The sequence below is a fragment of the Galleria mellonella genome, unplaced genomic scaffold (genome assembly GCF_026898425.1).
Source record: "Galleria mellonella isolate WM207_F2 unplaced genomic scaffold, CSIRO_AGI_GalMel_v1 utg87, whole genome shotgun sequence".
Classification (NCBI taxonomy): domain Eukaryota; kingdom Metazoa; phylum Arthropoda; class Insecta; order Lepidoptera; family Pyralidae; genus Galleria; species Galleria mellonella.
Window position 1 is genome coordinate 715,537 of NW_026442166.1, and position 144,179 is coordinate 859,715.

A 144,179-nucleotide genomic window follows, 5' to 3' on the forward strand; every position below is an offset into this window, starting at 1 on the left:
TCACCAAAAGCTATTATTTGTCGTATTTTATTAAGAGTTTCTACAATTGAATTTTGTAGTCTCTACCAAAACTTAATTTTATTTATCTTTTTTTTTTTTTTTTTCTTTTATACAACTTAGAATGGCAAACAAGCTGACGACCCACCTGATGGAAAGTGGTAACCGTCGCCTATAGACATGAGCAGTACCATGGACATAATAGAGTATACTGTTACGCCCATGATACCCCCCATGCGTTGCCATTCCTGAGGACTCAGGTGTTATTCCTCTGTACCCAGTAAATTCACGCCATATCCCACCCTTCAAACCGAAACACAGTTATGCAAACACAGCTGCTTCACGGTTGAAACACGAATGGGACAGTGGTACCCAAGCAATCGACTTTTGTACAAAGTCTCCCTCTGGTATCTATCGAATTCAATTTATATTACCTACTTTAAAAGGTGTAGGTAATTAGGTTGTTATATTTAAAATAACACATTAGATTTTTTATACCGTGTGTGTCTATAACATATTCTATTGCTGTGAATAGGCATAGAATTGGCCACCCCTTTCTTTCCCTTTGGTGTCCAATTCAAGCTGAGATTTAAACGTCATATACATAGGCTAAAGTACTATATCTAAGTTAAAAGTTAATAAAGAAGATCTCTTCAATATTTAATTTCTATCGTAAAGTAGTTGTGTTTGCATGGCTGTGTTTCGGTTTGAAGGGTGGGATTTTAGCAGTGAATTACAGAGGAATAACACCTGAGTCCTTAGGAATGGCCACGCATAGGGGGTATCATGGGCGAAACAGTATACTCTGTTATGTCCATGGCACTGCTCATATCTATAGGTGACGGTTACTACTTTCCATCAGGTGTGCCGTCAGCTTGTTTGCCATTCTAAGTTGCATAAAAAAATCATTTTTCTTTCTGCCATTGCTTTTCAATCATTGTTTTTACATCATTCTCTTATATACTTCCATAGAAATTAGTACTAGGGGAGAAGAACCATGTAGGAGGTGATAGCTGAATTATTAAGTATTAAAAATAGAACCACTAGTTGTGTATACCAACTCTTTTCTATAAATTAATGAAAATGGAATAGTCATAAGTGGGGAATGATAAAAGAGAAAGTGAGGTCAGTTAGGCCAAATTTACCAGATTTTATGAAATATATAAGATGGTTTCCAAATGAATCACCATTATTAATAATGGAAAATTAAGTGGACTCTCTAAATTAGACGCAATTAGTGTCACAAGGAGGCGAATCCAAAGAGAAAATAATCCTCAATTTCTGCAAAATGCATGAGGAATATCTTGGTCATCACAGTATATTCTGTGATGCCCGTGTTCCTTTTTATGTCTATTGGCGACGGTTACTACTTTCCTTTTATCAGGTCAGCTTATTTTCTATTCAAGTATCATAAAAGAGTTCTAGTTAATTTCCCTTTATGTGCTTACTAGGAGATCAAAATCGTGCAGGAGATGATAATAGCCATTTAAAAATTTTAATACAGTTATTAGCATACTTGAAACAGTTGTAGCACAACTGGAGGTTACAGGAAGAATTAAAATTTGAGATGGCATAATAAGTAGTGCATGCCAGTTGGATCATGAGGAAAAAAGGGTTAGTAACTAAAAAGATATAAAAGTATACAAATGTTCGCTATAAACTCATTATAAAGCGGCTAAATGGATTAGAATAACATTTTGTACCTACACATATAGCATTATTCCTAGATAAACGCAAAGGATGCTTTTATCCTAATTACTTCAAGAGAGAAAAGTTATATTTTAGAGTCACTTGATTCAAGATAAAGCATTTATTAAATATATTATTATGACGATGATCTCTCTGCAGTTCGCTTATCAAAAAATTGTTTAAGATTAGATTATTTCATTATCATGTATATCTGAAGAAAAACAGGATGATCTGCATAATACATCTCAGTTATTATTTAGATGTGTTAACAGTGATGTTTTTTTGGACTGATTTATGTACTTAACAAATGGAAATTATGTAGGTAAGTATATATATAAGAATAGTTCATATATATTTTTATTTTTAAATTTATTTTAAAATTAATAGTTTTGGAATTTACTACACTTTCTTGATTACAACTCTTTTTTAGTCCTTTTAATCCTTATGATATCATTAGAGGTGATAAAGAAACGATTCATAAGAAACGGAAATGTCGAAATTCCTTTATGTCAAGTTGTCTGTTCAACATGGTATCAGTATAAGTGTAAATTGTTCTCTTTTCATGAGAAGAAATATTTGTTCAGTGAGTGACTAAGCAATTGTAATTATGATTATATATATAAAATAATATTATAAAGCAAAAATATCAGATTTTTTTTATGAATACTAAACCTTAAGCAGGGTATTTTGATTGTTTGTTTGTACTGGATAAACTCGAAAACTAGTAAACAAATTTTAAAAATTATTTTACCTACATAGAGCTACAATATCAGCGAGTAACATAAGGTAATAGATAACTTTATTAAAAAAAAAATAGAGATCTCTACGAAATTTATAATAATGTAATCCAAAGAATCAAATATGAATTTTTGAAGATACCGTGCAAAGCCGGGGCGGGTCGCTAGTAAATGCATAAAGCTACATATCGACAACCATAAATAAAGTCAAATATTTACAAAATCCAACGTCTCATTTCCTCTGGATATTTAAACAATCTGAGAATAATCTTTAATAAGTGTTGTTTGTAAACTAAATGGAAATTGAAGCATTAATTGCCATTTTATGTAGTTTGCCGTATCTAGGTTTGTTTCATTTATCACATAATATAGTCATAAAAACAAGATTAAATTTTGAAAGTCAAAATGCTAATTGTATTATTAGACGGATAAATATATAATTTATTTGCATTACTTACAGTACACAGTACACAATAGACATAGATAGACATACACAAAAAGCGAGATAGAAGAATATATAAAAAAAACCCATGCATAAAAGAAGAAACATATTTTTTTCTTTTCCTATTACTTTAATACTAGAAAAATATAGACTTACTCAAAATTGGCAAAATGATTTGTAGTAGTAATAAAATACCAACCTGAAAAAAAAAATTCGTAACCTAGCGAAGATAAATACTGCTTTGCAGCAGGCAATATAATATTCTAAGAAAAAAGCGTGGTTATTTTTGAATTGAAGCTTCTACCTGCGACTTTGTCCAGGATATGTTTACTAACCGGAATAAAAATCACATCACATCACATATATTACGCCTATACAAAATTTCATAGTGATTGGTTAAGCCGTAGCATCATAATAATTATCTTATTTGTCAAGTTGGCAAACAGTACATTACTATAAGTATATGCATAGGTGTAATATATATATATATATATATATATATATATATATATATATATATATATATATATATATATATATATATATATATAATATTTATATTTTTATATTTTTCACAATATAGTACACCGCTCTATTCATTGATATTGATGCTCCTTTCCACTTTGGGTTTGCTGGAAGAGAACTCTTTTAGAGTGAAGCTCGCCTTTGTACATTTGATTACTTCTGATATATTTTTATAATTGGTTTGTACCGTACGTTGCAACGTATTAAATAAAAAATAACTATTTACAAAATTTCATTAATATCGTTAGTGATTTTTCGAGAACAACTTGCACGAACGTTAGATTAAAACATTAGGTTATATATATGTATATTGGTGTAATAGAAAGTATACCGTTTATCTAATAGTAAACAGTTACCATTGCTTGTGGTCACCTATAACGAATGACAGGCGTGCCCGTTAAAGAATTGAAAGTAAATAATACCTAATATCGTATCAAAAGATTTTTTCATAGAGTTACATGGTCCCCATTATTCTATTGTGCGTTTATCATTTCATGACACTCGGGCTGTCACCGCCATTCCAATGATATGTCAATTATTAAAATCCATTCAGTCGTTTCCATGATATGGGGGAAATATGAAGGGGGAGAGACATAAACATATAAAGGTACTACGTGATCCATGAAAACGTACTCTTTTTTTTTGGAAAATATATAATTAGGCATTATTTTAAAATCAGTATGATTTATGAAATCACATTTTTTTTTTTATTAAAGAGCATTACGATCTAGTTTAAAAGATTAGGAAGATTGATAAAAATGTAGTAATATTTTTTCTATGGCACCTTATACATACCTATAAGCTAAGGTTAAAACTACGACTTAAGACTTCGTAGTCTTAACCTTAAATTATAAGATATACAGATTGGCAATGTAAAAGAGAGAAAACATAATAAAGTTTATACTAGAGCAGGATAGACAAGTAGGATATGCACCTACACAATATAAGCTCGAAACTCGATTATGAACTAAATAAATTATAATTATTTTTTCCTTTTGAATTGGATTTAGTTTTAAGTGAATATAGTTAAAATTAAGAGTACAGTATCTGGATATAACGTAAATTAGAAAAAATAACCACAAAATGGCACATTTTTCACGTAATTACGCTTAAACGTTTATCTTTTTATTGAATATGATATTATAGAACAATCAGAAATGTTTTGTACAAAAATTGGGAGTAAGTCCAACTTAACCCAAATAAAGTTTTAAACGTCCACGAATTGAAAAAAAAAATATAATAAATACATTTAATTTTTCTACTTATTTTTGCAACTTCAATTCCATATAAATTCAGACCTGTCACTTGCATACGTTTACAAAACACACACATCAGTGTAACCATTTTCTTGTTAATTTTTTTTATATATCAGTTTTACGGCTCTGAATACAAGTCCTTTTCTGTGATTGTATTTCCTGTCTGTCAGTATATAATAGTCAAAGAAATAGAGGAGGTACTATTAGATTAAGATAATTTATGTAAAAAATATTAGTAATTAATTATTTTAAGATATGACTGTGTTTTTAAATTATTAAAAAAAAAAAAAGAATTTCTTAATTTAGTTGTATGTATATGTCACATATTTCTTCGCAGATTTGAAACTCATTTTGATAATTATTTTCACAATGAGGTTCAATGCTCTTGTATTCTGTACAATTGAAGTCTATTTTTGTCTTCGTGGAACAAAAACAAATATAATTATAGTAATCGCGAATTCAAATCTTAAGTACCATTTTTAAAGCCATTATTCTAGTCATCTCATTGAGACACGACACATTAACTAGATAAAACTTGAACATTGCAATGTCTAAGAGAATACGCTGCGGAATAGTCGAGTGGGTGTCAGATTTATATGCGGTTCCTGTTGTTCAGTATAAATCAGTGCATGACACACAAACTGGCGGAAGTTCTATTTTAATATGCTGCAAGGGTAGCATCTCTTTGTGATAATACTCATATTAGAATAAGTAGCATTTTGTTCCAAAAAAAACACTGACTTCAATTGTGAAAAAACCAGTAATGTTGATTTAAAAACTGAACTACTAAATACTGCTCATGTCTATAGGTGACGGTTACTACTTTCCATCAGGTGGGCCGACAGCTTGTTTGCCATTCTAAGATTCTAAAAAAAAAATTGATAGAAAATTCATTTAACGAAACTGATAGTATATTTACTATTATATATGTATTCTTAATCGGAATCATAAAAAAGACATTATCGTTATAATCGTATCTTAGAAGTTGCTCTATTTAATTCTGAGTTCTTATTCTTATTATCTTACGATACGATGCGAGACTTTGGCAAGTCCCGTGCCTTTACATAACAATTCGGGACGCATTGCTCTACCTTGACGCATCCGTAGGAAAGAGATCTTTGGACCGTAGTGACTGGTGACAATAAGGATTTTCTGGGGAGGGAAGGATACCATTCTTTAGTATTAGGTCAAATTAACTTCACGCGGTTCCCATTACAATCCAGCGTGGTCAATTCCTAGCAAATTCGTCACGATTGGCCAACTGACTTGACTTCCTCTTTATCTATCATCAACTAAGCCAGTAACTTGTTCGTGGTACCCTATCAGCGTATACCAGTAATAAGATACTTGGCCTGTCGTAATGCATTCATCATGAAATAACTACGTGGGTTACCATGGGGGGTCGCGCGGAAATTAGTCCGTCATGGTATATCGTTAGCAATGGGGTCGCTAGTTCCCACTGCTAACAATCCCACCCTTTATTTCCCATCTTTTATCATCGAACCGCTCGCTATTGACAGGGAATTCATTCTCACACGCTTAAACTTAAATACGTACAGTACAGTGCGGTTTTAAAGGAATTTTCTCCCGCAAACGCCCAGGCTATAGAATGAGCTCCCTGCTGAGGTTTTCCTAGAGACTACAGTATGGGGTTCTTTAAAAGGGTATATTAAGATTTCTTCAGGGTCGGCGACGCGCAAGTGACAGCCCTAGTTTTGCAGACGTCCGTAGGCTACATCGACCGTTTACGATAAAACGTGCTGTATGCTTGTTTGCCACTTTTATCGTATAAAAAAATACCTTCATCGTCATAGTAGTGGTAAGTAGAGCGACAACTTTATCATATAACGTTTTTTATAGCAGTCTAGAAGCCTAAGTTCAGTATTGGATAATGAATAGCCGAAATGATGATCCTATATACATATTTGATAGTATATTATGTTTTATAAACGTGCCGATAATACATTATTTGCGGCTGCATTACCTACGAAGGGAGCGTACCTTATCTCGTCGAGATTTGTCGGTCCCCGCCTTCCTTCTCTGTACGCCTCGATTCTGATACCTTTTATGATAGTACCTGATAACGTCCGACCCGGATGATGAACTCTTGAGGTCCTAGGTATAATATTTATTTATTTATTTTCTTGTACATGTATGTGTTATTTTCCTATACATATAAGGCAGACTTAATGCTTAAAGCATTTTCTCAGAGTCAACTTTAGGGAAGTGTTAGAAAACTCGAATGCGGTACTAGTCATAATTAATATACATACATACAAAAATTTACTTATATAAAGAAATAACAATAAAATAAATAATAATAATAACCAGAGGCAGACTTTGTACAAAAGTCCATTGCTTGGGTACCTCTGTCCCATTCGTGTTTCAACCGTGAATCAGTTGTGTTGCATGGTGCATGGCTGTGTTTCGGTTTGAAGGGTGGGATATGGCGTGAATTTACTGGATACAGAGGAATAACACCTGAGTCCTCAGGAATGGCAACGCATGGGCGAAACAGTATATGTACTCTGTCTATAGGCGACGGTTACCACTTTCCATCAGGTGGGCCGTCAGCTTGTTTGCCATTCTAAGTTGTATAATATATATATATATATATATATATATATATATATATATATATATATATATATATATATATATATATATATATAAACAAATTTACTTACACATATATAAGATATACTATTATGTTTAAACTACAAATTAAAGATTATTCCATTAGACATAAAAGTTGTAAGCATATTTTGATTAAATGAATTATGATTATATCAATTTATTTTTTATAAGACATATTATTAATTAATTTATTTATAGAGTATGGTATCTAGCTTGATGATATTAGGAGATTTCATTGCTTACTATATGCATTTCTATGCCATAACTTGTAGGCGATGTAAGTGCACAATAATTTATTGAAATAGTAACATTACACTATTAAGTACTTAGATATTACCTGGAGTTGTAAATTAGAAATAAGAGAAATAAATATATGGATAGAATTCATTTAATAAATTAAATTCGTTGATATATAAACTTTTATAACATATGAAATTTACATAGATAGATCATGTCCCGTGTTTTCTTGATTTAAGAAAAAAAAAAAAATTAGTTGTACTCTTTTATTTGGACCCAGATTGTGGAACCAAGTGAACATCACATAATATCCAGTAACACTAAAACAATCAATGAGTTTGCTGTCTTAACATTTTACATGTAAATTATAAGCAATTTTTCAATCTATAATATGAATCGCTGTATAGTTAGTATACATATACATATTTACAACAGGAATTTTATGAACTTATTATGTTTGTCGTTTCCGATAATAGTTTTGACTTCATCTGTAATTTTCTTCAGGGGAAGTACGGGGCTTTGCGTCACAGCATCTCATCTGAAGAAGTCGTCCCCCTGAAGAATACTTTCGGATGAAGTCGAAAAGGATAACGTCGAAGTAAAATTAATATGTACCCATCTTTACAATCTAATGTTATAATTTATAAAGTTTATAACTAATATTGTTACTTGTCGAAACAACCAAAAACACTTACTTTATGCCTCAATTCCTAATTAGTATTGAATATTTTGTCTTTTCATATATGAATTACCAGACTATTATGACACTTATTCTCTTCGCACTACCGTTGATAGATGACGTATTATCTACTCTATATAAATACTTCTGCGTCATAATCACAATACCTACAAAGTGACACTAGAGATATGCCATATGATATTGAACCATTGTATACGATCGTCTTAAATTATTAAATGGAATTTGAAGACAGGATTGCTCGAGTTCAGTCGCGTACGGAGATCGCGTGGGCTTAGGTCCTGTAGAGATGTAACGACCAGTTATAGACTAATTTTCCAATAAAAATAAATAATACGGCTCAGGAGCGGTCAAAATAGTGACCATTTACGCGTGTTCAACCGGTCGAAGCGCGGGGCCGCGCCCTCGTCCTGAGTGACGTATTCCCGTTCTATTTTTGAAATTTTCCCGCCAAAGTTTTCTTCATAAAGCAAATGGCTTTTTCGATGGTCGGCACGGTCGTTGAATATTCAACCAGCAATTTGCTGATAAAAAATTACGCTTACTAACTTGTGTAACAGACGTTAATAATAAAGACTATCACAGTGGATCCTTTTGTGAAGAGAAAGATGAAAATTTTCAAAAAGAAGCTCCGTTTTTCAATACCTTCGAATTATGTATGAAGTTAACGCACTTTAATACTGTAATAGTGGAAGGTTGTTTAAACATTTGTCTAATCTCACATATCAGCAGCGACTGCAAATATCATCTATAATTGTTATTGAAGGTAAGAATTACTTCATTGAATAATAGCATCTATTTGTTTACATGTTAAAAATTATATTACTTTGTTTGAGTTATTTAAGAATTAACATATGTACTTACCTATTAATTAATATGTAGGACTTTATTTAGCAAAAAGGCTTCTCGAAATTTTTACGAAATTAGAACGGGAGTGAATTCTATGTATTGTAATAAGAGTTATCATAATTAGTTTTGTCATTGAAGTCGATTCTGAGGTTTCATTGTTCTACACAAACACTTTTAACCTAATAACTTAATAGTTTCATGAAATTACTGTTTTATATATCAAATTGTAATAGAAATAACTACATGTAATAGATTAAGAAAACACTAGGTCTCATGTTGCATATTGAGGTCAATGATATGTCCTGGAATAGAGGTGACTGGAAGAATATGCATGAATTAATTGCACCAACAAGAGTAGACACTTAAATGAAAATAGAGAGATACTAAATTTAAAATATTTTTTACTTAAATCTATTAGAAACTTTATCAGATCAGCCGCATGCTCATTTGCCCTCTGTCTTATAAAAAAAAAATTCGTATAGGTCCTTAGAATAAAGAGTGATATCACATTGAAATTTAAATATTAGAGATAAGTTTAGATCATATATACATCATATATCGTCATACAAATGCTTCCCTCAAATTAGGTCAATTTTTTTATCTATGCGTGAATAGGGTTACCATAATTTATTAGTAAGTACATGTACATAATTTATTAGTAAGTATATGGGTGAAAATATATTGTAAGATTAAATGAAAAATAAAATCGATACAAAATACTTACAGTATATTTGAGCGAACCAGATAAGTAGTCCATAATGATTCGTAATGATGCTTATCTTTACGAATCATTATTTGATTTATACCTGAATAAAGATATAAAACATGTTTTTGTTTTTAAATATATGTCATTGAAAATAATCAATTTGATTCATCATCACCATCATTATATTGGCCTTTAACTGTCCACTGTTGAACATAAGCCTCCCCCTTGAATTTTGACAGTAGTTACCATGCTTGGCAGCCGGATTAGCAACCGCAGTTAGGCTTTGGTGATGTTTTAAGAGGAACTCTGCTACCCATCCCGCGCCCTCCTTAGTCGTCTCTCACCACACCTACGGAAAAGGAATGGGTGGCTTATTCTATGCAGGTACCACACGGCAGTATAAATTCATATAGGTATATTATTCTAAGTTTTTCTAACTAAAAGTTTATAGGCAGCATGGTCTCCGACCTTAGACTGTTCCACAACGGAACAAACGTACTAAAAAAAAAAAAACTAAAAGTTGACAGATTTTTTGCACATGACACTATTTATAAATTTGTATATAAATTTAAGGTTTAAAGAAATGGCGGGTACATGACACCAGGTGTGCTGTTAACATGTTTATCCAATTCTTTAAAAAAAATCTTATTTATCAATTTTGAAATTTTGTTTTTTAATTTAATTGTGTTTGTCTAATAAATCAAGTATCTAGACAATCTCTAAATTCTATCGGATCTGAAACGAAGGCGTAACCAGAGGCTAAATTCGTCGAATGATTAATTATGTAGTGTCCAGACGGCTTGTTAAGTACTCAAGCCCAGTCAGTGAGTTTGTAGTGTCCATTAATACGATCAGTCCCATTGCACCAATCTGACGTGGAATAATTTCTTCCACTGACTGAACTGAGAATAGAATTTGGGATTTAAATTGAATACCAAAAAATAAGTGGCGTTTTAAGTATTCGTGTTTCAACCGTGAAGTAGTTGCGTTTGCATAGCTGTGTTTCGGTTTGAAGGGTGGGATATGGCGTGAATTTACTGGGTACGGAGGAATAACACCTGAGTCCTCAGGAATGGTAACGCATGGGGGTATCATGGGCGAAACAGTATACTCTGTTATGTCCATGGTACTGCTCATGTCTATAGGCGACGGTTACCACTTTCCATTAGGTGGGCCGTCAGCTTGTTTGCCATTCTAAGTTATATAAAAAAAAAACAGTGCAAGACAAAAGAAATATATAAATAACAATATTTAATTATTTATATGGGCCCTTATAGGGAAGACCTATATTCAGCAGTGGACAGTTGTGGACGGCTGATATGATGATGATGCATTATTTACGTATTAACAATAAATTGTTGACTATTTGTTAATTAGAAATTAAAAAAAATTAAATATGTGAGTTGTTTTATTGTTGTTGTTGTTGAAAAATTAATTATGTCATTGTTTAACAATGTACACTTTATTCAAAGTTATTGAAAATGTGTGTCGATATAAAAAAAAATGGCAGTTCCAATTTTAAAAATTATTGTTTATGCTTTATGACATAATAATTTTTAATATGAAATAATAATCATAGATAAAAAGTCCAATGACAATTTAAAAAGAGAAAATGTTAAGTTCAATTTAACACAATTCGTATAATTCTTTTTCGTTTTTTTATAAAAAGTCGTTCCTGTACATTGTTATAAACAGCCGTGTAAATATACAAATTCCTCGACAAATATTACACTCGTAACCGTACATCACGAGGATAAAGAGTGATATGCAAATGCGTTTTTTATTTCAACAAATTATTAAGATAAGCACTTTAGATTATATTATCTTGTTATTTTCGTCTAAATTGAGAGAAAATTTACTTACTGTTACACTTTTCAATGTGCTACAATGTGTAACAGTTTTTTTTACGGGTGAAAATGAAATGGTAATCCTACGTTATTGGTATACGCCGATAGGACATCAGTGAAAAATAATATACTCGTAGGCGAGGGTGAAAGCAGGTCATTTGGTTAATCGTAACGAATTCAACAAGAATTAACTACGATAGTTCTCAAACCATCAAGTCAACCAGATAGTGTAGCTGTGTGATTTTAAACCCCATTACTAGGGTATCATGAGCGAAACAGTATACTCTCTTATATCTATGGTACTGCTCATGTTTATAGGTGACGGTTACCACTTTCCATCAGGTGGGCTATCAACTTGTTTGCTATTCTAAATTGCATAAAAAAAAAATAACGATCCCTTTCCCGAGTTCAACTTGCACTCGGCCGGTGTTTTTTTTTTATAAATAGGGTGAAAAAGTAATTATAATTGGACACAATGAATTTATAACAAGACGATTGTTAATATCTTAAAGTAAAAACTGAATGGTTGATATCTATCTGGCTAACGTATGCAAATAACTTGTCTAAAGATACTCTCGACAGCAAAGTGACATATTATTTACGTGTAAGTAGCATTAGTGGCTGTAACAATTTTCATGAAATTTTGTTTCGCAATTCTAATTTCAATTAGATTGAAATATGGAGATGATAAAGGCTCTTAGTCTATTGTGCTAAATCTTATCAAACCAGAAGTAAAAGGAACAAAAAAAAAGAAGAAAAAAGAACTCTATGTTGATGTATTTGCTGTATAAAAATTTGAGACATTAAAATATAAGCTAGCAGTGGTAATAAATAAAGGCGGGAGACACTGATGGAGTAGCGTTTCAATCTCCGATGGCTTTATTTATTTATACAATTACAATTTATACAAGTGGCGAGTATGCTGTATGGCATTCTTTACCAGCTAACCATTAAGTAAAAACAGGTTTTCTTCCTTTTACAGAAAAAAATCTTCCCTTTACAGTATAAAAAAGTACCCTCACTTTTTTATTGAAATTTTGTAGCCAAATTTTTTACTTTTCCGTATAATTTTTTAATATTTTCTTTCATACAAACTTCGTCGTGACAATTGCAAACATAATAGAACAATTTAAGTTTGTGTTCCACAGTAAACTTGGTATGTTTATTTAAAAATTGAACTGCTGAACCGATTTTGATAGAATTTATATATTATTAATCTGAATATATATCTAATATGGTGTACGAGATGGGAAAATATTGTTACACCACATTTTAAATTCGACCATCAGCAACAGCACTGTGAAAATTACATTCAATTTGGTGCAGTAGTTTGCGTATGTAACAGACCGACAAAAGTTCTAAACATTATTGTTTCAAGTTCTAAGGTCCTTTATTATTTTTATTTTATATCTTCAATATACATACATATTTACAATTTTATTATATGTACTAGCGCTATCCCTCGTCTTCATTCGTGGTAAAATCGTGATGTTTAATATTTAATAGCCAATAAACTTCTTTGAGAAGTGAGCTATTAAATAAAAAACCAATTGATAATACCAGATATTGGCGTTTTCAAACAAACAGTTTCGCTTCTATATTTTAGTATAGTACCTATTATATAATCTATGGCAAAGAATGTCACAGATATAGAATAAAAAAAAAAAACTGTCCCTAAAGTAAAAAAACAAACCATCTCTAGATTTATAGTAATATTTTGAAAAGTTTGATTGCAAAAGTTATTAGCTGATTAAAGATGAGTACTTTTTAAATGCGCTTTATTTTTAATGCTACTTTTTAATCTCTACGCTTCTTGGGTAATCTCAAGAGGCACCGAGTTGATATATCAACGCCGAGGTGTTGATATTTCGCAGGCGTATTATTACAAAGATCGTGAAGCAATAAATGTTAGTGACGTGTCATTATGATTACAGATGCTTTCATGTCGGTCTTAATCTATCCTGAACATGCTAGGTTACTCCGCCTTTGATCTAAGATATAAACCGGTACGTACGTACATTCATATTAACTAGAGCAATTATGTGTTACTGTTATGGGGTGATTACGTCCAATGTCATAGCTTCCATTGGCTTTTATTAACCCTATGTTATTATACTGGACTTATATATCTAGCTGTTTATTATGTTCATTAAATTTTGATGTTTGGATTTTTATTATCATTTTCTGATACTTTATTGAATTTTTGACCGATTTTAAAGAGAAGGACGTCTTTTTTTATACTCGATAATATTGGAACAACCTTATCGAGTCTTGACATCTATCTGTCAAATTGTATTAAAAAAAGGAAATCTATTGTGTCAAGAATCTGTATTTTTATTAATTGTTGAACATTTCTCATTCTCCCGTCAATATTACTTAAACAAAACCTTATCAAGTATAAAAAATGAATGACCTTACCTTTAAAGTTAGTCCCTCCCATAGAAATTTTGATAAATTTGAAGTATCTTTTTTTATGAAACAAAATTATTTCGGTTTAGATTGTCTATATATACATATATATATAACGAGAATTTTCAAAATTTACTACGTTTGTAGTTTTCGGCTTCCTTAGGGAGATTCCTATTATATGTATTTATATATCGACATTGTAAAAAATAATCATAAGTATTAAAAATAATATCAGGTAAGATTCCTAAAAAAATCCACATTTAAATTTAATATAGCCCTATATCTTATATCCTTGGCTTTTCGTGCACGAATAAAAAGAATCGTATATATTGTTTAGAGTATAGTTTGTCTGCATACCAAATTCTGTTGAAATCTGTTCAACTGTTTAAACGTAATCAAGTAACAAGCAAACAGACATTGTTATAGTACATTTATAAATAATATATAGCTCTGTGATCCCGGAATAGAATAGGCAATTCCTTCCTTTCCCGTGGGTGTCGTAAGGCGACTAATGGAACTTAATGGTCGAGGGATGGGCAGCAGCGTCTATCTTAAAACATTATCAAAGTCTAATTGCGGTTGCTAACTCGCCTGCTAAACGTGGCATCTACAGGCAAAATTCTTATTATAGACTCCCCGTCTTATGTTTAGCAGTGGCTGATATAGTCATAATAAAACATATGTACATCAAATTTCTTGACAATTGGTTGAACTGTTAAAACACTAAAAGGTTACAAACTCGCTTTGATATTTATAAGGAATCGTTGATTGTATAAAAAATAAAAGAATGTTGCCTTTAAGCAAAAATGAACCTTCAGTATTTAAGTTAGGTACTTTCCCTTTTAGAAGCAGCATTTTTCCTGTATGTACTAATATGTAGAACCGGTATAAAGAAGATTAACTATGTTCGGGGAAGACCATCTGCTAATTGAATTCCATATGAATTTGTCACGATGGGTTAAGTAGGTCTTCATCTTTATGTTTCATCAGTCATTAGCGCTTTACCAACGTGTACCGATAGTGCAGGTAGAGTTCCAATTCTTAAAAAAAAAGCACACTAAATGAACGAAATATTCTTTAAATTTAATAAATCCTAAACGAAGGATTATACTTTGTCTGAAGTTTTTGTAGTCTATTTGCTTATTCTAAACCGGTTATGCTGCTAATTCTAAACCGATTTAGATTTTTATTTCCTCATATTAGTAATATATTAATATAAGGACGCTCCAAGCTGCTGTTTCTCTTAACTAAGCTAAAAATGCATGTTTCAAAACAATTTCCCTGTTCCCGATTAAAAATTTTTACCAAGGAGACTTTGTACAAGGTACGGAAGCATAAAACTACGGTCCCCAGGCAATGCACGGTAGAGGGGGAAGGGATTGTTATTAATGGAGAATTATAATATGCCTTATTGCTAGGAGTATACACTACCAGGTTCCCCTGGAAATAATTGTGTTTAATTTTCATAGAATTTTTCACTGGACTGAATGTCTTGATTATTTTCGCCTATCATCTTTCACTGACACTTCGTTAGTATACCTATACTGTTAGCACTGGCGGGTAGCGACTCTTTCATTTTTTCCCATTACAAAAAAAAAAATACACGGTTGACCGCCAACGTCGTGTACAAATATGTTTTAGAAGTCTTGTGTCCGTAGATATTTTAACAATGTGGAATGGTAATTCCCGTGATGTGAGGGGAAAAGGATTGTTAGTAATGGAGTCCAATTGACTCATTCTTAGCAATACACCCTATCTGTTCGACCTTCACGCGGTTCCCCCTAGAAACTGTCATGATTAATTCTAGTGGAATTCGTCACGATAGGCTAATTGACCTGCCTTTTCATCCTCACCTGTCATCCCTCACTGGTGCCTCGCTAGCGTATCCCGATAGCGCAGGCGGAGTTACCACTTCATTATCACCCATTAAAAAAAATTCTGTGATGTGTTTCCTTCATCCTATAACCTCCAATTCTTCAAATGTTACATGATAAAGCGAATTAGTAAGTTAGCATAGTATAGCCGACTGTTATGAGCAAAATGTTTTCTATTCAAAATGTTTTAATCGCATTCATCATGATGCTCCTGTGTTCGCTCAGGATAATGTCGTCACATGTCGTGCTATAATAAAAAAATGGGGATATCAAGTTCAAAGTGTATTCATTTACTACTTACCTTCAGGTGGGCCGTTAACTAATTTGCCATACTAAGTGTTAAAAAAATATCATATTGTCATGTATCATTGTATCATGATATTGCAATCAGAATATAGTTTTTTTATTGAGTAAAATATATTAATTTATTTTCCTATAAGTTGATATGTAATCTTGATCTACTATTAATGAAATCGTTTATACCTATTCGGTGAAGACCATATGATAAATGAGTAATATAAATCTTTTAATGAAATTACAAATTAATTATAGATTCGATATTTAATTACTGAAGAAAGAGTTACTAATTGGATTGATCATGAATAGTTTTAAGTCAATTGTTTAATTTTTAAATTTTGGTGATAAATTATATGGATAATTCAATTAAAAAATAATAATAAACAATATCTTACATATTTTACTAGTAATAGGTTTGTATTATAAATCGGTTGTCTTATTAATTCTATTCATATTTATCAATATCATTATATCAGCCTTTAATTGTCTACTGATAATAGTCTTCCCGTTGGAGGGTTTTGCTAGTAGATGCCACGCTTGGCAGGCAGATGGGCAACCGCAGTTAGGCTTTAGAGATGTTTTAAGAGGGAAGCTGCCCCTGCTTTCCATGATCTAGTCAGTTTGAAACGCAGGAGGGAAAAGAATTGTTAGTAATGAGGGTCTAACAGAGGAATAACACCTGAGTCCTCAGGAATGGCAACGCATGGGGGGTATCATGGGCGAAACAGTATACTCTGTTATGTCCATGGTACTGCTCATGTCTATAGGCGACGGTTACCACTTTCCATCAGGTGGGCCGTCAGCTTGTTTGCCATTCTAAGTTCTATAAAAAAAAAAAAAAAAAAAAAAAACAGACCCGTTATTGGAAATATACCTCATCATGTCTCAACTGATCTGCATTCATCCTCACGTATCATCTCTTATCGGTGTTCTGTCAGTGTATATCAACAGCGCGGCAGGGTTTCCATTCCATTTTCACGCATAAAAAAAAATAAAAAAAAATTTGGAAATCAATTCATTTGGGACGTAGCCTTCGATAGGAAATTTAAAAACAAATCAAGTCTAGTCTGTTAAGCTCTGATTCTCATTCGGAGTTATAGTTTATAACATGCGTTTATTTCTGTTTTTTTTTTTTTAATGGATGATAATGGAATAGTAACCCCGCTTGCGTTAACGGTGGCTAGGCACCAGTGAGAGATGATAGGTGTGAATGAAAAGGCAGGGCAGTTAGTCCATCGTAACGCATACACCTGGAATTCAGTACGATGGTTTCCAGGAGAGACCACATAGAGTTCGGCCTGATAGGGTATACTGCTAGCCGTGAGATTGGTAATTTTTTTACAACACTGGGGGCAAACTAGCATGCGGCTCACCTGATGGTTTTTTTTTTTTTTTTTTTTTACAACACAGGGGGCAAACGAGCATGCGGCTCACCTGATGGTAAGTGACTACCGCCGCCCATGATCACCCACAACACCAGCGGCATTGCAGGTGTGCTGCCGGCCTTTTAAAAAGGAATATACTCTTTTCTTGAAGGTTATGTTGTCGTATCGGTTCGGAAATACTGCTGCTGGAAGTTGATTCCAAAGAATGGTTGTGCGTGGAAGAAAGTGCCTTGAAAAACGCACGGTGGAAGACCGCCACTCGTCCAGATGATTGGGATGAAACTTTAGTTTGTGGCGGGTTGTACGGTGGTGAAAATCAGCAGCAGGTATCAATCCGAACAATTCCTCAGAACACTCCCCATGATAAATTCGGTAGAAGATGCACAGAGATGCAACATCTCTGCGCAGTTTCAGTGGGTCGAGTCGGACAGTAAGGCGTTGACTATCGATAATTCGAGCCGCCCGACTTTGAATGCGGTCTAACGGAAGGAGTTGGTACTGTGGCGCTCCTGCCCACAGGTGAGAACAGTATTCCATATGCGGCCTGACTTGGGCTTTATATAATTTCAGGCGGTGTTCTGGCATGAAATATCGTCTCACCCTATTGAGTACTCCTAACTTTTTGGAAGCTATCTTAGCCTTCTCCTCCAGATGACCGCAAAACTGGACGTCGCAAGATATATCAACGCCCAGAATTCCTAGACTCGACTTTTTATCAAGGGAAGTGCCCTGAAAGTGAGGAGATACGACAAACGGCGTCTTTTTTGCGGTAAACGCGCAGACTTGTGTCTTTTTGGGGTTAAATTGGACAAGATTTTGTTCACCCCAGATCGAAACTTGATGGAGTGAAGTTTCGATTTCAGACACAAGTCTATTCCGGCACTCATCGGTATGTGCCCGCGAGATCTTTGCATGACCGGTATATAATGTATCTCCTGTACTGTCGTCTGCATAGCAATGAATATTACTTATCTGTAACATATCATTGATATGCAGAAGAAACAGAGTCGGAGATAGTACACAGCCTTGCGGGACACCAGCATTCAAAGGTTTTAAATCAGAGCATGCTCCGTCGACTACGACTTTAATGCTACGTTCCTTGAGAAAACTGGCGACCCAAATGCACAGTCTCGCAGGCAACCCAAATGAAGGTAGCTTTGAAAGCAGCGCTCTATGCCACACCCGATCAAAGGCCTTCGCGATATCCAGACTAACTGCTAAGGCCTCTCCCTTACTCTCGATTGCCACTGCCCATCGGTGTGTTAAGTAAGCTAAAAGATCACCAGCCGAACGTCCCTGTCGAAAGCCGTACTGGCGATCACAGATCAGCTGGTGCTCTTCTAGGTACCGGAGCAGTTGACGGTTAATGATGGATTCCATAACCTTCGAGAATAAGGAAGTGATAGCTATGGGCCTATAGTTAGCTGGATCTGAGCGATCTCCCTTTTTAGGGATCGGATGCACCAGAGCAGTCTTCCAAAACTTTGGGACTATGCCCGATGAGTAGCTAAGCCGAAAAAGACGCGTAAGAACCGGAGCCAACTCTGGTGCGCACGTCCTAAGCACAATTGGAGGAATACCATCGGGCCCACTCGACTTATGGATTTCGAGGGAGAAAAGTGCTCTACGCACTGAGCTATGCGTGAATTTAATGTCAGGCATAGAGCTCCTACAACACGTGATGGTCGGTGGTGATTTCATCCCGTCATCCAATGTCGAGTTTGACGCAAAGATGGATCCAAGAAGATCGGCCTTTTCCTTAGCGTTCTGGGCCAACGAGTCATCCTCCCTGCGCAATGGTGGAAAAGATGACTTACAGAAATTCCCTTGTGCAGCTTTGGCAAGAGACCAGAAAGCTCGAGTCCCAGAGGGCAAACTAGCCAATCTCTTGCCAATTCTACTGATATGCTCTGACTTCGCTGTGGCTATAACTCTTTTGAAAGACATAGAGGCAGAGTTATACTTCTTTTTGAGAGCACTGGTGTTAGGATCTCGCGACGCCACACCTTTAGCCCAGGTTAGGAAGCACTCCTGTTTCAGACGAGATGCTGTTCTACAAGAGGCTCCATACCAGGGCTGGGATTTCCCGCCGACGGGCACCACAGAGTTAGGAATAAATAATTCCATTCCCTGAAGCACCACATCAGCAATGGAATCGGCAATGGCGTCAGGATCATCCAGTGTGAAGCAAACCCGCCTCCATGGGTAAGATGCGAAAAAAATCCGCATCTCATCCCAGTCCGCTGACCTGTAGTGCCAGACACGACGTCTACCCGTGGAACGTGGTGGAATCGGACTCATGAGAGGCACCTCGCTCCGCACCAGACTGTGATCCGACGATCCAAGCGGAGCTTCGACGGAAATCACATAGTTGTCTGGGTGGGTGGTCAGCAGAAGGTCCAACAGTGAAGGTGAATGGTCCAACACATCAGGTATTCGCGTAGGCGAGGAAACAAGCTGCGTCAGACCATAAGCCAAAGCAAAGTCATGAACAGATCTTCCCGCATAGTCGGTTGTACGTGAACCAAGCCATTCGGTATGGTGGGCATTAAAATCGCCAAGAATCACGACTTCAGCGGAAGGAATCTGTTCGAGCAGGGAATCTGTAGCCATTTGGACGTGCTCAATGAGTTGGTCGGTTTCGATGTTACCGCTGTGGGACCTGTATAGGCATGCATAGACGCGAGGATGGTCATTGCAGTCTACGCGCAGCCATAAAATAGACAGGTCCGTACCTTCAAGAGTTCCAAGGCGGCGACAGCAGATATCCTCTCTGACATACGCGCATACACCGGCACGCGAAACAAAACAATGTTCAAGTTTATAGCCCGGGTACGTCAGGTATGAAGTTTCGTTTGGAGAGGATATCTGTGTCTCCGTTAGAAAGAGCAATGCCGGCCGCGCCGTTTCTAGGTGGTGGTGGACAGCGTTTAGGTTAGAATGTAATCCCCTGATATTGCAGAAGCTCACATTGAGCGAAGGGGATGCCGTAGAAATCTTGCTCCGTTTGCCCTTGGTTCCAAAGAGCGGAATTTTGCCCCCCCAGAATACGCAGGGCAGCCCGAGCGTGGTTGCTCGAGAGAGGATTCTCCAGCAACATGGTTACTGGTACCTCCCTGGGGTATGCTATTTTTTTTTAATTCCACTGCCATGGTTGCGTGTTGTAAGATAGGGGGACGGGGTTGGGGAAAGGATTTTAGGAATAGGAAAGGGATGGGTATGGGATGGGTATGGGATGGGCCTCCGGACTCCCTCACTCACCGTACGGAATGTGATCGCACTGAAAGTGCAACCACTTAGCGTCGGTATTCTGTGAGGGTGTGGTACTTCCCCGGTCGAGCCGGCCCATTCATGCTGCAATACCATATGGTATTACAGCGTGGCTCTACCACCTACAAACCTACCTGATGGTAAGTGATTACCACCGCTCTAGATCACTCACAACACCAACGGCATTGCAGGTGTGTTGCCGGCCTTTTAAAAAGAAATATGCTTTTTTCTTGATGTCGTATCGGTTCGGAAATACTGCTGCTGGAAGTTGATTCCAAAGAGTGGTTGCGCGTGGAAGAAAGTGCTTTGAAAAATGCATGGTGAAAGACTGCACATTCGTTCGGATGGTTGGGATGAAATTTTAATTAAAATTAAAATTCATTTAATGGTATCATGGGCGAAACAGTATACTCTGTTGTGTCCATGGTACTGCTCATGTCTATAGGCGACGGTTACCACTTTCCATCAGGTGGGCCCCGTCAGCTTGTTTGTCATTCTAAGTTGTATAAAAAAAAATGTTATGTTACGGGTTGTATGGCGGCGAAAATCAGCACCAGGTATCAATCCAAACAATCGTAATGGTAATCCGCATTACTAGCAATCCCCTTCCCCTCATTTTTTTTACTTGCACAAACTTCCTTGAGAAGATATCAAGTATGACATTTGCCTACCTACGTCATTGTATCGTATGGTGACAGTCGAGATTAGCTTAACACCCTTTGGAAATACGACTTAACATCCTGCTATGGCTGAGAACATGTGACCCTTCACTAAAAAGACCCTTTTGTAAGTGTTATATAAAATAGGCAATTTTTTAAGCGAAAATTTCATCGGAAAAGAGAAAAATTGTCTGTTTCGGGGCTGATTACAGCTTTTACTTGTTGATCATAATTAATAATTATTTCTGGTATTGTCACTGTGAGTTATCAGATAAACATTACCGGCCTTAGTACTAAAAATATTTATAACGATGTTTATATGAACAGTGTTTAACAAAACTTTAAGTTATAAAATTGCTTAGTCAACTTAAATAATGCTTATTTGCAATTTTACTTAAACTTTTTACTATTATATAATAACCATAAATAATTTTTATTTTATTTTCTTCTTATGTCAAAGATTTTTTAAATCTTATTAAGGTAAATGTACCTTAATATAATCTAACACGGAATAGTCTTCAAGCTGACGGTTCACCAAATTAAAACCAACGCCTGTACACTGACTATTCCTAGAGTTTAAGATAAGTTAGCTTGTAGTTTCATATCCCGCCTGCAATCATAACTGTTTGCCGGTCTAATGAGTTAGGAGAATAAATTAGGAAAAAATAAAATAATTAATGACTATTTAAAAATGCTTGTAATTAAGTTTACTTGAATAAAAAACATTCTTATTTTATTGTTTATTATATCTTTAAAGTCGTGGATCACCTTATTTACTTTTATAAATTGCATAAAATAGTTTAAAACATAAACCACACCACTATTATAACACCACATATGCCTCAGACGTTTTAGTGGTACTAAATTTCTTATGTTTTATACCTTTTTATAAGGTAATAAATACTTCATCACCAATAAAAAACACGATTCTTTTTTAAAAAAATTCAGTCAAGAATATGACAGTAATATTTCTAGTTCTATAGTTTTACTATAGAAAAGTTAAACTTCCGTAAGAAGGACGATTGTTACATGTTTAGACGTATTATTACAAAAGCATATTTAACATCTGTTTTCGTCTATAAAAATAAAGTCAGAACAAAAGATATTTAAAGTAATTTATTTTATTACAATATAATAATTTTTTCTTTATGCAACTTAGAATGCAATACAAGTTGACGGCCCACCTGATGGAAAGTGGTAACCGTCGCCTATAGATATAAACACTACCATAGATATAACGGAGTATATTGTTTCGACCATAATACCTCCCAGGCTACCTGAAGTCTAAGGTATTATATAAATGTAAATTCATTGTACAAATAGTTTATAGATTTTGGCATTAGATTTTACAAATAAATAATATTATATTATTATATTAACTAAACATTATTTAATTACTCAGAGTTTTGTTTATCTTTTTTTAGATAGGCAATGTTTTTAATTATTTTTGTGGCAACACCGTACACGTTTAGCTATAATGTCAAAGGTTAGTCTAACAATTCTTTTGTTGCCGGAAACCCTTGCTAACCTCGACCTAAAGTAATAATGTATCGCAAATACAATTGTCATGTCACATAGGTGTCTAAGTGGCATTGTCGTCCAATCACTGTTCCGAGCAATTGCTTTAATATCGTCTACCTACGGCTAGTTTATACGTCTCTAGTCACTAGCAAATATCGCACTTTATCACCATGTGGTAAAGACGTCATCGTATGACAAGTAAACGCGGTGATCGGATTTTGAAGAATAGGCATTTTGCAAATCTGTCGCTGTTGCGCTATGTCCGGAACTGGAAGAAAGGAACAACTATAGCTGGCCGTGTGGTTCCGATACTTCCTGTCCCGTAGGTGTTGTAAGAAGCGACTAAGGCAAACTAACGGTCGAGAGATTCCTCTTAAAACATCATCAAAGGTCTAAATGCAGTCGCCAATCCGCCTGCCAAGCGTGACCACTACTGGCAAAATCTCTTATGAGGGAGGCCTGTGTTTAGCAATGTACAATTAACGGTTGATATGACGATAGACTTGGATAATCATCATCATCATATTAGCTGTTAATTGTCCATTGTTGAACATAGGGTTCCCCCTATTGGGGGGTTTTCTTGCACTTTGATAATACCTATGAAAAATATCCGATATAATAATTTCGTATTACCCTGTTTTTCTTCCAAAACTGATCTGATTTTGATTATATTCTCAATTATTATATAAGGAGACCTATGGTTTCAAATTTTTTGGCATTTCACTTCAGCCATGAAAGTTGAGGAAATTTCATAATATTTGAAAATGTTTATTATTGATGATGATTAACGTTTGAAAAAAAAGAAAGACATGCACGGCGTGACAGGGATAGACAGATACAAATTGTATTGTGAAAAAAAAATTAGTTGTCACTATCCTAAAAGAAAACAGGGGAATACGTTTGTGTAGAATAAACCATTTAAAGTACTTACACGTAAATATGTAGTCATAGTTATATGGATTCTATGAATTTGGTAAAGAAGCAATTATGCTCCATTCTCACCTGTCACCATTCACTGGTATCTCGCCAGTGTAAGCAGGGTTACTATTAACTATGATTGATTAAGAAAGCTCTACCCCTTCAGTTGTAAATACTTAAATATATTTACAAACTACATGTATCTCGGGGCTTTACCCGTATATATAAAATACCCTATGTGCTAAGATATAACCAACTCGTTTACCGAATTTTGTTCAAATCCGTTCAGCAGTTTTTGCGTGAAACAAGAACGAACATTTATCTATTTATTCATATATCCATAATTACGAACTTTCGCATCCTTATTAATATTACAAATGTGAAAGTATTACGCAAGAGATTTATCGAGCAAGAACGAATGGAGATGTTGGTAGGGGCCGCCCTAGACGGACGTATGTTGACCAAATAGGCGATGTGTTGAAGAAGGGCCAAATTGAAAGTACCCGTAACCGGCGAGCGTGTATGAAAAGATTGATGAATGTGGAAGAAGCGAAAGAGGTTTATTTGAATCGAAGCATTTGGTGTTCCATTGTTTCTGCCTACCCTAATGGGAGACAGGCATGACAGATATGTATGTATGTGAAAGTGAGTTGTTTGTTTGTTACCTTATAATGGTTAACAGCTTAATCAGTTTCACGTGTTTTATGGGATGGAGAATGTACCCGAGAGAGACTTTGTAGAAAAGTTGTTTGTTTGGGCACCTCTGTCCCATTCGTGTTTCTACCGTGAAACAGTTGTGTTTGCATGGTTGTGTTTCGGTTTGAAGGGTGATATGGCAGTGAATTTACAGGGTACAGAGGAATAACACCCGACTCCTCAAAAATGGCAACGCATGGGAGTATCATGGGCGGAACAGTATACTCGGTTATGTCCATGGTATTGCTCATGTCTATAGGCGACGGTTATCAGTTTCCCTTAGGTGGATCGTCAGCTTGTTTGCTATTCTAAGTTGTATAAAAAAATGGAGAAGGATATAAGCTACTTTTTATCTCGGTCAATAAATATATGTCGGTCACGCGGACGAAGTCACGGACAAAAACTAGTATTATAATGATACTAATGTGCTATGTGATCTTGTCGTAGAATGTGCTACCCTTTTCTTTCCTGAGGGTGATTAAAAAAGGGGGAAAAGATATATTATTAGATATTTTATATTTATTATTTATTGATTAGTAGCTTTGGATATTTTTACTTGGGCTTGTTTGATGCATAGTTACATATTGTATAGACCAAATTTGATGCGGTAAACCGACAAAACTGCAGTAAAAACCTCGTAGAAACATAATTGCCGTAACAGGCATTTGAGCGGAGAATTCACTACGGGTTTAAGCTTAAATACTCTTATAATATGACTGACTTTAAATGTGATGTAAACTTCATCTTCATATGCTATCTAGAAGTAATTTATTTAATTGGATTTCTTACTTCTTAAATTTATGTGTACCAAGTAGCGGAGAAGAAGCTAGTCGTAAAGACTTCAAAAATGATGTTTATGCAGATACATGTTTGATACTCTTTCATGTAAAAACAACTAAATGGATTTGAATTAAAATTTGGACACATGTTATATCCTAATTTAGGACATGGGATATATAATGTACTGATTCACGTGAGCGATGTCGAGGGATATAGGTAGTTCGAAATTTATTATTTCAGCCGTTAACTGTCCACTGCTGAATACAATGCCTTTTTCATAAGGTGAGTTTTGCCAGCAGTTGCCACACTTGGCAGGAGGGTTGGCAACCGCAGTTAGACTTTTAGAGATATTTAAAGAGTGACGCTGCTGCCCATCCCTCGATCTCCATTAGTCGACTCTTACGACACCCACGGGAAAGGAAGGGGTGGCCTATTCCATGCCGGGACCGACATGGTCACACGAGCCGAATCGCCAGTATAATACAAGAATCCCTTGTAAGTAATGTGAAAGCTTAAAGCTTTAATCAGACTAGTAGTATTGATGATCAAAGTTTCTTAATTAAGTATATTCGGTACTTCCTTCTACGTTAGATAGGATCCACGAAATTCAACTTGGTTTTGTCTTAGACACGGATTAGGTGTTTAGGTATAAATTACTTTGACTTATGTTATCGTTATTAGGTAATACTCGTAAAAATGCTGTTTACTTACGACCAATTACAAAAAGGAGGACCTCATATCGGTTGTTTTATTTTACGTTTTTTTTAATGTATGCTAATGAAATGGTAACCCCGCCTGCCCTGTCGGTATACACTGGCGGGGCACCAGTGACGATGAAAAAAGATGAATAAGGATGAAAAGGCAGGTTAGTTAGCCCATTGTAACGAATTGAACGATAAATTAGTCAAGATAGTTTCCAGGGGGAACCGCATGGAGATTGACCTGATAGAGTATATTGATAGCAATGGGGACTACCCTTCCCCTTACTAATAATCGCTTCCCCCCATTATTTTATGTTTGTCACCTTATAACTCTGTCAGTCATGAACCGATTTGGAAAATTTTGTTTTATCTGAAAGACAGACACTTTACTTACAGATTAGTCTAATAGAAATATAATCTAAATCGATTTAGTAGTTTAGTTAATAAATCAAAATAACTGGTTTTGCCACAATCGAAGATAGTTTTTCTTGTGGAATACTATCTTATTTACAGAAATTTAGATAAGTTTAACCAGAGGGAGTCTTTGTACAAAAGTCGATTGCTTGGGTACCTCTGTCCCATTCGTGTTTCAACCGTAAAGCAGTTGTGTTTGCATGGCTGTGTTTCGCTTTGAAGGATGGGATATGGCGTGAATTTACTGGGTACTGAGGAATAACATCTGAGTCCTCAGGAATGGCAATGCATGGGGGGTATCATGGGCGAAACAGTATACTCTGTTAGGTCTATGGTACTGCTCATGTCTATAGGCGACGGTTACCACTTTACACGTTACCATCAGGTGGGCCGTCAGCTTGACTTTGACATAATTTTAAAAATACTGTTACCTTTTGTCCTTCATTGTTCCAATATAAAGTATACAATTCCCTATTAATAATTTTTTCCTTTCTAATAATCACTTTATATATTCGACGATTTACAATAGCAAGTCACAGTAAAGGCATCAGTCGAGTTCCTTTCCTGTTCTTCCGAGTTGATATTGCATTCCCAATAGGCGGTAGGGTCATAAAAAATTACTGTTACAAAATGGATGTAATTAAATTTATTTGAATGAAAAATATTCTTATTGTTATTGATGTCACGTTAGACATATTACGCCGACCCCAAATATTAGTTGGAATAAGGGTAGAAAGATGATGATGATTGGCGTCAGATTTTTTTTCTCAAAGAAAGTAACGTAAAGTATATATATTTTGATTATTTATATATAATTATCTATTTTAGCTACTATATTATACCATATGAGCCAATAAATGTCTACTGCTGACTTTAAGCCTCTCCTATATGGGGGGGGGGGGGAATTTGCCAATAATTGACACATTTAGCATGCGGGTTGGCAACTGCAGTAAAGCTTTTGATGTTTTAAGAGGGACGCTGTTGCCTATACGTCGACTATTAAGTTTACTTAGTCGCCTTTTACAATGCCCATGAGAAAGGAAGGGGTGGCCCATTCTATGCCAGTATTACTCGGCAATTTTATTATTACGATATTTTAGCTACACTTCCCTTTAAATATGTATATGTGGATATGTTTTAAAAGGCAAATTATTCACGTATTTGCCACATACGAGTAGTACATATGTACGTGACTGTTCACGTAGTAGTCATAACACTATGCAGTTTATGGTGTTTACACGGCTGAGCAACGGAGTTAACTAAGGCTAGTCAGATTTTTATATATTTTTTATTGTATTTGTAAATTATGTAATACATTTATAAATATACGTAGATAATACATTTATAAATATTATCTATAAACAAGGGTTGACTTATCTCTGAAAGAGATCTTTTCCAGTCAACACAATACAGTTGGGAAGCATGTCGTTAGCGGCAGCTAGAGGTTTTGAGGGAGACTTTGTATAAAAGTAGTTTGTTTGGGTACCTCTGCCCCATTCCTGTTTCAACTGTGAAGCAGTTGTGTTTGCAAGGCTGTGTTTCGGTTTGAAGGTTGGGATATGGCGTAAATTTACAGGGTACAGAGGAATAACTCTTTAGTCCTCAGGAATGGTAACGCATGGGAGTTATCATGGGCGAAAGAGTAAACACTGTTATGTCCATGATACTGTTCATGTCTATAGGCGACGGTTACCACTTTCCATCTGGTGGGCCGTCAGTTTGTTTGCTATTCTAAGTTGTATAAAAAAAAGACAACAGATTATACTGTTTCACTCATGATACTTCCCATGCGTTGACATTTCTGAGGACTCAGGTGTTATTCTTCTGTACCCTGTAAATTCACTGCCATATCCCACTCTTTAAACCGAAACACAACTGTTTCACGGTAGAAACATGAATGGGACAGAGGTTGCCAAGAAAGTGACTTTTGTACAGTCTCCCTCTGGTGAACATAATTTTTTTCTTTATTAATTAGACTTTTGTATAAGTAGATATGTGAATCTGTGCGTAGCTGGAATGAGTTGCTATTTATTTTATAATATTTTATTACTCTCATACATTATACATGAGACTATGTAAGAAATAATATTTTTTGTTACTAGGTGTTTCTTTAATTTTTAAATAAGCTGTATTTCCATATTTCAACTATGAATACAAAATGTGACTTTTTGTTATTAGTTTTTTGTTATAATTGCTCTTACTTTTTGTTATCACTTTATTAGAAGTATCATTAAACTTTTTGTAGGATAAATTGTAGTTTTTATACTCATTGGTAATATTTTTTGTCGACATCATCTCATATTTTGCATATTACAATAATATTTAAATTTTCCTTAACGATTATTTAATTTAAACATTGTTTTGTTAGATCTATTATGTATCTAGTGTTTTGTCCTTTAGAAGGCAATGCAATAAACTGAATTGTGGTCATTTTGTGTTATTGTGGCGCACCCAAAAAAGACTATGCTTCTTTATTATATATATATATATATATATATATATATATATACGAGGTCTGTCCGGAAAGTTCGTATAAAAGTGTTCTGGAATGCGAGAAAGAGGAGTGGGGAGGCCAGGTAAGCGCAGGACCCCTTCCTTATGTCCCTAACAATGCTTCAGTTCTGGTCTGACCGCCGTGCGGTGCGAACTGGCTTGTCACGCCATCTGTGAAGTTACCTCTTAACGAAACCCCGTCGGCATGGAGCCCGCTTCCGTTGAAGAGCAGCGCGTCGTAATCAAGTTTCTCTCGAAACTCGGCAAGAATGGCCGTGAAATTTTTGCCGATCTCAGAACAGTTTATGGGGATGATGCTGTGAAGGAACCAACCGTCCACAAGTGGCTAAAAAGATTCAGAGAGGGCCGAGAAAGCGTTCAAGATGACCCACGTTCAGGACGTCCTTCCACTTCACATTCCGACGAAAACGTGGAAAGAATTCGAACTTGTGTTAATGGGGACCGTCGTTTAACGGTCAGACAGTCGTGTGGCACGAGTTCGTCCAGAATTGGCGCGAGAGGGGCGTTGGATTCTTCACCACGACAATGCCCCTGCCCACACCTCTCTTGTTGTCCGTGAGTTTTTGAGTAAAAATTCCATTACGGTGACCGAACACCCCCCCCTATTCACCGGATTTGGCCCCGTGTGACTTCTTCTTGTTCCCAAAAACCAAATTGGTACTTCGGGGGCGGCATTTGGGGGACATAAATGAGATAAAAAAAGCTACGACGGGGCAGCTGAGAAACCTACAACCAGAGGACTTTCAAGGAGCCTTCTCACAGTGGAAACGGCGTTGGCACAAGTGCATTATGTCACAGGGGGAGTACTTTGAAGGGGATAAAATTGATTTACCTGAATAATTGTAAAATAAAATTTTTAAAAAACTTTTATACGTACTTTCCGGACAAACCTCGTATATATATATATATATATATATATATATATATATATATATATATATATATATATATATATATATATATATATATATATATATATATATATATATATATATATATCTCTTTTTAAATCTCTTCCAGACAACATTTGAGTAGAGGAGAAAAGAAAAAATATTACGTTTTTTATGTATTTTATCTATCTGTGTTTGTTCCTATTTATATATTGTAGTAGCTACAACTAAATTATCTATCTAACAAACCGCTATACTAGCTCGGTTTATATTGCAAAAATAGCACCTCTCTACGCGTGTCAGGATTACTGCGTGATGTATCTAGGACTACCAATTTATTGTGTAGATATATACATAAACATACCTATATTGTTGTCATGACCTTATCCTATTTGGAGCTGGCGTTTGATTTCCTGTACCATTCTTCATTATCAGCCTTCATTCCTGAGTCGACTTTCCTTCTACGCATTATCGTCTTATATACTCATAAGGACCGTAAATATTCGAGATCTACATACATATGCGTTGTTTTTACTAATATTATAAATATGAAAATGAGTTTGTTTATTTGTTTGTTGCCTTTTAACACTGACTCAACGAATCGCATTTTAATACAGACGTGGTGTTTGGGACGTATGCTTCCGACATAAAATGGGCCACCCTTCTTTTTCCCGTATGTGTCTAAGGTGTCTAACTTAATGGTTAAGGGATGGATAGCAGACTCCCTCTTGAAATATCACATAAGACTAACTGCGGTTGTCAACCTGCATTTTTGCATGCCTAGCATGGAAACTACTAGCAGTTGCCCTATTTGGCATGCAAAACTCTTTTTACGGGGAAGTCCTGTGTTCATCAGTGGACAGTTAACGGCTGATATAGTAATAATAAAGGTATTTGCCTTGAATCTTTTTTTTTTATTTTTTATACAACTTAGAATGGCAATGAAGCTGACGGCCCATCTGATAGAAAGTGGTAACCGTCGCCTATAGACATGAGCAGTACCATGGACATAACAGAGTATACTGTTTCGCCCATCATACCCCTTATGCGTTGCCATTCCTGAGGACTCAAGTGTTATTCCTCTGTACCCTGTAAATTATTTCAAATCTCATAACGTTGTTGTCTTGGATGCTTATTGGCGCATTGTATGTACAATATTAGTAGATATCATACCCCGTATTTGTTTGGGATTTTCAATATTACGAAGCGTGTTGTAAAATGCGGTTAGACTTATAAAAACCTACCAATGTATCATAATGTAAAATTATTCCGTCAATACGTTTGTGATGTCAGACATGTGAAGCGTTGCAACGCATTTTGCAGCGTTGCTCTTACTATGTAAGTTACATTACGCAAATGTGTTTTCATTGCGCAATTTTTCCTTACTGAGCTACGTACTAATCCTGCATTCGAATATAAGAGATAGCGGTTATTTTAAATTGGTATTATGAAAGTGAATGAACCAAGAGATGTGTGTAAGGATTGAGGATTTTGCATTTGCTTTTATTCGACTGTGGAAGAAAATATGATAATGTTTTGTCAGATATGTGTTTGTAAATAATTATGTGATAATAGTAGACTAGAAGTAATAGTAGTGTTAGAAGATATATATGCCCAGCAGTGGGATGAAAGAGAGTTTTATTTTGATAGATGTTGTAACGGTTGCTATTAAATAATTAATATATTACTATATTGTTCTGTAGCTATAGGTATTGTTCTATTTACAAATACTTGCTAAAATATTAAGGTTTTGATTGTTGTTTTCAATATTTGTTTTTTTTTCTTTTAATATTTTTAAATGCCGATTATTTAGTTATTTAAAATAAATAGCTGTTAAAGATCTTATAATACTAAAGTAAATATAATGTAATTAATTTAATTTTGGCTGTTTAAAAATTGTACACTGCTGTATCCGCTGACGTTGATGCTCCTTTCCACTTTGGGTTTGCTAGAAGAAAACTCTATCAGAGTTAAGCTCGCCTTGTACTTTTGTTTACCTCTGTCATATTTTTATAACTAATGTGTACAATAAAGTATTAAATCAAATAAATAAAATTTAAAACTATACATTTTTTATACATAATTTTTGTGAATTAATTATTCATAGTAAAAGATAATTGGTTCTTTCTAAAATCAGAGTTGTCGGTGGTTCTCTATCCAGTTACAACATAAAATCCGAGAGGTTCTCTTTTGCTGCACTGTCTGTGTGTGATAATTATAACAAAGTATTCATCTCGTATTGTAGGTGTTCATGGGCGACGGTAGCCGCTTTCCATCACGTGGACCTTCTTAACAATAAAAAAAAAAATCCATATCAAATCATATAATTCATTTATATATTTTCTTATTTCTTTTGTTTATGTCATCTTTATAGCAATATTTTTTTTAAATTTTATTTACATATCTGTCACGCCTGTCTCCCATTATGGTATGTTATACGAGATTCCGTTCATGCTTTTTTTTGAATAAAGCATAAATACTCATAAGACAATAATCCTTCATGGGTTTTTTATTTACTAATTACAATATTGATCTTTGTGTAATTACTGTGAAACCCATATAACAAATATATTATTTGTCACGTATTGTCATGCTTCGTTTGTAGATATATTTTTATGGAGGTAACTAACTCATTTGTACAGTGAAACATAATTAACGTTTATTGCTTTGCAGAGCTCTTAAACATATGCAATAAAGATATGCTGCAACGCCATAATTTAAATGGTAGAAAATATGGTTTGCTTTGGTTTCGCAATTAGTATGTTTAAAGTACTAATTTGGCAAACATTAAACTGGTTGCCTAGCGACCGGTTACTGTAGTGCACACGTGATCTTAAAAAAATTTAATTCCAAGTTCTGCTATCACATAAACGAATAGTTAATTTATTTATTTCGAATTATCCGATTCTAGAATAAGGGCATATGGGTATGCGACCCCGGCCTCCTAAGCTGCTGCAGTGTCCCAGACCTTTCCGCAACTGCAGTGTCCCTCCCCCCTTTCCTTTCCCACATAAGTCCCTTAATCCTCTCATTCAACAATTTCCTTTACACATTTCCAACGTTCCCTTCCTTTTTTCCTCAATCCTTTCCTTCATACCGTAGGTGGCGGAAACCACAAACAAATGCATTCCCAAAGAGGGTTGACGTCAGGCAGGTGGTCGGTCGTAAAACTAAAAACCAAATCTTTTTGTAATATGGATAAAATCATATTACGCTGACCCCGAATGATTGGGATAAGGGTAGGAAGATGTTGAAACGTTTTAGATTAGGTAGTATGATTTCATTGAACAGATGACAGAATATTTAGTAGTGGGGATTAGCAGTCTCATACTATATACGAGTATATATATATATATATACCCTGTCAAGTCCTCTTCGCGGTCACCTTTAGAACTATCGTACTTAATTACTGCTTAATTCGTTACATTTTATCAAGTTATTTCACTTCTCTTGTCGTCTATCAGTCTTGAGTCCTCACCTATCATCCCTTATAGGTACCTTACCTTCAAGCATATTGCCATACATTTTAATCTATTAGATAAAGAACTTATTAGTAAAAAAGCAATTTAATTTTGTCCAAATTAGTATAAAAATGAATATTATATGAATATGAAAATGAAAGGTAATATATAGTTAAATTGATAACGTCCTGTTTTTTAAGTCGGCTGAAAAAATAATCAATGAAATCGGTTCGTAACTAGCGAAAATATTACGTAACTTAAAAATTTATTTACATCGAGAACCTTTTTAAAGTCGGTTCAAAATATTATATCTAGACTATGATTTCGCAATTTGTTTATGGCGCTTATTTGGCGAACATGCAGACCGGTTACCTAGCAACCGGTTGCAGTAGTCCATTTGCATTTGTAATATGTGAGAGTTGGTAGCCCTGTAGAACATTAAAACTGTAGTACATAAACACAACCCTAGCCTACCTAAACTTTTAAAACCTATCAAAATAAATACACAGTGAAAACGTCGGGTTGCACAAATATCATTGAAATTGGTCTCTTTTATTGAAGTCAGTGAAAATAACCTTCAAGAAAAGAGTATATTCCTTTTTAAAAGGCCGGCAGCACACCTGCAATGCCACTGGTGTTGTGGGTGATCATGGGCGGCGGTAGTCACTTACCATCAGGTGAGCCGCATGCTCTAATGCCCTTGCGTTGTAAAAAAAAATATGTTTCATTTAACTTAGTCACTTGACTAGTGTGGTATGATAGCTACCATTATTCATCAGTTGGCATCTGTCAGTGGTTAAAAAGTATATTTGTTATTAGTTGCATCCAGTAGTTTTAAATTTTGAATTGTATTGAAGTATATAAAATATATATGATTATATATATGATTGCCGTGTGGTCTTAGCATAGAATAGGCCATTCTTTCATTTCCGGTAGATGTTGTCAAAGGTAACTGAGGGAACTTTAATACTCGAGGGAAAGGCAGCAGCGTCCCTCTTTAAACATTACCGATCCCTAACTACGGGTGCAAACCTGCCACGCTTGGACTTGCCAACTACTGGTAAATCCCTCAATAGGGGAAGTATTAAGTTAGGCAGTGGACAATTAGTGGCTGATATGATGACGATATAAAGTATTCTCTGTTGTACGTTAGGATATAACCTGCTTGTGCACCAAATTTCATTCAAATCTATTCGGTACTTTTTGCGTGAAAGAGTAACAAATATCCACCCATCTTTACAAACTTTCACATTTAAGGTAGAAAAAAAAAAGAAATATTTTTATTCAAGTAAATTTAGATTGAAGTATTATTGAATAGTCATTTTTTCATTATTCTACCGCCCATTCAGAACGCAATTTTAGTCAAGACGAACGAGTAAACAGCTGTTAACAAATTCAGCTGTTACTTTCTTCAAAAAGTTTAATTATATAAATAATGAATTTGTGTGAATACAAACTACCAAGCAGTATCAGATCATAAAATTTAAACTCTATAATATATAATTAAAACAAATTAATAGAAATAAATCAATTGCAGTGACCGGAGCAAAACAGTCCCTACAGATAGCACTCGTTCACGAGTATGATGGATAAATCAGGTATCATTGCACTCAACAATATCTTAGGGAACTTAATAACCCGGCACTCTAACACCTGTCTAGACATTTTAGTGAGCATGACTTACATGAAGCATCCAACTATGTCATAGTCAAATTAAAATAATTTCATACTACATAGTACATAACAGTTTAGTATCCACACATTACACATATGTTAATTAATAACAAAACCATTACACAGTTATATTTTACGACTATAATAGTTGTATGATATTTCAGGCGTAGCATATTTATTTATTTAAACTTTAATACACAGTAAAATTCTATGTACATTTGGCAGACTTAACACCGGACGGTGTTCTCTACCAGTCAACCATTGGGCAAACCGAAAAAATACGTAAGCGTTGCATTTTTTAATAATAAAAAAATAAATAAAGCAATATTTGATAAATTCATATAATGTAAACATACACATAATATATTAAATAAATATATACATACAACATTATGTATGAACAGTGACCATCACATTCTTAATAATAGTGAAATTGTTTCACCTAAAATTAATAAATAATCAATGACTGATCAAAATTATACGAGCGAAGACCCCGCAGAAGCGAATTTCTTACGAAGACTCCTTAAAAATACATAATGGTACAGTTACGATTGAATATTCAATATTTATTTGAAGTTTTAGGCCGAATCCCTTTGAAGGTCGACACGGATGCGACTCTCTCGTCGAAGTTCTCACGGAAGTCGAAAAGTTTTTGGGACAGTTATATTCGTCAGAAATGTATAATATCTCTCTAAGTATATCCATTTTTAATTCAAGGGTTTTTATTATTAGTATCAATTCCAGTATTTGTGTGAAATAACGATTCGATTCGTATATATTTTTTTACATTACCAACTGTCCAAAAAAGGGTAAATGTAATCAGAGTGTATACATGCACTCGTAATGTAATCTTCTTTATTGTACCATAAATTTTAAATGCTTTAACAGATTTGGATGTATGAGAGCTATCGTTAGGATTCATACATCATCCCAAGTCACATTTAGATAAGAAAATTGTCAGGGCAACTTTTTTTATTATCATCTTGTAGTCTATACACGATATCTCTGTATCTACTTTTATATCTATTTAATATCAAATCAATTATAATTATAAAATTGTTTATTGCCGTAAATGTACATAAAACTAACACAAAGAAAATATGTTTAGTCAGTAATGAGAATATATTAACTCGGTTGACTGGTAGAAAATGCCATCAGGTATTAAGTTTGCCATGTAGACATGTAATATGTGCAAAAGTATAAATAAATAAATACTTAGCGTGGTATTGAATATAATATTGATTCATCGTTATCATCATTATTATATCCGTCGTTAACTATCCACTGCTGAACATAAGCGTCCCTAGACTGCTTTTGCCATTGGGGGTGTTGCTAGTAGTTGCCACGATTGGCAGGCGGGTTGACAACCGCAGTTAGGCTTTGGTGATATGTTAAAAGAGACGCTGTTGCTTACCTTTGACCATTAATTTTCCTTGATCGCCTCTATGCCGTAAAAGAGTCCATTCTATGCCGGGATCACACGACATACCAAATATTACTAAGTAGATACTAGCTTGGTTTTCAGAATCAAATTATTGGAATTAATATCTACTTTAGTACACATATGTGTACATATCTAATAAATTTAGCAAATGAAGTTTGTCAAAATTATTATATATTTTCACCTGGCAACCCTAGCTTGTTATTAACTGAGAGCAAGCAACTCGGGTGCAGTGAATTATAATTTAGTTCATTTTTCTTTTAAAGTTTTATTGAAAAGTCTTTTAAGAAGTCATTAAAAATCTTATAGTTGCAGAACTTAGCTGTGGGATCTTAGGCTATATAGGAAGCTTAATTTTTTTTGCGACTTTATTTTAAATTTTACCTGTAATACATATGCAGCACTGCCCTATTAATATCTTATTTAATATTATAAATACGAAAGTTTGTTAGGATGGATATATGGATGTTTGTTACTTTTTGATTCGGAAATTACTGAATGAATTTAAATGAAATTTGGTACACGGATAGGTTATATTTTAACTTAGCACATAGGGTGCTTTATGTACTGATTCCTGTGGGAGATGCTATAAATACAATTACTACTTTATATATGAGTAATAAGACTAGTTTTAACTTTCACTCGAAAGATTTCAAAAATATCCAAATCGATTTTGAGTCTGCGATATACTTACGAAATATAGCCACAAAAAAATTTAGACAAATCGATAGTCGTCTGTTTTTGAAGTCAAAAATTACTTCAATTTATAAAGTAAATTAGTTTTGCTAAGTCAATGAGTGAAGGATTTACAAAACCAGATCAATAAAAGAGAAAGTTATTTAGCTAGTGAATTTTAATAGCCATTTTATATAATTGAATGAATAATCTGATCCATGTAAGGAATAAGCTTAGATTTTATAGATAATATATTATATTATTATAGCTTCAACTTAGATTATACAGTTGGCAATTAAGTATACAATGTACAGGCAACGAATATAATGGACTGACATTTGGATCTCTCTGGCTACCCCTTCACAGTTTGGGTGTAACGACACGAATTGTTCCAGCCTTCTAACTATTTATTGATTGATGTATACGCAAACAAAGCCACGGACATTGTTAGTCGAATAGTTAATAATCTACATTAATATTATAAAGAGGAAATATTTAAATAATATTATTTTGTAATAACTAAACTCAAAAATTACCCAACTGATTTAAAAAAAATGTATATTATTTAAGAAAAATTTAAAACCCTTACGAAATGATTTTCACCACCGTACAACTCGCCATAAAGTTTCATCCCAATCATCTGGACGAGTGGCGGTCTTCCACCGTGTGTTTTCAAGGCACTTTCTTCCACGCACAACTATTCTTTGGAATCAACTTCCAGCAGCAGTATTTCCGAACCGATACGACAACATAACCTTCAAGAAAAGAGTATATTCCTTTTTAAAAGGCCGACAGCACACCTGCAATGCCGCTGGTGTTGTGGGTGATCATGGGCGGCGGTAGTCACTTACCATCAGGTGAGCCGCATGCACGTTTGCCCCCTGTGTTGTAAAAAAAAAAATACAAGAATGTTATTCAAAGTATTAGAAATTTGCTAGCTAATATAAAATACTATTTTTTCTTTTCATTTATTCCGATCTACCCGTGCGAAGTCAGGGTGAAAAGCTGGTAATTTAATAATATTCTAATAATATTTAAACCAAACTGACGTTAAACGACTTTTGTTGTCATTCTTACCTACGTATCATCTTTTTCTAGTACTCTACCAGCGTAAACCAATAACAAAGATGGGATCACAATTCCACTTTCATCGATAAAAAAAACTCGGTTAGATTTTTAGGTTGACAATGTGTATTGTGAAAGAGAAATGCCAGTCAGACTTTGATAAGCTTATTCCCAGGAATATAGCAGGAATACACTGTTACAAATTAGGATTGTTACACGTGCGCCCGAAAAAGAGTATTCATTTGTAGTCACGTATGTTATTTTTGATATTTTGTTCCCTTATATTGTCATGTAGATAGTTGGATTACAGATGGATATGATCTGAGAGCTAAGTGTCATAGCTGCTCAGCTTAAAATAATTATCTAAAAATAAAATTATATATGTAAAAATGTATATATATATATATATATATATATATATATATATATATATATATATATATATATATCTAAAACTAACTATAAGCTAAAGTTTGTCAAATAATTACTATTACAGAAAAAATTAATAATTATTTTATTTATTTAGTTCCATTCTTTAAAAATCAGACAGTTCCATAGTTTTGAAAAAGAAATACACTGGGTATTTGATTATAGCTATTTTGTTTAATTCTGCTACTATTAATATGAAGACTGACCACCATTGTTATTACCAGAAGTTCCACTATCTTTCAGCCATCAATCTCCGACTGGCATTTTGATCGCGCACGTTTTGCAACACGTGTTTGACCTCTAAACGAGGCATCTTTAGTTAGTCTATATTTACAGTATAACAGTTAAGAAATATACCTCAAACTTCCTTTGTGTTTATGAATAATTTGCACAGAACTATCAAATTGAGCTATATACACATAATTATGATTTCTTTAAACTATTATGTGTGTATCGTGAAAGAATTTTATTGTATGTAAATTGAACTTAATCTCTTTTCTAACAAGTCTACATTTTAAACGTCAACAAACATTTGTTACCTATTAAAACATAAGTATTTAAATTCCATTTTATTTTACAGTCCAACAGTATCCGAAGGAATTCTTTTGAGCTGATTCTATAATTAAAAGTTTTATTAAAAATCATGATCAACAAAACAATTTTTGCTGTTTTCTTTGGTATAATCATTGTAACAGCACATATTCCCGTAATTTCCGTTTAACTGACAATCTTCTTCTCGGAACACCATCACATCGTTCTGGATTTATGTCTAATTTGTTCACTGTTTGCAATAAGCCTCGGAATAGAATGCCTATGGATCTTAGCATGGCACCGAGTAAGTTTATATTCAAAAGAAAGTTGTTCAATTATTTGTTGAAGCAATAAATTTAGCACTAACATAACTAAATATACATTATTTGGAGAATATTTTTCTAGTCCATTAAAAAAATATATCGGAGGGGGGGGGGATCACCCTTATCATTAAGGGGTATGAAAAATAGACCCAATATGCGCACAAAATTTTATAAAAATCGGTAAAGCCGTTTCGGAGGAGTTTGGTAACAAACACCGTGACACGAGAATTTTATATATTAGATATATATAATATTATTCAGTGTAATATTTATTATGTCAATAAGTTTTTTTTTGTATAGTATATTTACTACCACTGTCCTGAAATGCTTTTTGTTTTTACGTAATGGTTAGCTGATGAAGAATGTCATACAGCATTAAGCCTGCCATTTATACAAAATTTATTGTGCAATAAAGGATATATAAATAGATAAATATTTATATAAAAAAATGTGCAATGGTATCTATTGGTCTTAAGACCCCTTATATATGTTTTTTCTTAAATACCGAATAATACAAAATTTCAAGTTATAATTTTATTATATATATAAGGTTAACATACCTATAGAGCAGGAGTCAAATTGACAATCTGAAAAATTTACTGCAATACTCTGTTTCTTATTTCGTGTATTTAATGTATACAAATATACAATTATTCATGCATTCGTTTCTTTGCGTGCACTATTTGGTTGACGCCTTTAAATTTACCTCTCACGATAAGGCAAGGTCATTTGTACTAGGTAACACGGTCTCACCACGGCTCACCGTGTTTGTTTATCTATGTAAGTAACAATTAGTTGTTTATAAAAAACTAACCATTTTATATATAAAAAAGTTTGCTTTTATTTTAAATAAGTAGGTATATAATAGTTTTTGTAACTGACGTTTTTATGGATGCAATTAATAAGCCCATTACTTAAAAAGTCGAATTTTTAAATATTTTTATTTTCATGGAAGCATAAGATTCTGATAAAAATAATACACTCATATAGTTTTTAAATAAGTGATTTTAATAAACATTGGGATTAATTCGTCGATTAATATATTATTTTAATTTATTAGTTTCGCGAAATTATTGTTTTATTATAAATTAAATATATAATGATATTTAAATTAATTTTATAGGAATTTAATTTATATTGGCCCTTAGTTTTCGCTGTGATATTAAATTAAATGAATAATTAAATATGTTACCTAACAGTATTAGAAACGTCAGCATGACGAAAAGCTTTGGGAATTTTGCGGGGTAAGCCTAGTAGGAAACAGGATAAACAAACGAATCTCAATTTTATTAACATAGATGCGTCTGCGTCTACTAACAGGTGAGACAACCGCATCATGGTCACTTACCGTCCACCGACCACATGCAGTGTTCGCGGTGCGGTTCGAAAACAGAACGCGTTCGTTATTTGAAATTTAAAAGTTTGTTATTCTTTTAAATTGTCTTTGTGAAAAGTTTAAAAGAAGTAAACAATAACAGTTGTGTTTGTTTTAATAAACTACCAGTGTTATTTGGATATGTGATATTATTTTGTGATACATTTCGAGATTTCGTAATTAATCATTTTAAGGGTAAGTTAATTTAAGTTAATAAATTTTAATTAAATATAAATATTATTTATTACACATTAATTTTAATAGCTTTTTCGATTAATATATTTTTGATATAATTTATAGAAATGTTTTTACTACAGGTAGAATAAACAAAAATAGATAATTTTTAAGTACTGTTATATTTTTATGTTTGTGTTATCTATATATAGATAATAATATTAAATAAATTTATATATACAAATATAAAAAAATAAAAGTGTTCTATGTTTAAATTAAAAGCGAAATCTGTTTCGCGCCTAATATCTATTTTGCTTCGTTCTTCCAATAAAAACGCAGTGATTGGTTACTTGCGCAGTATTCCAATTCTCACATAGAACTAATTTGCTTAATCTGTTTATTAATCACATCATATCTGATTACTTAATCAAAGTGTCACGAAAGTAAAGAAGCAAATAGCTATGTCGATTAAAAACGTATTGTTTACCTATACGCGTAAAATTTAAAAGGAAATACCTACATAAATTAGCATTATAATTCTTCCTAATTAAAATTGATAATTTTAAAATTGAGTCTGTTATAGTCCAATCATTTCTATAATTGTTGAAAATAAATATTTGTGAAAGAACACATAGTGCTATGTGGTCCCAGCATAGCCCTTTCAGACCTGAACGATACGGGCGTGAGTTGTAACTTTAAAAAATTCTAAAACCGCGCGCAATTCATTTTTACGCACGAAGCTGAAATAACATGATAGTGAGATTCTAAACCAGCCAATAAGAAATCATTTTAGCGGTTAGGTGGTGCAGTAGTCTCGTGCGTGCCGGCAAGATGGCTTGGCTCCAAAACACGAAAATATATTTAATCTGAAAGAAAAAAAATCTTGGGTCTGAAAGGCATAGAATAGGCCACCCCTATCTTTCCAATGGGTGTCCTATAAAGCTACTAAGGGAACATAATGGTCGAAGAATGGGTAGCAGGGTCCCTCTTTAAACATCACCAAAAGCTTGTCGTTGCCAACCAGCCTACTATGTGTGGTAACTATTGGCAACACCCTCCTTATGGAGGAAACTTATGTTAAGCAGTGGAGTAGTGTATATCAAGTAGAATAAGGAAAAACTTAATGTCAGGTCGTAACAAGAGGTAAAAAAAATCACCGAAAGGCGTAAAGAATGATAATAGCTCCACCGATAAGAGAGCGGGTCGTGAATGAACGTTATGCTATTACATTTGAAATTCGAACCGATTTTGATAATGCTTTTTGTAGTGCATTCATTATGAATATACCTCGATTTTTTATAAGGAATTAATTTGCTGATAAATTTTCTCTTCATCTTTGTCTATCCTTGTTTTATGTATAAATTTCAATATTTATCATGTTAATTAAAAAACGGTGCAGTTCAGTAACAAAGTAATTATTATGTGATGTAAAACACTGAAGGTTAAAGTATATGTGGGTAATTAATATTCCCTTTTAGTGAATAATTTGTTATATAATCTCCTATGGTTTATTTGTTTTTTTTTATGTTATTGTTTATTACCAACATTTCGAACAGTAGTAAAATATATAGGTATATAAAAAAAATGGAGATATATGGAGAAAATTAGGTGGAGGGATCGAATTAGCAATGAGGAGGTCCTGCTTAGGGTTAAGGAAAAAAGACAAATTATTAGAACTATTGAGGACCGAAGGGGAAAAATGTTGGGACACTTGATATGACACGACGAACTTATGAACATTATAATAGAAGGTAAGATAGAAGGAAGGAGAGGGAGAGGGAAACCGAGACATAGTTACATCAGGCAGATCAAGGAAGGAGTTGGTGTCGTATCGTATCAAGAGGTGAAGAGACTCGCTGAAAATCGTAGTAAGTGGCAAGAGCTCCACCGACAAGAGCGTAGCTCTTAAATAGGATAGATAGATAAAAAAAAAAAACAAAGAAAAGAAAGAAAAAAGTTTTAATTAAAAACAAAATAAATATTTTAACAATTGAACGATTAACAAATGAAAATTTTAAAATGTCTGCAGATTGCTATTAATGCGTTTCTGACACGCAATTAGTCAGAACTGTATCTTTTTTACTAACATTTCAATTAACACTTAGAACTTGACTAACTTGGTATAGATATAGCGGAGCGTTCAGCTCGACCTAATTCCACGGTCGATTACCAACAGGTATGATTCTGAATAGAACAGGATTTGCTGATTCTAGATCTGCAAACTAAATATGAATATAGATTAAGATGAAAGCAGTGAATGCTTCCCTCCAAAAAAATGATTCTGGAAAAGTCATCTATCCATAAAATTGTTATCGCTTGTCATGATTGAGACATGCCCTCTAACTTTCTGAATAAAGGTGGAATTACACTAAGCTAGCGAAGTATATCGTCTCCCCTCAATTTGTTGACTCAAGTTATTAACCTTATGACCCTTTAGATCAGGCGAGTGAATTATTATTCTTCCCCGTTCTTCTATTTTCTAACTCCAGGACCTATTAACTAATTAAAGGTAGATTTAGATCAATTCAGTGAACTCTTATTTTTCTTTATTCTTCTATTTGCTAACTATATATTCCTATTTTCTAACTAAAGGCGGATTTAGACCAAGCGAGTGAAACTGTTTTTTTTTTTTACATTTCCACTATGTTTTTTTTAGTGTACCTATTTACACAACTACAATAACAAACAACAATTATAATTATTTGACGTATAATTGATGTTATTTTGTTTTGTTTCCAATTCGATAGCAACAAACGTCAGTCCAAAGTTCTAAGTTTTGTAAGTTCGTACTAAGACTAAAATTTAAGATCCAATATTGTCAATAACTAGGGACGCATAAAGTAAACGCAAGCATCAAAACCGTCTATAGATCCGGTTTGCGATATTGCTCAAGCGTAAGTGGTTTGCTAAGCTCTCCTTGACCGAAGGCTTCTTAAAATTATTTATCGATCGTAGTTTAGTTTGATATATGTGTACGAAGTATTATGGTAGTGGCTAGGGCCTGGCGTTCTCTGCATTGTATCATATTGTCAATTTTTCATTGATTTTTAAAAAGACAAGTTTCTTAGTTCGTCTCTTTTTTTTTATGTAATTTGGAGTGGTATGGAAAGTGGCAACCTCCGTCCGTGTTGTCATTCCTAAGGACTATGTTGTATTATGTTTCCGTACTCTGTAATTCCATTCCTACTTCATCCCACCCTTCAAACGGAAACACTTCTATGCAAGCAGAATTACTATGTGGAACAACTATAAGATGTTTGTGTGTACATTTTCCTATTGAGCTATTACCTTTTTGTGTTGCTGCAGTATAAACATATTGTAGATATAAATGTCGTAGTTATTTTAAGACAGATCATCATCATCATCATCATCATACCAGCCGTTACTTGTCCACTCCTAATAAGTCTACCCTGAAAGTGGAGATTTGAGATGACAATCGTAGTTAGGTTTTTAGTAATGTTTTATGAAGGACGTTGCTGCCTATCCCCCTCTTATTAAGTTCCCACGAGAAAGGAAGTACTGACCATATGCTGGGACCATACACCCTTTAAGACATATATATGTAGGTAATCTTTTTGTTAATATTGTTATTATGTTTGTATTGTAGCAAACAAATAAATGGTTATTTATCTTTCACTACATATATTAGTAAAATCGAAGCTTTTAACTGTATATAAAACTAAGAATCTATTTATGCTATATAATAGAAATTACAATAATCAAAATTTTAAAAATAACAAAAATTGTATGAACCATACAACGATTTTTTGCCTTTTTTGAATTTCGTATCTCCCACGACACATATATATTAAAATTTTTGTTATTTATATGAGAAAAATATTCAATTTCACTGATCAAACACTTCCTTAAAAGCACACTAATATTTTCATCCTGTATATTATTATTATTATTACGTGGTTATATTGCCAACGTTCTATCAACCCTGGCCGTTTAGGGACTTTAAGCCCAGCCAATGTTTACGTCGATAGCGGTATTATGGTTGAAATCAATCATGACGTTTCCACATATTGTTCCTTATTCTTATGACAATACGTCACCCCAAAGATATTTAATGCATATAAATGCCAACATAGTAACAGACAGATCCGTAACTACATCCTACAAAACATTAATGAGCTTGTGTTTTCCCAATCGGATACAATCACATTCTGTATGCATATCTTGTATTGCGTATACATATATGTATATTTTAATTTATTAAGTTCACCTTGTAAGCCAATGATATCACTAAGTAAGTTTCAAATGTTTATTCCAATTTTATTTATCATACATATCCAAAATTAATTAAATTAATCGACCCTAATGACGTAAATTCATTCATATATATGTCATCATCATCATCATATCAGCTTTTAACTGTCCACTGCTCAACATAATACTTCTATAACATAATTATAATACTTGGGATTTTGCTAGTAGCTGCTACACTTCGCAGATGGATTGGCAACTGCAGTTAGGCTTTAGAGGTGTTTCAAGAAAGACACTGTTGCCCATCCCTCGCTCTCCCTTGGTCGCCTCTTACGACGCGCGAAAGAAAGCGTGGACTATTCTATGCCGAGATAACATAGATAATATATATAGAGTCATTTTAAAAAAAGTTACTTTATTTTTGTTGAAATATTTGAAGGGAGATGTTATTGAACTTTTATCTACATCAGTTTATTGAACTGTTATAAAATACTTTAAATTACAAACATCGTGTACAGAATGTCTAATTAAATAACATATTATTTAATTAGGCATTCTCAAGATAAGACGTTGAAGCTAATAAGATTTTAATCTGCGTCCTTTTTACTTCTTGTGACTGAACAAAGCCACTCCTTTGTCGTCTACGAATGTTTTGTTTCAAGGGATTATTACAATATCTAATATGTAACATTAATTATTTAAATTTATTGAGTTAATGATGCCACTAACTCAATAAATTGTCGAATAGATTTAAATAATTCAATGAAAAGTTCGTATCTTTGTCATCTTTATTAAAAAATAAAATATTTTACATTATCTCGAAATAGGTATATAACTTTCATCGCATAAGGAGATACATATGTATATCTTATTGTTAAGATTGCAACACTACAAGCATGACAAAATTAATATTGACTAGTAACGTCACTATTTATTTATTTATTCTTCATTGACCACATTACAAATAAAAATGTCTGGTACAAAAAACGGACTTAATATTTTTTATGCAACTTAGAATGGCAAACAAGTTGTCGACCCACCTGATAGTAAGTGCTCAGTGGTAACCGTCATCTATAGACGTGAGCAGTACCATGGACATAACAGAGTATACTGTTTCGCCCATGATACCCTCTATGCGTTGCCATTCCCGAGAACTCAGGTGTTATTTCTCTGTATCCTGTAAATTCACTGCCATATCCCAGCCTTCAAACCGAAACACAGCCATGCAAACACAACTCCTTCATAGTAGAAACACGCAATTTCTCCCAGTCAAACTTCGGCAAAAGAGAAATGCAATTATGCGGTGAAAAACTGAAAATTATTGTAGATAAACAATTAAACATACGAATCCATATACTTTTCTAATTTTAAAACTAATATAATATATTATATATTATATTTAAATGAGATGTTTTATGTAGTTAGCGGTGATATGGAATGTTTAAATCAGAATATATACTCGTAGTAACGCTTTCAGTATAAGTAGTGTAAATAGTGTAGTTTTAATCTATTATATGCCTATGTATGATGAAACAAGTACTTATACTTTTTATATGTAACACATCGTATCCCATGTAACAAACATAAAGCAACCGAATCGAGAACATTCTTCTTTTTTAAGTCTGTTGAATACCGTCTATACCTTTCGATGAAATAATGTTATTTTCTTTTTGGTAAGTGACTACCATTGCCCGTGATCACTCGCAATACCAGAGACATTGCAAGTATGCTGTTGGCCTTTTAAATAGGAATATACTCTTTTTTTGAAGGTTATGATATCGTATCGGTTCGGAAATACTGCTGCTGGAAGTTGATTCCAAAGAGTGGGTGTGGCTTGAAAAATGTTTTGTCGGAATTTCTTTTATAGTATATCTTTATATATTCATGGGAATATATATGTAATAGAATCAGAATCAAAACTGTAAAACTGTCATGTTTTAAATGCTCGTTATAAATCCACAGGTTCAGGGTGAACGAATTCGTACCAATTGTGCACGGGTTGTGCGCGTGCGCATATGGTGCAATCCGTCATTAGAGATGATAGACGTGAGAGGATTTTTTGTTCAACAATTTAGTAATGCTTAGTAATTAATTTGCACACCATAGTGCGTAAAGGACCGTTAGTTGTGAGTCAATAATGTTTTGTGATTTTTCCTTATGATGAATTACTACAATAACTAACTGGGGGATAAAAAGTCGATTAATTTTACTCGTATTACGATTTATTTATTTATTCATTAGTACAAATATGTGTACATGGCGGACTTAATGCTAAAAGCATTCTCTCCCAGTCAATCATAGGGAAGTGTCAGAATACTCGAATGCGGTACTACTAATTATTGATATACATACATACTAAAATTACACACACACACACACACACACACACACACACACACACACACACACACACACATATATATATATATATATATATACGATTCATTTTGAATTATTCATCGACTTTAATAGTCTACTCACTCTGAGATTGTTCCGACACATTGTGCCTCAGAAACATTTCAGGATACACTGTTGTATTTTATTAGTTTTAAAATAAGTATATGTAGTTAATTTAATAAAGAAAATGTTTGAAAAATCGTATAGAAATGTTAAAAAAATTGGGTTACAAAATGAAACATATGATATCATTTTCTTCGTTAGTATACTCGTGCGAAGCCAAGGTAGGCAATTAGTAAAGAACAAATTTTTTATTCACTTTATAGTTACAAATTTGTTCTCATTATTATTGTAATAATAACTTTAATGTTAATTTTCCTACAATTTATATTTTTTTATTTCAATTGAATGGCAACACAGTAATTACATTGTTATTATATTAATAATAGAGATGCATCAGTCATGATTTACAATGTCAGCTCAATAATTTGAATGTAATTTCGGTACATTAGTACCTACCTACCTATGATACAGCGTCCTTCATAATGTTAGTTACATTATTAATACGGCTCTTGCAAATCTAGCTGTATCCTTCGCGCGTAGGATGAAAATTACCTTAATAATGCGTTAATCTAAATAATGGTACATCTATGTACCAAATTTCACAAGAATCTTTTTTAACGAATATTCTTGTCCGGGTCAGAATAATTCATAAATATTCAATCTTTATAAATATTATATTTACATATACACACACAGGCTATTTTTTATCTCCGTCGCTGGTTAAAGCTAGTTATAAATCGTTATAAATCTACTAATTAATCTCTAATATAAATAATATAATAATAATAATAACTTATTAGCTGTTATAAATCGTTATTTAGTAACAACTACTGAAAGAAAAAGGATTCTTAGAAATTGGCTCTAATTGGCTCTATCAGGTCGACCTCGATGCGGTTTTTCCTGGAAACTATAGTGGTAAATTCTTGTACAATTCGTCAGGGTAGGTCAGCATCATTTCTTATTGGTATTTCACTAGCATATATCAATAGCGCAGGCGGAGTTACCATTTTATTTTTACCTATTAAAAAAATAACAATTACGACTAATAAGTCAGTAGCATGGAAGTATTATATCGCCAATCTAGAGGGAAAATTTGTACAAATGTCGTTTACTTGGGTATCTCTGTCCTAATCGTATTTATATGGCTGTGAAGGGTCAGTTTGAAGGATGGGATATGACAGCATAATTACAGGGTACAGAGGCGTAACATCTTAATCCTCAGAAATGGCAACGCATCAGGAATATCATGGGTAATATAGTGTTCTCTGTTATGTTCTTGGTATTATTCTTGTCTATAGAAGACAATGGAAAGTGGTAAACACTTCCCATCAGGTAGGCCGTTAGCTTACTTGTCGTTCTAAGTTGCATAAAGAAATCTAAGCAACGTCGTTTTGCCTTGTCGATCGAGCCAATGCGTGCGAACAGTATGCGAGCATCCCATTAGTTACGTAAAAGATATATGATCCTAATTATCACTGATTGCCTACAATTTGTTATTCGCCATTCTATTTTTATGTCCCGTTGGCTCCCTTTTACAAAGTATAAAAGAAACAAAGGAAAACCGAAATTAACCGCCACAGCCTTGGCTACTCGGTGACCTTGTCTCTAACATTGGAAAAGGATAGGGCGATGGTGCGTGAAATTTAATGACTCATTGTTTTGTATTGAAGTTTGACAGATAAGGTTCGTCTCGTTCGTATTATACAGTAGCAATTTTTTTCTTAGCAATATTTTGTTAGTGCAAATCCATTTACAAGCGACTTCTGAATGAAGTTTCTCGGTTCGTTATTTTTTTGTAACTATATCAGTTATTGTAAACTATAGGGAGTTACAACCGTGTTGGTCCAATTTTGACTTAATTACAATTCAAGTTGCAGTTTTTTATATTTTTTATTTAGCTATTGTTAATAACAGTAATTTTATTTTGTTAAACTATGCAGTATTGTGTATTTAGAAGTAGATTTTCACAATTACGCATCGAGCAATTATTTGGTCAGTATAAAATAGTAAATCATCATAAAATTAATATAAGACTAAAACGAAAGTGAATGCTTACCCTATTAATTACAAAAACTGACACAGTTACAAAAAATAAAAAAATTTAACTTATACTAATGGTGTACTTCTTTTACTTATATTGTACTTCCTTTAAATGTATATCGTAAAGACGGTAATTCTCCGATAGTAAATCCATAATATACAACGACTTCGTCACAGACCTTTCCTGGGTCAAGTGACGTCGAAATGTAATGTGGACGGATATTTCCCCAAACGTTCTGTTCCCCAACAGATCGACAGAGATTCTCCGAAAAGTGTCCGATAATAGAAAATTATATGCAATAAAAACTGATGGTGTTTCGCCGTGGAAAATCCGCTCAATGTGATAATCCTCGGCACATTTTTTATGTGTGCGCGTAGGCGAGGAGCATTTTTTCAGAGGTCAACATTTCCATTTGTTTCGGCTACGTAATCACTTGTATGGATACAGCTATTATATTTTGATATATTTCGATATATTCCATTATTTTTATTATGATGGTAAAATGTTACAAGTCCGTAAATGGGACACATAGAATTGTATTGTAAAACGTACACAAGTTAGTGATGACTCTTCAGTTTATAAATGAGGATTTTTTTAATGGGTGATGATGGAATAGTAACCCTGCCTGCGCTATCGGTATACACTGGCGGGCTACCAGTGAGTGATGATAGGTGAGGATGAAAAAACAGGTCAGTTAGCCCATCGTGATGAATATAAATACACTTGGAATTCAGCACGATGGTTTCCAGGGGGGACCACGTGGAGGTCGACCTGATTGGGTATATTGCTAGCAATGGGGCTCTTAGTCTCCATTGTTAACAATCCCTTTTAGATAGATTTTTCTCTCTATATATGTCTTTTTTCTTTGTATTTTCAGTATAACACTTAATACTAATCAGTTACTGATAATCATAACCAGGTAAACCATGTCTATTATCTATTAAGAAACATTAGAATGATAGGGATAATAGCAGCCCATTGCCTTTTAAATAAGCACTTATACACAAAAGGGGCCACAGACAACCTTCCATACCGAGGTTGTTTTGACTCCAAAGAAACGGTACACGTTATCCTAGAACGTGTAGCCGTGACCTTCAAATGTTTACAAATCCTTGGAGCCATGAGGTTGCTCCATGAGTTCTGTGAAGATACAAGGAAGCTTCTGCGTTTCTAAGCGGAGCTTGATTATGCTGTATTAGTCGCGACTCATACGTGCAGTGGCTCAAATGAGAGGCTAAGCCTGGAAATGACACCGTACCGCTCAGCACCGTATGATAATACCGGGTGATAATGAAATGGTAACCCTGCTTGCACTATCAGTATACGCTGGCGGGGCACCAGTGAGGGGTGATAGGTGAAGATGAAAACAGGTTCGTTAGCCCATCGTGAGGAATTCCACTAGAATTAACCACGATAGTTTCCAGGAGGAACCGCGTGGAGATCGACCTGATTGCTAGTAATGAGGAAATTAGACCCCATTACTAGCAATCCCTTTTCCCCCACTGTACTGCATTGTTCCGCACTGCACTGCATCGAATCGCAGTGTACCGCATCTCACCGCACCATACCACACCACGCCACACATTACGTTACAGGATAAATATTTAACTAAGTTGCAGGTATCATGTTAAAATCTGCACGTGCAATCATAGATCATTCTTGACATACATTTCGTACGTCATTGTAAAACTGAATAGCATGTTCAATACACATGTTCGTATATTTGTTGGGTATGCGTAGCCATAATTATTTTTACGAAACTTGGAATGGTCAACACGTGATGGAGTAGTAACTGTCGCCTATAGATATGAGGAGTACAAAATGATATGCCTTGTACATTGCAATTTCTGAGGACTACGGTGTTATATATAATATATATATGTATGTGCACATATATGCATGTATATCTGTTTCGTAGTCTGTAGCTTCACTGCCATATCATCATCATTATATCAGCTGTTATCTTTAACATAGGATTCTCCCATAGACTGCCATATTAGAACGGTCCAGAGGCACCTGTATCCACTGTCTGCCTGCAAAGCATTTGAGGTAGTCACTTGATCTAGCGGTCGCCCTACACTGCGTTTGCCTATACGGGGTCACTACTACTATATCAATAAATACAGCCATGCAAAAACAGTTTTACGATATAAACACAACTTGAATAGAGGTATTCATAGCGTAGCGTGCTCAAATTGTTTATTGAAATATGTCAAGTTTAAAAAACATTGCACACACACATACACACACACACACACACACATTATATATATAGTTATATTATGTATATTATATATAATATATACATAGATCAATATCGTATGTTCAATGAAATAATATTTGGCAATATCGACCTTGGAAGTTTTATTGATTTATTTACAACTACTAAGTAAATACGTCACTAATTAAAAATTCAGTTACATCATTGTTAATTAAACAATAAAGAAAATTCAAGGAGACCAAGTCAACGTGTAATAGTAAATAAATCGTGTATTACTTACTATTTATTTATACCATATACTTAGATATATAAATAAACAAATATAAATAAAAAATGCATATGCCATCGGTTTATGTTAGTATATTGTTTTTCCATGTGGACGTACTCTTGTGGGTAGTAGAGGTCTATATACATATATGGTTGGACAAAATTAAGGTTATTATTTTTTTTTCATATTTTTATTTGTTTATAAAATTGCATTTAAATGGTTTCATTAGATTTTTTTGATGCGACTTAATTTGACTTAAATATATGACACACTATAATTAAATTTATTTAAGTAATTATTGCAAACAATATTAAAATGTAGTAAAGTTACTTTGGTGGTTAGCGTGGGTGGTTAGACGAAATAAAGGTGATAAAAAAATGCAGGAAAACGTTTAATAATTCAAACGGTCACAGAGTTCGTGGCAGATTTGCTTTGTTTATCAATTTATGTATCTAAATTTAGGAAACATTGATTGTTTACTTGATTTTCATGGCGAGATCTATTAAACTTAAATTGATATTACACTTAATGAGTGTTTTTATAATTTACCGCATCACCAGAGTATCGTAGCACAGTTTAAAGCCTTCGATACGAACACTGCGTGTCCTGTTATCAAGTAAATATAGAAGTTTTAATTGTTTCTAGTTTTCGACTTATATTTATAAGTAAAATATATTACGTTTTTATGATTTTTTTTACAACAGAAATAGCAGTATAAAGTATATATAATAAATTGTCGATTTCAACGTTAGTTTTAGTTCTTTTTGGGATTCCGTACCTCAAAAGGGAAAACAAAAACCTTATAGGTCTTTTATTTGTTAACTCTTTTATTTGTTGTCTATCTGTCAGTCTGTCTAGTCAAATTTTCTTTTCTCGAGCACACCTGGAGGTATCAAGCTGGAATTAATAACAAATATTCAATTAGCAATCCTTCAAAGCTGTGATAAAAATCAAATTTATAAGTTAACGCAATCAAAAGATATGGTTGTTTTCAAGAAGCTATGTCAAATAAAGGGAATAATCCAAACGTTTTAATTTTGTAGTTACATCAAAGAATTTTTAGCAATTTTTTTCAATTATAATTTCCACGGAACTCTATGTCGAGTCGAGATTGCCCTTAACCGATTTTTCGATCGATGTTTCTTTAAAAATAAAGGCACAGAATAAAATTAATTTGTGGTATGTTTTTATTTTACTCTGTACTTTACACGATTGCAGCTGCTTATTTTCAATTGACTTCAAAAAGAAGGGAAATTCACGATTCGGTTGTATTTTTTTTATGTTTGCAACCTCATAATTCCGTCAATTATGAACCGATTTGAGAAATTTATTTTTTACCTGAAATGATTTATTTACAGATTGATTAGGTAAACATTCCTACCATCAGATCTTCCTTTGCCCGCCGTTTTGGTGCATTTGCATTTCCGTCAATGTACTATAAAATTAATAAAGTGTGTCCACTGACAAATAATAATAAATAAAATAAATAAATGATTCCATAGAAATTTTATCAAAATTTGTATGGTGAAGTAGTTTACTTTTTAAATCAAATTAACTGGTTTAGCAAGAAATGAAATAGATTTTTTTTGAGGAACACAATCTTATATTTAGTTGAATTTTAACAAACAAACACTAATTGTTATTATTAAAATTGTATTGTCAATGATTTATTAATAATGATATTAATAAATGTAATAGAAATCATCATCATCATCATAAACATAGAGGCATGATGAAAACAATCTCAATGGAAGTCTAGTCTTAACTTACTTAATCTTTACTAATCTATACTGATTTTATACTATTAGAGAAAAGATTTGTTTGTTTGTAATGGATAAACTCAAAAACTATAATTTTGACTTTAATTTTTTTTTATACAACTTAGAATGGCAAACAAGCTAACGGCCCACCTGATGGAAAGTGGAAACCGTCGTCTATAGACATGAGCAGTACTATGGACATAACGGAGTATTCTGTTTCGCCCATGATACCCCCCATGCGTTGCCATTCCTGAGGACTCAGGTGTTATTCCTCTGTACCCAGTAAATTCACGCTATTTTTTTTTTACCTATAGAGAGATATCAGATATACATTATCAACGAGTAACATAGACTATATATTATTTTCGAATATTTAAAGTTTATTTGTTTCTTTCTTCTTGGCACCTTAACAGTTGAATTAATTGTTATAAAAACTGGCTACTTTTTATCCCCATCCCTTATATATATATCCCTATAACTTAACCCGAAGGCCTACCAAGAAATGTTTTCCGAAATTTGAGGGTCAAATGAAACACAAATTTGATGATAATAGTATATGATATATACTGTTTAAAAATATTAAAAATGTTAGAATATTGTTCCTTTGAACTTCTATGGTAAAATTTATGACGAACGAAACATTAAGCTCAACTTACTGCGCCGATTTTGGCATCACACAAAAATACGTAATTGAATCTGAATGAGTCCGAAATTTGGATTTCCATTTCATGGTAACGTGGCAACTCTTTGGCAACGTGGGCAAAATCACGGTTACATACCAATTATAAAAAAAAATAACAAAAACATTCCAAATATACAAATAAAAATTAAAATATTCTCTACGCTTCACATTTGAAATAGATAAACAAAAAAATTCAATGTCGCATAATGATTCACTTTCATTAGCTACTATTATCATCGCCAGCTGATCGTGCATGTTCAAACGGTGAACGTCATTGACATACATTTACGGTTTGACAGTTTGACGTAACGGATTATTACGCGTTATTTGTCACATGGTAGGTGTAGTGTAACTACGAAATGGCGTTTTAAAACTACATAAAATAAGGATGTAAATAAATAACTGAATGTAAGTATGTATTTGTATATGTTTTATTGCTTACGCAATAACGGCTAAAACTAGTTTTTTTATCACTACATATTATATAAAAGATTGTGTCTAAAAAAACCGACTTCAATTGTAAAAAAAAAAAACAATTATTTTGATCAAAAAATTATTTCACTGAACCGGTTTTGATAAAATTGTAAAAACGCAGAAACTGATGTAAAAAAATGTTAGCATATATGCTTAGTAGAGCAACCCGTGCGAAACCAGGGTAAGGGTCGCCAATTATATGTAAAAAACTAGTTTTTAACTATCTTTTAACTAGTTTTTAACGATTGCATTTGCGTTAACGTAATTGATCGAGATAATAAGCAACCTATGCCCTTCTCTATTACAAATACTACTAGAATGCTAAACTTCATGATAACTCGTTTCATCAAGTAACAAACGAATAACTCGTAAGAAGAAAAATTTTATTAGAATTTATGTATATTATTTAAAAGTATATTTCATATAAACGATTGCAAAAGAAATCATCAAATTTTAATGTAGTTTTCTTTCTCTACGTGAAAGAATTTTTAAAATTGGTTGAGTAGTTTATGAGTTTATTCATTATAAACAAACAAATAATAAAAAAAAATATATATAAAAAAAGTTATTATAATTGATTATATACTACTTGCATCTCGTGGCTTTGCACGTAATGTTCAACAGCCAACCTTTAGTAAGAAATGAGCTATCAATTGCAAGATCCAACTTGTAGTTCTAAAGATTAGCGCGTTTAAACAAACAACCTTTTCAGTTTTATTATATTAGAATAGATTTTACACTCATAGATAAAAACCTACCTACGGAACGAGAAATAAAAATACGAGCATGATTTAAATTACTTCTAAAGTATACAAAATATTGTAAAACATTTTTCTCATGTCGAAACTGCGTCACTACTTTATTAAACTGATCTAGATACGATGATATATAGGAAATGACAGTGTAATAAGCTCCCTACACGATCGTCGCGGCTTATGTTTCAATTTATATTCAGAATACGGATAGAGGTCGTTCAACGGAACAATACGTCATGAGTAGGTACTTTACGCATCGGCTACATCATGCAACCGGTTTTTTATAACGTCGGTATATTGGCTATATATTTTTTTTTCTTATTTTTAAATAAGGAATCCCCGCTCGTCTGTAATGTAGGTATAAATTAGGTATACAGCGACATCTTACCGTTATTAAATATTTATCACAAAGTGTCGGTCTTGATTTTTGAAGGGTATCGCTTTTATTTACAACCAACTTCAAAAATAATGAGATTATCATTTTGGTGTAGTTTTTTTTTTATAAATATTTTACTGAACTAGGTATTATCTTGTTAAAGTCTATATTACTGGTTATTTGATTAGAATTATTTTGTCTAATTCCGCTACCATTAGTATGTGTGTGACTGCCAACACTCGAATATTATATATTCTTTATTGCACTTAAACAATACATGCGACGATTAGTTTAACAACTTGTTAGCAAGGGAGGACTTATCTCTGAAAGAGATCTCTTCCAGCCAACCCAGTGTAGTTAGAGAGAAAATAATTTAATTTGGGTAATCCAGTGCAGGAAAGGTACCAATGAAAATAATGTAAATACAACAAAATGTAAATAAATATATAAATAAATAAATAAATGTTGATTACTATCAGAAGTTCCACAACCTTAAAAGTCTATTCATTAATCTCCGATTGCCATTTTGTTGATGCACGTTTTGCGCCACGTGTTTCACGTGAACGTCGAAACGAGGCATCTCCAGGAAAATTATTTGATCGCTGCTCGGAGGCTGGTTTTAACCGTTCGGCAACCAAATTGCGATCTTTCTTATGTTGCTTGTAATTATTTAAAATTATAATGGTTTTATGTCAAACACAATCTTAATTATACAATAACCGTGTTTCTGCTGTTAATCTACCGTGCTTGCATGGCTGCTTAGTAGTAGAAACATGTATAAAGGGAATGCATAATATCCTTCAAAATTATACCGTGTCTTGATACGGCAATGTAATTACAGGTTCATATTATCATCATCATATTCAGCCTTTAACTGTCCATTAGTGAACATAAGGGGGGTTTTGCCAGTAGTTGCCACGTTTAGCAGGCGGATTGGCAATCGCAGTCAAACTTTGGAAATGTTTTAAGAGGCTGCTAGCCATCCCTCGCCATACCTTAGTCGGTTCTTACGACACCCATGGGAAAGGAAGGGGTGGTCTATTCTATGCCGGGACCACACGGCCAATTACAAGATACAAAGACATAACATCTTTGTTTCCTGAAACAATATTGCATGAGGATTGTATATGTTCAATATATGGGCAACACTTAAGTCTATATGCTGTTCATATTTATAGGTGACGGTTACTACTCTTTATGACGTGGACCGTCAGATAGGTTGACATTACGAATTGCATAAAAACAGATCCATTACTGGTCAGACCTGATGATGCGTATGGTAACACGCATCATCAGGTCTGGCCCACTTTTTTGGTGATAACATTAGCTCAGATATCATATTACATCACGAAACTAATAAGAATACAAACCTGTTATTCAGTGTACAAACTAAAATCATCTCTGCGTCATATGGTTATAAGAAATGTTTTCCTTAAACATAATACGGTCATTCACTATATCTTTGTAGCTTATGTCTTCGGTCATGTGGAATTTCCATGTGATGGGAATGTTTTTAAATTGCTTGGTGAAATATGAAGGAGTTAAGTAAATACCCATTACCATATTAACCGCAAAAATAGTAATTAATAGGAGTTTTATACCAACCACCCTATTTGGGTTTTCAGTATAATGTGTTCTATTGATTTTAATAAGTTAGTCTCATTGTGTGTCATTTAAGTCGCTTTGTCTAAACTAAATAATATGGGGAAAAGGATTGTTAGTAATGGAGACTGAGAATCCCATTGCTAGCAATATACCCAACCAGGTCGACCTCCTCACGGTTCCCCCTGGAAACTATCATGGTTAATTCCTGATGAATTCATCATGATGGGCTAACTGGCCTGTTTTCATTCTCATCTATTACCCTTCACTGGTGCTCCGCCAGCGTATCCTGTTAGTGCGGGCGGGGTTACCATACCATTTTCACCCATTAAAAAAAAAACTAAATAATATAAAGAGGAAAGATTGAATTTCTTGTTTGTTATGGATGAATTTGAAAAATAATTTATTCTTGAAATATACTTAACAGATTTAATAAAATCTTTCATGCAAATCCAAGCTATATTATTAGCGAGTAACATGGGCTATATTTTATTTATAACCATTAAAAATTGTGCACAAACCCGTCGCAATTTCGAAAAAGCTGCGAATTCAATCGTAATAAAATTAGTATGGAATCAATAAGAAAGTAAACTTTTTAATTTAAAAAAATGATCAAATAAGTGGTTTATTTCTTTCATTTTTCATTTCTTACTAATATAAATAAATTGTAACTGGACGATATCTATACATGGAAAATATTAAAAAAAAAACATATAATACTACGATTTTTACTAAAAACAATAGAAGTCAAAATGTTGATGTTTAATAAGTTTGTCCGTCTCTCTGTCTGCCTGTATGTTTGTTCCGGCATCAAGCAAAAACTACTACACCAAATTGAATGCGATTTTATATAAAAAATTTAGTGCATGTTTTATTTTGATACGCCATCTAAAAGTGACCAATTTCATTGGTTTTTCTATTTCTGAAATATATTCTTTAAAAAAAGCCAATTAATTATAATAAAAATATGAAATGAACTTCATTCCTTTTTCACTAGACGATTAGATGTTATGTATTGTATATCCTTGATGTTCTGTAATAATATTCCCTATTTCTCTATTTTTATATATTAATATCACTGTTTCTTGTTACAGATTTGCCAAAATGTATAGGAGTAATGTGAACAGTGTCATATCAGCGTTCGTAGTTATATTAATATGTAAGTACTTAGTGATTATATCTTATCAGATAAGTAATTTAAGGTAAACTGTATAATTATTTTTTTAATTAGTACATAAAGTATTCGCCGTATGTGCCCTGGCATAGAATGGGCCATCCCTTCCTTTTACCGTGGGTGTCGGAAGAGACGACTAAGGGAGGGCGAGAGATGGGCAACAGCGTCCCTCTCAAACTCCTCTAAAAGTCTAACTGTGGTTGCTAATCTACCTACCAAACGTGGCAAGTACTGGTAAAACTCCCCTTATAGGGAAGGCTTGTGTCCAGCAGTGGACAGTTAACGGCTGAAATAATCCTATGTGTGTGTATGTGTATAGTTATGATATAACTCATCCGTGTACCAAATTTTATTATATACAAATCGGTTCAGTGGTTTTTGCGTGAAAGAGTAACAAATTACCATTCACCTGTTCGTCCAGCTATCGTTATAAACTTTTGCATTTATTATATTAATAGGATAATAATAAATCATTTATATAATATAAGCAACGGGGACTAGCAGCTCCATAGATAGCTATATACTCGACCTCCACACGGTTCTCTCCGGAAACCATTGTGATTAATTCGGGATGAATTCGTTAAGATGGGCGAACTGACCATCATTCATCTTCACTTGTACCCTACCAGCATACCAGTATACTGATAGCGCAAACAGAGTTACCATTTCATTATGCTTACTAATATAATTAATAGGGGGAAAGGGATTCTTTGTAATGGAGACTGAGAATCCCAATGCTAGCAATATACCCAACCAGGTCGACCTCGCGGTTCTCCCTGGAAACTATCATGGTTAATTCCTGATGAATTCATCATGATGGGCTAACTGGCCTGTTTTCATTCTCATCTATTACCCTTCACTGGTGCTCCGCCAGCGTATCCCGTTAGTGCAGGCGGGGTTACCATACCATTTTCACTCATCAAAAAAAATAATAATATGAAAGTTTGTTTGTTACCTTATAGCCCCTTAACAGCTTAATCAATTAATATTAAATTTGATATATGAGATGGAGAACAATATAGGCTATTTATTATCCCGGTCAGTAAAGGCAACCCGATCACACAACGAAGTTGCGGGTAAAAGATAGTATCTTATAAGAAAAAGACTATTCTGGGAATGAAAAATAATTTCTTTTTATTTAAATAACTTTATTGTCAAAAGAAAATATGGTACAAAATGCTGACTTATGCTAGTAGTGTTCTCTACCAGTCAACCTTTGGGATGAACAGTGAATCAAAAACGCAGTACTCCATTACATCATCATTTTTTTTATACAACTTAGAATGGCAAACAAGCTGACGGCCCACTTGATGGAAAATGTACTGTAAATATGTAATAACAAAGTATACTGTTTCGCCCATGATACTCCCCATGCGTTGTCATTCCTGAGGACTCAGATGTTCCTCTCCTGTAAATTCACGCCATATCCCACCCTTTAAACCGAAACACAGCCATGCAAACACAACTGCTTTACGGTTGAAACACGAATGGGACAGAGGTACCCAAGCAAACGACTTTTGTACAAAGTCTCCCTCATTAGAGGATTATCATAATGTCTTTTTTTATTATTTATGTATTTCAAGAACGATTCCCTGTCCTTATTTATATCACACAAATAGAAAGAAGGTAAGTACGCTGTATCAATCAAAATATAATACTGTACTAGACCATGCTATAGTAGGAACAATATTTTGTAAGAAATTTATAGATAATGGTTTATCAGAAAATCAATCGGGAGCTGATAGTGTCAACAAACATAATTGCCTTACTCATAATAGATTTTCCTATTTTGTCAGCGTCTCAGAGAATTACTTTATGGCTTTGGGTTTTTATGTAATTACACTGCGTTTATGGTTTTTATAGATGGCAATATTAGTAGATTAGGATTTTTCCTTTACTCAAAACTAGTGTTAATAAATATATTTAATATCTACCAATATAACGTGTCTATGAAAATTATAGTAGTATATATATATATATATATATATATATATATTTACATATATTTACGCAATCCATAAGTAACCACCATCAGCCAATAGCAAACACATTCAGAAAAAAAAAATTATGGATGATAACGAAATGGTAACACCTGCGATAACGGTATACACTGGCGGGGTACCAGTAAGGGATGATAGGTGAGGTTCATCCTCACAGACCAGTTGGCCTATCATGACTAATTCAACAATAAATCAATCCCAATAGTTTCCAGGGGGAACCGCATGGTCGACTTGGCTAGGTATATTGTTAGCAATGGGATTGTTAATTCCCATTACTACCAATCCCTTCTTCCCCTTTGTGAATATATTAGTAATGCACTATTCAATATCAAAAGATTCTCTCCTATTATATACTGATATCGTACGTTCTGGAAGCTGGAAGCAAATGTGTTCACGACTATTTCGTGAGTATATTTGCCCGCAATCAGAGACTAACGCAGTCTATGTGTGTATGTATGAAATAATCTTACGTACATATTCAGACTTGCCCCTATGCTTGTTTCTGAATACAGGCAGAATTAATGGAATGCTAAATGTTCTGATTCTAGTAGGTAGATCTTTTTGGCATTTAAGTATTAAGATGGCGTCGTTCGCAAGATTGCTGGTTCAAATCCGGCTCGAAGGACCGCAATGTTTATTGGATGAATATTGTAGAAAAAAGACAAGATGTATATTATTGGAACGTGATTATTATAGATCTTAGAAAAAAAAGAGGTACGATAGGCAGGAAAATGACATTAATTGAATGTTAGATTTTTAAATCATCTTAATTTATTATTTATTGTTTGGATCATTTTAATAATGATTATTCTAGCTTCGTGTTTCGCAGGGCATGTAAAGCCGTCGATTAGTAAGCCACGATAGAGGCTTTCGTATAAAACGAAGGCGGTTCAAAAACTCTTGATATTAAAGGGCTACACTCTTCAATGAGTAGGTAGATTCGTATATCTAAACGCCAAATGCTATATATAAATAAGGCGATTTCCTTTACATTTCGGTACTTATTAAAGTTATAAATATTCATGCTTTTATATCTAGATAAGTATCATTTTGTACTGGAAACAATTTGCAAGTTGGATGCATAACAGTTGCCTTTATAGCTATCGACCGCGAATTTGCCGCAAACTATAAATAATACCGAACGTGCGAATGTTATGGCCGATTTACATTTGAATGGAAACTATTAACATTACTATTTCACTGTCAGTTTTTGATGTATATAATATTCTTTATTGTATATAAAAGGTATTATAAAAATACATACACATTACATAATAACACATGGGTGATATTATTTCTAAAAGAAGTTTTTTCCAGCATATTCAATATTAGATGGATTTATTGTTAATTCGTAGTTACAGGCAATGCCTGTAACTAATTTTGGTAGGTATACATGTATTTATACCAATTGACTTAAATGTTATTGTTATAAATAAATAAATAAAATTATAATTTTTCAATAAAGATTTATTATTTTTATTAAAATAATTGTACACAATTGTGTTTTCTATATTTTTAAGTTTTAATAGGTATAAACACATAAATGAAAACATAATTAATTAATATATAAATAAATATATTTATTATACATAATACACAAATATAATGAGTATATATATCAGCATTGTGAAAGATAATAATTCTTACGACGGGAATAACGAATCCCATTAGGTACTTTCGTCTTCGTCTAACTTTGCACAACGTAAAATTAGAAGCAGCTATGCAGACTCACAGCTAATGTAATACTATGCAGAGTGTATACAATTACGTTGATAGAAAAATCAAAAAGAATTTATATATATATATTCTTTATTGCACTTGTAAATTACATATAATATAGCATTTATAAATGTTGTGAGCAAGGGTGGACTTATCTCAGACAGAGATCTCTTCCAGTCAACCCAATACAGTTAGAAAGCACGTCGTTAGCGGGCAGCTGAAGTGCTACAACTATTAATATTTAGAATACATAAACAACAACAATATACATACATAAAAATATAGATTTTGTCTTATGGAAAGAGAAATCGATAGTTACACAGGAAAAAAGCGACATTTTAAAGGACGTGTATTTATCTCTAGGTTTGTCTACCCTTGATGGTTAATATTTATGTTAGATAGAAATTTGGTATTTCGAAAATAATCAAAAAACTTTGGCCGGCTCCTAATTTAAGTGAAGTAATCATAGAAAATTGGATATAAATAGATTTATGCCGAAAAATAAACCTTAATCAAATTAGTATGAGATGAACAGAGGAGTAAATATGGTATGGTATGGTTGTGATAAAAGAACTTGGCAAAATCTGTTCATAAATTAACATAAATTTACAAAGATATTGTGTAATATATACATATATACTTACAATTTCATATTTTGTTCCATAAGAAATAGCGACTTAAAATATATATGGGGTAAATACGGGAGTAAACCCTATAAAATGTAAAGAGAATTATCAAAGCCGGTTTAGAATTTCAGAAGATATCGCATATAACATACATTGTTGAATTAAGAGCTTCCTCTTTTTGATGTAAGTTCTAAAGGGAATATTATATTCCACGAATTATTTTAAAGGATACTGCTTCGTGTAAATTATAATTTACTGCGCTTGGTTAATCTTATAATACTTTGAGATCTCACAGCTGATTTTTGCAGGTATAAAATTTTTAATGAAACTTGGTTTAAATTAAAGATTCCCTAAACTATAATATAATGTACCCGAGTTGCCTGCTCTCACTTGGCCGTTGCTTACTCTCACTGAACCTAGGGTTACCAGTTGGCAATCTTACTTACTTATCTTACTTGCGGCAATTTGTTATAGAAAACCATATGCAGTTTTATAGAGAAAAGAATAAACTTCCATATAGTGTAGTTTTCATCAAAAAGAACCAATGTCTTCCAACATCTAGAACAACATTTTAGAAGCTACCCGTATACTCACTTTTTATAAGTAACTGTATGTTATTGTGTATAGAAAAAAAAGTTTATTCTTTACTTTTCGGTGTTAATACTTATCAAAGAGAAAGAAAGAAAAAGTTTACCTAATTTACCAGAATTATTAATTACTTTCACATATCAATTCTAAGCTGTGGCTAATTGAGATCAAGTAATCTTTCTTATTTTCTTATTAGGTTTCATTAAAAAGTCTTATACTTGTATAAAATATTCGCGAGATCTTAGGCTATAAACATTTGGTCATGTTCTTTTATATGCGAGTATACAAATAGAACGAAACGGATTTAAAAGTTCATTTTGTCCTACTGCCTGTAGTGTGATAGAAATAAATCGTAGAACTATATGGGTATAAACGTTACGAGTATTAGTACCCATTACTATAGTCAGAACTAATAGAAATTACTGAATAGCTAACCAAGTTTTAATATTATTATCAGAGAAATATTCTCTTAATAAAATTACTAACAAATTAATACATCCAATTTCTTTGATGTTACGGGTGACTATGGGCGGCGGTAATCACTTACCATCAGGTGAGCCGCATGCTCGTTTGCCCCCTCTGTTACAAAAATACACTTAATTAATCGACTGTTTTATTTGTGCCACTGTTGGCCTTCAGCAGACTGTTATGGTCGGGTCAAGTGTTCGTTTATCTACAAAATTAAATACTTGAATATATATATATATATATATATATATTATTTTATTTCTGTAGGTACTAATTACAGAGAATTAACAATGTTATATTAATTTATATGGTACAATAATGTTTTGTTTGAGCTGACTCTCCAAAAATATGTGCACACAGCATGATCAAATTATAAACTCACAGTTAAATAAGTACGTAAGTGCAATATAATTTATGCAACAAATTAAGTTTAATTTATAAATAACAATGAAAGATTGTGTTCCAGAAAAAAATAAGTCAACAAATGTGTCGAAACCACTTATTTTGATTTAAAAATTAAACAACTGAATCGACTTTGACGAAATTTCTATGGGAGCAATATGTAACTTTATACATTCAGATAAAGATACACAAAAGGGAATTTTCCAAATCGTGTTAAAACTGATGACGTAACAAATATAAGAAAAAAAAATACAACCAAATTGAGAGCCCCTTCTTTTTAAAGTCGATTAATAAATGAATAAATTCTATAAAACCTGGCTATAATAACCCCCCCCCCTCCCCCCACCCCCGACCCCTCCCTTTTCCTCACCATAGGTTGTTAAATCTCAATTGATAGAGTGTTTATTATACTTAGTAGGTACTATAGAGTGTTTGAACCTAAACAAATACAGAAGAGAAGTTAATTTCGATATATTCGATAAGTGGCTCTTAAGGGGTTTTAAGGAAAAACGTATCAATCTCCAAAAAGGGAAATCCCTCGAAAAGCAGCGTTGATTACTTTAACCCTACTGTGCAACTTAATAGGTAACAGAGAATGGCAAAACTAACTGGTTTTGCTGCGGTTTAAGTCCATGTTGTCGGTGGTTTTAGGTTCAACTACTCAATCAATTCTGATGGAATTTCTGTGGAATCAATTTGAATGCAGGTATATCGTTTTAGATAAAGAATTTGCCAAACTGTATATAAATAATTGCGTGATAAATATAAAAAAAAATGCATTGGAAAACTTCTCCTTTCTTGAGGTCAGTTAAAAAGGTATCTTTGTATTTATTTTTACTAGTCTTTACCCGTGACTATGTCCATGCTATATTAATTGACCAGGAATAAAAGTAGCCCATGACATTCTCAAATACTGCGAGGTATGTGCTAAATTCCGTATTTTTCAGAGCAAAATGTATCTACCTACTTATTTCCCAAAAATCACTGTAATAACGCATAAAAATCACATAATTTATTCAAGAGATCCCAATATATATATATATATATATATATATATATATTTAATGTTTGTGTGTACCTATACACTGGTCTGATCCACATTAATATAGGTATGCCAGACATGCAATTTACGAGAATTACGGCTAGATAGGCCGAGATAAAGGCAGGAGATACGCGCACAATCGAGTCGAGTGTCGTGTATCAAGGCATTGGGTTCTAGCAAGAGCGGATTGTATGTTCAATGGATTGAATAATATATACTGTGACGATGACTGATCTTGATACTTGTTTACTATCCTGTGCATGTCATTTGGATTAATAATAACTAAGTGTATACCACAGCTTCGTCTAAGTAAATCCCATATCTTCTATATATGTATATAATGCATCAATCCGTGAAGTTCGGCCGTTATACATTTTTTATTCAAAATAAATTATAACAAAGCAATCTTCGTATTCAATAAAGTAAAATAAATAAATATATTTATTGATATTATAAGTTTAATAAATGAATAAAAAATAAATATATGCCTTTGTATATTTATACAGATTTTAAAATTACAGATATACGTTTGATACATACGATACGCACAATAGTACGTTTAAATACCAAGGTAATAAATCTAGTAACACGAGAGATCATGAAGGTTGAACAGTATATATAATCTTCAATTTGCTACTTAACCGTGTAAATTTGTATGAATAACTGCTGATTTGTATCTTATTTTGTTGGGATTAAAGTATTCCTAACATTATTGCCGAAACGTGATCATACATTGCGAGTATTGGGACACCGCAATTCATAATGACATTAGACCACGAACCAACTATTAACATTGAGTTTATCATTGTTAAAAAAGTCCTTCACATTTACAAGTATAAGTTTGTTTCAATAGATTTAATTAATATTAAAGGAATAATTTATGTTTTATAAAAGACGGGAATTAACCTACTGTAGTTATGCTCAGATTTCTTTATTAACTTTTAGACTTTCGAGTTGTTTGGTTTATGATTTATTCGAGAACAAAAGTAAAGCTATATACTCAAATGAGGTGAACTATAATAATTTGCCTGAATTATCTCGACGTTTCGATCGGGTTACACCGGCCGTGGTTATGAGTGGATTGATGTAGTGCTGTCATTTCTTCGAGGCAGAATTACTTTTGTTCTACCCACTCATTGTTCACTAATTCATCACTCAATACACCAACTGTGTCACTATATTTAGGTTCTGTGCACTTAACACTGATCGTGTCTTGTAGTATAAATAAATAATAGATCAAATACTTGAACGTTTCGATTTGTTACTAATTTTATTTTATTACTTCGGCCGTTAACTGTTCACTGCTGAACATAAGCTTTCCCCATAAGGGGAGTTTTGCAAGTCACGCTTGGCAGGCGGATTGGCAACCGCAGTTAGGCTTTCAGAGATGTTGTAAGAGGGACGCTGCTGCCCATCCCTCGTCCGCCCTTTGTCGCCTCTTACGACACCCACGGCAAAGGAAGGGGTGGCCAATCCTATGCCGGGGCACACACGGTGAAGTTCTATTGAAACAGACTTGAAGTATCAAGATTAATTGTGTGGCGTATATTAAGGTAAAGATGAATGGTGCGATTAGTCGAGCAAGTTGGTACAGGGTTGATTGGTGTCGCGACAATTGTTGCGCGACAGTCGGCCGATTGAATGAGCCCTAATAATAGCTTTTATTTTAAATTAACTGTATCTCGCGGCTTCACCCGTGTTTGCTTCGTGATATTGGTTAGCTTATAACTTTTTCAATAAATGAGCTATTAAATGCAAAAAGAATTTTTGATATCTAACTGATAGTTTCAGAGATAAGCGCGTTTAAACAAACAGAAACTTCCTTTTTATTATATTAGCATAGATATTATTTAATTATTTATTTATTAAACACTACAACAGCAATATTACATGAATGACTCATCGTCATTATTTCAGCCATTATCCGTCCACTGCTGGACATAAGCCTTCCCCATAGACTGCCATAAAGAACGGTCCTAAGCCACCTGCATCTACTGACTCCCTGCTTAGGAATAGCGGAGCCGCCGGGAACCAGGGGCCGTTTCTTTACAATATTTACCATTGGGGGATTTTGCCAATAGTTGCCACGCTTGGCAGGCGGGTTGGTAACTGCAGTTAGGTCTTTTGAGATATTTTAAGAGGGACACTGCTGTCCATTCCTCGACCATAAGTTCCCTTAGTCTCCTCTTACGACCCCCACAGGAAAGGAAGGGATGGCCCTGATTGATAGATATTAAATAGGTATAATACAAAAGGCGGTCTTATTGCTAAGCAATAGGACCGACCACCTATAATTATTCGTGAAGTATAAACTGTTTTTTTTTTATTTAGTTAATAAGCTTATGCTTTTAACTCTCGACGTAGTGTGTACGGTGATTTAAGTTTGAAATCTTTATCCGATTATCTGTGTATCTGAATATGGTATCGTAAGGGATGAAAACCATTATCAGAACGCCTGATGAAATGTATAGAGCAATACGTTTCTTATCTTACTTCTTACTAATTATAACGATATTGTTACTAGATAACGTTTGTAAATAAGAGATATTTAAGAAAAAATTATATGATTTATCAGTATGTATGTTTGTTCCGACATCATTCGGAAACTACTAAACTAAATTGAATGCGGTTTTCACAGTTGTATTCCCAAAACTCTAACTTAACATCTTGTATATAGTTTACCTCAATATGCCATCTAGAAGTATATCAGTGGTTTTCCTACTTGCAAAATCCACGCGTACGGAGTTACGGTCAAAAGTCAATCTAAAGTAAAAGAAAATATAGTTCATTATATAATGTGGATTTTTTATGGCGGAAAATGGAATGGTAATCCCGCTTGTGCTATCGGTATACATTGGCGGGGCACCAGTAAGGGATGATAGGTGAGAATGTAAAGGCAAGTCAATTAGCCCGCCCACCTGGAATTCAGCATGATGGTTTCCAGAGGGACCACGTGGAAGTCGACCTGACAGAGTACATTGCTAGTAATAAGACTGATAGTTTGCATTACTAATAATCCCTTCCCCCCAGTGAGAGAAAGGTAGGTGAAGATTAGAGGATTAATGCAGGTCAATTGGCCCACCGTGAGGAATTTAACAGGAATTAATCACAGCGTAATTTCCAGAGTGAACCGCGTGGAGGTCGACCTGATATATTGAGAGGGTATTGCTAGCAATGGGCATTTCAGAGCCCTTTACTAACAATGTCTTTCCTCCCTATATATGGTGGGTTAGGTATGAGTTCTCATCTGTTTCACAGATCTCATGTTTTTCCTAATCTCCACATGATATAATTAGCATCACTCTTTTTTTATATACAACTTAGAATAGCAAACAAGCTGACAGCCCACCTGATGGAAAGTGGTAACCATCGCCTATAGACATGAGCAGTACCATGAACATAACAGAGTATACTGTTTCACCCATGATACCCCCCATGCATTGCCATTCCTGGGGACTCAGGTGTTATTCCTCTGTACCCAGTAAATTCATGCCATATCCCACCCTTCAAACCGAAACACAGCCATGCAAACACAACTGCTTCACGGTTGAAACACGAATGGGACAGAGGTACCCAAGCAATCGACTTTTGTACAAAGTCTCCCTCTGGTAATCACTTGGTACTCACAAATTCACGAAGTATAATATATTAATCCGTAAATATTAATTTATTTAGGAGTTATTAAATGCATAACTCGTCGCTTTAGATATACGGAATGTTTCATAAATCCTTGATTAAGTTCCATTAATTACAGTATAGCACTTTTGGGCTTAATGTAATGGGGCGATATAACATCATTACCCTGATAATCTACCTGTTAGGATATTAACTATGAGCATATTCCCACGGGAAGCGTTAACGGATTTTTTTAAATATAGAACAAAATCATGACAAAGACTTTATACACGAGAATTTTGAAGGTAGGTAGGTAGGCTATTCCGGATATCCTAATTATAATTATATTATTATTTTTTACACTAATTTATTATTAATATAATGTTACTTATATATTGGAGAGATTATCCAATAATTGGCAACAGTTTGAAATTTGGTGATAGTTGTTGAAAAGTTTTGATTAATATCTTATTTGGAGTCACGAAATTAATCCGTCGAGGATTTTCGCAAGAATTCCCAAGTATTCGTTCCTATTGTATAAAATGTAATACTGAATGAACCTAAAAAGGGGGGTAAAGAGGTTTCTTCGGGGTCGGCAACGGACGCGTAATACCTCTGGTATTGCAGGTGTTCATAGACTACGGTAACCACTTACCACCAGGTGGGCCGTATGTTTGCCAGCTCAGTGGTACAAAAAAAAAACCTAATCAGAATAAGATCGTCTTCAATAGGCAGGTCCTATTTATGTAATCCTCAATCGTTAATGGGTTGTGATGATTTTTTTTATACAACTTAGCATGGCAAACAAGCTGACGGCCCACCTGATGGAAAGTGGTAACCGTCGCCTATAGACATGAGCAGTACCATGGACATAATGATGAATTAATCATTAGATATTAATTTTTTACACACTGTCGTCAGAAAACTGGGCGCAAACTCTACACTTGGGGGGGAAAGGGATTGTTAGTAATGGAGACTAAAAATCCCATTGCTAGCAATATACCTAACCAGGTCGACCTCCACGCGGTTCCCCCTAGAAATTGTCATGATTAATTCTTCATGATGAATTCATCATGATAGGCTAACTGGCCTGTTTTCATTCTCATCGATGACCCTTCACTAGTGCTCCGCCAGCATATCCCTTTAGCGCAGGTGGGGTTACCAATCCATTTTCATCCAACAAAAAAAGAACTCTACACCTAGATCCGAATAGATTCATAAATAAAAAAACTTTTCTTAAATTGGCCCAATCGAGAATCAAACCTCATTTACGCAAAGCAACATGTTCACTACTGCACAGCAAAGTGTATTGTGTTAATAAATAAAATTACATAATACCTTGTATCCTTAAACGTTGAAGTAAAAAAATTAAATAAAACAAACAAACTCAACACGATTTATAGTTGTTACAAAAGAACTAAGTACTATAAAAACTACATCCTTGTGCCGTATGTTGCTCAGTTGAATCAACTGGTGAACAAAAAATTGTGAATAAAGTGATGATTTAACATTCAGATCGATGAAAAAATACTATTCTGTTAATTTGTTTTTAGGGTTCCGTACCAAAAAGATACAACTAGTACTATGGTGCGACTTTGTCTGTCCGTTCGCTTATATCTCAGCAACTATAATGCTATAAATTAATTTTACATATTACTGGCATGTATATACTGCAATGGAAGTAATTAGAAAAAAAAAATTACTAGTTGTTCAAAACGTGTACTCAAAATTTTAAAATTGAGCTAATATTCTTAGTGGGGTTACGTATGAAAGGACTTCATTTGTATATTTTATAATTGATTTTTAATTTAGTATATTGCGTAGTTCGTGACTTATGATCGAAAATATGAGAAAAAATATTATTCCCCCGCTTTGTTTATGAAGTTTCTGTAGCGAGAATTCTGAAATAATTACGATTTATAATGGTACATATAAAGGTATAGGCCGTGTGGTCCCGGCATAGAATAGGCCATTCCTTTCTATTCCGTGGGTGTCGTAAGTGGGAGATCGAGGGATGGGTAGTAGCGTCTCTCTTAAAACATCTTTGAAGCCTGACTGCAGTTGCCAATCTGCCTGCCTAGCTAGGCAACTACTCGCAAAACACCCCAAGTGGGAGGCTTATATTCAGCAGTGGATAGTTAAAGGCTGATATGATGATGATGATGAAATGTATGTATGATATATATGAGATTATAATGAATATTATAGAAAAAATAAAACAATATGTCTAACTAGCGCCGTTTTTGACTAATTATTAAGACACTTCCAAAACAAACTTAGCTGTGTGGTCCAATTTTTAACCAAAATTATAGCTTTCAATAAGAAATTACAATTGAAATATCAATAATAATAACTATTAGGTATCTATTTTGTACAAGAAAAGCAGTTAAGGTACATTTATTTCTTACGGAACCCTCGATGTGTGAGCTCAACTCGCAACTGACCGATTTCTGTTTTGTTTGATTTTTTTACTATATTATTTTGCTTGTATTTATACTTCAACAAATCCTTTACAGAGTACGTAGAATCAACAGAGACCACGAACACAATTTGTCCATCTTGACAAACGATGTTCGATGATCTTGACAAATTTATTTTGCTTGTGGGAATGAAGAGATATTCACATTTTTTCCTGACAAGGAAAATATTTTTTTATCTATACTAATATAATAAAGCAGAAAAAAAAATGTTTGTATATTTGTGTGTGCACTAATGTCTTCATTCCTTTATCAAGCTTTTAAGTTATTCAACATCATGACATCATGGGCGAAACCAAGTGAATCACCTAGTTTCATATAACAGGATTATTTATAGGAAGATCTATAATTGTGGAAAAGTTTTTGTCGAAAGTGATGCTTAGAGTTGATGGGTGCAGGTAGGTTAGGACAATTCCTTATGGCAATGTCATGGTGGAGGATTTTTTAATGGATGAAAATGGAATGGTAACCTTGCCTTTGTCATCGTTATACACTATCGGGGCACCGGTTAAAGATGATAAGTCAGAATGAAAACTGGTCAGTTAGTTCATTAGAACGAATTTTCAAGAATCAACCCCAATGATTTTCAGGGGGAATCGTGTGGAGGCCGACTTTATAGAGTGGCAGTTATTGCCAGCAATGGGCTTATAAGACCCCATTATTAGCAATACCTTTTCTTCCCATAGTGGAGGACTATGTTTTTTTTTAATGGATGATAATGGAATGGTAACTCCGCCTGCGCTAACGGCATACGCTGGCGGGGCACCAGCGAAGGATGACAGATGAGAATGAAAAAAAGGCAGGTCAGTTAGCCCATCGTGACGAATACTCTTGGAATTCAGCACGATGGTTTCCAGGGGGGACCACGGGGAGGTCGACCTGGTTGGATATATTGCTAGCAAATGGAGCTCTTAGTCTCCATTACTAACAATACCTTCCCCCCCAGTGGAGGACTATGTTCAACAGTGGAATATTAGTAATTGATTATGGATGATGATGATAATATTCCCTAGCTTGCCTTATTAGCAGGTGACGGAGTAGGATTACATGGAACAGAACCGAGAAAGTGTTAGGCGACTAGTGATTCTATTACTAGTAATGTACTATGTTGGATCGATCTCCATGTGATGTCCACTGAAAACCATAGTGATAAATTCCTGGTAAATTCGTCACGATGGGTTAACTGACCTGACTTTATGGTCTCCTGTCATCCCTCACTGGTGCCAGCGTATACTGACAGCGCAAGCGGGGATACTATTACATTATCAATCATTAAGAAAAATAGAATAGGAGCTTCTTGCTACTAGCAGGGAATAGTCCTTCCAAAAATAGTATAAGAAAGTCCAGACCGAATGAGATTGTCAATATCAATTTATTACCAATTATGAAGTGTACCTCTTGGGTGCCCCTGTCCTATTCGTGTTTCAACCGTGAAGCAGTTGTGTTTGCATGGCTGTGTTTCGATTTGAAGTGTGGTATATGGCGTAAATTTACTGGGTACAGAGGAATAACACCTGAGTCCTCAGGAATGGCAACGCATGGGAGGTATCATGGGCGAAACAGTATACTCTGTTATGCTCATGTGTATAGGCGTCGGTTACCACTTTCCATCAGGTGGGCCGTCAGCTTGTTTGCCATTCTAAGTTGTATAAAAAAAAGACGGTTACGGTTACGGTCAATAGCCTTAAATATGATTGCATCCCATCTCGTAGTTGGAAGTCGAGATACAAGTTGGTAGATTATCTTAGTAAGAAGGAAACAGTTATAAAAATAAAGTTCTGTGAAATGTTGTGATCTGGTATAAAAATATACAGTACCGATAACTTGTCAAATCAAAATATTGTTTTTGATTTGATTGCAAATGACAAATCTATTTTTTTTTCATTAATGAAATATTGATATGAAACAAGCTGATGCCTTACTTAATGGAAAGTATTATCTGTCGTAAATTATATATTCTTAATTGCATTAGTAAATTACATTTAGTTAAGACATTTATAATTAGCGTGAGCAAAAATAGACTTATCTCTGAAAGAGATCTCTTCCAGTAAACCCAATACAGTGAAAGAGGATATAGTTATAGGATAGCTAAAGAACACTAGTACTGTATATGAAATAAATTTCCAAAATAACTATTAGGGGGTGATTAGTGATCGATACTGATGCCCAAAATGCAATCTGTAAAATTTTTGTCTGTCTGTATGTTAGTTATAGAATCAAAAACTACTCGACGGATTTGAACGAAACTTGGTACATGTACAGAACTGACCTTTCTACAGATTATAAGTATAGATAATAATTTGTTTTTTAAACTACAATTTGGTCCATTTTGTTAGTAACAAATTTCCTTATAAATTATGTTAGTAAAAAGTGAACATACAATTCACTCAGATGTGACCCAGTCATCTAGATTAGCATCTGAACGAAATGCTTAATTATAGGCAAGTTATATTTCTTGGCTATTACTTTCAGAATGCCTGTATATTTATACCTTTATTAATTATGCTTTCGTATCTTGTAAGCTTACCAGAGGGAGACTTTGTGTCCCTCTGGGGGATATCTATGTAATAAATAAAATAAAATAAATAAATAAAGTCCTTTGCTTGGGCACCTCTGTCCTATTCGTGTATCTACCGTGAAGCAGTTGTGTTTTCATGGCTATGTTTCGTTTAGAAACGCGGCAACAGTATTCTCATACAGTAAATTATTTTACAAAGATTTCCTGGTAACAACAAATCTGTTATTACTGTTGAAACAATAATAGAATTAGTATATATAATACAGTCACCCTACATTTGGTAGATTAAAAAGGGCGAGTAGGTAACCTAGAATTCCTGAAAATCCTTATTAGACTGACACTAAGTGATTTCTCATTACTTTTATAGACCTTTCCTACAAAGAGGATTTAATCAGGCACGTGATTTGTGCTTAGCAATTTAAATGAGTTGGACCCTGAGCGGCGTTTTGGAATTCTTAAACATTTTCAATTTAAGCTAATAATTGGCATAATTAGCAACTTTTAACGTCCACTGAAGTTCTTTATAAATACGATATGGGTATTTCATCTATTTTAAATTCTCGATTTCTATTCTTTGATTTATTATTGTAATACCTAGCTATGGGGTGGATAGGAATTTTTAGTAATGCAAAAGCTAGTCCCTAATGCTAGCAATATATCTTGTCAGCTCGATCTCCATATGTCACGTGACTAGAATTGCTAGAATGACCTAGATATTTTCCATCATTCACAGTTTACCTTCAAGTATAAAATATTAAACCACATTAAAAGCGGTCACAGAGTCTAAATATATTCTTTCTTTAGAGTATTTTTGTAATAAATACAAATAGTTTAAGTAAATACATATTTATAAATATTATGATTATTATATAGTTAATACTGTGTACATCTTAAACTGGTGTGCATATAATACCACGTTTATATTAAGTGTTGTATTGTTATAAACTATTTGGTACACTATCGATGTACCAGTAAATAAATAATCATACTGATAGACCGGAATAAAAGCTCACGTAATTTGCATGGAAAACTATCATAGTTACTAAATTATTATTCCAAATTATGACATATCATTTCACACGTAATTACGGTACTCAGTATGTCTATTGACAACTCAATATGTTTACCTGTTGGTAGGGGTATCATGAGTTGTTGTACTGTCAGATATATCATTTAAACGTAGCTTGAATCACGGTAACATGTATTTGGAATGGTATTTGATTGTTATATGACAAGGATATCCTTATCATGACAAGTGGCAAACTGTGTATTGGAGAGTATTTATATTATATACTTATAAATAAAACCGTAAGTAAGTGCATTTAAACAATAGATACCTACCGACGATTTTTTAGACACATGGGAAAACTATGCAATAGTAGTTTATGCCGTATCTGTGTTATGTATAAGCATATATTTTTTTTTATGCAATTTAGAATAGTAAACAAGCTGGTGGTCCACCTGATGGAAAACGGCAACCGTCGCCTATAGGCATGAGCAGCACCATGGACATAACAGAGTACCTACACTGTTTCGCCCATGATACCCTCCATGCGTTGCCATTCCTGAGGACTCAGGTGTTATTCTTCTGTACATTGTAAATTCACTGTCATATCCCACCCTTTAAACTGAAACACAACTTCTTCACGGTAGAAACACGAATGGTACAGAGATGCCCAAGCAAACGACTTTTGTAATATCTATGTACTAAATAAAAAAAAAATGTCATGTAAGGATTGGTTGATGTAAAGATGTAGCAAACAAATAATCGAAACAATCTTTCACATTTATAATACTAGCAAATAAAGTTATGTTTAATAATTTGGTGTGATTGTAATATTATTTAATTATTTGTTCAAATAAGTCTTTAAATTTAATCACATAACGAGCACATGGTATTGCAATTTACATTGTATATTTCTTGTTACAGGTATTACAGGCATAAACACACAGACTGACGTAGTTACAACAACAGATGATCCCCTAGAACTTACAACACTTGAAAATAACTTCACTCAAGCTAATTTAAACAATAGACAATCTAGAGAAAATAATTCCAGTCTGGACGATATTGCGATAACCCAAGATGAAGTAAACGATTCTCCTGAAATCCATGACGTTAAAGTACTAACCGAACAAGTCAGGCCAGAAAGTGCTTCCAGAGTAATAATGCCAATAAATTTTAATGGTACTATTAATAAAATAATTTACGATGGAGAATCCGCAATAGATAGAAGTATTCCTAGGCATATAGCAAAAGCAGTAGTTGAAAGAAAATCTAGTAAGCGAGCCGAAATCAGAGCACATGTGCAATATGATGAAGTCACTGGTGAATTGATAGGCGGTGATCATCCTTGCCATAGAGATTGTAGGGAGGGTGGAAAAGCAATGATTTGTTACTATCATTTCCATTTAGAATGGTACCAGACCATGAGCAAGGCTTGTTTTGATTGTCCATACAATTTAACTGATTGTTCGAGGCAAGACTGTATTCCGGCTGACGGAATGAATAGACCATTGAACGTCATTAATAGAAAAATGCCGGGACCAGCTATAGAGGTATGCTCCCTTTTATTATGCATTATCGCAATATTGTTCATCCAATAATTTGTGTTACTGATTAATATTAATTAATTCAACATGCAAATTTTCCCATTTTACGCTTGAAGTATTTTATGTACCAATTATTCTATTTAGAGAATACTAGCTTTTACCCGCGACTTCGTCTGCGTGACCGGTATATATTTACTAAACAATATAGATAGCCCCTATTCTTTTCCATCCAATATATAGTACGTGTATACCAAATTTCATAGTGATTGGTTAAACTGTTATAGTGATATAAGGTAAGGTAACAAACAAATAAAAAAGCTCATTTTCATATTTATAATATTATTAAGAAATTTATGAATAACACTAGATAGAAGAAGGACCATTTAGTACTAAACTAGTACTAAAAAATAAACTCAAAAAATATTTAACCGATTTTAAAAATTCTGCCATCTATAGACAGCTATCTGCATTGTCAGTAAGTAACATGAGTTGTATTTTATTAAAAAAAATACAGATCTTTTATCTATCTACTATGCAAAGCCAGGGCGGGTCGCTAGTCTATAATACGAGTACTGTTTTTATTACTTCTTAATTTTTTTACACTTGTAGAAATTTAGAACTGAAAATTTTCTGGGATGAATTAATAGTATTAATAAGAAATTTGAAGGAATAGTTTTTATTAAGAAATTTGAGGAAAAAGTAAACCTAACCTAAACTTAAGCAGTTATATTCAGATGCAGCATCTCATTAAATCCACGTACGCGAAGAATAATCTGTCAGTCAGCTTGTTTTCCATTTTAAGTATTATAAAAAAAAAATTACACAATTTTTGATGAGACCGAAACGCTGGGTATGCATTTTAAAATGTTTTTAAATTTAACCCGGTTCATGAAAATAAAAGCTCACAATCCCGTATCGTATTTACTCAACTTTACGCGTTCATTTTGCCTCAAAGTGAGAATTTGTAACGAGATTTTTACCACTTTAAACATTTTCATTCCATCCTCGTTTGTATTGCATTCTGTTTTAATTATTTTGATGTTTCACTTTCCAACATCGAGTAATTTGCTAATAATTACATTAATTATATAGTCAGATCGTGCTCAGTGACGTACTTTGGGAGAGGCCTATGTCCAGCAGTGGCTTATGGGCTACAGTAGGCTAATTATGATGAATGATGATATAGATAGATCTTTTTTTGGTCTAAAAATTACAATGAAAATCTTAGTGTAAATAAAAATTACAAAAATTTCTATCGTTTTGTTCGTATTAATAAGAAACATATTTTATATATTCCATTCAGAAGATTATGGTTTTCTAAACTCAGAGCTTGCAATTAGGGTTACTAGAGAGATAGATAAACACTTTATTTGAGCCATTTATGACATACGTAATTTAACAAATTAGTTCATACAATCAAATTATTTACACTTTTTTTTTAATATAAAAAAAAATGATAAAATACGAAAATATGTTTTTGCCATGCGTGTCACAGTGACCCAAATAGGCTCAGTAATAGTTTTACTCAAAAGCAACGCATTGATATATTACTGATTACTAATAGGTTACTGAGAAAAATAAAGATATATTTATTTAACAAAGTATGTTTGAATAAGCACAGAATTTATCATTGATTCCTACACTAGGCTGAACCTGTCATGTAGGAAATAGGATTCGTATTAACATATACATGCATACAGAGATTAACATAGGCTTTTTTATCTAATAATTTATATAATGAAATTATTTTATTAAGATCTCACCACTAATACACATGTATAGTATTACAGCCATCTATAAAAAAACAACTTAGTTACATTTATATTAAGTTTTATTAAAATAATACTGGTCCAGTATAAAAATTGTGCTATAACTGTAGGTATATATATCGTGGTAATTTTTGGATAAACTAATTTTTTTATGCAACTTACAATGGAAAAAAGCTGACGGCCCACCTGATGGAAAGTGGTAACCGTCGGCTATAGACATAAACAGTATCATGGACATAATAGAGTATACTGTTTCGCCCATACGTTGCCATTCCTAAGGACTAAGGTATTGTGCCTCTGTACCCTGTACATTCACTGCCATATCCCACCCTTCAAACCGAAATACAGTCATGTAAATACAAGTGCTTCAAGGTAGAGACACGAATGGGACAGAGATAGCCAAGCAAATGATTTTTGTATAAAGTTTCCTTTTGGTACGTTATTACGATGAGGCAAATGACCTACTTCATCCTCAGCTATCGTCCCTCACTGATATCATTATTTACCATTTATTTATTATACCATTTTCATTCATAAAAGAATCTATAGGTATACATATTAATATATATTGAGCTATATAGTAAATATTTATTTCTAGGTCTGTCAGTACGACCGGATTATTGTCGACGTGGAGAATGATTTGATGACAGAAGGCACCACAGTCCACTGGCATGGGCAGCATCAGAAAGGATCGCCCTATATGGATGGCACACCATACGTGACACAGTGTCCTATATTGCCTGAGAGTACATTCAGGTAGGCATGACCTTATTAATATTTATCTGAACTAGTTGTTATTTCGTAGAATTCATATCACTGGTTACTTGATTAGATAAGGATAGAAAAACACATTCAATTAATTATTGAAATTTATATAAACTTGCAATTTAAATTCATTTCAATTATACAATCTTGTTCTATTTTTATTTGGATATGTTTATAAATATTGAATGAATGAATGAATGAGTATACTTTATTTGCATTATACAATATAAGAAATAAGCAAGGCAATTTACAAACTCAACGATACAATTGTATAAGTACAGTAAGGCGGTCTTATTGCTGAGAGCAATCTTTTCAAGACAACCTTAAGGTAATGGACTAATTGTTGTACAAGTAGGTATGATAGTGCTAAATATAGTAATAAATACCCTAAGTACCTAATATTAAGTCAGATCTAATATTACCTTGTTTGTTCTGTAAGCATATTGGTATACACTATAAGTTATTTTAACTCATTGTAGTAATTATAAGTGCTACCTTTGATTAAGTATAAATTAATTAATAAAATAAATAAAAAAATTATGCAGCAGTTTTAGCGTGATGTTACAACAAACATACAAACAGACAATTTTTTTCTAAAAGTGGAAAAAAAATAAAAAATATCGTTTTGGCTTCTATCGGTTTTATTAAAATCTCTTATTTTTATTTTTTAAATATCTTCTATGTATAGACCTCATGAAGTTACAATTTTAAGTATCTAACGTAATATATTATTAGTTATTGTAGCATAGATTTAGTTAACAATTATTCTTAACTGTAATTTTAAACGTTAAATTTGTATATTGTAAATTAACTGTTAACATTATTTGTAAGGTTTCATGAACTCTGAACTTGTAGTAATTTACAGTGGTTCAACAAATCAATCCCCAATCGTTTCGAATGCCGATAACTTGTTAAACTCCAGATTGAAACTTTAATGACTTATTGAAAACTTCACAAGCAATACCGGTGGTAATAAAACAATGTATTTTATGTTTCTAATTTATTATTTGTTATTTGAATTATAACACTTTAATTATAATTGTAAGCATATATTTTTTAATTATTTTTTTTTGTTATAATTGTTTATTATAATATGTTTTTTTTTATACAACTTAGAATGGCAAACAAGCTGACGGCCCACCTAATGGAAAGTAGTAACCGTCGCCTATAGACATGAGCAGTACCATGGACATAACGGAGTATACTGTTTCGTCCTATGCGTTGCTATTCCTGAGGACTCAGGTGTTATTCCTCTGTACCCAGTAAATTCACGCCATATCCCACCCTTCAAACCGAAACACAGCCATGCAAACACAACTGCTTCACGGTTGAAACACGAATGGGACAGAGGTACCCTAGCAATCGACTTTTGTACAAAGTCTTCCTCTGGTGAATAACAAACTCTATATTGCTTGCAAAATCCTTACTACATAAATAAATATCATAAAAATATATGCTCTCTAAATGGCGCATAACCGCCTCGAACGATGAATGGAGTATTACTATTGAATTGGTGGGAGTGTCACTTCTACCTACTTAGTCTTATGTTAATGTTTTAAACTGGAATGTGAGTTTGTTTGTTACCTCTGAATGTCCCAATTGTCACAATGATAAAGGCGTAGTACCTATTTGGAATGGAGAAGGATGTAGGCTACTTTTTATTCCGGTTAATCAACATATCCGGGTCATGCGGATTATGTCATGAGTAAACACTAATAATTTTTATGACTCATATCGTTGCCTGTCGATGCGTTTTATTCACTTATTTATTTATTTATTTATTTATATTTATTTGCACGCTATATGGTACAGATTAGTTTTTGTAATATAATAGGTAAGTACTTATTTATATTTTTTTAATGGGTGATAATGGAATGGTAACCCCACTCGCGCTTTCGGTATACACCGGCAAGGCACCAGTGAAGGATTATAGGTGAAGATGAAGCAGGTCAGTTAGCCCATCGTGACGAATTCAACAAGAATTGTTCACGATGGTTTCCAGGGGGAACCAACCGGAGGTCGACCTAATGGGGCATATTGCTAGCAATAGGGCTATCAAACTCTTTTGCTAACAATCCCTTTCCCCCCTATTCATATTATTAATATAATAAAATTGTAACTAGTATATGTCTGTATAATGAAGATATCTTTTTGAAACTCACGAACGTAACCTTCGTTCCAATAATACTCTCCAATTATCTTTTCCCTCTCACCGTACTGGTTACGCTTCAAACTCTTTTCTCCTACATTCTTCACGACTCTGGAACGCGCTTCCTGATGCCATTAACAGACTACCGACTAAACCGTCTTTCAAAAAAAGCGTTCACGCTCACTTTTTGTCTTTATCCGAGCAGTAAGTGCTTTATATTATTCCCAAATTCGTGTATAATATAGTATATATCATATATGTGTAAATATATTTATTATTAATATATATTTATTCGTTTATATATGTAATTTTAGTATGTATGTATATCAATAATTAGTAGTACCGCATTCGAGTATTCTGACACTTCCCTATGGTTGACTGGGAGAGAATGCTTTTAGGATTAAGTCCGCCATGTACACATATTTGTACTAATGAATAAATAAATAAATATCTAAGAAATATTAATAATAGGTGTCTTAGTAAGAGCAAAAGGAGAATTTTGTCTCTATCTGTTTATACGTTTGTTCCGGCAACATACAGAAATTATTGCACCAAATTGAATGCAGTTTTTGCAATTGTGTTTAAAGTTGTAACCTAACATATGGTATAGGTCTTATCTTGATACGTCGTTTAGAATTTGTCTGTTTAATTGATATTCCTACTTTTGAATTCCACGCGTAAGTAGAGGGCTAAAAGCTAATTTTAAAATTATAATAGTAAAAATACTAGTTGATATATATAATTTCATCACGACTGAATTTGTTATTTTTAATGGTATGAATCTATATAGTATATTATTTTATGACAACATTATTTCTTTACAGATATCAGTTCAACGCATCCCATGCGGGTACACACTTTTGGCACTCGCACTCAGGTATGCAACGGGCTGACGGCGCGGCTGGGGCTTTCATAGTGAGGAAACCCAAGTCACAAGATCCCCATGGCAATTTGTATGACTATGAGAGGTGAGATGGTAAAACATTGAAGTATTTTTACCTTTATTTATATAATTGTATAATATATAAATCAAAAAATCATAAATTTTTTTTAATCATAATAATGTTTTTATGATACTTAGAATGGCAAACAAGCTAACGGCAACCTGATGGCAAGAAACATAGATATCTAGAAACTAATATTAATAAATACTTATTTATTTTGTTTATGTATGGTATACGTATAACGGAAATTTTATGAAGTTACTATGTTTGTCGTTTCTGACAATTATTTAGTTATTTTGTTTTATTTTGAATTCGAATGTTAATATTTTTTGCTTTGCCATATATTTTTTTTTTAACTAAGAGTTTATCCATACTATAAAAATTCATGAATTGATAATATAAAACGACAAAAAGTCTTGATTCTTTTCAGCCGTACTTGTATGAGAGGCTCAATACTTTTTGTCGTTCTTCAACCCATGTTTATTTGGTTCAAGTAAGGGTTTAAGTAATTTAAAATTGTGCTTTGAAAAAAATATAGACATCAGTTGTGGCAAAATTAGTTATTTTAATTTTAAAATTAAAGAACCTGTTTGATATAATTTATATAGAACCAATCTTTCAATCAAAAAAGAACTTTCCAAATCGGTTTATAACTAACGGAGTTATGAGGTAACCAACAAAAAAATACAATCTAATTGAGAAACTCCATTTTGAATTCGGTTGAAAATAGAAATGTTTTCTTTGACGAATACTATAACTGACAAAAACTGTGATACTTCTAAAGCGAATAATATCTATAAAGGGTCTTAATGAAGATAATATAGGTATTTACTGTGAAGCAGTTGTATTTGCATGGCTGTGTTTCGTTTTGAAGGGTGGGATATGGAAGTGAATTTATAGGGTACAGAGGAATAACAGCTAAGTGCTCAGAAATGGCAACACATGAGGGGTATCATGGGCGAAACAGTGTACTCTGTTATATCCATGGTACTGCTCATGTCTATAGGCGACGGTTACCACTTTCTATTTGGTGGGCTGTCAGATTGTTTGTCTTTCTAAGTTGCATAGAAAAAAATTAAGTTGCATAAAAAAAAGAGATTTTAATATACAAGAAATTCAAACATTTTTCTGTTTATATTGTATATACTTGTATATTTTCGTGCATTTCAATAGAACCTCTTCTTTTTCGGTTTCTATAATGCAATTTTATTATATATTTTTTTAATAATACACTGAATGGTAAACAGGGGGAGAGATATGTAGGGTATTAATGTTTCCCGGAAATTAAATCTTTGTTACATTTTATAATATGAAAATATAAAATGTGATATTGAATTCTTGTTGTTGAATGAGCGATGTGAATAATTTCCAATATTACTCAAAGAGGTGAGCCATAACAGAATATTGAGCTAGAAAAGTGAATAGTTAAGAATTTCGAAAAATTATTTGTAGCATGGCAAAAATGAAATCTGTCAGATCAATCATACATACCCGCTGAACGACAATATATATCGTAGACACATTAGATTGAAAATATTTTAATTTATAATGCAGAAAAGCGTGTTAAGAAGTAGATTCTACTTTTTATTTCTATACCACAGGGGGCAAACGAAAATGCATTTCACTTGATAGTAAGTAACTACCGCCGCCCATAAGTACTCGCAACACCAGAGGCATTGCAGGTGTGCTGCTGGTTTTTTTTAAAAAGGAATATGTTCTTCTCTTGAACATTACGATATTGTATCGTATATTACTTCGCAATAAGCAGTATTTTCGGTTCGCAAAAAAAAAAAGAAAATATACCCGTTAGTCCTATAGACATTTTATCAAAATCGGTTGAATAAAACTACTGTCTACAGTTTTTAGATTAAACGAACTGGTTTTGCCAAAATTGATGTCGGTTTTGTTTTGTAAAATATAAGTTAATTATTTTTTTGCGAAGCAATGTATTGTTTCATCATTTTTTTTAGTGCAAGTATGTTTATAAGGCAGACTTGCTAAAAGTATTCTCTACTATCTGACCTTATTATTATGTATAATTGTTTAACGGTGTATTTATTCAACTAATTGCTGCCTCAATTTTAGATGTACTTTTTTCACTTTTCCGTACGATTGGAAATGTTTAAATGATTTTCTTTCATGAGAACCTTGTATCGGCAATTATAAATACAAAATATAAAGAATTTTTCATATAGGTGCGGCTGTTCTGAAGTGATGCGCTTCCATACATTTTTTGCTATATGATTTTCTATACATGACTTTTATTTATTTACTTATATTTTAGATCAGAACACGTGATGATTGTTACCGACTGGATACACGAGCTGTCAGTGGGCATGTTCACCGATCACCATCACTCGCAAGGTGATAACAAACCACCCACGTTACTTATAAATGGCGTTGGAAGATTTAAAGTTTTTAAAAACACCACCACCACGAAGCCTTTGTATATGAGAGCGGCAACATTTAATGTCGAACAAGTAAGTACAATTGACTTAATTTATATTGTTAAACTAATTAATGTTAACAGAGATTTTAAAGAGTTGTTGTTGAGTTCCTTGCGAGCTCTTCTTAGTAGATAACAACACACTGAACACTGCAATAGATTATTAGCAGTCTATTTGAATAAAGATGATTTAAATTTACAATTAGAACTGACGACCTTGGTGATGTAGTGGCTTAACCTAACGCTTTACGTTCCGATAGTCGTGGGTTCGATTCTCGTATATCACAAACATTATTCACGAGTATCCTTCTTTGTATTGGTGTAATAAAAATAAAGTAAATTTTGTCGATGTTAAAAAGAATTATACAAATCGATTCATATTTTTTACACAATTGTGTAAGGTGACGATGTATTGTAAAATACAAAAAAAGAAATAGTCCATTTGGCAACATCTCATTTCTGAAGCTGGTTAGTAAAGAATATTATTACTGCAGTTTTGCAGTATGTACAAAGATTCCATATCTGTCCCCAGCGCCTGGCAGTTCTGAATAGCAAATTCATCGATGAATTTTTTAAACGTACATACACAAGGTGGAATCGATGTTGCTAGCCGTACATATAACTAAGAATCTAACCATATTATATAGAATATACCATACCATACTCTGTTATGTCCATGGTACTGCTCATGTCTATAGGCGACGGTTACCACTTTCCATCAGGTGGGCCGTCAGCTTGTTTGCCAATAAGGAGGCTTTTTTATTTACAAAAGCCCCCTTGTAGTTGCCATACTTGGCAGGCCGGTTGGCAACCGCAGTTAGTTTTTGGTATTGTTTAAGAGGGACGTTGCTATCCATCCCTCAACCGTTAAGTTCTCTTAGTCACCTCTTACAACACCCACGAAAATGGAAGGGATTATATATATATAATATATATATATATATATTTGTTTTGCCTTTTTTCAACGCGTGTTTCTATGGTGAAAGAGTTGTTTTTTTATAGAAAATTCCTCTAAAAGGATGCTTACGGTTTTGATTTCACCCTGTATGTATTTGTGAATAAGGAAGGACTTGGTATATTTAGTATTCATGGTGTTCAGGTGACCGTAAAGATTTGTGAATATTGCGGGCTGTCTCAGCGGAAAATGGCTTCCGGGTATCCTATCGGGACGTACTTGTGAAAATATATATATTATTACAATACTTATTTCTTTAGATTTTTATTCAAAAAAGCTTTCTGAATAGATAAGTTGAGTTCACATCCTTATCCTTGTTTTCTTTCAAATATTATAAATAAAAAAGTGAGTTTGTTATTTACCTCTTCACGCTTTAACTGCTCAACCAATCGGCATCAAATTTAATACACGTAGTGTAGTTTATGGCAATACCTTAGATTATATAGATCGAATCTCAAAAACAGGTCAACTTTTTGTCAGCTAATTGTCAAATTAACTCGTTTTTTTATCAGTGTTCTATATACTTACGCACACTTGTGTCTTGATCGTATCTATATTTAATTATTTAATAAATAAAATGAGTATTTAAGTTTTAAAAAGATGCAAACATTATAAAATAAAATAAATATACAAGGCATAGGAGGAAACATTCATAACTATTTATGACGCAAAATTGTAAGAAAAAGTTGACCCGCTTTTCTGGAAGCATTTCTATGGAGACACTGTCTATATAATCTAATAGCAATACTTACATTATTTCGAGCGTATATACATGAGGGTATCTACATAAAAAATGCTAGTAGCGGTCAGTATCGCGGGATCTGTGCGCGAGGACAGACGTACTCCGGAGTGTGTGTGTATATGATGGAGCAGGCCATGGGTTACTTTTTATCTGGGTAATCAAAATATCTTAGTCACGCAAAATAAATCGTGAGCAAAAACTAACGTGAACCCTGACTATTGTGGTTTTTTCTTTTAACATTAACTCGTTCTTTACTACGCAAGGAACTTATTTTGTAAAGACAGGTAGATCGACATACTTCTAAATTGACATTCACAGTTGTTAATTTAAAATTCATTAAAGAGAAAGACAAGAATGATCCAAAAAAGATTTTCGACAAGTTTCAGTTCGTTCAGTTTCACTAATAGAACTGAATAATTCATTCAGATTTATTCTACTGACCAATAAACGCTAATATTTTTTTTTATTTAAGAAAAGAAAGAGACATATTCATATAGTTAGCACGTATTTTTAAAACCAGCACTATATATACCTATTCCATATTCCATTTCACTTAATGTAGACTCGATTGCAATAATTTTCTTTCAAATGTTTTTCTATAATTGTACTTGTTAAGCAAAAGCAATTTTATTTCCAGGGCTACAAGTATCGTTTTCGAGTAATAAACGCGGAATTCCTGAATTGTCCCATAGAGTTGTCTGTGGACGGTCATAACATCACTGTGATAGCTTCCGATGGTTACGACCTGGAGCCAATTGTCGGTAAGTAGTTATAAATATTTTGTTTTTGTTATTTTACAAAAGTTACGTTTATAGATTACAGTTACCGTTCAGACGGACTTGCTTGCCACCTTTGTGGTAAAATAGAGTTACCAAATATACCATCGAAAATCGAGATGTTTCGTAGGCACGTTATATTGAAAACATTATTTTAAAAACACATATTTATTTTTAAATATAATATATCTATTCTAATATTAATATTATAAAGAGGAATTTTTTGATTAATTATTTATAAAGGACAAAGTCAAAAACTACTCAATCGATTTTAAAAAAAATTCACTTAGAGAAAGCTATATTATCAGCGAGTATATAGGTGATATATTATTTTCGAAAATTCTATCTACTTGTGCGAAACTGAGTTGGATTACTAGTAACTAAATAAAGGAAGTTTAATGAAATTACTAAAAAGGTTATGATAAAATATTTGAATTTAGAATGTGGAATTTAGTGTTTAAGTGAGAAATTTTGCTTCACAATAGGCAGTTTTTTTACTTAGTCAATCTTCATTAATATAATTAGAAGCTAACAAATAACAATCCTACATTGATTGTAAATAGCATAATAAATCCATTTAACGTTGTGTTTAGGTGATGTAGCCACAAAAAAAAACAGAATAGTTGAGGACTTTCTTCTTTTCAAAGTTGCTTGATAATAGTTGCCTCGTGTATCCATTAATCCTGGCTAACCTTCTGTATAATTATTCTAATTATCATAAATGGAATTATTTAATATTTGAATAAAACTCTGACGAATTGTATTCGACGGCGGAAAAAAGGATTTCTAACAAAAATAACTCAAAGGAAAAACAGATGATAAAACTGGCCGAATTACAAGGTAACGAGATGAGTTGTGAGTCAAAGATTTATACAATGTTTAAAACTTCGCAATGTTTCAAACCCGTTTAGATATTTTCATATTATTACCCATTTATATTCAAATAGGAATATCTTTGGGCGGCTGTCGTAAAATCACGTTTTTCGAACTAGGACAAAAAAATCGATTTGTTTAATTGATTCGACTCGAGAACGCTAAGATAAAGAAAAAAATGATATTATAAAAGATGAAACTAACGAAAATCGATTTTTTTATGTTTATGCTAACATATAAAAAGCATATAGAGAAATAATTAATTAAAGAAATAATTATTTTCTAAAAAAAAGTAACACTACATAGTTGTGTAGTATTAATACACAGGAAAGGTTTTCTGAAAAAAAAAGTAAACTAAGTATATAAGAATTGACACTTTAAATGATATACATCGATGTCAATCTATTCATTTAAAAAAATAAAACTTAGTTGAATCTCACTTTCCCAAAATCAAAGATCAAAGTGTTAAAAAGAGTAATTGAATCGAGGTCGAAAACTCTAGAAAACAGATACTTTTGAGTTTTTGTATGTACTTATAATAATTTAATACATAAGATATATTTTATTCTAATTTATACGAGCAAAGCAATAAGACATGGTTAGTTTTATATTATACATTTTGTTGTATTTATATTACATTTAAAATACTTTTATATATGTATTAAATAAAAACGTAATTATACCAGAGGGAGACTTTGTACAAAAGTCGATTGCTTGAGTACCTCTGTCCCATTCGTGTTTCTACCGTGAAGCAATTGTGTTTGCATGGCTGTGTTTCGGTTTGAAGGGTGGGATATGGCGTGAATTTACTGGGTACAGATGTATAACATCTGAGTCCTCAGGAATGGCAACGCATGGGGCGAAACAGTATACTCTGTTATGTCCATGGTACTGCTTATGTCTATAGGCGACGGTTACCACTTTTCATCAGGTGGGCCGTCAGCTTGTTTGCCATTCTAAGTTGTATAAAAAAAAGTGGTCTACATATGTAGTATATCTCAATAAAATCTGTTTTTATTGCTGGAGGGATGGGCAGCAGCGTCCCTCTTAAAATAACCTAAGACTATCGACGGTTGCCAATCTACTCATCAAGCATGGACCCTACTGGCAAAACTTTCTTTTATAGGGAAGGCTTATGTTCAGCAGTGGATAGTTAATAGCTTTTATATACAACAACAATAAAATAAAAAAAAAAAACAGATATAGTAAAATTTTATATTTAGCATTACATGGATGATATTTTCTTACTAACTACAAGACCTAGGACTATAGATTTTAGTTAGATAATAGCTCTCACTACCCCCCATAACCCGTTGGTCCACTACTTACGGGACACCCTGTATATACGAGTATGAGTACAGGATTTTGCATTTAATATAGCACTTAATGATAACATTACGTTTGATGGTCGAAAATATTGTGCATTACAACGATGACTTTATAGTTTTATACATTGAGTTTATGTCTTTCCATATCGCTGTCTACGTAACAATGTTGCCATTTTCTAGTATTAAAATGTTTAATATACATTTCGGAATGAAAAAATGCACCTTGCTTTATGAAAATATCAGGATATAGTGTTTTGATGGTGCAATATAACTTATATATTATTTTTTCTTTATATTGGGCAACAAGTTAGTATATAAACTGATTTTTAAATATGAAACATAGCTTTTGAACAATAAAAACATAATACTTTATATTTTATCATATTTAGACCTACATTGTGTTTCCTTGCGAGTTTTTTTGATGAGTAATTTTTGCATTAATTCTATATTTATTCCTGTACATTTCTTATATTTATTACATATTATAGTTAGAATTTTCGAAAATAGTATAAAGTCTGTATTTATCATTGAAAATGTAGCTTTTTATTAGTGAAATAATTTTTAAAATCGGTGATTTGTGAGTTTATTCATTACAAACAAGCAAACTTTTCTTCTTTATAATATTATTATAGACTACACGTGTGGAGATGGTGCCTTCTGGTGTCAAGTTTTTAAGCCACCCTCGTTACTTACCGGAATATGACTTAAGCTTCTTATTTTAATTTATTGTTGTATTCCGAGATTTTACCCGCGTGAATTATAAAGTATTCCATGTGCTTACTTAGGATGTAGCCTACTCGTGCACCGAATTTTACTTAAATTCATTTAGTAGTTTATGCGTGAAAGAATAACAAACATCTATCTGTCCATACAAACTTTCGCATTTATAATATTAATAGAATAATAATGTTAATTTATATTGATAAATAAATAAATGAAACCAATATACTCTGTATTCGTCATACACTATATATATATATATATATATATATATATATATATATATATATATATATTTTAAATGTTTAATTTAAAAGTTCCCATTTAAAGTGGAATAATACTATAACTGAGGAAATAAATAAACAACCATATAAATTAGGTTATTCACACATTATGCGATTAATGCAATGTCTGTCAGCATATATATTTTTTAGACAATTAATTACAATCATCACTATCAATATAACCGTGCAGATACACTCTTAAATTAGGTTATTTACACATTATGCGACTAATGTAGTGTCTGTCAGCATATATAGTTTTTAGACAACGAATTACAATCATCATTAACAATATAACCGTGCAGATGCACTTTTGAATTAGGTTATTCACACATTATGCGACTAATGTACTGTCTGTTGGTATATTTAATTTTTAGGCATCGAATTATATTATTGTAATTTGTTCAACATAACCGTACAGATGCACTTTTAAATCAGGTTATTCACACATTATGCGACTAATGTACTGTATGTCGGCATTTTTAGTTTTTAGGCAACAAATTATGATAATCAATTTAACCGATTCTAAGTTAGGTTTTGTATGTTGATATGTAACTTATAAATATTTGTATTCAGAAATGAATATATATTACAAGAAATACGTATAAGCTATGGAAATATTTCGACCAATGTTTGACAAAGTAAACGTGTAAAATCCCTTAGGGAAAATTGTAGCTATACAGGGATACGGGTGATGAATATTAATTGTTTGCTTTATTAATTACAATAATATTTTGGTCACGACTTTATCCCCGAATGGCTAGTGAGAGCTATGAATTACATACATATTTAATTTAAGCTGAACATTTATATATATTGCCGGTATAGTCCCGGCATAGAATAGGCAACCTCTTTCTTTCCCGTGGATGTCGTAAGAGGTGAGGGATCGGCAACAGCGTCCCTCTTGAAATATCTCTAAAGTCCAACTGCTGTTGCCAATCCGTCTGCCAATTGTGGCAACTATTGGTAGAACCCCCTTATGGGGAAGGCCTATGTTCAGCAGTGGACAGTTGATATCAAGATAGTATGTTGAACTATTACTTCGTAATATATATTATTGCTTCATGTACAAATAGCTTTCTATAGTCTGGATAATGAAATGTATATTGTCGGATTCCATGAAAGTGGTAAAAATAGTGCAAAACTAACTAGCGGAATAGAAAAAGTCAGTAATACTAGTATAATTGAAATTCTAGTACTGTTGTTATAAAATGCAAACTGGATTCACTCGAAATGCACCCCTCGACGACAACTTGAATAAAATATTGTTACAATTAAAAGGAACTGCCATGTTGATAGTCTTTTTAAACGATTCAGATTATATTATATTGACTTTTACCCGCGACTTGGTCCGTGTTACTAAGATGAGTTTAGTGACTGGAATATAAAATAGCCGAATTTCTTCAACATTCCAAATAATGTATAGTAAATTACATAACGACTGGTTAAGTTGTTAAAGCGTTAAGAAGTAACAAACAAACAAACAAACATACTTTTATAATACATTTATAATACGAGATTAGTAATGATTTTATACCTATACCTACTCGATAGGAAATATTAAGATTGGATTAAATTGTTTGGAATAGATAAAGAGAATAAAGGGTTTTATTATGTACGTATAGTAGTTAATCTTAAAATCATTAAACTACGTTTCTAATGTAAGTAGTATATTCATTTATTTTAACATTTATTATATAAGTAGGTAGGTATTATATGTATTTATAGTGTATGTATTTATGTAATATTTTAATATTTTATTTAACTATATATTATAATATTATTTAACTGTATATTAATGTATTAATAATTGTAGCACTTCAGCTGCCCGCTAACGAAATGCTCTCTTACTGTACTGGGTTGACTGGAAGAGATCTCTGTCAGATATAAGTCCACCCTTGCTAATAACATTTATAAATACATTATTTTATATGTAACTTACAAGTGCAATAAAGAATATATAAGTAAAATAAGTTGGAGTCTTATATCTTACTAGCGGCCCATCCTGGCTTTGGATGCTTTTTTGTAAATTAAATACAGCTTATATTACTCTATGATAGTAAAGCTTTCTATAGGTGAAAAAACTTTTAAAGTCGGTAAAGTAATTTTTCAGTTTATTCACTATGAATGCATAAATGAAATCTTCTCTTTTTATTATATTAGTTAAGATAAAAATTATATGTAGTTTCTAGTATTTAACCTAAGTTGAATCTCAACGTTTAATATTTAAAGATTGAAATAAAGAAATTTTTGTATAAATTATCTGTCCACAGAAATAATGTTTGATCATGGCTTGGTAAGTGAAACTGAAAATGACTGAATTCGCTTTTTGATTTATTTATTTATTTATTTTGTGATACATAGGTAACAATGGATGGTAAAACAATATAAATCCTCTATGATCAACCCCATCTATCGAGGTATACATTTATTATATTATATTTATTGTTTGTAAACACACTGACAAGTATTCTGATTAAATAATATGGAAAATGCATTAAATAAAATAAATGAAATATAATAGTAGAGGTACGCTTGCTTTATTAAGCATCGAACGAAACAGAGAATTATAAATAATCCTAGTTATATTTTTTACTAAACCATAGACTATAAGAATATAATCGTAGAGGCACGCTTGCTTGATTAAGCATCGAACGGAAGAGAGAATCATAGATAATCCTAAATACATTTTTACTAGATCATAGACTAAGAAACTAAGATCCTGCCTATGAGCAATAAATTGTAATTAATTGAACTGAGAGTTAGACATGTTGAAGCATATAATATTGCGTAAACATTATCCGTTTTCATATATTATTTTTTGAATAAACTCGATATATAATAATAGATCGCGGATTACGCGGATTCGTAGGATACGACGAAATATATTATATGTATATAAATATGTGTATATAGTCGAAATAAAAACATACGTGTAGTCCATTTGTGCAGCAAATTTTAATCAAATACGTTCGAACTCAATCATGCATGGTTGAGTGTCTAACAAACATTCTAATAAAGTAGCTTTTACCCGCGATTTCATTTGCGTGATCAGGGTATGTTGATTGACCGGGAAAGTAATAATGTTTTACATCCTCAATAATGCATTATATATATATATATATATATATATATATATATATATATATATATATATATATATATATATATATATATATATGAAAAATAATACTGGATAATGGACCACTCCTTCCTTGGGGATCGTAAGACGCGAATAAGGGCATTTAATGGTCGAAAGATGGGCAGCAGTGTCTCTAATTAAACGTCACCAAAGTTTAACTACAGTTGTTAAACCGCGTGTCAAGCGTGTACACTACTAGCAAAATACCCCAAGAGGAAGGCTTATGTTCAACAGTGCACAGTTTATGACTGATAAGATAATGGTGATCCTAAATAATACGTGTATACCAAATTTGATAACGATTGACCAGGCAGTAAAGCGCCATTAAACAACAAAAAACGAGCTCACTTTCATGTTTATAAAATTTTTAAACATTTTGAAAGTAATATTAGTAACACACAATAATATACTAAAAAGCAAATATATATAAAATAATATAATTTAATGTATTTCTAATTCATATTAAGAATAAGCTCGCTGCTGATGTTTTCCATAGAGGCTATAAATACATTATGGGGTTTTTGAAATTCTGGTTTCATCAGGGCCGACAACGCACACGTGACATTTAAGTTCATCTAGGCGTCCATAAGCTACAATCACTGTTTATGATCAGTCGGGACGTACGCTTGATTTCCATTTTTGCGGTATAAAAAAAGAATATACGAAGCTATTCTTCTTCTTTTTTTCTTCTAATTATTTTGTATCTATTTTCTAATATCAAATGATAAATTAAAATTCTTAACACAAAAATGACACAGCTGTACGTCTGTCCGTAAAACTGGAACGTATTCTCGCTATTACATGAAATCTCCGGCGGTAGTTGAAAATTTCTTTCAAAACTTTTCAGACATCCAACATCTTGGCTTGACTGACAACTGCTCGCAAATACAGAATCTGAAGCACAAAAGATTGTAATAAAAGATTTGTGTAAAAACACTATAATCCGGTAGCAGACAGAATTGGAATAAAATATACTATGTAGCTACTGGTATGAAGTTTAATGACTCATCATAACAATGTTGAAGATCTAGGATTTTTTGCAAGCTTTTATTTAACTCGCAATGTACGTTAGTTAGTTTGTTTATAGTAATTATAATATTTTGATGATGCAACGTAACTTATATATTATTTTTCTTTACATTGGACAACAAATTAGCATATAGACAGGATTTTATATATAAAATATGAACCTCAAACATAATACTTCAAATTTTATCATATTTAGATCTATCTCTTGTTTCCTTGCAAATTTTTTTTACGAGTACTTTTTGCATTAACTCAATGTTTATTTGTGTACACCCTCTATATTTATTACTTATTAAAGTTAGAATTTTCAAAAATAGTGAACAGCCTATATTAATTGCTGATAATACAGCTTTTTATCGGTAAAACGATTTTTAAAATCGGTTGAGTAGATTTTTTACAAGCTTTTACTTAACGTTCAATATATATTAGTTTGTTTATTTAAGTTAGACCTCTGAAGAATAGAAAACGATAAAGTTTGTCATATCATATTAAATTTAATAATAAAAAATGGCTTCAAAATGGACTACATCTTACAAAAGCTTGTCTTTTAAAGTGTTATTAAACCAAATTGTTTATAACTATTGTAAATCTTTATTTATTATCTAATATTATAAATGTAAAAGTTTAGTATTTTTGGATGTACGCATATAATTTAATTACGTCAAAATGCTTTTACGATTTGAACGAAATTTACTACACAGATAGACTACATCATTTTAGATTAACATAAGATACTTTTATTCTAATTCACGTAAGTAAAGCTATACCACACACATATATAAACAGAGTTGAATTAAAAAAATGTGTTGCTAAGCGCAAAACTCAAGAACAATATTTTTTTTAATTTTCTTTGAAATTCCAATAACTTTTTTTTTAAAAGAAAATATGGAAAAACATTAAAAAAAATTATAATAACCCCTTTTTTATTTTTATTATACAAACTCTTTCTAGCTGAGTGGGTCAATTAATTATCATAAAATTTTATTATATGTGTACTCTATGGGCTGGAGATGGACATAGGCTTCTTTTTATTCCGGCCTGCGAACATTATACCGGTCACGCAGACGAAGTCCTGGGTAAAAGCTAGTGAAAAATAAAACTGAGATTTCAAATTCTATTACAATCTTCATACAACTCTTGATAGGGTTATAACACTATTCTCTACATACATGTACTCGTATTGGAATTCAATAAAGCTAAATGCGTCCGTACCTATATACATTTCGAAAAATTCAATCAACATGATTGCACTATAATATTAGAAGAAAACTATTGAGAATATGTGAAAAAGATATTATATATATATATCTATTACAGTATATATGTATTACAGTATTATAACCCTGTAAACTCACGCCATATCCCACCCTTCAAACCGAAACACAGCCATGCAAACACAACTGCTTCACGGTAGAAACACGAATGGGACAGAGGTACCCAAGCAATCGACTTTTGTACAAAGTCTCCCTCTGGCTGTACTCAAATTTTGGTCTCAGTAATCAGGATATATTGACTGAAAGAGTTTAAAAAAAATACCTATAATCCTTCTCTAAATATTATGACGTGAAAGCCGTTAAATACGTTATTTAGGCGTTAAGATAATGTATACAAGATAAATATAAAAATGTACAATTATAAATATTATGTACATATTATATAGCATAGAAATCGGCGCCTTCTAGTGCAAATATATATATCCACTCGTTTATATATTATACATATATAAGTAGATATATATGTTTATATATTCTTTATTTATTATATTCATTTTATATATTAATATCATTAATGGAAAAGATTTTATTTTTTACATATGCCAATTTTTTTATAATGGTTACACACAAGAATAACTAAAATGATTTTAAATATTATTTCTCCTAAATTATCAGCGAGTAATTTAGGCTACATATTATTGAAAAAAATAATAATTAGATAACTCCACGAAAACTACAATAGTGTAACTTAAGGTATCAAAAATTTGCTTACTTACTAAAAATACTAATACCATGCGAAGCCGGGCCGGAGAGCCAGTTTAATATAATTGCATTTATCACGTATCACAAAAGAGATAAACAAATTCTATGTACGAACATGGGAAAAGGTGTTTAAATCGAAAAAGACGTTAGGTGGACCGGTTTACTTTGCAAATATTTGAAGGATAAGCAACGTGAAGTAAATAATTGAATGTTTGCTGCATTCCTTCTTTCACAAGCGGATCCTTTTGGGTCCAGGCAGCTGTCAGTTAACCCGTTAAGTAATTTTCAACAGATTTCAATAAGTAGAAGATGTTATAAACAAATAACCGAATTGAGAATTCAAATGTTTATTTGTAACATTTTATTGTACAGTGAAGACTTAAATTGCAGTTGTATTTGTTTGTTTGTTATTTCATAACGCCATGAGTTGTAAACTAATTAGGAAAATTATTAATTTTGTGTAAAAGGTAAAATTTTTGTGAAATTTTATCAAAATCGGTTTAGCAGTTTAGTTTTTAAGTCAAAATAACCTGTGTTGCCACAATTGAAATCGGGTTTTTTGTGGAACAATCTTATTTCGTTTTTAAATTTACGATTGATTGATTGTTTAATTTACAATATATATATATATATATATATATATATATATATATATATTGAATTCGAAACTAGTGAGGCACCCCCGAATTTAAAATGTGAGTAAAGTGAAAGACATAAATTAATTATTTAAAAGTATTATTCAAAAGAATATATGAGTGTGTTACTCAAAAGTAAAAATAATGCTACTGATTTTTTTTTATACAACTTAGAATGGCAAACAAGCTGACGGCCCACTTGATGAAAAGTGGTAACCGTTGCCTATAGACATGAGCAGTACCATGGACATAACAAAGTATACTGTTTCGCCTATAATACCCCTCACGCGTTGCCATTCCTGAGCACTCTGGTGTTATTCCTCTGTACCCAGTAAATTCACGCCATATCCCACCCTTCAAACCGAAACACAGCCATGCAAACACAACTGCTTTATGATTGAAACATATTCATTAATATATTCATATTATTTCTAATATGAAATTTAAAGCCACCCATTGCTAGCAATATACTTTGTCAGGTTTAGACACTGCTCCTCTTGGAAACAAATTCCTAGTAATTAATTTATCATGATAGGCCAACCGATTGTATTTCTACCTCATCTGTCACTAGTATACTGCCAGTAGGTACTAAGGACAGAGTTACAACTCCATTTCATACCATTAAAAATAAAATATATCGCAGCAATTAATACAAGAACACCCTTATATAAAAAAAATATAAGAGACTAAAGCGTTTAGTTGGGCAGCTTTACCCGTGCTCATCCCAAATTTACATATTCAAATTCGCAGGAAGGATCAAAGAGCTACTGAATCCGTTAGCCAGACGTTTGTTGAATGTTAGCTGAAATTTTAGCTGGGGTATATCGTTGCAAACTAGATAAAAATTTTGAACAGCAAATTTGAATTTGGAAATGTCTATCGGAGCTATGGACGGTTTACAAAACATGGCTTAACTACAAACTATTACAAAAGTCTTTTTGGATACCATTGTCCCACTCGTGTTTCAGCTATCAAACAGCTATATTTGTATGTGTTCTAAATTCAAAATATGTTTTAAATCCTACTAATATATAATAAATATAATAATATAATAAAATTGTAACTAAACGATATCTGTATATGAGAGATATTTAAGAGAAATAGATATGAGGAGTCTCAATAAGGGTAATGGAAGTCAAAGTAAGTTTTTAGAAATTTTGTCTATCTGTTTGTCTGTATGTTGCAAAAAGAAATGCACCAAATTGAATGCTTTTTTCACAGTAATATTTCTGAAGGTCTAACTTAAAATTATGTTATTTATTTTGATACGCCATCTGAAATGTTTTCTTCCTATTTCTGAAACACAACCGTACGAAATAGCGGGCAAAAAGCTAGTCTATTATTAGTGAAATATTTCGTCATTCATTGGTATCTTTTAATTATTTTAAAATAAGAAGTCGTATTTTTTTACAGAGCTCCATCTAATTAATATTTTTTTTTCACCAGTCCAGAAAGTGATTTGAACAAATAATAATAAATTATCATTTAGAATTAATAATATAATCGTGTAATATATGAATACAAAAATATAAACAAATTTGGAACTTCCTCTATTAGAAAGTCGCTTAAAATTTGAATACATTCGAAAAATTCGCAACGTAATTTTAACTTGTTCCAGCAACCGCTCACGAGAGTGAGGTGCAATATATAGCAATATCTATACATTGTAGTTATAATATCTATATACAGGCTCAATAACGAATATATTAAATATCGCTTATCCAATTTATAATATCGATATGAATATAATTATCCGACAATAAGCATGTCTATAGGCGACGGTTATCATTTTCCATCAGGTGGCCCGGCAACTTGTTTGCCACTCTAAGTTGCTTTAAAAATTGGGTAATGTCAATACCGCCCTGACCTATATTGGGTTTTATAAACCATAAGTTGCGTATCAAATATTGTCTCACCAGTCGCATATCTGTATTCATTTTATACCGATATCTGATTGGATTGGGCGATATTTATAAATACATATATAGGTGTGGTCGATGTTGAAACGGGTAATGATCTTTTTCCGGTCTATATTTAGTGGAACCTAATATATAGATATTGGGGGGGAAAGGGATTGTTAGTAATTGAGTTAAATAGCCCTATTACTAGCAATATAGCTCTCAGGTCGACCTCCACGTGGTTCCCCCTGGAAACCATCGTGACTAATTCTAGTTTAATTCGTCAGGATGGGCTAACTGACCTACTTTCATCTTCATCTGTCATCCCTCATTGGTGCCCCGCCAATGTATACCAATAGCGCAGACGGGGTTACCATACTATTATCATCCATAAAAAAAATATAGATATCGGAGTGATGCCGATATCAGCCATACCAATGAGAATGTGTTCTAAATTCATTACAATATTGCAAACTTCATTTTAAACTGATTATGTGACTAAGTACTCTATATTCTGTTCAGACCGCAGCCAGTTTTTAGTTTGTCGGTATTTTACATTGGAACTGTTCGCTTCGTACGACCAACTTCACCAATTCTATTCGGGAAATTCAAATCGTTTAGTGGGAAAACTAGTAGTTTTCAATTGAATGGCATTTACAAACATTTTCTAACGGTACTTTAAAAAAGAAACAACTTCAGTACTATCTACATACTTGTATTTAGACAGTTACACGAATCGTATTCGAGTCAAATTGTTCGTTTGAATTCAAATATTGATTTTTTTGTTATATACTGCGGGTCTACTATGAAATGAAATTCCGAAATTTCGAACTTAATTTAGTGTTTTTGTTTATACCAAAATTGGACTAATAAATGGAGTTTGACATTTCGTTCGTCATACATCCTATCCTAAAAGTCAAAAGAAATAATATTTTAACACTATTTTAATATTTCCAAACGGCATGTCTTATGTAATTTTAACATCAAATTTCTGTATCGTTTGGCTCCGAAATTTCGGAAAACATTTCATAGTGCGCCTTCTGGTTTTTATCTGCGGCTTCGTCCACGTGATCAGGATGTGTGGATAAAAAGTAGCCTACATCCTTTTTCATCCCATATTAATACGTGTATACCAAATGATATAGTGATTGATTAAGCCGTTAAGGTAACAAACAAACTCATTTTCATATTAGTATGGATATACTAGTTATTACTCACGACTTCGTCCATGTGACTAGGATACGTGCATATCGTCATAGTCGTAGAATACTGACGGATCTATATTAGTAATATTTGTCAGATCCGTCAGTATTCTACGACTATGACGATATAGTTGTGTAGTACGTAACTATTGAGTAATTTAGTTAGTAATTTTGAAATATTCAGATTTCTTATGTAATAAGTATATACTCCTATTAAAAAAAAAAAAAACACTAGGCATATTATTATAATATGCCTAGTGTTTTTTTAATGGATGGCAATGAAATGGTAACGCCGCCTGTGCTATCGGTATACGTTGGCGGAGCACCAGTGAGGGACGATAGGTGAATATAAAAAGGCAGGTCAGTTAGCCAACCGTGGTGCAATCTGGAATTATCTCATCTGGAATTCGACACGATGGTTTCCAGGAGGATCATGTGGAGGTAGACCTGATAGGGTGTATTACTAGCAATGAGACTGGTAGTCCGTATTACTAACAACCCCGTCCCCTCCAATAAGTAGTGTTTTTTTAATGGGTGATAATGGAATGGTAACCCCACTCGCGCTATCGGTATACACCGGTGGCGCACCAGTGAAGGATGATAGGTGAGGATGAAGCAGGTTATTTAGCCCATCGTGACGAATTCAACAAGAATTGTTCACGATGGTTTCCAGGGGGAACCACGTGGAGGTCGAACTAATAGGGCATATTGCTAGGGGCTGTGAAACTCCATTGCTAACAATCCCTTTCCCTCCAATAAGTAGTGTAGTGCATGAAATATGCGCAGACATGTAAGCTTCTTTATACACAGATAGCTATATATTTGGTAAGATATAGTTGTCGCAAGGCGAGAGAGGTACAAGCCAAAACTACAAGAAGTCATACTAAGTACTTGTATAATGAGCATATTAAGTAATTAGTAGTAGCGCTTTAATAAACTTAACAAAATATTGTGCATACGATTTTCACATCTATTACATAGAACATAAGAATCAGAAGACGTTAATGTTACTTAGTTCATACATACAGGGCCGCTTAAGTTGGTGAATTATTAGAGTTTGTGGTGACACATCGAATGGGTTTCTTAGGAATACTTACGGCGGGTCGTATAATAAGATGGATGGGTGCGCAATTTCTGTCCTATTAATTTATTCAGAAGTATTACTATTAGCAATTAAAAAAAGTAATTTATTTATGTGTACTTTTTTATTAACGATAATATAATATATATATGGAGAGTTTTGTCAGTAGTTGCCACGCTTGGCAGGTGGGTTGGCAATTGCAGTTAAGCTTTTGATGATGTTTTAAGAGGCCATTAATTTATAAACATAGATGGCGTCTGTGTCGTGCTTAATAAGCTTTATAGTGAAGAAGAGTTGACGGTCAGTGAATTTGTCCCGGTCACGCAGACGAAGTCGCGAATAAAAACTTAGGTTACTAACTAAACAATTAAGATAACTAACTACAACAAAGGTTATCTGGAAGAGATTGCTGAGCAATAATACCGCCTTTTGTACTACATTATTTCATGTTTCTACCGTGAAGCAGTTGTGTTTGCATGGCTATGTTTCGGTTTGAAGGGTGGGATATGGCGTGAATTTACAGGGTACAGAGGAATAACACCTGAGTCCTCAGGAATGGCAACGCATGGGGGTGTCATGGGCGAAACAGTATACTCTGTTATGTCCATGGTACTGCTCATATCTATAGGCGACGGTTACCACATTACATCAGGTGAGCCGTCAGCATGTTTGCCATTCTAAGTTGCATAAAAAAAAATATACTTATCGAAAATTCTTCAACAAATTCTGTAATGTTGGTGTAATAAAATGTTAAATAAATATATAAGTAGGAACAAATATGAACCACACTGATAGTTCATTTTATTCCTACTGGACCATCAGCATGTCTCTATATTTCATTAGTAGTTCGCTGAATACTAGATACTTATATAATTGTTCTAACTTTAATACATAAAGTACCCCTTACAATATGATTTCTAAGTCATATACTTTTAAGAGGACGTTAACGTCAATACAACTTTAATGCCACTTTATTGCTACGATCGTAAATGTTGAAATCACAGAAAGGATTGTACAAGAGCTGAGTTTCCAACGAGCGACAGTCTAAAGTGATATTACAGGATTAAACTTAATATTCCATTACATTAGGACATAAAAATATAACCTACGCCTGACCTACATCTGTAAGCTGCGAATAAAACGTAATATGTTCAAGAAATACTTTAATTCTAAGATCACGCGCGAAAATAGAGAATGTTAATAGAAATGCTTATTTTCATTAAGTCTATTTTTAAACGCCTTTATACAGTTTACTTAGGTTCTTTGCATTTTATTTCTTAAGTCACTTCTAAAAATCTTATTCTCTTTGTAAGTGCTTATATTAGCCTGCTGTATTATTAAAGTCTCTATGTTCTAATTTTGAAAATTATATTATTTTAAAGATAGGGTTTACTGTCATGTTCGTTCTATATTAATTTTGTCGCCAGTGAAATCTGCTGTTTTTATTTTCAACCAACTACAAAAATAAGGACGTTCTCAAGTTATTTTTTTGTCTGATAGAATATGCTTACAGATTAGTCCTATAGAAATTTATTCAAAATCGGATCTGTAGTTTTTAAATTAAAACAACTGATTTTGTCACAACTGAAGTAATTATTTTTTTGTATTTAAATATTACGGAACAAAATCTTAATTTATAACTAGGTATATCGTTTTATATCATTTTTATTTTGTTCGTTGGTATTTTTTATATAATTATTTTTAGTATAAATTCGTCATGTGTGCCCCAGAATGGAATAGGTCACCGCATCCTTTCTTGTGGGTGTCATAAAGGAGGGCGAGGGATGGGCAGCAGCGTTCCTCTTAAAAAATTTCTAAAATTCTAACTGCGATTGCCAATCCGCCTGCCAAGCGTGGCAACTACTGGCAAAACGACCCTTATGGGGAAGGCTTATGTTCAGCAGTGGACCGTGGAATAATAATAATAATTTCTAGTATTAGACTGAACTAAAATTTGTGTCGAGCAAGTGTCATAATGAAGCTGAAAGGTGATTATAGAAACTTTGTAGTAAATTTAATAGTAATAATATAATGTCAAATATTTATAAATTATTGCACGTGACTGTATCTACTCGGGGAGTTACACAATACTTTGTTAGCAAGTACAAAAGCAGTTGGATAGCAACTTGCTTTATACATTATTTTTGGAACAACTGAACTTATTGGGATGAAATATTTAGGTGTTAACAAAATGTACCAGTACTATTATAGACATAAACAAACAGACAGTTGTGCATCTTATTTCAGACAATTAAATATCTTGACTATTCTTAAATTTATATATCTGTGAGTGTATATTATTTGTAAAAACATATATGAATTTGTACAAGAAGAGTATCAGTAAGAGATTATTCTCTTACTGATACTCTTCTTGTACAAATTCGTTCTTCTTGTACAAGTTCGTTGGACAGAATGTACTTGTATTTCAGTAAATTGTATACAGAATGTACAGGTCCCCGCATAGAATAGGCCACGTCTTCCTTTCCCGTGGGTGTCGTAAGAGTCGAATAAGGAGGCCGAGGGATGTGCAGCAGCGTCCCTCTTAAAACATCTCTAAAGCCTAACTGCGGTTTACAATCCGCCTACCAAGCGTGGCAACTACAGGCAAAACCCCCTACGAGGGAGGTTTATGTTCAGCAGTAGACAGTTAAGCGCTGATATGAATGACTATAAGACTATATAACAATTTACCAAGAATAATACTTGTCATAAACGATATCGTGTTTAGCTTTACAGTTTAGTTTTTTAATTAAAATAACTCGTTTTAGTCCATACATAACGAATGGATGATCTAATTGAATGTATTTTAAAGCATTTTTAATTAGACGAATGAAAGTTGTTGACACTGTTACAGTAATCAAGTCGGGGTGAACTAATGAACGAATTCGTTGCCGGTTTAATGGCCCTTAAAGAGTTTATTCGCTTGCAGAGTCGTTGCTCTGATAATAATTTTCAACTGATTTTGGTCAACATTAGCTGTGCTAGTGGCTTCGTTTGCATTTAACATTATTGTCAAAGTTTGTTGATGCTTTAGATGTTTGTTACTTTTTCAGTAGAATAATTTTTTATGCCACTGAGGTGACAAACAAACATACGGCCAACCTGATGGTAAGTTATCGTAGCCCATGAATGCCTGTAATCTCAGGGGCATTACGCGCGCGGTGCCGACCTTGAAAAAATATATTTATCTTTTTTTTGAAGTACCCCATGCTGTAGTCTCTAGAAAAAACTACGACAGAGAACTTATCCCATAACCTGAGTGTTTATATATGGTTCACAGGCGGCCCCTTTCTTTTATTTATTTCTTATGTATAAACTGTCCTTTATTATTCCTATTATTAATATTAATATGTTATCAACGGACTTCAAAAAGAAGGAAGTACTTATTTTGGTTGTATTTTTTCTACGTTTGTTACCTCATATCATCGTTAGTTAAAAAATATTTAAACAATTTTTTCATCTGAAATTCATTTTTTTCAAAATGGCTTCACTAGTTTAATTTTTAAATTAGAATAACTGGTTTTGCCTTGATTAATGTATTTAATTAAATTATAATTAAATTAAATTTAATAACAAATTTAATTAATAAACATAATTAATAATTATAATTAATAATTATAATTATCAGTAACTTTTTTCTGAACCACAATCTCAATTAAGTGTTTATTGCCTTATAGCGTCTTAATTGCCTATCCTGTATCATGTACACCATACCCAAAATTATGTTTTTGACATTATCTTTGTCAATCTATTGGGATGGACGTTTGAATATTTGGAATGGAAAATAAATGAAGATTACCCATCACCGTTTATTTTCCATCCCAAATATTTCGTATACTCTAAATCTGATGTCGATTAGTTGAGTTATTAAGGCGCCTAATCGAAACATAAGTACATACAAACAAATAAACGGACTCAGTTCCGAATTTATAATTCTTAAAGATAGTAAAAACTTTATCTGATACATGTCTAATATATAAATTGAATATATAATTTTTATATTTATTCGCTTATATTATTATACAAAAATAAGCGTAAAATATAAGATACGCTTCATCCTCTGTATATTGCAATTTATATTTTCTACCGCCAGAACTTTCCTCTCCGCTAAGAGGTCGTAACTACTTGAAAAAGTTTTTTACATTTCACCGAGGTTCTTTGTGGTAATAATTTTGTTAAAGACACAAATTCGTTTATTTTCGAAACTGTGTTCTGAAACTCATTTTAAAAAGGTAGAAAAAGGTAGCCATTGCCCATTTTTATGCAACTTAAAAGGGCGTACTGTTTGATGGGAAATGGCGATGATAAGAAAGCACCATGGACTTGATAGAGTATATTGCATTTGTCTGTTCATGTCATTATCCAGTTCCTTCCTTCCCATACCATCGATTAGTAATTTAACCTAATGTACATTTTATGCCACGTGAATTTTCTGATGATTTAAGCTATTTTTTGTATGGAAAGTGGTAACGGTTGTCTTAGATACGAACAGTATCATGGACATAACAGTATACTATGTCGCCCATAATATTCTTCACGTGTTGCCATTCTTAAGGACTAAGGTGTTATGCCTGTAAATTCACTGCCAATCTCACCTTTAAAAACAATATACAGTTATGTAAACACAACTGCGTTACGGCAAAATTACTAATGGAACAGATATACCCAAGCAGAGGACTTTTGTACAAAGTCTCCCTCTCATTAACAATAAGGAGACTTTGTGAAGAAGGCGACAGATTAGGTATCTCTACCTCTACCTCTTTCTTATTTCTATGTTTGCGTTATTTGTGTTTCGGTTCGATGGATGGAGTACTGCAATACTCTCATTTTAAAATTTAAATGATGCCTAAGGGTAGGTTTTAGCGATAAAATCGGCCCTTGTTTTGTTTTTGTGATTAACTTATTTCTTGTATTTTTCTTTCCTCATTTCTTGTCACCTTTTGGGAGGTCAAATTGCTGCATTATATGAATCATAATATGATTTAATTCGTATTAATCCGTCAAGTTCAATAGGTCTTTTACACAGAGGGCGTAATATTGACGGACTGGTACATTTTAATTGGTAGAGTAACCCATCGCTTCGGGTACGAATCGAATCGTATCCTGATTGGGATAAAACAGGTTTTTTAAATTCCATCATCTAATAATCGTATTTCTTAGTATTTTAAAGAAGTTTTGTTATAAATAGTTAAATATCTCTTTCTCCCTCGAAATGTAAAAAAGAAAAAATAGATCAGCATCAGGAAAAGATACGATCAGCCATCCAATGATCTCGAAAAGCTTACGATCTATTTCCCGCCCTTTCTCGTATCTTCCACAGTTCCAAAATTCAATTTACTCCCAATAGCTTCGCAAAATAAACTGATGTCAGATATCAAACGTTTCAAGGTGTACTCTGAATAAACATGTTTTACGTGTCTACTTATTTCAAATACTTTGTAAGTACATACAAAAGATACTGTACACACACACACACACACATACACATACACACACATAGAAAGTGTATTGTTCTTGTTTGTGTAATTGGTGATGTATTGATTAGTAAGATAAATTGTTACTAGTATTACAAATGTGGAAGTGAGTTTGTTACATCTTGAGGTACAAACGTACTATAGAGGCATGGTAATGGACGTAGGTTACTATTTGTTCCGGTCAATTAATATACCCGGAAAACGCAGCCGAAGTAGGAATTACTAGTAATTCCTACTTCGGCTAATAGATTTAAAATTTTACTAAATAAAAAACAATAATAGATAATACCTGTTGTGAGGTAAAATCTTGTAAATAAACAATTAGGTACTCTAAACATATACGTATACGTACTATAATATATATATATATATATATATATATATATATATATATATATATATATATATATATATATATATATAATCAAGCGACTATTTTTGTGTTTGTTATCTCATAATTCTGTCATTTGTCATATCAAAACATATACAAATATATTCACAGATTAGTTTCATAGAATTTTTATGAAAATCGGTCCGGTAGTTTGGGGTTTAAATCAAAATAACTGGTTTTGTCACAATTGAAGTAATTTTTTTTTTGTGATTTTAATATAATAAAAGATTATTTTAAATTATCACCACTGACCCACCTAACTTTTTATTTGCCTTACTGTTGACTAGAAAGAAATCCTGTAGGTGTTCTTTTGTACATGTACAAGGAAATTAAATAAATCAATAGTTTTTGTTTTTTTTTTGGCGCAAAAATTTGTAAAGAAATATTTCGTCGTCTATAGAAGCATTCTATTCGTTTTATTATCGTCCATAAAATAAAAATAGTAATATTATTTATAAACCTAATGTGAATGGTATAAGGTAGTTGATATAATATTAGACGTAATATTTAATCGGGCGAGAATACTAAAGGTTACATAAGGGTTATACAAAAAAAAACTCCGTAAAACATCTGTTACCTAATAGTTAGACTGTTAAATTATACAAAAGACTTTAAGGAGTAGACCTATGTTATGTTCGCAAAAAAACTGTTTATTCCTTTGACCCTTTGAAATGGGGCTTGCAGACTTTTTGCCGGAAAATTGAATATGTGAGAACTGAGAGAAGAAAAACTTACGGTCTGTCAGGCTTATGAATAATAAACATTGCCTGTGCCAACAAAGAAATTCACTTTGGAGTTTTCAATATGTGCGAAAGAGATAAAATATTCCTCTTGCTCTATTACAAAATTGCCACATAGCTGTTGTTTATTTTTTAAATAACAAAGTGCAAAATCATTATTTTTGAGCAATACAATAAAAATAAATGATTTAAAGTAAAGTAATGAACTGAAAATATGCATTGGGCTGTGCTATATTAGCTACGTCCCCTTTGACTATTTTCAACCGATTTTAAAAAAGGAGGGTCTTAATTAGGTTGTGTTTTTTTAATGTTTATTACCTCATAACTCTGTATCCTCATAAGTTGTAAACTGATTTGAAAAATTCTTTTTTATTTATAAGGACATATTCACAGATTGCTCTCTTAGAAATGTTATCAAAATCGGTTTAGTTTATTTTTAAATCAAAATAACCATAACTGAAATAGATTTTTTCGTGGAACACAATTTAATTAGTTTTCCTTTATGCCTTGACAAGGTACAAGGGAAATGAAGAAAAATAGGCAAATCTATTATATGTTAGTAGTGTAGTTGTTCTATTCTCTAAATTGAGTAATCCTTCTATTGGTATTATATAGTGTACAATAAATGTATTAATTATGATTACGAGTATTATTTATACTTATATATATATATATATAATATAATAATAATAATCTAATGTGTACAGGTAGTATTGTTAATTTATATTAAAGTATAATTTTATGACAATTATAAGTTACTGGCATATGTGTGTGAATTATTTTGCAGAATTTTCTTCTAATATCTGTACTACATGATTGTCAAAATATTCCGCTTTAACGTTTTCTTTTTGTTACAGCAACCTCCTTGGTGACCTACGCTGGAGAGCGCTATGACTTTGTACTTGATGCCAACAATGAGATTGATAATTACTGGATTCGATTCCGTGGTCTTATGGACTGCGATGAACGGTAAGTGTGTGACTTACAAACGATTTACGTGACATAAAAAGAAGAAGGTTATATAGCAAAATATTAATAGGTAAATAATATTAGTACGTATTTTTTCACGAATATCTGGTTACACAGATTTACTTTGATATTTTGATAGCCAAATGTAAGAAAAGGGATATTTTTATATAATATTTATTTATTTATTTAATACTTTATTGTACACACTTAATATACATAGCAACGCATCGGAGGTATCATGGGCGAAACGGTATGCTCTGTTATGTCCATGGTACTGCTCATGTCTATAGGCGACAGTTACCGCTTTCCATCAAGTGCGTTGTCAGCTTGTTTGCCATTCTAAATTGCATAACAAAAAATAAATAAAAATATGATAAAGGTACTCAAATGTACAAAGTCGTGTTTAATTTTTAAAAAGTCCTTTTTCAGCAAACCCAAAATGTACAGGAGCATCAATGTAAGCGGGTAGAGCGGTGTACAATTTTGTGACAATAATCAATATAATTTATTTAATATGTTGCGAGACATCGTCAGCACCAGTAGACAGATAATATCCGAAATGATGATAATGATCACGATATGTCGTCATTAATTATATTCGTAAATTAATTAAAATAATACTTTTTCAATTTATAGTTTTTATTCTTTCTTACTCGTATTGCTTTTTTTTTTAATTTTGTAATAATGAAATTGCCTGTTATTTATAATTAAAGTTTCGATTATTGTTCTTAATTGATGTTATTTTTTTACGTGTATATTTAAATAATGTGATATTTTCATCAATTGCCTTGATTATATTTTTTGCAAATGATATGCTTTACATTCAAGTTGGTCTTATGTTAATTTCTAAACAATTTCTTCCTACATTTGAAATGAAATGAAATGGAGATTTATTTCGTAAAAACATAACTGTAGTTTCATAAATTATACTGCAAATGTTAATATTATAAATTTAAATGGGTACAGTAGTTATGGTTTAAAAACTGGGCTTCTAAATAGGTTAATATGTAACCTATGTTAAGGGGCCACACTCCCAATCCCCTTTAGTATTACGGGGAAATTAATATTTATACAATAAAGTTGAACACATAATTTTACAATTAAAATTAACAGAAATAAAAATAATTATCTTTTTTATGCATCAATATCTTAAATTATGAATATAATTAACTTGTGATAAAGCTGATTTTATTAAAAAATAACTTATTATAGAATATTCCTGGTGATTTGTCAGCCGATTGGCTATCTTTATTCTTTCTCTCATAGCCAATGCTAATAAACAAGCATTGTTTATTGTAATTTGCTTACATTCCTTACTAACATCATAAATGTGAAAGTAAGTTTGTTTGTTTGTTCACTATGAAATTTGGTATACACGTACTATATAGGATGGAGAAGAATATAGACAAATTTTTATCTCGACTAGTAATCATATCCCGATCACGTCGACAAAATCGCATTGCAGAAGGCACTTTACTAATAAATGTTATGATATTTTCGTTCTAAATAAACATGGCTTTATAATAAAGGTCGGATTGAATTTCCGCAGACAAATATTTTTGTGAATTCTCAAACATTTGCCGGAGTTTGTATGTAAAATGAAATTTACTCCGGGCCTACAGAAGGCTATTTCGATGCAATAAAAACATCTATTGGACCAGCTTGTTGTTATTCAATTCAAATACTGGGAAAATTTTGAAATTGATAAACAGCCATCCCGTTACAGGAAATGGGAGAAAATAATTAATATTCGCTTTTAACCAGTATCCAGTTTAAGCTACTGGATTTTTTAAATTTATATTCCAATCATTTAATAAGTACGTTTTATGAACAAACATACAGTGATAAATGATGTGTTAATATACCATTCAGAAACGAACTACCACTAGGAATTTTGCACTTTTTATTTCGATTCAGAATTTTTCAAATACATTTTTGCTAACAAAAGTCAAACTTTTAGAAACAGCTTCACTAACAGAACACTTGTTATATAATCGATGCGAAATATAAAAAGTGTTCGATTGTTTTTGAAACTTGACGCATAATTATGATGTTGTCACATTTCGGTGAGCTAAAGTACGGGTATGAACGCTCTTAAGACATCCCGTAGGGGAAAAGATGCCACAGCATTTAATTTGTAACTGTATCACTCATACGTAAACGGTATATCTTCTTCGGAAAATACACTATATATCTGAAAGAGATGAAAAACATATCTACAAAAAACATCTTAAAATTCCTATCACTAATAAAAATTAGCAGGAAACTTTAAAATAAAAGGACGAGTACAAAAGATCATGGAAAGGTCGCAGTGTCACAGATTTTGTTCCCTAAAAAAGCCCGTTTCTTAATAATAATAGATGTGATAGTATGAAATAAAATTGTGACATTCCTGCTTTTCCTATTGGCACTGGAGACGCGTTTTAATGACATGTCTCTATGTAAACAGATTCACAAAAGCAAAACAAGTGGCGGTACTTCATTACGAAGGGGCGATGGAGATGGAACCGGAAGGAGACCCGACGTGGGAGGAGCTCCACAACGACGGATTAGTAAGTATATATATTTTTAATATAAAAATGTACTTTCGACAGTGAATCCTAAATGGTTTTTGTCTACCCATTATCGATTGTGAATTTTTAAAAAGAAATCTACATTTATGTTGCTATTGCTATACAAATAAACATGAAAGTTTGTGAGGATGGATTGTTGTTTGTTATTTCTTCATGCATTAATAACTGGACGGATTTGAATAAAATTTTAATACATGAGTAGGTTGTATTCTAAGGCTTGGTTACAACTACTCGTAGTATAAAAAGTATTAAATTTTCAGAAAATCATTATTCAAAATTTTGGAAATTTTAATATATTCGTATTTAGAATTGTGATAATATTCGAAACTCGGATTAGGCCCGTATCTAAATATACCAATTTTTTTTATTAAAGTCCATTAATTTTTACAAACTTCCACATGACCTTACTTATAAATAAAAAAAAAATAAAAAAGATGAATTAATATGAAGGGGTCTTAGTAAAAGCAACAGTAGTCAAAATAATAATTTTTAAAAATTTTATCTGTATGTATGTATGTTTCTTCCATCATGTAAAAACCGTTTTACCAAATAAATTAAACTTTCACATTTGTGCCCCTAAAGCTCTAATTTAAAAAAAAAAAACTGGTACATGTTTTATTTTGATACGATATCTAGAAGTTATCTATTTCATTGGTATTCTTACTTTTGAAATCTACAAAGTAGTGGACAAAAAACTAGTATAATAATATTTTTTAAATATTTTGTTTTTCTGTAATAATAATATCTAAGTATAAAAGTTTAAGTACTGCGAATATTTTGACAACCCTACCTCATAAATAATAATGAATACGAACAACATTGTTTTGGTATAACAGATAAAAATATTACTCGTATATAAAACACCATCCAATGACACCCCTAGATTAGTAAAAACGAAAGGACACTATCACGCGAGTCGTTTGCCAACACCATAAAATATATCGGTCCTACACAGCATAGTGTGGTGTGCCATATTCTCATGCACCCTTGTTGATCGTAAAAGTATCCCGATGTTTAGGTATCTGACTCTGATAAGTTACGGGATTATGTTTTGTCGATAAAGCTATAACATTTTGGTATATACGCCTGCCAATGCTTCATACACAGAAATGTATATATATGTATATATATATATATATATATATATATATATATATATATATATATATATATATATATATATATATATATATATTGCTAATGTGGTTGGTATCATAATAATCATACGAGTATATAATATTAACTATAAGAACTTAAAGACGTTCATACCGAAAGTTATAGCAGTGACGCAACGTCGCAATTATGCAGATAAATGCGCCGTTGACACTTTTATAAACAATTGAACAATTTTCAATATTTCTGGTCGATTTTCAAAGTTCTACGATAGTGGATTAAGATGTTAATCAACGAATACGTTGATGTAATTTACGTCGATATAATTATACCAGTAAATATTTCGCACCAATTTCATATTTTGCTTCGGAATTTTGTAAATACTTTTTGTTATGAAAATTCTTATTTATTTAGTTATATTTCATAAGCAGAGCACTTTATAAATAATAAATCAATTAAAAATATTTACGTTGTTGTTTTTTTCGTTGATAATTAACAAACAATTCCGACGTTGCTACATTTCTGTAAGCTTTTGTATGAACGCTCTTAAGCAAAACAGAGTTAAATGTTCCAGGTGGATTAATGATTTATTTGTTAGATATAGTACTTATAATTACTCGAAATACTAAAATATGAAATTAGCATTTCTATTTTTAAAGAACTTTGAATCATTACTATATAATTAATGTGAAAGTAACATTTAGTGGCTTAACCCATAGCCATGATATTTGTCATACACGTACAATAAGAATGGAGGAGGACATAGGTTACTTTTTATTCAGGTTATCAAAAACATCCCGGTCAACGGACGAAGCTGCGGGTAAAAGTTAGTAGCGAATGAAATAGAAATCTCCAGTTGACACCGTTTTATTTTATTGTAGATAATTTAAATTATATACGAATAAATACCCGCAAGCATTTACGTGGCCATCAGATTTCTATCCCATTAAATAGACACGTTCTTAAATCAAATAGCGTAACCAAAGCACCCGCTAGTAGGGAATATCAACGTCTGGCTTACTGCCAGGTACTATCAGGAGCGCTTGATATGTGCGATGATTAGAACATGAGGAATGTTCTCGAATTTAGTAGCGAAATCTTATACGTATAGATAAACTATGACAATTTTTGAGCAAAAATATTAAATTATTTATTTATTCATAGGAGAACTAGGGCTACACTAGAGCAAAAATATATAGTTTAGGATCACAAAATAAGCCACTAATAGGTTTTCACAAGCATTTATGTTTGAAGCATTTATGGTTTTCATTATATGTAGGAACAAATGTATTTGGTTGGTAATGCTACTAATGGGGATAAAACAAAAATAATTGGATCGTGTTTAAATTAATTAATCAAATCAATTTATATTATTTCAGCAACTAAACGCTTTGAATAAAGGAGAAGAAGAAAATGAAACTATAAGTGTAGCAGAGATGAAGTCACTTGCGGGTTACGATGACTCATTAAAAGAAGTAGCTGATTATCAATTTTATGTAGCGTACGATTTCTATGCCAAGAATAATTCGCATTTCCACAAGTCACCTTACTATGGATATTATCAAGGTAAACAGACTCATTCAGACTATATTAAAATTTATGTATTTTTTTATATGACTTGCCATATGAAATAACTTTGACGTTGAATTGTATGATGTTAATTTTGTCTTTCAAATGTTATCTGAATGGGAAACGATAAGACCTACGATAGATATATATTATGAAACAATAATATAAATAATTGTTTAAAAGCATTATCATAATTTTCCAGTTTAAAAACTTTTATAAGAATTGTAAAAGCTGATACTATATTGGGTAAAACATCTATCGTAATCTGTAATACTAGAATTACAGTCTACAATTGATAAGAAATTTCATGGACATCACACTATAATTTATAATATTCGTGGTATTATTAAGTTTGTAGTTTGCTATTTTTTAATTTGGATTCTAAACTGGTTTACTATATCAAATAATTTAAAACGGAAATATAAAATATTAATAGAATCTTCATTTCACAGTACCGCTGAAAACCAATCGTCTGTACACTCCTCAACTTAATCACATCAGTATGAAAATGCCTTCGAGTCCATTACTCATTAGTAGACCATCACCAGAAAACTTCTGCAATTCGTCTAGCATTGACGACAACTGTAAGGAAGGTTACTGTGAATGTTCTCATGTATTGTCCGTCAGATTAAATTCCGTTGTTGAAATTATTATCCTTGATGAGGGAGTAACGTTCGATGCCAATCATCCTTTCCATTTACATGGACATAGCTTTAGGGTAGTCGGTATGAGACGATTGGCCAATGAGACGACAATAGAAGAAGTGAAAGCATTTGATAAAGCTGGCTTATTGAAAAGAAACCTTAAAAATGCACCAATAAAAGATACAGTTACAGTACCTGATGGAGGTTACACAGTCATCAGATTTAAAGCAGATAATCCTGGATATTGGTTATTCCATTGTCACATTGAATTCCATGTTGAGATTGGAATGGCTTTAGTATTTAAAGTTGGTGATCATAACGATATGCCTCCAGTCCCGCCTGCTTTTCCTAGGTGTGGAAATTATATGCCAGATAACATGTTAGAACATGCCACTACTGAAAAACCAAAGGATGAAAACTCATATATATCTATAACACATTGGTGGCCTGTAGTTGTTTTGAATTCAACATCCTCATCTAGTTCTTCAAATTGTTTATTTGGACTTATATTATTATGTAGTGTTTGGGTATTAAAACTGAATAGTGCAATGTAATTTATAACAAACTCGAAATTATTAATTTAGTTTAATTTATTGAGATTACTGCGTTGAATTAATTTTGTCGAATTTGTACTTACAACAATGTATTTATTTTAATAATGCATTTTCAAACTGTTACTCATTTATTTATTGGACCGTACTTATGTTTCTTTGTATTTATATCGAGATTATGTTAGTATTTATTTACTAAAATGATGAAACTGTAATTAATAATGTTGACCTACATGTCTGTGATTATTATAGTTAAACTGCTTGCCAAAAATGTTTTATATAATTTTCTATCTGTGAAAATTGTCGCTGGTGATATGTGATATTACTTAGTTAAGTTAGTTTTAATGTATTGTAACTTTAGTATTTTATAAGCAAAAATAAGTACAGTTATTGCATACTCGAATGTCTTTTATTCAAGTTGTTACCTTAAAATAAAAGTTGTAGATTGATATGAAAAGTTTATTTTCTTTCAGAAAATTAATTACAAAATTATGTTATATGCTATTATTACTACTTTGAATGGTAATATAATATCATAGTATTGAATTACAACATATTGAGTTTAAAAGATCAAAGTATATTAAAAGTTATAAGAAAAGTACAACAATATAAAGAAAGATAACTCGAAATATGTTCCAAGTAACAAATGACATCTTGTACATTATATTGGCATTGGTATATGCTAAGTCATCGAATCAGCATAATGATAATGGTATAATTCCCCTATTATAGGAATAGAATATCAATCAGTAGTCAAGGCAAAGTAAATCAGTAGAAAGTGGCAAACGAGAGTACATACTGAACAATGAAACAAGTAATAATAATTTGAAATGACAAATATTATAAGCCTAGTAATGTTTTTATACAACAATTTTTATTTTTTCATAAACACATATCTGTTTTGCCAAAGGTTGATTGGGAAAGAATGCTATATAGCATAGAGTCCTCCTTTTGTAACAAATTTTTTTTTATTGTGGTCAATAAAGAATAAATAAATAAAATAAATGTATGTGTGTAATTATAATAAGATACACATATTTTCTGGCAAGTAAAATACTTAAAAAGTTTTATATGTATACTCCATGTGTATGGTTCCAGCATGGAATGCGCCACCCTTTCCTTTCCCATGGGTGTTGTAAGAGGCGACTAAGGGAACTTAATAGTCAAAGGTCGGCAGCAGCATTCCGTTTTACCAGAAGGAGACTTTGTACAAAAGCTATTTGCACGAATAGGATAGAGATACCCAAACCTCTGTCCCACTCATGTTTCTACCGTAAAGCAGTTGTGTTTGCATGGCTGTTTCGGTTTAAGGAGTGAGATATGGCAGTAAATTTACAGGGTACAGAGGAATAACATCTTAGTCCTCAGGAATGGAAACACATGGGGTGTATCATGAGCGAAACAGTATACTGTTATGTCCATGGTACTGCTCATGTTTATAGGCAAAGGTACTACATTAAGTTGCGAAAAAAAATCTCTTTAAAAATTACCAAAAGCCTAATTGTGGTTGCCAATCTGCCTGCGTGGCAACTACTGGCAAAATCCCCTTTATGTGTGAGGCCTATGCTCAGCAGTAGACAGTTAAGGTCTGATATGATAATGAGGGCTATTACTTTTAAAATTTGTTTTCTCTGTATAAATGTCTGAACTTGATATAGATGGAATAATAAATGTCGTGACATTTACAACATTAATAGCATTATACAAGGTAATCAAATTCTCATAAAAATATTAAAAAAAAAAAATATTAGAACTAACTGTAAAAGTACAATTTTTGCATTTAAAAAATTGTTTCCCGGAATGTCTGTTTTTAGATCTACAGATTTCCAATAAAATATTCAAACAAGGTCTAATCTTAGGCAGACGCAGTCTTTGTAATAAGGTCAACAAACTCATGAAATTTCAATGTCTTACTTTTAGAAGTGAAAAACTTTGTATCTAACTTTATAAGCAACGTTGGAACTTTGTCTTCAAGTCAAATCTGTCTGTTCGAATTGTGCATTAAAATTTACTGTATATAGCAGTCTACATCAAAAATAGCTAACAAATTATGGAATATGTAGTGAACTAAAGTGTTCAATATATCTAAGTGTATTGTCATATCATCATATCAGCCTTTAACTGTCCACTGCCGGTAGTTACTACGCTTGGCAGACGGACTGGCAACCACAGTTAGGCTTTAGAAATGTTTGAAGAGGGACGCTGCTGCCTATCCCTCGCCCTCTCTTAGTCGCCTCTTACGACACCCACGGGAAAGGATGGGATGGCCTATTCTAAACGGGTTCTAAGTGTATTACAATAAACTTAAATAGTGTAAAATGTGGACTTAGCAATGTACTTAATATACTTGATAAGGATAGGCCGAGATTGTCTTGGCGCCTTTTGGTTGACGTTTTTGATTTTTGGGCAACACTGATTCCGGGCCCACAAAAGGTGCCATCGATTTTTTTGCGTTAGAATTGTTTTTCGCATTTGGTTGTTTGGTGACCCTTGCCAACTGGCGCCTAGAGCAACCGCTTTTCTCGCTCTATCGCTAGGTCGGCGCTGTCTACCAGTCAATTAAGGAATAAACAGGGATAACACAAAATTCATTACCTTTTTTAAAACTTTAACAATCCACGCCGAAAGACCTCTTGATTGGGTTTACTTTTCTGGCGATCAATTAATTGAAACCAATATTTTTTTTTATTAATTTGCTGTTTATTTATTAATAATAAACTCTCTTGTTCTACTTGTTTACATAGTCGTTCAATAGAACGACTATGTAAACAAGTAGAATCAGACAATCGGAAGCTCCGGTATAATCATATTTGAAGAGAAATATATATAAATACATAAACGATGTTCCTATTAACAAGGTTTTTAAATATTATGTCGCGAAGCTATTCACGGTTAAACATAACTTGTCTGTATTTAAATCAATTAAGTTTAGGTAGCGATTCTATTCAGAATTAGGTACCTACTAATCATGACTGTGATCCGGTTTAAAGGGTGGGATATGGTGAAATTATAGAATACGGGAGGCATAAAATCGTAGTCCTCAGGAATGCCAATGTATGAGTGCATGTCAATGTATGAGTTATGGGCATACATAATAGTATATCCTGGAGGGAAGGGGATTGTTAATAATAGGGATTTATCAGCCGCATTATTAGCTATATACTCTATTAAGTCGACCTCTACGTGGTTTCCCCTTGGATACGATCGTGGTTAATTTTTGTGGAATTTAACACTATGGGCTAACTGAGCTTTCATTTTTACCTATTATCCTTCCCTGGTGCTCCGAGAGAGCACAAGCAGCATTACTATTACATTATCATCCCAAAAAAAATTATATTCTACAATTTTTATGTTGCTATTCATGCCTATAGGTGACAAGTTGATGGTGATAAAGTATCTGTTATCTTTAAAGTCGTGGATCTTTATCGCCTTTTATTACAACGATTCTAGCTTGAGTTACTTTATCTACAGCAGAGTCCAAAGTATTGTATTTGAGTTTAAACTATCGCTTCCGCGCACATGTGGCGCTCGACTAGCATCTCTATATTATTTCTCTCTCTATAGTATTTCTTATAATATGCATATTCTTGCGCATAATATTATAAAGGTGAAAGTGAGTTTGGAATGAAATTTGGTATAGGTACGTATACGACGCGGGATGAAGAAAGATATATGTGTATTTCTATCCTGGTTACCCAAGATATCTCAGTTATGCGAAAGAAGTCGAGGGTAAAAGTTAGTGATTAATAAATTTTATTAGCATTGTTAGTCTTTTGATTGGAGTCATGTATAATTGTTACTTTGAGCATTTTTGAACTTACCTCTGCGATTGGACCATGTGTAAGAGTGTGTCAGATCTAGCTAATCTAGATCAAAGCATCCAGATGATCTATCTCAGCCATTATCCATCCACTGCTTAACATAGGCCTCCCCGATAATCTAATGAGCCATGCCTATTGATCGATCATACTTCGGTATTTACGAGCAGGAGTTTCTCCAGCTTCTATACATCCTCTTTATATCTGTCTATTGTACCTTACGATACAGTCATATCGGCAAAATGTAATATAAGTAAATGTTTTAAAAAATTACCTTTCGTATAAGTGCCCTGAATAACGACGAACCCACAAAGCTCTTGATGTCTGCGGATCCCCGACCTCCTGTATTCGTATAAAATTGCTATTCACAGACTATTCATACCTTTCATGTCGTTCACACGAACCTTGATATGATCTTAGGTACATTAATATTATGGCTACCATCACTCACTTCACAAAAGGTCCTGCCACAGATTCCTATAAAACCATATCTTGGGGAACTTTACCAATTAAGATAGCGTCTAAAAGAGGGACCTAAATCAAGTCGCAAAAAGAAAGGTTGAAGTAATAAATATAGTAGAAAGATGGGCGGTGCTTCTCAGGGGTAAAATGCGAGAAAAATAGGCTCTGTTGCCACTTATCTGTGATCTTTGCTTGCGTATATTATAGCCGAAGAAGCTCGTCACACCGTTGAAGAATCGTTTGGCATTGAAATTTAAAATTCTTTGATTTTTCCAGCCATATTTTTATTCTATATTCCCTGCATTATACGGTAAACAGAAAGAATTGAGCCAATAGTCTGCTGCATAATTACATGTATTCGTATGTATTGTTGTGTTGATTTTATAATTCGGCTCAGGTATAAGTTTATTCTTGAATAAATATGTACTTATTTCAAGTAAAATACAATAGATAAAAAATTCTGAAAGTCGTACAACAATTTTTACTTAAAAAGATAAATTCTTTTATCCAATAATCGCCAGTATTTATCGATATCTAGAAGACTTTACAAAATCAAATTCTAATTGAATAAAGATGTCAAATAGGCTTGTTTATAAGTACTTTTATATCGTAATTTTTAAATGAATCTACTTCAGTACTAAAACCTCCGCTTATAGTGCTGTGTATGTATCTATAATGACGGTATAAAAGAATTATTATATATAAATTAATTATTTATATCTGACAAATAAAAACGATTATACCGTCGCTTGACTAGTCATGTTCTATATTCAGTATTAATTTACCTTAGCTCCTACAAGTGTTACATTTTATAATGCATTTTTAAAATTTTATCTATGACTAGTTTTTAATAATTTATTTCATTTTTTTATTATTTAGGGTGCTCTTATGTTTGAAATCAATCATATGTTGGACATGAATTTATATATAAAAATAAAATATAGTTACAGAACGGTGTAATTATTACCTTGTGCGACTCACGTCCTTTTCAGGATTGGTAAGTACGTATTAGCTTTGATGGAAATCGAGTGGTATTGATTTTTGAGTCCTCGAATCTATTCGTATAGTGTTTTAATCAGATTATTTGATTCTATGTTAAGGAGGTCAATGTTCGGGTCGCATGGTTGTCTCCGTTTAGATTACAATGTAGTTTAAACTGGGAGAACTTTATTTAGTCCATTAGTTAAATTGATATCGTCGTCGGTGTTAATTTTCTAGAGCGAATTGCAATCAACATTGATAATATTTTTTCTTTTGTGATAAATTCAAGAGCGTATTGTATTACAGTTTCTTTTGTTACTTGTCATTAAGAAAATATGGTTGTCAGTTTGATTAAGTTGATGTCGATCGATTTAATTTATATAAACAGTATACTCTGTTATGTCCGTGGTTCTGCTTATGTCTATAGGCGACGGTTACCACTTTCCATCAGGTGGGCCGTCAGCTTGTTTGCCACTCTAAGTTGTATAAAAAAATATATAGTTATAATGACAGAAAATATGTAGTAGGGTAAATGTGTTCTCATTTATCGTCATCGTCACCATTTTAGCCGCTAATTGTCCATTGCTGAACATTGCCCCCCATAAGGGGGAATTTTGATCGGCAGGCGAGTTGATTATCGCAGTTAAGCTGTGGTGAAATTTTAAGGGGGACGCTGTTGCCCATCCCTGACTATTATGTTCCCTTAGTTGCCTCTTACGACACTTACGGTAAAAGAAGTTGTGGCCTATTCTATGCCGGGAGCACACGGCAATTATTCACTTATAATAAATATGAATTCTGAAATAATCTTAGAGTTTTTGGTTCATACAGATATCTCTAGTTTTTAAATGTAAGGGCATAAATTTCCTTATACTTTATTAGTTACAAACATTTGTTGAAAATTCAAGTATCACTTGCGAACAGTTGACGCTTGAGAATTGACTTTATTATACTAACTTCTTAATTCATTTTTTTTAATAAGGAAAAGCTTTCCGTAACTTCTCAAAGAAGTTAAATTTAATTTAAAAAATAAAATATATGAAAAGAATTGCCAAGTTCCCTTTTTTCTCGTTACAAAACAACTTTTCAAAGCGGTGAGTTTATGATTGTAAGAGAGCCTTTTAAATAAAATGTTTTTATTGTACCTAAGTATATAATAAAACGTTCATACTTTTTTATTTAATATTCATTTCATTCATTTACTTATTTCAAGTGATATGTTCCTTTTATATGAATTCTTAATAATCTATTTTAATACTTATTTAGATATTATAACCTGTTAAAACATAATTATAAGTTAATAAAACAATTACTTACTATTAGTATTACTGTTTCTTTATTTACTTGTAGACTTTTGAGTTGTTTGGTTTATGATTTATTTGAGATCAAAATTACCGGTATATATCCAAATGAAATAAAATATATTAATTTACCTGAGTTATGTATCTCTACGTTTCGATCAGATTACACCCGCCGTGGTCACTAGTAGATTGATTTAACGACATCACACCTCCGTTTTCAAATCAGAAGTTTTTTTTCTATCCGCTCAATGTGACTGAAAAACTACAAATTACTAATTTAAAATATTACTTTTTTATTTTTAAGTTTGGGTGCCGAACGTTTAACAATAGGCTCCGAGCAGAGACTTAATAATTTGCCTGAAGATGCCTCGTTTAGTGGTTAAACTCGTGTTGTAAAATGTGCGTGAAGAAAATGACAGTCGGAGATTGATGGCCAACATGAAAGGTTGTGAAACTTCTTGAAAAAGCTAGTAATAGTGGTGGTCATTTTTCGAGTGTTGGATTTTTTTTTTCTGTGAGTGGATATTAAGAACACAGTTGTAGAGAACTATTAATACAATAAATGCGAAAATTTGCAATGGATGAATGATGGATGGTTATTTGTTACTCTTTTACACAAAAACTACTGAACGGATCAGAATGAAATTTAGTACACGGGTAGGTACCCTATATACCCTAACTTAGAACATGGAAACTTTGTATACTGATTCGCGCGGGTAAAGCTGCGCGGTACAGCTAGTATGGAATATATAGGTCATCATCATCATAATACCTGTTAATTGTTCACTACTGAACATAGACCTCCCCCATAAGAGGTAAGAGAGGGGGGTGACAGTAGTTGCTACGCTTGGCGGGTTCGCAACCGCAGTTAGTCTTTAGTGATGTTTTAAAAAGGACAACAGCGTCCCTATGCTACAGCCCATCTTTCCACTATTAAGTTCCCTTAGTTACTTCTTACGACACCCACGGGAAAGGAAAGAGTGACTTATATAGTATATATGTATAGATAGATATAGATATATAGGTCACACAGTCAAAAATCTCAAGCGACCTGCAAAAGAAAAAAATCAGTTACAAAATGCTAAAGTAAACATGGATTACGTTTAATTGATTAAATTGGTTCGTTTGGTGCGTTTTCCTTAACATTTCCACAAAAAAAAAAAAATACTGAATTTCAACATAATAGCCCCCTTGCAGAGAGAATAGGGAAAAATCTTATGTAACAACGAATGGACAATAGGTGAGCTGCAAGGAAGGAAACTAAAAGATATTCAACTTTATCTAAGAGAAAACTACTACCTTACAGAGAGTACACTCTCTGTAACGCTAACGAAAAAATGTACATTTAACAATATTGAGACGCAAAGTAAATTCATTATTTTATTTTTTTTAAATATTTATATATATTTTTTATACAATATTATTAAAACATTTGCAATTTGTTGATATAATGGAGTTCCATCAAGAAATAACAACACGAACCGTAACAACAATAATTGTTTTGAGATTGTGTGAATAATTAATAAATATTGAAATCAAAAATTAATTTCAAAACACTTTACATCTTTGACAACAAATACATATTTTATATTTTCAATCAAGTTCAAAATGAAGGACAAAACCTCCTTCATTTAGGTGGTATTTTTTTTGTTTGTTACCTAATAACATCGTCAGTTGGAAACCGATTTGGAAAATTCTATTTTTATCTGAAAGGGTATATATACAGATTAATATGATAGAAATTTTGTTAAAATCATACCAGTAGTTTAGTTTTTAAATTAAAATAACTGTTTTTGACACAATTGAAATTGTTTTTTTTTATGAAATACAATTTAATTATTATACGTCTATATAAAAATGAAACAACAATTTTAGAAAGTACTGATCTATTTTGTATGAAAGATTTGATTTGTTAATTTGTTTATTTGTAATGAATAAATTCCATAACTAATCACCTGATTATAAAAATTCTTTTACCTATAGAAAGCTATATTATCAGCGAGTAACATAGTTTATTTATTATTTTAGGAAATTGTATTTACCTGTGCGAAGGTAGTATTTTATAAAATATGCACTTTGTAAAAAAAAATATGTAACCAACATAAGAGCAAACTTTATCGATAATCAAAGAGAATATCAAATTTGGTTCAACATTATCGCATGACATAGTTACAAAATAAATATAGACAAGTTGGGAATTTCGTACTCATTTATCTTTGTTTAACAAAGATGACTTCAAACGTAACTGGTTATACGACAGTATACCATTCCGACAAAAATAAACATCAAAATCGTTATAGCATTAACGACGACAGTCATCACAAAAAGCAAGTACAATTTCAAAACCTCTCTTTTTGAAGTTTACTGAAAGACGCTTTTATATCTACTAAAACTGTTTACTTGAAATTTTACTTTAACGAATAACCGATTAGGTACAAATTTACGTGTCACATTATCCCTGATACAGTCTAAGTAAATTTTGTTCCACAACATTTAACAATCAGCTGAACCTGTCGACTTGAACACTGTAAATTAAAGCTTAACAACAACAAAGATTCAACAGTGTTGGACGGGACGCAGCGAATAATATTACTATGTTGCCAAGTCTCTTTTATCTGTTTAACCAATATTCTCTAGTAAATACAAAGTGAATCAAGATTACAATAAAGCGAGGCAAATGGCAGTTCTCCATTTTACAAGTCTATTAATTTGATATAATCTTAATTTACATGTATATTTCAAATTTCAAGTTCTAGAAATATGTCATGAAACCTAATTGGTAAATTTTTGGTGTTATGTTCTGCAAAATAAACTGCTTTGCAATTTCTTCGTTGTTCTATGATCCCAATGATATATGACTTTTATCAATTAACTGTTTAATTGTGAATTCTTTAATAAATTATTTAATTACCTGATCGATTATTTAGTTAGTGGACTAATTATTTACTGACTTGATTGATTATTTAGTTAATTGATTGATTATTGAGTTACTCCATTAATAATTTAATTACTTGATTAATTAATTACTCATTGGAGATGTCGGTAGCGTCCGATCGTAAGTCGACTTAATAGGCGACGTGCGGAAGGAGGTCCAAATTAAAAGTATCCGTAGCCGGCAAGCGGACTTCAATAGATTGATGAATGTGGAAGAAGTGAAAGAGGTTGAATCGAAGCATTTTGCGTTCCCATGTTTCTGTCTACCCTAATTGAAGACAGGTATGACAGATATGTATGTATGTTAATTAATTACCTTAATAATAACTTTTTCTTAAGTCTGTCTAATACCTCAATACTATACGATTATTATCCATTACAAAAAGTTTAAGATATTGCCTCATCTTCAGATTATTTCGGGTTTGATCCTCGTTCAATATAAACATTCATGAATATGTCTATTTATATTTATACAAAAAAGAACTTAAGTATTTCTATCAATTGTTCTGGTATAATAATATAATATAATATTTTATAATATATAATAATATGTTTAATGAGTAGAAAGAGAGGACTGCAGGTTTAATTTGTAGTCAATGGTCTAATAGGATTTTATGGTATAATTAGCGTATCTTGAAACAAGTTCACTATAATTTTCAGATTGGTGGCGGCGTGGTCGGCTGAGTTGTTGAGCTCCATATAATGTGGTTAAATTTAACGATGGCTGGCCTATCCGTCATACACATGAACGGGTGCTTTTACTAGGGACTGGTCTGTTCAAGAATACTATATTCTTCTGATTGATCTATCCATTCATTTTTTTTTTTTTTGTAAATTCGACTTTCATTTGAAAAGACCGATAATTGAGTTTCTTGTCCATTTTTCTCAGCTAAAATTACATTCCGAACATGCTTATAATTAAGTTTATGTAAATAAAAAATAGTTTATTTATTTATTAATTTTAATGGTATTAGTATTTATTGTTCAGTACTAAATACATGTCTTCATATTTTCGCCTCAAAGTACGGCCGTTGATGGACAATCCCCCGAACATCGAAAAAAACAATCAACATTGTCTCGGCCCTCTCTTCTTTTTTTAGCCACTTGTGGACGGTTGGTTCCTTGCCAAGTACCAATTTGGTTTTTGGGAACAAGAAGAAGTATATACGAGTATTATTCACTATTTCTAACAACATGTACATACAGAAACGCTTTTCCTGAACAAAAGACTGTTTTGAAGGTGGAAAAGCAATTATTAAGCCTTAAACCTTCGGGGCATGGGGCGACCTGGTATTTTGAATGGATGTATTCGGTGTAGGACTAAATAAATAAATGAAGGTCACAATGTTGTTATTGTTGTTACAATAGGCACATAAGACTTCTATTTTTAGCACATGTAGAAGTTTGTATTGGATATAGATGTTTATAAAGGGGATATTCAAGTCTTTGTATTTTATTTAGTCGTAGTTTATTGTAAGAAATATTAATAAAATAAATGCTAAAATTTGTAAAGATGGAGAAATAAATGTTTGTTAAATTTTATACCAAAAACCACTGAATGGATTTGGATGAATGTTTGGTACACAGGTAGGTTAAATCCTAACTTAGCATATAGGATACTTTATCTACTGATTTACACAGGTAAAACTTGGCTTCGGCCTATTAAATTTATTATAACCTATTAACAAACAATCTTAGTAGCTCTCAGTCTATGGTTTGATCTACTCATATCTGGCTATGGCCTATTTAACATACACAAAACTCATCTTAATTTTAGAGTATTCTAGGCTTTAGTAAATTGCACAAATTTAAATATGCTATGTTTATATATAGCAGCTATCAACATAATATTGGCTTTGCCAATCTTACGGTGCGGAAGATAACCCCTGTTACACTATTCTACATATTTATCGGGCTGTCTTTATATGTGCCTGGATGTTTGGCTGGTTTCTTTTTCTAATCAGATAATATTAGTTTTGTAACAATTGTGAAAATCCTGTCTGAATATATATCGACAATACAAAATAGATACAACATACATATAAAATTCAAACTCCCGTTGGTTCGAAATCACAAATACAAATAAAAAATTAAATTTTTAATTTACGTATAAACATAATACTTGCATATTGCACCCCATTTTAATATCAATCATAAACGTCAAATTTTGTGGACTTGAAAGTTTATAAATGAGGGGCTCCCCTTAAGGTACGTAAGTATTTATATTACTAACATAGAATGATTAATGTTCTAGCGGCAGCTTGCGGTGAAATTAGCAATATTAACATTTTTGAGGACCTCTAGCGGAGTGGAGAGGCAACTCGAGACATAAATGTAATTATTAGACTATCATTAAATGAATGTTCAAGTACCGAATCGTACCGAAAATTTCTGCGGAAGTAGGTACTCAAATTTAATAATAAATGTGCTTTTAATAAATAAACTTGTTTACAAACTTTTTTAAGTCGACTTTTTTTTTATTAAAATTCTATCTATAGTAAATTTGGAATTTTGATATATGTATACTTGTATATCTGTTAAGCTAATAAGTAATATTTTCTTCATGTGCGTAATATATATATATATATATATATATATATATGTGTATATATATAAAATAGGACATTATTCTGATATCAAATTATACATAATCGAAACAAATTAATGTATATATAATACTAGTATGTAAATATTTAACATAATATAGTCAAAGGTAACTAATTCGACTGTAGGTGACTTGGAAAAGTCCAAGATACCGAAACCTCTAATGTGTATATTTCCTTTACAAGTATGGTCCAAGTTCAAGGCGACGGGTACCACTTTCCATCAGGTGGTCCGTCACCTGATGGAAAGTGGTAACCGTCGCCTATAGACATGAGTAGTATCATGGACATAATAGAGTATACTGTTTCGCTGATAATACCCCCCATGCGATGCCATTCCTGAGGACTCGGATGTTATTCCTCTGTACCCTGTAAATTCTCATCCTTCAAACCGAAACACAGCCATGCAAACAACTGCTTCACGGTAGAAACACGAATGGGACAGAGGTGCCCAAACAAACAAGTTTTGTACAGTCTCCCTCTGGTAGACCATCCTCTGATGTTGCGGATAAATAATCAGTAATGTATACAACCGCATATAAATTTTATAAAAGTTTTAATAAATTAAAAACATTATTGAAAAGTGTAACGTCACCTAAGACCGGTGAACGATAATTTGGAATGGCGTGTAAAATAACTTTTATACAGATATAATTTAAGTCAAAAAAACGCCAGAGGGAATACAGTTATAACACTCAACGATAAGTTTCATTTGCATATCTCAGTCCAGAGTAAAAGAATAAGGAAATATTTTAGTTCCTTTGAGATGGAAATTAATTTAATTTTATACGTAGATTAAAATATTTAAATTCGTCAGTTTAGGTTTTGCGCTTTAATATTTTGAATTGAATTAAAATTAAAGATAATTTGATAATTGTAGTAGTTTTAGGAACTTCGTGTAAAATATAATACAAATATATATATAATAAATATATATATAATACATTCGAGTATTCTGACACTTCCCTATGGTTGACTGGGAGAGAATGCTTTTAGCATTAAGTCCGCCATGTACACATATTTGTACTAATGAATAAATAAATAAATAAAAATACAAATAGCAATTAACAACAAGTATATATATTATTATTATTAGTCCATACAATGAAGTTATGGAGAAATTTGGTTGGCCATTTCAAGCCGTTGGTTTGGCCATTTGGAGAGGATGGATGAAAGAAGAATTACAAAAGAGATTTATCGAGCAAGAATGAATAGAGATGTCGGTAGGAGCCGCCCTAGACCAAATAGGCGACGTCGAAACATTTGGGGTTCCATTGTTTCTGCCTACCCTAATGGGAGAAAGGCGTGACAGATATGCATGTATATATTGTAAGCCGTGTAAGTCCCGGCATAGAATAAACCATCTTTTCCTTTCCTGTGGATGTCGTAAGAGGCGACTATAGGAGCTTATGGTGGAAGGATGGGCAGCAGCATCCTTCTTAAAACATCACCAAAAGCCAAACTGCGGTTGCCGACCTGCCTGCCAAGCAACTATTGTCAAAATGCCCCCTTATGGGGGAGACTATGTTCAACAGTGGAGAGTTAAAGGATGATACAACTATGTATTGTTTTGAAAAAAAAAGAAGCAACTTCAATAGATGATTACAACATTTTTCGTAAATATAATGTACTATTAAAATTGTATGTTTACGTACATTGCGTTTTACAACAAGTAGATTTTTCTTCGTAAAAAAGGGCAACTTTAATCTTTATAAAGTTAGAACGTGACCAGCAAGGGACTAAGTCCTATTTGTTTTGTTAAATTAAGTAATTATTGGCAAATTGTGAACCTTTTTCTTTTGAAATTTAGAAAACCACAGATAATAAAGGACAAATAAATTTAAGAAAGCCACAGAGATAAGAATATATCGTCTACGTCTCCTTAATCATGCTGTTGGCAGACATATGAGAGAAGAAAAAGGTGATAGACACCTTTGATAGTGTTGCCAATTAATGTTTTAAGCGCTGTTTTTTGTCATACTATTTATTATATTAATAGATTGATTCACCTGATTTTAATTTTAAAATCTAGTTGCAGCATTAGTCTTTTTCTCCCTCGAACAGTAAGGCTATGAAATGAGCTCCCTGTCGAGGTTATTCCGAGATACTACAGGGTTCTTCAAAAGAGGGATAAAGTGGTTGCTTCAGGATCGGAAACGTGCGCGTATTATAGGTGTTTATAATCTACGGTAAGCGTTTACCATTAGGTGGGCCGTATGTTTGCCACCCCAGTGACATAAAAGTTTATTATTAAATAAAGATTATTATTATTAAAAAATGTTGTAGCAATTGACTGATTATGCTTGAGTGCTTGTGGGAACTGTAAAATGTTAAATTCGAATTATCTTTATTCAGTTAGATGTAAATACGTTACAAGCACTTATAAATACTCACTTTTTGTCTCTATTGCAGGGTTTGGAATATTTATTTATTTAATACTTTGTTGTACATACCAATTATACATAAAAATATGACAGAGGTAATCAAATGTACAAAGGCGAGCTTAACACTAAAAGAGTTCTCTTCCAACAAACCCAAAATGGAAAGGAGCATCAATGTCAGCGGGTAGAGTGGTGTACAATATTGTGAATCTTTAAGTAACTTATCGTAAAATTATCTGTTAAGAAAAACCTCTGTTTACATTATTTGCATTTATTTATATGTACTCGTACTATGTATAAAATCACATGGTCATTAAAAAAACCGTGCACTAACATTATGCACGTTTGTCATTCAAATAATCGTTTAGTGTGTATGTAATATATTGTAATATAGTTAAGTGCGTTATTTACACAAAACAGTATGTTAAGTGATTTCGCCAGCATTTATTTTTCAAAATCGCTTAATGTAATCACTTGTACCATAATTTCGAATACATCAAGTCATGCGATGTGGCTTGTGGTGCCTTTCAGAGCCTTAACACATTAAGGATATCTTTGTTAGAGGACCAAAGAAGATTCTTTAATCTCACATAGTGTTGCGATCCCGTAAATATTTTATACTAGTGTCTACCCTTGACTTTATTCATCTTAGCCATAGATAATATAATACCTTAGGGGGTTAGGGGTTTATTAAAAAGAAAGTACCCTATACCTACTGTTTGATTTCATTAAAATTCTTCAAAAAATAAATTACAATAAACTACAAAGCTCGAGAATAGAAACTTCTAAATTGTATAATAAAGCAAACCTGTGACTGAATTAGGAATCTAGGTAAGAAAGAATAAGAAATAAGGAAATTGAAAAAATGAAAATGGAATGGCATATTCTTGCTTTTGGGTATATGCTAGAGGGGTAAAAGTGAATGATGATAGATGAGGATGAAGTTAGACCAATTGGATCATCATGATAAATTTATCATGAATGAAGCTTGTTAGTTTCCAGGAGTAATTGCGTAAGGATCGACCTGACATGATGTATTGTTTGAAATAGAATCACTACCGGTATTAATTGCAATCCCCTCCTCCAAGGGTCGGGGTGTATCTACTCGTTTTTTATGGGACCGATTTCCCCACGTTAAAATAACGCATGGGACGTTGTGAAACAGCAAAAAAGAACAATGTTTAGCATGACTCACGAATCAGATTTCGACATTTTTTTCAGCACAGTCACTCAAGTGCCGCCAGGACTAAGTAATTGGAAAATTCCGTCCACTATGTGGATATATTGTGTGTGAAGATATAGGGTTTGTTGTAACGTCCGTCCATTGATGTTTGTTAAAACAGGACGACATGGGTAAACGGTTTGAAACCTTTTTGCTTTGGAATTCTATAGATGTCTGTCTAACGTGTTCTCAGTAATTTTTAAACGACTTCAAAAAGGACTCTATCTTTTTTTATAACACAGAGGGCAAACGACCATGCGGCTCACCTAATGGTAAGTGACTACTGTCGCTCATAATCACTCGTAACATCAAAGGCATTGCAGGTTGCCGGCCTTTTAGATCTACCTTCTTCCCCTTTCTCAATTCCACTGCATTTTTATTGTGTGTAAACGATTTCCATTATTCTTTTTGCGATAAATGTTTATTCTCTTGTTAGTTCCTTACTAATTTAACTGCGATTGAAGTAGTTTTTTTTATAAATTCCTAAAATGAGGTTCTTTTGGTTTTTAATTATCTAAAATACATATTAGAATACGTTCATTAATAATTAAATGAATTCTGATTTCTCACTTTATATTAAAAATAATTTATTAAACTTTCATTACACGAACCTTTATATCCTTTACAGTGATATTAAAGTTAGCTTTTAAAGCGTCAAAAAGTTTAAAATCATTTAAATGTTAATTTTAATTAATAAAATTATAAATCTGATCGAAGAAAAAGTTACGAACGAACAAACGCCTGTTGGCGCGTGTTATAATCATAGTTTTAAACAATGTCACCTATTTAGGGTGTGCAGTTGGGGAACATTTCGTGGCGCCCGCGTAACTTCGGCAATAAAGTGCGCGTAATGGGTGCCTAGTCGCCACATTTACACAACTAACAGTTCTCGATTTAAGGTAAATACCTTTTTTTAAATTATAACAGACTTTGTTAGATTTTGCCAAGCAAAGGCCACATTCGTCTTTGGTTTTTTTTTTTTTTATTTTTAATGAGAGAAAATGGAATGGCTCGCGGGGCACCAAAGATAGAGGTTTTTTTTAATGGATGATAATGGAATAACGGACTAACGGTATAGGCGGGGCACCAGTGAAGAATGATAGGTGAGGATGAAGTAGGTCAGTTAGCCAATCTATTAAGTACTTAATATCTTAATAATAGATATTAAGTATTATAAATAAAATCCGACATATATATATATATATATATATATATATATATATATATATATATATATATATATATATATATATATATATATATATATATATATATATATAAAATAGATCGTTATTTAGCGATATGGCTGCCCATTATTGTCCCTTTATCTTGCATTTATGTAATGGATGATAACTTTTTTTCTGCTATCAATATTCAGAGGAATCCAATATATAAATATTGAAGAGGTACTAATATTATGTATTACTACTATATTATGTACATTTATTAGGAAATTACTCGAAGATACTCATTTCCGTGCCATTCAGCTGTGTCTAATATTGCTGTAGTTGACTGTATTTTTTATTTCATAACATTTTCTAACAAAACGTTTCATATATTTCATTGTCAATATTTTTAATTTTGGTGGCTTTACAAAATAAAATTCATACACCAACTTCCTTATACCATATCTTTCATAAGAAAACGAGATCAAAAGAGAGTTTCCTTTTCATCGCATTCTCCTTGAAGTGTCAAAGGCGACGTATAATTAAAATGCCTTTAAAAATTTGCTTGTATTTAAAAAAAGTTATTTTTTTTATAAAATAAATTTTTGACATACATAATAATAATCCTTACTAATATTATAAATGTGAAAGTAGGTTTGTTAATTTATTACCTCTCCTTGATTTAACAGTTAAACTAATCATTATAAAATAAATATACTATATGGAATGGAGATCGACACAAGATTTTTATCAGTGAGCCTACCATAAAATGTTTTCCGAAATTTCCGAAAAAATATTTAACCTTTAAATTACGTAACACATACCACGGGTGAGTAATATATAGATTATATATTGATCTAATGACGAATATGTTAAAATTTTGTTATCCAAAAAATAGTATTGGTTAACAGACTTTTAACATATTAAAAAGTAGATATCTGACCGATATGGGCGATATCACAATCAATATCCAAAGGAACCCATATATAGATATCGGTTCGGTATCCATCCTAATACATACCGTTAAAAAATATTAAAATATTGTTCCTTTAGACTTTTATGGTAGGATTTATAACGAACAAAATGTTAAGCTATATTAACTGCGCCGATTTCAGTATGGACAAAACACGAATTAAATCCGAAAATTCGGAATTTCATTTCATGGTAGACCTGGCAGATCATTAAGACGAAGTTACGGGTAAAGAGTCAGTACTGGAAAAAAATGCAATTATTTTATTTAATTAACTAGCTGACTCGATAAAGGTTGTTTCTGATGGAGTAAACAGTATATTATCAAAATTAAAATCGGTTGAACGGTTTCGTAGATTAACATGAACGAAAAATGTGATAAGAGATATTTGTATATATTTTTTATATCATTTGGAGTCTCAAATAAATTTACAACCCACCTGATGGAAATTTGTAACTATTGCTTATATTAAATCTTAATATATAATAAGTATTAGTATTGAAAATGTTAAAAAAAATACCAGAGGAAGAGTTTGTACAAAAGTCGTTTGCTTGAGCACCTATGTCCCATTCATGTTTCTATCGTGAAGCAATTGTGTTTGCATGACTGTGTTTTGTTTTGAAGGTGAGATATGGCAGTGAATTTATAGGGTACAGAGGAATAATACCCCAGTCCTCAGGAATTGCAACGCATGGTATGATAGGCTAAAATGTATACTCCGTTATGTCCATGGTACTGATCATGTCTATAGGCGACGGTTACCACTTTCCATCAAGTGGGCCGTCAGCTTGTATGTCATTCTAAGTTGTATAAAAAAATGTTTTTTCAATTTCCATAGACAATACTTTTTATATCTCTACAGTATGATTAACTCGAATTAATTTCACATTTCACATGAAATAGATTCGAGTACATGTGATAATAAAAATAGGGTGTATCTCATTTTAGTATCAAACCATTAAACTGTCGTTGTCCTTTCTCACTTGACCAAACTCATTTTATGTAACTTTAGATTCTTGTGATCATAAAGGAATTTGGACTGAGTTATGTACCAACGGTGCTCTCATTTATGAGTATAGGTGTAATAAAAAGACAAAAATGTCGGGTGAGAATGAAAAATGACGTAAAAAATTATTTATAATTTGAAAACATTGATAATATATGTAAAAAATAAGATTTTAATAAGTTGCTGTGATGACGATGGTGATGTTGGATTGGTAATTGATGATTGTTGTTAATGATGATGATGCGATTGATGATATAAGAATTTTCCCACATAGATTTTTTTTTTTAATTAAATTACTTAACCTATTTCCATATTTTTTATGAAGTAAGAAAAATAAAAAATAATAACAAATAGATGATAGAAAAGATTCCAAGTGATTCAACTGAAAGGAACCACCGTATCGACATACTTATCTATGGTTTTATAAAATGTTTTAAATATATATTATTACGTTTAATTTTAAGATATTCGTAGTAACAATCCATTTGTTGTTATTCAACCGGAAAGCTTCAAATGTAATTAAAATTGTATGTTTATTTCATAAACAACATGTTTACAATAAATGGTAAACGTAATGATGTGGCTGCAGAGTTTATAATGAATAAAATATTAAAAGTAATATAAAATATGAGTACAATATTATAATTGTGGACATATTTTCTGTAAAGTTAGAAAGCTCGCACTTAACATTTAGCGAACATGCCTGTAATATTACAAAGTGATTCAAGAATTAGTTTCAGTTCATCATTTAGACTATTATCATCATTTTCGAATGATGAAAAATTTTAAATTATCTCAAATATTCTGTAAATACTGTCTTTAAATACTGTATAAATTAATGTAACATTGTTAATTCTCTGTAATGTGTACCTATTGAAATAAAATAAAATAAAAATGAAAATAAAGAGTTATTAGAAACATAATCGTCTGTTTGTTATTCAAAATAATTAATAAAAGCGATGGTTAGTAATGTAAAAATTGGTATTATTGCTAACAATATACTCTATCAGGCCGACCTCCACGCAGTCCCACTGAAAACTATCGTGTTTAATTTTCGAAGAATTTCTCAGAATGTACCAACGGAATTGACTCCATCTACGTCTATCATCACTCACGTACGGTACCTCACTAGCGTATACTGATTAAAGTGTATTATTATTGTACTCCTTTATGTTTCCATTATCAGTTACTAAAAAAGTTACTAAAAAACCCATTGCGATTCCATCATCATTCATTAAAAAAAAATTCTAGTGATGAGACGACATAATGTATTATTATTCTTATATACTTAAAGTTAAAAACTAAGTTTTCATGTAGTGAGGGAGAAAGAATGAAATCTCTTCATAGCAATTTATAAAAAAAAAAAAAAACTATTTCAATTGTGACCCACAATTGAAATAGTTTTTGAATTTTGATCTAAAAACTAAACTACTAAACCGATTTTGATAAAGTTTCTTTTAGATCAATCTGTAAGTATATCCTTTCAGATTCAAAGAATCAAAGAATTTTCCAAACTGGTTTAGAACTGACGGAGTTATAAGGTAACAAACATAAAAAACACAGCCGAATTGAGAACCTTCTTTTTTGAAGTCGGTTAAAAGTGATACCGATGCGTAATGGTTAATGGCTTACTGGCTAATGTCCCGTCTGTTGTCGCTAAAGTCGTTAATACATAGGTTTAGGGGGTTAACACGAAAACTGTGGTGGAACGGTTTGCCGTTTACCAAACACATTCATTTACACTCGGCCAGTTTGTTAAATTAATGACCAGGACCTCCAGGATTAGAAAACGTCATGTGCCAGCAGTTAAACCCCGCTGATAAATGAAATGGTAAACAGTATAATTACAAAGGCTTTTGACTATAAATGATGTTACATTATTAGCATGGATAAAATGCGAAGGTCGGTTTATTATGTCAATCTTTTTTGAACGACTCCAAAAGGAGACTTACAATTTGTCTATGTTATTTTATTTTTGGATGTAGGTAATATGTTTACGTGATATCTTTGAAAATCACCGAACATATTTTGATAACTGTATTCGCAATCGATAGGGTTTATTTTTGTATTTTGTCCATATTTTGTAATGATTGAAGTGTTTTTATTTTGTTGCGAATAAAAATTAATTAAAAAGAAATAAAATTAAATAATTATTTCTTTAGTGTTTATTTACAAAAATATTTAACAATAAACAAAATGTAAAAGAAAATCACTAAAATGCTGATATTCAGCTATATGCTATGTCTTTTTGTGATTTGAATAAAATTTGATGATATGTTATATCCTAGCTTAACACATAGGATGCTTTATTTTAATTACATTGGTGCATTGGGAAGAATCACTGAAAAAGTTTACCGGAGGGAGACTTTGTACAAAAGTCGATTGCTTAGGTACCTCTGTCCCATTCGTGTTTCAACCGTGAAGCAGTTGTGTTTGCATGGCTGTGTTTCGGTTTGAAGGGTGGGATATGGCGTGAATTTACTGGGTACAGAGGAATAACATCTGAGTGTGGGGTATCATGGGCGAAACAGTATACGAGGTCTGTCCGGAAAGTTCGTATAAAAGTGTTCTGGAATGCGAGAAAGAGGAGTGGGGAGGCCAGGTAAGCGCAGGACCCCTTCCTTATGTCCCTAACAATGCTTCAGTTCTGGTCTGACCGCCGTGCGGTGCGAACTGGCTTGTCACGCCATCTGTGAAGTTACCTCTTAACGAAACCCCGTCGGCATGGAGCCCGCTTCCGTTGAAGAGCAGCGCGTCGTAATCAAGTTTCTCTCGAAACTCGGCAAGAATGGCCGTGAAATTTTTGCCGATCTCAGAACAGTTTATGGGGATGATGCTGTGAAGGAACCAACCGTCCACAAGTGGCTAAAAAGATTCAGAGAGGGCCGAGAAAGCGTTCAAGATGACCCACGTTCAGGACGTCCTTCCACTTCACATTCCGACGAAAACGTGGAAAGAATTCGAACTTGTGTTAATGGGGACCGTCGTTTAACGGTCAGACAGGTGACTGAAGAGCTTAATTTGGGCAAAACCGTGGTCCACGAAATTCTAAGAAACGAACTTCAAATGAAAAAAATTTGCGCCAAGATCGTTCCCAAGCTTTTGTCCCCGGATCAAAAATCACGAAGAGTTGCTTGCTGTGAGGACTGGTTGGAAGCCGAAGAGAATGGTGACTTTTTGAACCGAGTCATCACTGGAGATGAGTCTTGGTTCTACGAATTTGATGTCGAATTAAAATCCCAAAGCAAAGAGTGGAAGACATCCGGGGAACCACGAACAAAAAAATCAAGAAAATCCCGCTCAAATGTCAAGACAATGTTGATTGTTTTTTTCGATGTTCGGGGGATTGTCCATCAAGAATTCGTCCCTCCAGGCCAGACAGTTGATGGAAAATTCTACGTCGATGTGCTCAGACGCCTCAAAGCTCGTGTGGCACGAGTTCGTCCAGAATTGGCGCGAGAGGGGCGTTGGATTCTTCACCACGACAATGCCCCTGCCCACACCTCTCTTGTTGTCCGTGAGTTTTTGAGTAAAAATTCCATTACGGTGACCGAACACCCCCCCTATTCGCCGGATTTGGCCCCGTGTGACTTCTTCTTGTTCCCAAAAACCAAATTGGTACTTCGGGGGCGGCATTTGGGGGACATAAATGAGATAAAAAAAGCTACGACGGGGCAGCTGAGAAACCTACAACCAGAGGACTTTCAAGGAGCCTTCTCACAGTGGAAACGGCGTTGGCACAAGTGCATTATGTCACAGGGGGAGTACTTTGAAGGGGATAAAATTGATTTACCTGAATAATTGTAAAATAAAATTTTTAAAAAACTTTTATACGTACTTTCCGGACAAACCTCGTACCCTGTTATGTCCATGGTACTGCTCATGTCTACAGGCGACGGTTACCACTTTCCATCAGGTGGGCCATCAGCTTGTTTGCCATTTTAAGTTGTATAAAAAAAAATTACCATACAAAAAAAAAATTCTTTATAAAAGAAGTTATTACTAATCCATAGATCGTCTATGCAATATAAATAGACCTACCACTGCACCTGGTTCAACAGTTAGCTTTGCAAGTAACGTTGATAATAAAACCAGACGAGAGACTAGATACACTTCAGCCAATTTGTGTGACATCAAAAGTATCGAGATTAGATTACTCAGCCCCTTTAAGAAGCAAGAAGTCCCTGGTAGTTCGACAGGTTATAAACTTCACTATTCAACAGTAATTTGATTTAGCAGTAACTCAAAAAAACTCGTCGTTTGTCAGATACGAGTAGCAAAGAATTTGTAGCTTGATTAGATTTAGAACTGTATTTACAGTAATTATGATATTAAGGTTTATAATTTAATATTTTGTTCTATAAAAAACACTAAGTTAAATCATGTTAAAACCAGTTATTTTGTTTTAAAAATTAAACTATTGGACCGATTTAGATAAAATTTCTATGAGACCAAATATATTTTATTTTTTTATTATAGTATCACTTGCTATCATCTGGGATCGATAGTTTAACCATTAAGACACCAAAACGAAGGTAAGAAACGCGCTTTTACACTTATATATCTATAAAAAAATATGGAAATTTAGGAAAAGTCATAATTTAATTATATATTATTTTTATGTCCAAACTTTATAAACATGTTAATAAACCGCTCGCCATCGACAGGGAATTCATTCTGACCCGCTTGAACCTAAATGGTCACGTATAGTGCAGTTTCAAAGGAGTTATCTCCCGCGAATGCTCAAGCTGTGGATTGAGTTCCCTGCTGAGGTTTTCCCTAGAGACTACTGTGTGGGGTTCTTCAAAAAGAGTATGTTAAGATTTCTTTAAGGTCGGTAACACGCACATGCCACCTTTAGTGTTAACCTGTAACACTAAAGGTGGCATGTGCCTTTAGGAATACAGTGACCGTTTTCTATTAGACGGGCTATATGCTTATATGGCACCAAACAAAAGAATTTTTTGAATCGGTTTATTAATGACGGAGTTATGAGGCAACAGACACAAAAAAAGAGCCGTATTGAGATTTTTTCTTGAAGCAAATTGAAAACACTTTATATTCACCTACTATTTACTTTTTAATTTAATTTTATAAATTGCTACTTTTAGATTTTTTTTTTAATAAAGATTGACAAGACATAATATCCTGTGTTAAAATGATATTAAAAGACCTTTTGAGTTTGTATCAGATCTTTATCTTAATTGACCCTTGGACACTTTAATGAGTCCAATGAGAAGTGTCGTATAACCAGAACAAAATTAAAGGCAATTTTGATACTAAGTTTGATAGTAACAATTTTATAGTCTAAGGGTAAGGGTAATTCTTATTTTAACGATAGAAGCATACGGTTCCAGGTCAGATATAATTTATGGACTTAGTTACTTTGATTAAGGGTCCAGAGTTAAAGAGATAATTTATGAATGCTTTATTACGACTTTGAAATTCCTTTTCATCGCTGTCTTTTGCGATGACAAGCTGAAGTTCTTTACTACCTATTATGACTTAATGTCAAAATCTTTTAGCTAGAAATATCGATAGGTACCTACCTATATACACAGAAGAAAGGACAGATCAACCTAATAATATTTTTCTCCAGATTTAATTAAAAAATTAGGTCTGGTCACGTCAACTACATATGTCAATAGTTTATAGAATTGGCAATTCAGGGTAAAAATATAAATAAAGAGTCCCACACAATTACATCAATAGACTGGTTTAAAGGTTTTAAGTAAATCAGGCGAGGAACGTCTGCGTTATAGTTGCGGTGCAGAAAACTGTTTGATGCAAAGTAAAATGCGTGCGTGCATGCGTATTTGTGTGTGAGTACGCGCGATTGTGTGTGTGTGTGCATGCGTGCGAGCGTGCGTGCGTGCGTGCGAGCGTGCGTGCGTGCATGAGTGCGTGCGTGCGTGCGTGCGTGCGTGCGTGTGTACGTGCGTGCGTGCGTGCGTGCGTGCGGCGTGCGTGCGTGCGTGCGTGCGTGCGTGCGTGCATGCTTGCGTGCGTGCGTGCGTGCGTGCGTGCGTACATGCGTGCGTGCGTGCGTGCGTGAGTACGTGCGTGCGTGCGTGCGTGCGTGCTTGCGTGAGTGCGTGCGAGCGTGCGCGCGTGCGCGCGTTCGTGCGTGCGACCGTGCGCGCGCGTGTGTTTGTGTGTGTGTGTGTGTGTGTGTGTGTGTGCGTGGGTGCGTGCGCGCGTGTGTGTTTGTGTGTGTGTGTGTGTGTGTGTGTGCGTGCGAGCGTGCGCGCGTGTGTGTTTGTGTGTGTGTGTGCGTGCATGCGCGTGTGTGTGTGCGCGTGCGCGTATGTGTGTTAAATTATTGCTATATTTGTTAATGCTTTTTAAATTTGGGACAATAAGCTCAATCTGTGCTAATACGTATTATGAAGAAGAATGTTTTCATTTATTGTATGGTTATTTGTAATAGATAAACTCAAAAACTACTCAACCAATTTTAAATATGATTTCACTTCTAAAATGCAACATTATCAGTAATTAACATTAAATTACAACAATCCAAGTATCAAAAATGCTAATTCATATTTCTGTCTATTTATCCGTGCAAAGTCGGGCCGCATCCCTTGTAAATTATATGTAAAATCTTAACGATTTTTGTTGACAAACATAAGTATAACGCTGTAAATACATTTCTTAGAATGTTTACCGCGCACAAGTAACAAATGTGAATGATACAAAGAGAGGCACCGGAAACTTTCGAATTTCACGGTTTCAGCGGTTGCTCTGATGAATGAGTTTGAACACTTCGCTTAACCACGTAGGGTAATTTTAAAACAAATGGGTTTCCTTGGCCTTGGTTCAAGTTACGAAAATGTAACGTTTCCTTTCTAAACTCGTGTTTTAGGTCATTATAAAATGGAGACGGCACGTCTGACTGATAGGTTAATTTTGCTTTATCGAAGCTATTTTATTGTAATAAAATAAAAATAATTACATATACTCCCACATGTCATCTATAATGAGGTAATGAGAGATATTTGTTTACTCTCATTATACATTTATACAAGCAGTTAATTATAAAAGATATATAGGCTTAACCTTGTGATAGTACTCAGTGATAATTAATTAAATGTAGTAATAATTTTCATCCTTCTGCTAGAAGTTCCACAACCTTCTATATTAAGCATCAATCTCCGACTGTCGTTTTGTTTGCGCACAATTTGCAATACGTGTTTCACCTGTAAACGAGACATCTTCAGCCAAATTATTAGATCGCTGCTCGAAGTCTAGTGTTTAACCGTTCCGCGTGAAAACTACGAATCTCTTCCCCCTAAATAATAACATAGTTTGTACATTTTATTTTGTTGTAATAATGGAAGTGAACGGTCGTAAGTAAACGATACAGGGATAAGGCGCAACATCAATGCGGGTGACCGACCGTAAGCCGGCAATTTGTACTCATCTCGCAACTTCCTTCTTGTTATTTGTTTGTGTTAGCGAATAAAGGTTGACAATTATTTTTGTTTGTTCTCAAATAAATCTAGAATAAAAAGAGATGAACAAACAGAAGTTTTTTTCCACAAAAAAAGATATTTTAAACGTGAAAAATTAATACAAATATACTATGTTTCCGTAACTTTGTATGTCACTCTTTTAACAAGCCGACTGTCTTTCAACAACTTGATGGAAAGTGGTAACTGTCCACTGCTGAACACAGGCTTCTCCCTCGAGGGGTTTTTCCAGTAGTGGTCACATTGACAGGCGGCTTGCAACCGCAGTTAGGGATTGGTGACGTTTTAAAAGGGATGCTGCCCATCCCTTATACATTAAGTTCACTTAGTCACCTTTCACGAAACGCATGACGAATTTTAAAAACATTCCATATTTAAATGTTAAAATTATTTTACAAGTAGTATCGTGCTTAGTGATTGACATAATAACATTCGATACACTTATCGTTATACAAATTCGAGTTACATTGATTCGATATTAAAATCTGTTTGAATCTTACCAGAGGGAGACTTTGTACAAAAGTCGATTGCTTGGGTACCTCTGTCCCATTCGTGTTTCAACCGTGAAGCAGTTGTGTTTGCATGGCTGTGTTTCGGTTTAAAGGGTGGGATATGGCGTGAATTTACTGGGTACAGAGAAATAACATCTGAGTCCTCAGGAATGGCAACGCATGGGGGGTATCATGGGCGAAACAGATGGGCGGATCAGAGGGCTGATGACTGAGACAAAAGTAACATATATTGTATACGTGTAAACCTATTTCATAGCAATTGGTTTAATTTTAATTGGCTGTTAAGGCAAATTTGGAGGTAACGAATAGACATACAAACTCACTTTTGTGTTTATAAATATACTTGTGATTCCGCCCGGCTTCGCACGGGTAGTTAGAATTTTAAAAAATAATCTGATAACAGCTTCTGTTTCCCGCTGACAATGTAATTAATATCATCATTATCATTTTTTAACTATCCATTGCCGAACATAAGTCTCTCCCTGGGGGGGGGGGGGGGGGGGGGGGGGGGGGGGGTTGCCAGTAGTTGCCACGCTTGGCAGGCGGATTGACAACCGCAGTTAGGCTTTGGAGATGTTTTAATAGGAACGCTACTGTCCATCCCTCGTCGTCCCTTTATCGCCTCTTACGACTTCCATGGGAAAGGAAGGGGTGGTCTATTCTATGCCGGGACTATACGGGAAATTAATATAATTGTAAAAAATGATATTATAAAATGTTCTGAAGTTTGTAACTGTATCTATTACAAACAAACAAACTAATCTTTCCTTTTTATTATATTAGTATATATAGACATATATAACTACATGATTCAAGTCAAAGAACATGTTATTATTGGCCATATATATAACAGTAATGTCCTTGATTTCTCGTCTTACTTCTCTGTACTTTCCCTTTAAAATATCTACCGTGAAAATGGATACAAACAGTTAGATAATTTGAAAACTATGCAGACTCCTCAGGTTAGTTTGCGTAAAAGCCCTTATAAGTTATTTGTAGTAATATAATTATTATTCACCGTCGGTGTCGATGGTAACTACAGACAATACATAACCGCCATAGATCATATATATTTACACTTGTAGATGGAGCATAGAGTGTTAAAAAACGTCACAAGATGGTTAGTCAACTTTTAGTTGATACGTTCTTTTTTTATACTAAAGTGTGTATATAAAGTACTATTCGCAAATATTTCCCGTAACTTCGCTTCGGTATATAAAGTATCTTACGTTGTTAGTTAAGATATAACCAATCTTTGTACCAAATATTAAAGTCTGTTCAGTAGATTTTGTGTGAAAGAGTAACAAATATTCATTCATATAAATAATAAAATACATAATAACCTCTTATGTTTAAAAAAATACCCTCAGAAACTTGTTCATTTATAATATTATAAAAAAATTACAGCGTGAAAAAAATTATATTTTCAAGGACATAAAAAAAAATTAAGTTTATTTTTAAAATCATCACATTCAAAATATTGTTCCAATTTTT

General features: G+C 32.8%; 1 protein-coding gene across 5 annotated transcripts; it reads left to right on the forward strand.

Moving 5' to 3' along the window:
• Positions 1 to 1,925: 1,925 nt before the first annotated feature.
• Positions 1,926 to 116,256, forward strand: LOC113511506 (uncharacterized). Of its 5 annotated transcripts, none has more exons than XM_052902018.1 (11): positions 1,926 to 2,008; positions 59,038 to 59,102; positions 76,503 to 77,131; positions 79,493 to 79,650; positions 82,633 to 82,776; positions 85,037 to 85,232; positions 87,533 to 87,656; positions 109,296 to 109,407; positions 111,857 to 111,959; positions 114,473 to 114,659; positions 115,115 to 116,256. In XM_052902018.1, exons 2-11 carry the CDS (start codon positions 59,048 to 59,050, stop codon positions 115,858 to 115,860), a joined length of 2,454 nt encoding a protein of 817 aa, XP_052757978.1. In that variant the 5' UTR covers positions 1,926 to 2,008; positions 59,038 to 59,047; the 3' UTR covers positions 115,861 to 116,256. The 5 variants fall into 5 exon arrangements, with proteins under 5 accessions (XP_052757978.1, XP_052757974.1, XP_052757975.1 ...); XM_052902014.1 differs by lacking the exon at positions 1,926 to 2,008 and adding an exon at positions 8,078 to 8,118; XM_052902015.1 differs by lacking the exon at positions 1,926 to 2,008 and adding an exon at positions 8,332 to 8,983.
• The last annotated feature ends 27,923 nt before the right edge of the window (positions 116,257 to 144,179 follow it).

Coding starts and splice junctions, on each gene's coding strand:
- LOC113511506 (XM_052902014.1), top strand. CDS start 8,093: ATGAAGTCGAAAAGGATAACGTCGAA. Junction 59,103..76,502: donor GTTCGTAGTTATATTAATAT/GTAAGTACTTAG, acceptor TTCTTGTTACAG/GTATTACAGGCATAAACACA. Junction 109,408..111,856: donor CTTATGGACTGCGATGAACG/GTAAGTGTGTGA, acceptor CTATGTAAACAG/ATTCACAAAAGCAAAACAAG.